The sequence below is a fragment of the Coregonus lavaretus genome (assembly GCF_964263955.1).
Source record: "Coregonus lavaretus genome assembly, chromosome: 25".
NCBI classification, from domain to species: domain Eukaryota; kingdom Metazoa; phylum Chordata; class Actinopteri; order Salmoniformes; family Salmonidae; genus Coregonus; species Coregonus lavaretus.
The window spans coordinates 17,247,301-17,391,479 of record NC_140012.1 but is presented as its reverse complement, the minus strand read 5'-3'; the positions used below and the strand labels follow the sequence as shown (position 1 = coordinate 17,391,479).

General features: G+C 44.3%; 6 protein-coding genes and 1 pseudogene across 9 annotated transcripts; 3 read left to right on the top strand and 4 right to left on the bottom strand.

Annotated features, from left to right (window-relative positions):
• The first annotated feature begins 43,033 nt into the window (after positions 1-43,033).
• On the top strand, positions 43,034-44,970 carry LOC311100547 (pyruvate dehydrogenase E1 component subunit alpha, somatic form, mitochondrial-like; annotated as a pseudogene). The gene is made up of 7 exons: positions 43,034-43,107; positions 43,215-43,326; positions 43,409-43,546; positions 43,615-43,686; positions 44,102-44,169; positions 44,566-44,674; positions 44,806-44,970. The product of its transcript is annotated as a pyruvate dehydrogenase E1 component subunit alpha, somatic form, mitochondrial-like (transcript).
• A 1,315-nt stretch (positions 44,971-46,285) lies between these two features.
• LOC311100641 (phosphatidylinositol-glycan biosynthesis class F protein-like) lies at positions 46,286-49,192 on the bottom strand. Of its 2 annotated transcripts, none has more exons than XM_084141570.1 (6): positions 48,926-49,158; positions 48,329-48,591; positions 48,089-48,180; positions 47,696-47,812; positions 47,302-47,410; positions 46,286-47,181 (listed from the first exon to the last, which is right to left on the bottom strand). In XM_084141570.1, exons 2-6 carry the CDS (start codon positions 48,554-48,556, stop codon positions 47,068-47,070), a joined length of 660 nt encoding a protein of 219 aa, XP_083997696.1. In that variant the 5' UTR covers positions 48,557-48,591; positions 48,926-49,158; the 3' UTR covers positions 46,286-47,067. The 2 variants fall into 2 exon arrangements, with proteins under 2 accessions (XP_083997696.1, XP_083997697.1); XM_084141571.1 differs by having other exon boundaries at positions 46,805-47,181; positions 48,329-48,586; positions 48,926-49,192.
• Positions 49,193-49,289: 97 nt separating this feature from the next.
• On the top strand, positions 49,290-52,426 carry LOC311100546 (cysteine-rich PDZ-binding protein-like). Its single transcript, XM_084141455.1, has 4 exons — positions 49,290-49,376; positions 49,657-49,756; positions 50,222-50,339; positions 51,805-52,426. Exons 1-4 carry the CDS (start codon positions 49,361-49,363, stop codon positions 51,871-51,873), a joined length of 303 nt encoding a protein of 100 aa, XP_083997581.1. The 5' UTR covers positions 49,290-49,360; the 3' UTR covers positions 51,874-52,426.
• Positions 52,427-52,786: 360 nt separating this feature from the next.
• gch2 (GTP cyclohydrolase 2) lies at positions 52,787-60,008 on the bottom strand. The gene is made up of 6 exons (XM_084142029.1): positions 59,560-60,008; positions 56,570-56,679; positions 56,154-56,209; positions 55,150-55,181; positions 54,920-55,004; positions 52,787-54,760 (listed from the first exon to the last, which is right to left on the bottom strand). Exons 1-6 carry the CDS (start codon positions 59,879-59,881, stop codon positions 54,631-54,633), a joined length of 735 nt encoding a protein of 244 aa, XP_083998155.1. The 5' UTR covers positions 59,882-60,008; the 3' UTR covers positions 52,787-54,630.
• A 14,636-nt stretch (positions 60,009-74,644) lies between these two features.
• msh2 (mutS homolog 2 (E. coli)) lies at positions 74,645-92,391 on the top strand. Its single transcript, XM_084142242.1, has 16 exons — positions 74,645-74,869; positions 75,954-76,099; positions 76,198-76,476; positions 79,949-80,095; positions 80,314-80,463; positions 82,963-83,096; positions 85,157-85,356; positions 85,450-85,559; positions 85,630-85,753; positions 85,840-85,990; positions 86,066-86,163; positions 86,290-86,535; positions 89,800-90,004; positions 90,605-90,852; positions 90,949-91,112; positions 92,002-92,391. Exons 1-16 carry the CDS (start codon positions 74,662-74,664, stop codon positions 92,176-92,178), a joined length of 2,787 nt encoding a protein of 928 aa, XP_083998368.1. The 5' UTR covers positions 74,645-74,661; the 3' UTR covers positions 92,179-92,391.
• A 2,202-nt stretch (positions 92,392-94,593) lies between these two features.
• LOC311101163 (F-box only protein 11-like) lies at positions 94,594-112,833 on the bottom strand. Of its 2 annotated transcripts, none has more exons than XM_084142243.1 (20): positions 112,552-112,833; positions 111,077-111,234; positions 110,757-110,838; positions 110,497-110,641; positions 110,155-110,284; positions 109,997-110,080; positions 109,753-109,885; positions 109,540-109,646; positions 109,318-109,429; positions 103,090-103,196; positions 102,821-102,958; positions 102,012-102,229; positions 100,784-100,964; positions 100,552-100,674; positions 100,333-100,418; positions 99,899-100,230; positions 99,683-99,790; positions 96,273-96,381; positions 96,086-96,184; positions 94,594-95,893 (listed from the first exon to the last, which is right to left on the bottom strand). In XM_084142243.1, the coding sequence occupies exons 1-20, from the start codon at positions 112,637-112,639 to the stop codon at positions 95,764-95,766; spliced, it is 2,670 nt and encodes an 889-aa protein (XP_083998369.1). In that variant the 5' UTR covers positions 112,640-112,833; the 3' UTR covers positions 94,594-95,763. The 2 variants fall into 2 exon arrangements, with proteins under 2 accessions (XP_083998369.1, XP_083998370.1); XM_084142244.1 differs by having other exon boundaries at positions 111,077-111,231; positions 112,552-112,720.
• A 22,258-nt stretch (positions 112,834-135,091) lies between these two features.
• fshr (follicle stimulating hormone receptor) lies at positions 135,092-141,666 on the bottom strand (the record flags this gene model as incomplete). Its single annotated transcript, XM_084141350.1, has 13 exons — positions 135,092-135,592; positions 135,723-135,914; positions 136,073-136,250; positions 136,415-136,642; positions 136,773-136,958; positions 137,056-137,130; positions 137,217-137,285; positions 137,518-137,598; positions 138,079-138,153; positions 138,390-138,464; positions 138,643-138,717; positions 139,504-139,575; positions 141,500-141,666. 13 exons carry the CDS (start codon positions 141,664-141,666, stop codon positions 135,092-135,094), a joined length of 1,974 nt encoding a protein of 657 aa, XP_083997476.1.
• Positions 141,667-144,179: the final 2,513 nt, after the last annotated feature.

Genomic DNA, 144,179 nt, shown 5'->3' with positions numbered 1-144,179 from the left:
AGCCTTATTTGCATGTTTAACAGAGTGCCTTGCCTTTCTAGTGAATTGTAGAGTTACCATCCATGACTGTATTTGTTAGTGACAGAGACATGGTTGTTGCATTTCTACCAGCATGTTAAATGTGCAATCATAGGAAAAAAACCTCTAGACCACCTTTACTTCACACACAGAGACGCGTACAAAGCTCTCCCTCGCCCTCCATTTGGCAAATCTGACCATAACTCTATCCTCCTGATTCCTGCTTACAAGCAAAAACTAAAGCAGGAACCACCAGTGACTTGGTCAATAAAGAAGTGGTCAGATGATGCAGATGCTAAGCAACAGGACTGTTTTGCTAGCACAGACTGGAATATGTTCCGGGATTCTTCCGATGGCATTGAGAAGTACACCACATCAGTCACTGGCTTCATCAATAAGTGCATCGATGACGTCGTCCCCACAGTGACCGTACGTACATACCCCAACCAGAAGCCATGGATTACAGGCAACATCCGCACTGAGCTAAAGGGTAGAGCTGCCGCTTTCAAGGAGCGGGACTGTAACCCGGACGCTTATAAGAAATCCCGCTATGCCCTCCGACGAACCATCAAACATGCAAAGTGTCAATACAGGACTAAGATTGAATCGTAATACACCAGCTCTGACGCTCGTCAGATGTGGCAGGGCTTGCAATCTATTACAGACTACAAAGGGAAGCACAGCCGCGAGCTGCCCAGTGACATGAGCCTACCAGACGAGCTAAATTACTTCTATGCCCGCTTTGAGGCAAGCAACACTGAAGCATGCATGAGAGCATCAGCTGTTCTTGACGACTGTGTGATCACGCTCTCCGTAGCCGATGTGAGTAAGACCTTTAAACAGGTCAACATTCACAAGGCCGCAGGGCCAGACGGATTACCAGGACGTGTACTCAGAGCATGCGCTGACCAACTGGCAAGTGTCTTCACTGACATTTTCAACCTGTCCCTGACTGAGTCTGTAATACCAACATGTTTCAAGCAGACCACCATAGTTCCTGTGCCCAAGAACACTAAGGTAACCTGCCTAAATGACTACCGACCCGTAGCACTCATGTCTGTAGCCATGAAGTGCTTTGAAAGGCTGGTCATGGCTCACATCAACACCATTATCCCAGAAACCCTAGCCCACTCCAATTTGCATACCGCCCCAACAGATCCACAGAGGATGCAATCTCTATTGCACTCCACACTGCCCTTTCCCACCTGGACAAAATGAACACCTACGTGAGAATGCTATTCATTGACTACAGCTCAGCGTTCAACACCATAGTGCCCTCAAAGCTCATCACTAAGCTTCATTAAATAGTATTGGCCAGTCTGAGATATGGCTTTTTCTTTGCAACTCTGCCTAGAAGGTCAGCAACCCGGAGTCGCCTCTTCACTGTTGATGTTGAGACTGGTGTTTTGCGGGTACTATTTAATGAAGCTGCCAGTTGAGGACATGTGAGGCGTCTGTTTCTCAAACTTGACACTAATCTATTTGTCCTCTTGCTCAGTTGTGCACTGAGGCCTCCCACTCCTCTTTCTATTCTGGTTAGAGACAGTTTGTGCTGTTCTGTGAAGGGAGTAGTACACAGCGTTGTACGAGATCTTCAGTTTCTTGGCAATTTCTCGCATGGAATAGCCTTCATTTCTCAGAACAAGAATAGACTGACGAGTTTCAGAAGAAAGTTATTTGTTTCTGGCCATTTTGAGCCTGTAATTGAACCCACAATTGCTGATGCTCCAGATACTCAACTAGGGGCGGCAGGTAGCTTAGTGGGCGGCAGGTAGCTTAGTGGGTAAGAGCGTTGTGCCAGTAACCGAAAGGTCGCTGGTTCTAATCCCCGAGCCGACTAGGTGAAAAATCTGTCGATGTGCCCTTAAGCAAGGCACTTAACCCTAATTGCTCATGTAAGTCGCTCTGGATAAGAGCGTCTGCTAAATGACTAAAATGTAAATGTAACTAGTCTCAAGAAGGCCAGTTTTATTGCTTCTTTAATCAGCACAACAGTTTTCAGCTGTGCTAACATAATTGCAAAATGGTTTTCTAATGATCAATTGGACTTTTAAAATTATAAACTTGGATTAGCAAACACAACGTGCCATTGGAACACAGGACAGATGGTTGCTGATAATGGAATGGAAAACAAGGACATTTCTAAGTGACCCCAAACTTTTGAACGGTAGTGTACATGTACATATTACCGCAATTACCTCAACTAACCTGTGCCCCTGCACATTGACTCTGTACCGGTACCCCCTGTATATAGCCTCGCTAATTTTATTTTACTGCTGCTCTTTAATTGTTATCTATTTTTTACTTAACACTTATTTTTCTTAAAACTGCATTGTTGGTTAAGGGCTTGTAAGTAAGCATTTCACTGTAAGGTCTACACCTGTTGTATTTGGCGCATGTGACAAATACAATTTGATTTGATTAATCCATTTTCAGTCCTGTGGCCTTCACCAAGTGACATCCTAAAAAAATATGTTATCATTACTTGTACCCTGTGTATTTATTCCTGGTGTTCTTTCTATATTTGTCTCGCTGCATTGTTGGGAAGGGCCGGTAAGTAATCATCACCTGTTGTTTACGAAGCATGTGACGAATACAATTAGATTTGATTTGTATTTAAAATTGTATGCTTTAACACACATTTCATAAAGCCTTCTTTTGAGGGCCGAGCTTTACCCTAAAACAGTGGCCTGAAGCTCATGGTTTACAAATCACTTTATGCTGGTTTACAAAGTGATGTGTACCTACACTATCTAAACTGAAAAAAACATTTAAGTAACTGATACAATAAGTCCAAGTAACATATTGGATTAGTTTAGACACATTTTATTTGAGTAGTATAAGATTAATTAATCCATCAATCTACATGCAACAACATAGATATAGAAACAAACAATAAAAAAATTATACCTGCATGTCACGATCGTCTAAGGAGGAGGACCAAGGCGCAGCGTTGAAGGTGAACATATTTATTATTATACTGATCACACGATCAAAACAACAGACGATAACGTGATGTCTACGGTTTAACACAAAACCAAATAAGAACAAGAAACCACAAACACAAAGGGAAAGACAGACAGTTTAAATATGGCTCCCAATCAGAGACAACCAGCTGACACTCGTTGCCTCTGATTGGGAGTCACTCAGGCCAACATAGAAATACAAACTAGACCCACAACCTACAACACAAAACATAGAAACTAACACCCTGGCTCAACATACGAGAGTCCCCCGAGCCAGGGCGTGACAGTACCCCCCCCTAAAGGCGCGGACTCCGACCGCGCCAACCAAACACAACAGGGGAGGGACCGGGTGGGCACTCCGCCTAGGCGGCGGATCCGGCTCCGGGCATGATCCCCACTCCTTCTCTAACCCCCCAAAGTACCCCTGGTCCGGTCCTGCTGACCAGAGCTGAACTGAACACTGGTGGAGCGGATTGCTCTAGCTCCGGCGTGACGCAGCACCTGACCGGTGCCGGACCCGCCACCGGTGGAACAGGCACGGGCCGTGCCGGACTGACGACGCACACCACTGGCTTGGTGTGGGGAGCAGGAGCGGGCCGAGCCGGGCTGACGAAACGCACCACTGACTTGGTGCGGGGAGCAGGAGCGGGCCGGACCGGGCTGACGAAGCTCACCACTGACTTGGTGCGGGGAGCAGGAACGGGCCGTGCCGGGCTGACGACGCGCACCACTGACTTGGTGCGGGGAGCAGGAACGGGCCGGACAGGGCTGACGAAACGCACCACAGACTTGGTGCGGGGAGCAGGAATGGGCCGGACTGGGCTGGCGACGCGCACCACAGACTTGGTGCGGAGAGCAGGAACGGGCCGGACAGGGCTGACGAAACGCACCACAGACTTGGTGCGGGGAGCAGGAATGGGCCGGACTGGGCTGGCGACGCGCACCACAGACTTGGTGCGGAGAGCAGGTACGGGCCGGACAGGGCTGACGAAACGCACCACTGACTTGGTGCGGGGAGCAGGAATGGGCCGGGCCGAGCTGGCGATGCGCACCGTAGACTTGGTGCGAGTGGCAGGAACAGGCCGGACCGTACTGGGAACACACACCACTGACCCTACGTGGGGATCAGGAACAGGCCGGACCGGACTGGCAACACCCGCCAGTACCTCTCGCCGTGCCTCTACATCTTCCACCCCCTCTTCGACCAGTGGCCCCCGTAACCTGGCGGCCTCCTCTGCCAATCCGCTGGGCCGCTCTGCCGCGGTCTCCTGCTGGCCCGTCGTCCACGGCGTTAGCCGCCCCCTAAAAATTTTCTGGGCTTCACTCCTACCCGTGGCCAAGGTCTCCATGTCCCTCGCCAGCCGTTCGCCCTTCTGCCACAATGTCAAGCCCCTCTCCTCCTCATCCGGCTTGACCCAGTCGAGGAGGCGAAGGAGATCTGTTAGAGATCTCCCTGGCGATGGCTCCTGGACACGCTGCTTGGTCACATCTTGGTGGTTTCTTCCGTCACGATCGTTGACACATGATGAAGCGGACCAAGCCGGGCTGTCGAAGGTGAACATATTTATTATTATACTGATCACACGATCAAAACAACAGACGATAACGTGATGTCTACGGTTTAACACAAAACCAAATAAGAACAAGAAACCACAAACACAAAGGGAAAGACAGACAGTGTAAATATGGCTCCCAATCAGAGACAACCAGCTGACACTCGTTGCCTCTGATTGGGAGTCACTCAGGCCAACATAGAAATACAAACTAGACCCACAACCTACAACACAAAACATAGAAACTAACACCCTGGCTCAACATACGAGAGTCCCCCGAGCCAGGGCGTGACACTGCAATAGAGCATGCTGGGATTATGATAATGATCGGCGTGGTTTTGGTTTAACACTAGTTATTAACACCAACACTGGGGTTATTTTACACCTGAATCAACACTAGAAATGTTGCACTGAAAAATCAACACTAGGTAACACTGGCCAATTTGCTCTGAATGACTATGGCCTCCCCCCCCCCCCCCCCCCCCCCCCCCCCCCCCCCTCTCTCTCTCCCCACTCTCTTTCTTACCGCACTGTCTCTCCCTCCCTTTCGCCTTTTTGCTCTTTCTCAGAACAGAATGTAAAGATGAAAGACAAATTACGTTTCAGTACACAGCACCCAAACACACACACACCCAATAGCCTAGCCATAGCACAGAAAATGTATAAATGTAGTTGTGCGATTGAAAGAGAGGTGTTATTAGAGAAACATTTAGCAATGTGTATGCAATGCACAGCTGTGGTGGTTTGTGCTTTTTGTCTGTAATTACCCTATTACAAGCCTATTGGAAAAACCATTATTAGCGAAATAAACAGAAAACGTGTGTAGAGAACTAAGACTTTATATGTCACAGACACACAGACACACAAACACACTCTCCAGTCCATCACTTGCTCTTGTAGGTGAGGTGTTTGCGGTGGCAGCGGATCCAGGCGGGAGCAACGAAGACTAGCCCAGTCAGGTAACCAATCACTGCCCCCAGACTGCAAGACACAGGCCACACCTACAGGGAACAGGGCACAACATTGTAGATATACATTTATTGTGTAGAAAAAGGAATTGTGTCAGCTCTACTCATGGCTCCGACAACACTGCAACAATCATGGCTTAACATGCACATACACATTGTAGGCTAGACACACAAATGAGGCATCGCCATTATGACATTTGTGATGTAGTGGTAAAGACTGCCTCCTAATGGATAAGAGAGAGAGAGAGAGAGAGAGAGAGAGAGAGAGAGAGAGAGAGAGAGAGAGAGAGAGAGAGGAAGTTGATAGAGAGATCTTTACTACAGCGTGTGAGAATAAGACGATAAACAAATGAGAGTGAAAGAGGGAACTAAAATATATACGCAAAATGCTACATTTCCTAAGAATTTACTGAGTTACAGTTCATATAAGGAAATCAGTCAATTGAAATAAATTCATTAGGCCCTATGCATCTGTTGGTCACAGATAAAAAAATGTAAATGTAGAGTTGTGGATCAGGAGAACCAGTCAGTATCTGGTGTGACCACATTTGCCTCATGCAGCGTGACACATCTCCTGCATAGAGTTGATCAGGCTGTTGATTGTGGCCTGTGGAATGTTGTCGCACTCCTCTTTAATGGCTGTGCGAAGTTGCTGTATATTGGCGTGAACTTGAACGCGCTGTTGTACACGTCGATCCAGAGCATCCCAAACATGCTCAATGGGTGACATGTCTAGTGAGTATGCAGGCCATGGAAGAACTGGGACATTTTTAGTTTCCAGGAGTTGTGTACAGATCCTTGCAACATGGGGCCGTGCATTATGATGCTGACACATGAGGTGATGGTGGAAGATGAAGGGCAAGACAATGGGCCTCAGGATCTCATCACGGTATCTCTGTGCATTCAAACTGCCATCGATAAAATTCAATTGTGTTCATTGTCCGCAGCTTATGCCTGCCCATACCATAACCGCACTGCTACCATGGGGCACTCTGTTCACAACGTTGACATCAGCAAACCGCTCATCCACACAACGCCATACACATTGTCTGCCATCTGCCCAGTACAGTTGAAACCGGGTTTCATCCGTGAAGAGCACACTTCTCCAGCGTGCCATCGAAGGTGACAATTTGCCCACTGAAGTCTGTTACGATGCCGAACTGCATACAGGTCAAGACCCTGGTGAGGACGATGAGCATGCAGAGGAGCTTCCCTGAGACGGTTTTAGACAGTTTGTGCAGAAATTATTCGGTTGTGCAATCCCACAGTTTCATCAGCTGTCCAGGTGGCTGGTCTCAGACGATCCCGCAGGTGAAGAAGCCGGATGTGGAGGTCCTGGGCTGGCGTGGTTACACACGTTCTGCGGTTGTGAGGCCATTTGGACGTACTGCCAAATTCTCTAAAACAACGTTGGAGGCAGCTTATGGTTGAGAAATGAACATTAAATTATCTGGCAACAACTCGGGTGGACAATGCTGCAGTCAGCATGCCAATTGCCTGCTCCTTCAAAACTTGAGATATCTGTGGCATTGTGTTGTGTGACAAAACTGCACATTTTAGAGTGGCCTTTTATTGTCCCCAACACAAGGTGCACCTGTGTACTGATCATGCGGTTTAATCAGGTTCTTGATATGCCACACCTGTCAGGTGGATGGATTATCTTACATTTACATTTTACGTCATTTAGCAGACGCTCTTATCCAGAGCGACTTACAGGAGCAATTAGGGTTAAGTGCCTTGCTCAAGGGCACATCGACAGATTTTTCACCTAGTTGGTTCGGGGATTAGAACCAGCGACCTTTCGGTTACTGGCACAACGCTCTTAACCACTAAGCTACCTGCCGCCCCGGCAAAGGAGAAATGCTCACTAACAGGGATCTTGGCAAAGGAGAAATGCTCACTAACAGGGATTTAAATAAATGTGTGCACAAAATTTGAGAGAATAAGCTTTTGTGCGTATCGAAAATATCTTATCTTTTATTTCAGCTCATGAAACATGGGACGAACACTTTACATATTGCATTTATATTTTTGTTCAGTATAAATACAGGTAGTACCCATGTCGGCTGAAGACTCTTATCCAGGCCTGGACATTGGGCCCGAGGACACACACACACCTCAGAGTGGTTAGACTGGTCAACAACACCGCCAGAGAGAATGTCTCCAATGCAGTCCTAACACACAAACACAGTGAAAGAGTCAGAAACAAAGACTTCCAAAGGCTTTTAACACAAAGACTTACAACACAATCAGACACACTCAATATTGGCAGCTGGAAACACACACTCTCTTGGCAGAACACACTCCAGTAGCGGTGCTCCTTACAGGACCACTACAGTGTGGAAGAACAGACAGGAATGCACCAACCTAGACACCTGGAGGGGGGAGGAAGAGGAGATGATCACCTCATACCATTCAGTTCTGGTATAAAATTGATCATAACCTCATAGATATGTTGTATAGCCTATTTTATATAGAGACATTGGCATAGTAAGCAATATAACCAATCACAGCCCTCCTTTTACTTGAATCATTGCACATCCTGCAAATCACCAGCAGAGGGCGAACATTTTGAATCCATATTCACATTCACTCTGTTGGTAAGGCTTAGAAATGAGCTTCCCTGAGATGGTTTCTGACAGTTTGTGCAGAAATTATTTGGTTGTGCAAACCCACAGTTTCATCAGCTGTCCGGGTGGCTGGTCTCAGATGATCCCGCAGGTGAAGAAGCTGGATGTGGAGGTCCTGGAGTGGCGTGGTTACATATGGTCTGTGGTTGTGAGGCCAGTTGGACATACTGCCAAATTCTCTAAAACGACGTTGGAGGTGGCTTATGGTAGAAAAATGTACATTCAATTATCTGGCTACAGCTCTGGTGGACATTCCTGCAGTCAGCATGCCAATTGCACACGCCCTCAAAACTTGACACATCTGTGGCATTGTGTTGTGTGACAAAACTGCACTTAGAGTGGCCTTTCATTGATCATGCTGTTTAATCAGCTTCTTGATATGCCACACCTGTCAGGTGGATGGATTATCTTGTCAGAAGAGGAATGCTCACTACCAGGGATATTGGGGAGAAAGAAGCGCATGGAACATTTCTGGGATCATTTATTTCAGCTCATGAAACATGGGACCAACACTTTAAGTGTTGCATTCATATTTTTGTTCAGTGTATATAGAAACATTTGCCAAATCAAAATGGACTTCTTTGAATATTCATGTTTATATTCTTCAATGTTCATAAATTGATGTAAAAAATATGTATTAAAATATAATATACTACTAATAGTAATAATACTCATATTACAGAGCAAGCGGTAAAGCTTCATATGACACACATTTTTGCTTTGTAGCACCTATATTAAACATTCTGTAGTCTTAAAGGAGGCCTGGGTAAGGCCAAACTTTGATAAATAATTTCCCTATTATGCTTTGATATATAAATGTCAAATAAAGTTCAACAATCCTTTCTCCAATGGACCATTCTATCTATTACATTTCGTGAAAATCCCCATGGTCTTTTTTTGTCCTGGTTTCGTGAGGAATCAGTCTTTATTAATATGTCTTTATTATGACTAAGAATGAGGGTATTGGCCAGTAACACGACTTAAACTGTTTGAATAGGAACACACTTAAATAAGGCCTAATATATGGCTAATAAGACATAATAAAGGCCTTATTAGCTACTTATATACACACTTAGAAACTACAAATTAGTGGCTACTATGTGTACCCTAAAATAAAGTGGAACCGAACACATCACTCTGGAGTCAGATGTTAACAGTGTAGTGAGATCTCAGTGACAGCCATTGAGTGAGTGCATCGGCTTAGACCAGTGGTCAGGGAGAGAGAGAAAAAATAGGGGGTTGGTTTCTTTGCGAAAATGATGATGATGATGATTATTTTTTATTTTATTTTTTTGGGATAGTTCAAGTAGTTAGCTACAATGCTACATGGCAAAAAAGTTATTAACTAATGAGAAGACCATGGAGATTTTAATTTAGTTAAACTACCACCTAACTTCTGTGGATCTATTACATGATAAAGATGAATAGCTTAGCATTATAGTACATAAAAAATTGCTAGAACACCAATGTGCAGCTGTGTGGTTTCAAATAAGAAAATATATAATACTGCCTAGGCGAGATTCGACCATGCTATATAACCTATTGTCTCAGAGAGTTTGGCTCCATGTGCTACATGCTAGCAACCATTTGAGAGCTTTGATTAGAAAAAAAATCCTAACTATATTTGCAGGTAAGGTGTCCAGTAGATGTCGGTGTTTTGGAAGAGACTTGGCATCGAAAATGCTCGGATACCACGGTGCAATCAGTTTGATCTCAAATTTCGAAAACACGTTTTGAAAATAAATTAACCAAAAGAAGATTCAGATGTAATTGATCACGTTTTAATGTTACTTTGTGGGGACAGTAACATTAGTAGGCTACTCTCCATTTTTTTTTACTTTAAGGAATTATTATTTATTTTTTCACATATAATAATTTCAGTAGGCTATGCATTAAGGTTTCTGTAGCAGAATAGACTGGGCAAAACCAATGTAGACATTAATACATGCATTTCTATAGCTTCCAAAATCCTTTTAAAATGGTGGAGGAGAAAGAAAAAAATGCAGCCTAGTGGCTTCAAAACAGTGGATCAGTCATCTAGGGTTTATAGTTTCTTTGGTCGGATCAGTAGTGCTGTGAAAACAGCTTCGAAGCATCGGAGCTCCGGTATCAATTGTAACATCACTAGGCCTACTACTATCTACCATCTATCCAGTCACTGCGTGACGCTCTCCCGTCATAGATACATTGTTATGAGGAGAAAAACAGGGAAATAATAATCTGGATTCTTTCCTATCAAGGTATGTAGCCTATAAACCTACTACATATATTCTGCATGCACAACAAGAATGTTTGTGCGATGGCCATGTTCACGGCTCATAATTCGATTTTCCATTGCAGCTGTCTGCTTTCTCCATGCAGCAGTAGCGGCGTTTAGTTTTAAATGGGCTATTTTATTTTGCAACATAGGCAAATAATAAACTCTCCTCCTTTTATCATTTTTTTTGCATTGCCTCGGTCAGTGATGTTTGTTATTTTTGTCGCAGGGTGATCTGTGGTCTGGGCGTTTACGTGCGAGCCTGTGTCTAGCAAGGATAGGGGAGAGGGAGTTGTGTGTGTTTGCCATTGACGGTATGCGTGTGCATATTGTTTTGTGTTGGGATTGCTTTCTGCCGGTTGCCTCGAGTCACACAGCGATCCGCACTAGGTGTAATAATGTGATTGAATCCTATTCTATCTATTCTAGCCTTTTATCCCTAACCTAATGTTTTGTTTTTCTTTAATGAAAAGATTATCATATAGTAAATATTCTTATTTTCTAGAAATCGGCTTGATATGGTTGATCCTTGTTTTTTTTGTTTATTTTTGTCTTTTCCTGAGAATTAATGCCATCGTCCTCCTCTTCCCTAAGGAAAGGCGCGGCACCCTCCGTAGATTATACGGCACCATGAGAACGGCTAGCTCTCTGGAGAGTAGCCTAATATTCCGTGGATCCTCAACAGGTTGAAGCCCTATGTTTCATATAGGCCTATCAGGCGTGAGAGATGCCAAAGAATAGCTATATGTCTGGCTTTATAATCAATAATTTGTATATATATATATATAATACTTTATTTTATTTTTTAAATCACGTTATAAATTGCATTGGCTGTTGTGGCCCTGTAGGCCCATTGTAGAATTTGATGTAATAATGGAAATGATGTTTGTTTCATTATCTCTAATCATTTCAATTGCCTTTCAAATTAAATTGCTGGCGTTGTGTGACAATGATTAAAGGATTATTGTGCCCCCCACATTTCTGAAGAGCGCACGACCCACACGGCCTTTGACTTGACGGAGACGTTCCAAATTCAAAATGAAATGGGTCGCGTGCGCACGTGCGCATGTCTCCAAGGTGGCTGTGTGAGAGAAAGGACCATAAACATTACAATAACATGAAGTGTTGTAAAGTCTGGTCTGAGACAGGGGAAGGGAGGTAGCTGTTTGACCAGCCAACGTTAACCAGGTAGCCTAACTCCAGGACCTATGGGCCCTGGTCAAAAGTAGTGCACTGCACTACAGTGGCTTCGGAAAGTATTCAGACCCCTTGACATTTTCCACATTTTGTTACATTATAGCCTTAATCTAAAATTGATTAAATCTACACACAATACCCCATAATGACAAAGCGATCCAATATTCTGTGGATCCTCAACAGGTTGAAGCCCTATGTTTAATGTAGGCCTATCAGGCGTGAGAGATGCCAAAGAATAGCTATATGTCTGGCTTTATAATCAATAATTTGTAACAAAAATAAAATAAAAAATACTTTATTTTAAAATTGTATTCACGTTATAAATTGCATGGGCTGTTGTGGCCCTGTAGGCCTATTGTAGAATTTTATGTAATCATGGAAATGATGTGTGTTTCAATATCTCTAATCATTTCAATTGCCTTTACAATTTAATTTCTGGCCTTGTGTGACAATTATTAAAGGATTATAAAAAATAAAATCCTCAGCAATACCCCATAATGACAAAGCAAAAACAGGTTTTTAGAAATTTTAGCAAATTTATTAAAAATAAAAACAGAAATACCTTATTTAAGGTGACTCGAAATTGAGCTCATGTGCATCCTGTTTCCATTGATCATCCTTGAGATGTTTCTACAACTTGATTGGAGTCCACCTGTGGTAAATTCAATTGATTGGACATGATTTGGAAAGGCACACACCTGTCTATATAAGGTCTTACAGTTGACCGTGCATGTCAGAGCAAAAACCAAGCCATGAGGTCGAAGGAATTGTCCGTAGAGCGCTGAGACAGAATTGTGTCGAGGCACAGATCTGGGGAAGGGTACCAAAACATTTCTGCAGCATTGAAGGTCCCCAAGAACACAGTGGCCTCCATTCTTAAATGGAAGAAGTTTGGAACCACCAAGACTCTGCCTAGAGCTGGCCACCCGGCCAAACTGAGCAATCGGGGGAGAAGGGCGTTGTTCAGTAGTCCCATGTAGCTCAGTTGGTAGAGCATGGCGCTTGCAACGCCAGGGTTGTGGGTTCGATTCCCACGAGGGGCCAGTATGAAAAATGTATGCACTCACTAACTGTAAGTCGCTCTGGATAAGAGCGTCTGCTAAATGACTAAAATGTAAAAATGTCAGGGAGGTGACCAAGAACCTGATGGTCACTCTGACAGAGCTATAGAGTTCCTCTGTGGAGATGAGAGAAACTTCCAGAAGGACAACCATCTCTGCAGCACTCAACCAATCAGGCCTTTATGGTAGAGTGGCCAGACGGAAGCCACTCCTCAGTAAAAGACACATGACAGCCCGCTTGGACCATGAGAAACAAGATTATCTGGTCTTATGAAACCAAGATTAAACTCTTTGGCCTGAATGCCAAGCATCACGTCTGGAGGAAACCTGGCACTATCCCTACGGTGACGCATGGTGGTGGCAGCATCATGCTGTTGGGATGTTTTTCAGCGGCATGGACTGGGAGACTAGTCAGGATTGAGGCAAAGTACAGAGAGATCCTTGATGAAAACCTGCTCCAGAGCACTCAGGACCTCAGACTGGAGTGACGGTTCACCTTCTAACATGACAACAACCCTAAGCACACAGCCAAGACAACGCAGGATTGGCTTCGGGACAAGTCTCTGAATGTCCTTGAGTGGCGCAGCCACTCTTGAACCTGATCAAACATCTCTGGAGAGACCTGAAAGTAGCTGTGCAGCAACGCTCCACATCCAACCTGACAGAGCTTGAGAGGATCTGCAGAGAAGAATGGGAGAAACTCCCCAAATACAGGTGTGCTAAGCTTGTAGCGTCATACCCAAGAAGACTCGCGGCTGTAATCGCTGCCAAAGGTGCTTCAACAAAGTACTGAATAAAGGGTCTGAACACTTATGTAAATATGATATTTAATTTTTTTTTATGTATAAATTAGGAAACATTTCTAAACCTGTTTTTGCTTTGTCATTATGGGGTATTTTGTGTAGATTGATGCGGGGGAAAAACGATTTAATCCATTTTTGAATTAGTCAAGGGGTCTGAATACTTTCCGAAGGCACTGTATATACTACTGTATACTATTTTGTAAACTTACGTTGTAATTTAGAAAATAAAGACAAATGACATGGACAAAAGTATTGGCACCCCGGAGCACTTGGTTGCACAGCCTTTGGTCAAGATAACTGTAGTCAAACGCTTATTGTAGCTATCAATGAGCTTGCTGCACCTTTCTACTGGCAATTTGGCCCACTTTTCAGCAGTAAACTGCTCCAATTCTTCAATGTTTGAAGGGTGCCCTCCACCTACTGCTGTCAGATCTTGCCTTAGGTTTTGGATGTGATTTAGATCTAGACTAGATGCTGGCCTCTCCAGAACAGTCCAGTGTTTCATCTTGAACCATTCCTGGTTGCTCTTTTTTGTTGTGTGTTTGGGGTCATTGTCCTGCTGGAAGACCCATGACGTTCAATGGAGACCCAGTTTTTGGACACTGTGTTGAACATTGGAGTCCAAAACACCGGACAATCTGCTGAATTCATGATGACATAGCCGTGGTATACAGTCTTTTATAAACTGGGTGGTTCGAGCCCTGAATGCTGATTAGCTAAAAGCTGTGGTATATGAGACCGTATACCACGGGTATGCAACATGTATTTTTACTCTTCTAATTAAGTTTATATCCAGTTTATAATAGCAATAAACCACCTAGGGGGTTTGTGGTATATTGCCAATATACCACGTCTAAGGGCTGTATGTTGCGCATGTTCAAGGTCCCCAGTACCAGAGGCCGCAAACAAACCCATAGCATTATTAAACCTTCCTACAATCAAACATGGGAAGGTTTAATAATGCTGTGGGTTTGCTTCATTTGGTCGTTCTTTATTTATTCATAATCTGTCTGTCTGTCTTATACCCCCCACACCGACCTGTTCACACTATAATCCATCATATTTCTGGTCATTTTTTATCTATGCCAATACTGGGGAAAACAAATTAGGAATGGTTCACAAAAAAAATCTATATTTCCCACACAGATGATGTGGAGTCTGTGGATCCTGCTGGGCACTCTCAGTGTGGGTGAGTATTTTTTTCCTCCATAATTTAAATGTTTTATTTTTTAAGTACAAAATGTTGTACAAGTTTCGAACCTGAAGAAGTATGTGGGAGTTGTAGCTTACTGTATTAGCTCTTTACATTCCAATGAAATGTCATCCAGAAAACACATTGATGAACAAATTAATGGTTTCAATCTACAGTGTTTTAATCCTGTCTTTCTCACTCCATCTCTCTCCATAACCCCCCCCGTCTCTCAGATGGCTATGCGGTGCACGACCTGCACGAGCGTCTGTCCCACGGGCGTCAGCTGAAGATCTACCTTCCAAAGAGCTCTTCGAAGCTGGAGTTCACCCCTGCTGCAGAGCCCATGAAGACCTACCTGTACTGGGACCGTGGCGCCCGGACCACCAAGGGACGGGTGTCTGGGACAGGAACCGACAGGCGCTGGTATCTGGACAAGGTGACTGACTGACTCTTCAATTGTCCAAGTCAAATTTTCCCTAGGGGACAATAAAGTATATCATATCATACCACCAGAGGTCCAATTGAGGGGGGTGTTGGGGGATGGTATCGTCCTTTTAACAAAAAATACCACTTGATTTTGAACGTTATTAATACATTTACACCCCTCCGGCCAATGCAACTACCATCCTCTATCTATCTCTTTCATTTAATTGTATTGTTTTTATTGTGAAGCAATTTTAAATGCACTTTGATTTGATCTGAAGGTGACGTATGAGGACCAGGGGACCTACGTCCAGACAGACCACTGGAACAAGGAGATCTCCTCGCTCAAAGTGGCTGTGAACAGTGAGTGCAGGAGGGGGTATACGGTGGGGTGATGGGGAGAGTTGTTGTTTAGCATGTTATGGAAATATTGTCCTTTGTTGTTGTCAGTTGGTGTACAGAACCTTCTTGCATTTTGATCTTTTGTCTCTCCGTTTCTCTGACTCTTGCTTGCTCCTTCACTATCTCTCTTTCCACCTACTCTCTCTCTCACCCACCCCCCTCTCTTTCTTTCACTCTCTTCCTCTAATGCTAATTTTCCTCTTACTTTCTCTCACCCCTTCATGTACCTGCCCCATCTCTGTTTCCAACTACTCTCTCACCCTTCCTTGTAACACGTTCTCACACCTTTTCTCCCCCCACCCCAGCCAGGCGTGAGTACCCGAAATGCGTGGCAGGTGAGGACCTCTATATCTCATTGGAGGGCATCGACCTAGCCGACGCCCAACTCTCCTTCTCGGGCGCCGACGCCAATGTCAGCCTGGTACATGATGGGGCCGTGGTCGCCCAGGACCACCCGGACTACTGGAACCGGGTCAAGACCTACTCCACCAAGATCACCATCGAGAACGTCAACACCACGGACGTGGGTTACTACATGCTGAGGGACAGGAGAGACAGGGTTGTCTCCATCATCAGGATGGAACTCACAGGTGGGGGAGTGTGTGTGTGGTTTTTTGCTGTGTCACCATGCGTTGTTAGCTGCTCCAAACCGTGGTCTGCATATATGCTGGCTGCGTCCCAAATGGCCTAGCCCCACTTACCTAACCTCAACCCTGCCTGGGAGCAGCAACATTAGTGTGTGTGTGTATATATGATTCTCATCATAGACATAGAATGGATTCTATTCTAGAATATAAATTATGCTATTTACAGTGAGCTCCAAAAGTATAGGGACAGTGACACATTTTCTGTTGTTTTGGCTCTGTACGCCAGCAATTTGGATTTGAAATGATACAATGATGAAACTTCTACATTAATGTGGATGCTACCATGATTACGGATAGCTCTGAATGAATTAATGGCATTGTTAGTTGATCCAAACCTTGGTCTGCATATACACTGTATGCGTCCCAACTGGCTCCCTATGTAGTGCACTACCTTCGATCAGAGCCCTATGGGCCCTGATCAAAAGTAGTGCACTAAATAGGGAAAAGGGTGCCATTTGGTCTGCATTGACACTGGCTGGCACTAAGTGGCTATCCAAGTATCATATTACCCTGTCAATGGTCTTCACCACTCAGACTGCATATGCATCCCAAATGGCACCCTATTCCCTATTAAGTGCGCTACTGGTTAAATGTAGTGCATTACATAGGTAATTGTGTGCCATTTGGGACGCATACCATGAGTGTACAAACTGAAAATAGAGGGACAAGGAATCTGAATTCCCATCTTCACTCTTTCTGCCCACCATATGTTTTTAATTTTCCAAAGTGACAGTTCTCTGCTGACCTCCAGAGAATGGATAGGCTAGGACAGGCCAGGAGTTTATTTGTTATTATGAATTGGGTAGTTTTCATTTTAGTCATTTAGCAGACGCTCTTATCCAGAGCAATTTATAGTAGTGAGTGCACACATCTTCATACTTTCTCGTACTGGTCCCCCATGGGAATCGAACCCACATCCCTGGCATTGCAGGCGCCATGCTCTATCAACTGAGCCACACAGGATTGGTTGAAAGGCCTGGTACATTTAAGCAATAAGGCACGAGGGGGACTGGTATATGGACAATATACCACCGCTAAGGGCTGTATCCAGGCACTCAGCATTGCGTCGTGCATTAATAACAGCCCTTAGCCGTGGTATATTGGCCATATACCACACCTCCTTGGGCGTTATTGCTTAATTATAGTAGGTCTCCACACAAAAATGATAGCAAAGAGCTGACTTCATTCTGATTCAGATTAGTTGGAATTGAGCACTCCTATTCTCCTGTTGTACTTTGTCTGCGTCCCTATGGGCCCTGAAGGGTATACTACAAAGCAGGATCAATGAGCGTGATTTAATTTGAAACTTTTCTTCAACAATGTGCATATAAAGAGTCAAGTATTTATGTATTGCTCAGTTTACTCTCAATATGTTTTGCTGATCATGTAAGACAACCATGCATACATACATGCACTAAAAACATACCATGAGTGAATTATGGAATTCAAACCTATTTTAACTGCCCTACACTCTTAGAAAAAATTGCTGGAACCAAAAAGGGTTCTTCCTGGAACCAAAAATGGTTATCCTATGAGGACAGCCGAAGAAGCCTTTTGGAACCCTTTTTTCTAAGAGTGTAAGAAAGAGGCCCCTGTAGACCAGAGTGGTTGTTTCCAATAGGCACCTACACACACTTCAAATGGCCACCAGTCTCAGTTCTACTGGTCTCTACTGAGTTCTACTGATCTCTACTGTGTTTCTGTAGTGTATGTACTAAGCATAGTCTTCTACTAAACATGCTCTTCCTGTCCTTTGCGCTAAATTATCACAGTCTGTATTTTAGTTGTATGTTTTTTGGGCTATTTGAGAAAGACCTCATAGGCACCTACAGTAACTGACTCTACGATCTCTTTCCCTCTCATCCCAATTACCCCTCTTTCTCTCTTTTTGCTATCCCGATTTCTCACCTTTCTCCCCCATCTCTTTCACACTGACTCTCTCTTATTCTGTCACGCTCTTTCTTTGGCCTCCTCCCCCTCCCTCTCTCCTGCCTTCCTTCTCTCATTCCCCCCCCCCCCCCCCCCCCCTCCTCCCCTCCCCTCTCCCTCCCTCCCTCCCCTCTCTCTCCCTCCAGACCACCATGACTATGAAGCAGCTAACCCCCTCATGGCCCTCCTCCTCCTGCTGGGGATCCCCGCCGGTATCTGCTGCTGTTGCCAGAAGAAGATCTTCAAGAAGAAAGCCCCCCACACCACAGCCATCCTCCAGGGGACCCCCGAGACTCTGCACCCTCCTCCCGGCTACAATATCCCCGGAGGGGTGTCCCCTGGACCTGGTGGCCCGGTAAGGGATAGTTTGATGGTGGCTTGGCGACATCCCAAATGGCATCCTATTCCCTATTTAGTGCACTACTTTTGGCCAAGCACCCCATAGGGCTTTGGTCAAAAGTAGTACACTATGTAGGTAATAGTCCCAAATGGTACCCTATTCCCTATATACTGTAGTGCACTACTTTTTACCAGGGCCGATGGTACCCTATTCTCTATTTAGTGGGCTCTGGTCAAAAGTAGTTCACTTTATAGGAAATAGGGTGCCATTTGGGACATAACCTTTGTTAATATACTGTATACAGTGCCTTTAGAAAGTATTCATACCCTTTGACTTATTCCACATTTTGTTGTGTTACAGCCTGAATTCAAAATTGATTAAATATATATTTGTTCTCACCCATCTACACACAGTACCCCATAATGACAGTGAAAACATGTTTTTAAAAATGTGTGCACATTTATTGAAAATTAAATACAGAAATATCACATTTACATAAGTATTCACACCCCTGAGTCAATACATGTTAGAATCTCCTTTGGCAGTGATTACAGCTGTGAGTCTTTCTGGGTAAGTCTCTAAGATCTTTGCCCACCTGGATTGTACAATATTTGCACAATATTATTTTTAAAATACTTCAAGTTGGTTGTTGATCATTGCTAGACAGCCATTTTCAAGTCTTGCCATAGATTTTCAGCCCATTTAAGTCAAAACAGTAACTCTGCCATTAAGGAACGTTCAATGTCGTCTTCGTAAACAACTCCAGTGTATATTTGGCATTGTGTTTTAGGTTATTGTCCTGCTGAAAGGTGAATTAATATCCCAGTGTCTGGTGGAAAGAAGACTGAACCAGGTTTTCCTCTAGGATTTTGCCTGTGCTCAGCTCCATTCCGTTTAGTTAGGAAGGACACCTGTATCTCTGTAGTGACTGGGTGTGTTGTTACACCATCCAAAGTCTAATTAATAACTTCACCATGCTCAAAGGGATATTCAATGTAAGCTTTTATTTATGTTTACCTATCTACCAATAGGTGCCCTACTTTGTGAGGCATTGGAAAACCTCCCTGGTCTTTGTGGTTGAATCTGTGTTTGAAATTCACTGCTCGAATGAGGGACCTTACAGATAATTTTATGTGTGGGGTACAGAGATGAGGTAGTCATTTAAAAAGCATGTTAAACACTATATAAAGAGTGAGTCCATGCAATTTATTATGTGACTTGTTAAGCACATTTTTACTCTTGAACTTATTTAGGCTTGTCATAACAAATCGGTTGAATACTTATTGACTCGAGATATTTCAGCTTTTCATTTTTTAAAAATGTGTCAACATTTCTAAAAACATAATTCCACTTTGAGATTATGGGGTATTGTGTGTAGGCCAGTGACACAAAATCTCAATTTTATCCATTTTAAATTCAGGCTGTAACACAAAAAAAAGTCAAGGGGTGTGAATACTTTCTGAATGCACTGTACATAATAGTATATGCCATATAGTACCCACTTTGGTAACACTTTACTTGACACCCAGCGTCATAACACATTATGACTTGGTCATAACCATGTCATAATATATCATAACAGCTGACATAATTTGTCATAACTATTATAATATGGTCATAACACTGTCATGATACATAAATTTAGACCTGTTGTGACATATATTGCATTATTTAATGGCTGGTTATGACACCTACAAAAGAGTGTAAAAACCCACAACCTGCCACGGTAGTTATTTTATGGCTGGTTATGACACCTACTTAAGAGTGTCAAAACCCACAAAACCTACCACACAAGGCAAAACATTCCATTACACCATAGCCTACATGTCAACAGTATGTTTATGTTATATATATTTTTTTTTAATTGACCATATTAAATTATCATTGTAATTGTGCACACATTGATGTAATGTAATTTGAATAAATGTGGGTTTGACACTCTTATGTAAAATAACGCAATATATGTCACAACAGGTGTTAATAATGGGTCATGACAGTGTTATGACCATATTATGACAAGTTATCTCAGCTGTTATGACATATTATGACCGTGTCATAACGTGTTATGACACTGGGTGTGAAGTAAAGTGTTACCGACACTTAATCCAAAGCATTTTAAAATATATGGGTGGTCGCATGAATCAGACCCACTATCCTGGCGTTGCAAGCACCATGCTATACCAACTGAGCTACAGAAGACCACATGTTGCCCTTAGGTTCCTTATGTCTCCCCTCTCACTCCTTGATGTACTATCATAATGACATTGCAGTGATGTTTTGTGATTGAACGGTCGGTAATAACATAAATTGTGTTTTTGCTGTGATTATTGCAGGTATTTTATCATGGTCCAGGCCCAGATCCTAACATGGTACATGATGCATGTATTATTACTCAATTAACTACACTGTGGTGTGTTGTGTTGTACTGGAATGAAGTAGTGTGTGTGGTTATCGGCTTTGTGTTACTGATCTGAACGACAAGCAATAATGCCTTTGTATGTGTATCGTTTTCTTATTTTCATGTTAGTCATGTCATGAGCACTGTGCGTGTAGCATGTGTGTATTAAATATATAGATGTACCTATGTCTAACTGTGGGTGTCCATGTACAGTATCTGTGTATGTATAGTATGTGTATGAGGATATACTGTAATGGATATATAGTCTGAGCAGGGATGGAAATGAAGCTAGCCCGAGTCTAGTACTTTTCAGACTGGGCTAGTAGTAAATGCCCAGTAAAATGTTGTCTTTTCAAACATTGCATGGCACAGATTTTGGACCCAAAATCCTTAAATTGCATCCCTGAATATGACTATATAAAGGTATATTTGAGTCCCTCTGTCTAACTGTAGGAACTGTGGTGCTCCTCCATGTACAGGGAGGTTACCCCCAGGTCTACTCTCCCCTCAACCCTGGGATGCCTGGCCAGCCTCAGTGGACCGGACCCCCATTCCAACCAGTGAGTCAATCCATTAATCTCTCCTTCACTCCTTCTCTCTCTCCATCTGTTAATGTGATCACTTAGCAGCACAACTGTAAGGTCCGAAAGCATAGAAAACGAAGGAGATGGGTAGAGAATGTCTGGCCCATATGGCACCCATTCCCTTTATAGTGCACTACTTTTGACCAGGGCCCATAGAGTGCCATTTGGGATACATCCACTGTCTATGTACAGGAGGGTTGGGGCTGAGTTAGGGGCTGTGAAGCTACACTAACCTTCCAGTAATAAGGTTATGTCTGTCCCAGTTGATTAATAAATCAGATACAGTTGAAGTCGGAAGATTACATACATACTCAGCCAAATACATTTAAACTCAGTTTTTCACAATTCCTGACATTTAATCCTAGTAAAAATTCCCTGTTTTAGGTCAGTTAGGATCAGTTAGAATGTGAAATGTCAGAATAATAGTAGAGAGAATGATTTATTTCAGCTTTTATTTCTTTCATCACATTCCCAGTGGGTCAGAAGTTTACATACACTCAATTAGTATTTGGTAACATTGCCTTTAAATTGTTTAACATGGGTCAAATGTTTTGGGTAGCCTTCCACAAGCGTCCCACAATAAGTTGGGTGAATTTTGGCCCATTCCTCCTGACAGAGCTGGTGTAACTGAGTCAGGTGTGTAGGCCTCCTTGCTCACACACGCTTTTTCAGTTCTGCCCACAAATGTTCTATAGGATTGAGGTCAGGGCTTTGTGATGGCCACTCCAATACCTTGACTTTGTTGTCCTTAAGCCATTTTGCCACAACTTTGGAAGTATGCTTGAGGTCATTGTCCAATTGGAAGACCCATTTGCGACCAAGCTTTAACATCCTGACTGATGTCTTGAGATGTCGCTTCAATATATCCACATCATTTTCCTTCCTCATGATGCCATCATGATGCCATCTATTTTGTGAAGTGCACCAGTCCCTCCTGCAGCAAAGCACCCCCACAGCATGATGCTGCCACCCCCGTGCTTCACGGTTGGGATGGTTCTTCGGCTTGCAAGCCCCCCTTTTTCCTTCAAACATAACGATGGTAATTATGGCCAAAGAGTTCTATTTTTGTTTCATCAGACCAGAGGACATTTCTCCAAAAAGTACGATCTTTGTCCCCATGTGCAGTTGCAACCCGTAGTCTGGCTTTTTTATGGCAGTTTTGGAGCAGTGGCTTCTTCCTTGCTGAGCGGCCTTTCAGGTTATGTCGATATAGGACTTGTTTTACTGTGGATATAGATACTTTTGTACCTGTTTCCTCCAGCATCTTCACAAGGTCCTTTGCTGTTGTTCTGGGATTGATTTGCACTTTTCGCACCAAAGTACGTACATCTCTAGGAGACAGAACGTGAGCGGTATGACGGCTGCGTGGTCCCATGGTGTTTATACTTGCGTACTATTGTTTGTACAGATGAACTTGGTACCTTCAGGTATTTGGAAATTGCTCCCAAGGATGAACCAGACTTGTGGAGGTCTACAATTTTTTTTCTGAGGTCTTGGCTGATTTATTTTGATTTACCCATGATGTCAAGCAAAGAGGCACTGAGTTTGAAGGTAGGCCTTGAAATATATCCACAGGTACACCTCCAATTGACTCAAATGATGTCAATTAGCCTATCAGAAGCTTCTAAAGCCATGACATAATTTTCTGGAATTTTCCAAGCTGTTTAAAGGCACAGTCAACTTAATGTATGTAAACTTCTGACCCACTGGAATTGTGATACAGTGAATTATAAGTGAAATATTCTGTCTAAACAATTGTTGGAAAAATTACTTGTGTCATGCACAAAGTAGATGTTCTAACCGACTTGCCAAAACTATAGTTTTTTAACAAGAAATTTGTGGAGTGGTTGAAAAACGAGTTTTAATGACTCCAACCTAAGTGTATGTAAACTTCCGACTTCAACTGTACTCTCAATAGGCCAATCTTCGTCAACAAGCAATATGCCTCTGTGTGTGACGGTGTTGTTTTGCTGTGGTTTGTTTCAGGGGTTCAACCCAGGCTACCCCCCACAGGACCCTATGTACCCCCCCACCCAGCCCCTGCAGTGGAACGGCCCGCCGCCCAACCAGCCACAGCATAACCCTGGTGCTCCTCCTATGGTAGGTCTCTCTACACTACCCTACTCTATTATATTATTCTCTTCTACTCTGTTCTATCCTACTCTAATCTGTTCTATTCTACTCGACTCTACCCTACTATATTCTATTCTACTCTTCTACTCTGCTCTGTTCTATTCTACTCTACTCTGTTCTATTCTACTCTACTCTACCCTACTATATTCTATTTTACTCTACTCTACCCTACTATATTCTATTCTACTCTACTCTGTTCTATTCTACTCTACTTTCTACTCTACCCTATTCTACCATATTTGGTTCTAGTATAGAACACTCAACTCAGCCTCTACTCCTCTTCCCTCTATTCTACAATCTATCTCACTCTGCATTCCTTCTGACCCCTAAGTGGAGTGGGCCGCCTAACCAGTATCAGTATCCCGTGGCTCCGATGGTATATATCTACTCTACTTAACCATAGTCTAGCGTCTCTTCCCACTCCGCCCCATCACCCTTTTCCTCTGTGTCTACAGATGTCAAATCTTAACTTGTACCTGCATTGTACCTTATGTAGGCTACATGCAGGCTACAGCACATTCTTAAGTGGATTATAATAAATTAACATATTTGTAGGAGGTAGATGTATTTTTTGTTAATTTTTTTAATCAATTGTTTTATTATATGTTGAAGGCAAGCAATAGGCTAAATAAATTATACATTTCCTTAGTGCGTGTGGTCCAGAGGTTACAGCCACTGACAATGGCGCACATATGTCCGAGTCGGCATGGGTTTAAATCTGGCCCGCTACATATGGATGAATGTCTTCTTTTGACACATTAATTCCACGCGGTTACAGGGTTAAAACAGAAACAACTCAAAGGTTAACAGTTTAGGCATTAATTCAGAGTGGTTAAGGTTAGGGTTTAAAACAAAAAATTTGAAAACTACGCACCTATGTTTCATCAGTATTTATAGTATTCTTAGTGCTTGTGAAAGTATAGTGAACTGTCGTAGCGAAGTGGTCTAAGCAGCGTGCTCTGGCTCTGAACCTCATGAGTTTCTACCCAGTGCTGGGTGATATAGAGACCAGCCTGAGCCTATATTAGGCCCACAAGTTAATTGCATTTATTTCAATGTTTTCAAGAAGTAAAACAAATAGTCTAATAATTTACACATTAAAGAAAAGTGTCTCAGCTCAACTAAATCATCTTTGGATAGACTCAAATGCATAAACATCTTGACAGCTTTACGAAATGAAATATTAAAGCCACACAATACAGGCTCTCAATCCACACCAAAGACCAGAACTATATTGACAAATTATACATAGCCTAATTATAAAACGTGGACGAGAGGGCGAACATATAGTAGGCCTACATCTGTCAATCAACTGATGGCCCAAATCACCTCATCAACTGAGCCAGGGAAACACTGTACCCTATTATCTGTTTTCACACCTTTCATTATGTGACAATGGATAGGCTAATGGTTAGTCTACAGAATGTAGCCTATTGGAATTTTATCAAATAACAAGGGGCCTATTGCAACCATCGATGGCACTAGATTATCGCCAGCTGATGTCTCGTTAAACCATCAATACTCGCTAAATTCCCCCGCACAGCTGATCTCAATTAGAACCATTACTGGTCACCTCATTACCGCTCCCTAAAAGATGATGTCGATGTTACGTTAGTCCTGCTTGCAACCAAAGTCTTTCAAGATATGTTTTTCTAATGTTGGTGTAGCCTACTGTTATTATTTTATTCATTTCCTATTTATGTTATCCAAAAGTGTCTGGTATGGTCATTTCTTATCAAGATCGGGAGTAAAATATTCCTGGACTGTCCGTATTTGAAAGGTGTACATAAATCAAGTCAATCGGGGGAATTTAGTTATTTGTGCCAGAAGAGTGTGGGCTGGAATCAAACCCAAGCTGACAAGATAGACCTATATGTGCGCACTGAAGACAGCAGCCCTAACCGCTAGACCACCCCAGGGAACAATTGAACTAAATTTTGACCTGATAAACTTGACACTTGTATGTCGAAGCCTAGTGGAGACCAATATCTATATTATGTTATTAGGCTATATAAAACGACAGATGTTGATGTGTATGGCTGCATTTCAGATACATTTTTGTACATTTGAACATTGTAGTAGCATTTGAGCGAGCGAGAGAGGAAATTATTTTGATAGCAAATCCCAATGAGTCGACTGCCCCCTCATGGAGGGAAAGATAACCGCTCTTTTTCAGGGACTCTCGAAGGCTCATTTGAATTTTTTGATGCAGCAGGAGAATTCTTAGCGACAAAAGAGGGATCAAGTTAAGATCCGACATCTGTATCTGTCATATGCTGCTCCAGTTTTGATCCTTCTCATCTCAGTGTGTGTGAATGTGTGTGTGTGTGCGTGTGTGTGCTTGTAAGCACACGTGTGTGTGTGTGTACATGACATGTATTTGTGTGACTAATTGTGTGTGTTTCAGGGGTATGCTCCGGTGATGTACAGTGCCCCTCCTCCAGGTGAGCCAGTGAAGGAGGAGATAAAGATGGAGAACATGTCTCCTGCTAATCCCCTCCTCGCCCACCCCCCACAACCCCCCCAGGTCAGTTCTGTCTCTCTCTCTCTGTCTCTGTCTCTGTCTCTGTCTCACACACACACACTTGCTAACTTTATGGATACATGGTTTTCATTAACTATCAACTTTCACTCCCTAGGCGTCATCGCCATACGCCCCCATGCCTGCACCTGCCTCTGACGTCCTGCACTCCTCCGACGGAGCCTACCAGTTTAACATCGACACAGGAAAGAACACCACCACCAATGCCACCAACTTCCTGTAGAACACCACCCAATGGCCCAATCAGGAGCGGCCCTTTCAACGTAATGGGGGCTCCGTCCCAATATGGCTCAATTGCTTCCTTTCTTCGTCTCCTTTCCTCGTCGCTTTCCCTGTGTGACCACTGATATTAATGGAAGGTATAAACCATGGGGGCTGTTTGCGATTCAAATTAGGGAGATGTTAAACAGGAGAAGTGCTAATGAATTTACCAACAAAAATGCAGAGATCCATCCCAGTTTTGTTTTTTTATTACATGGTCTGTGAAAAAACTGCTGACATGACTAGGTCTCGAGCTGGGTTTTTATTTAATGTGGGTATTTTTACCCCCTACCCATTTCACATAAACAAACAAAGGTAACAAAATGTAAAACATAATGGTTTTTGTCTCTGTGTAAATGGGGTATTAGTGAAGGAAAGGAGATAAGGAAAGTAGGTAATTGGGACATGCTCCTATTTCCTGTAAAGGGACAGGAAGTGCCCATTAGCTGTGATACAGACCTGTCAAAATGGCTGAAACAGACGCTGGAAGCATTGGATTGGTGCAGGAATGGCTGAAGGTAGTTTCCACCATATTCCCAGTCCATTTATTTTAAATATACTAATGTGATAATGATGAAGCACTCTTCCTCTCCTTCTGCACGGAGAATGATTTGCCTCATGTCCTTGTCATGTAAAATTACACTCATTCTAACACTGAAGTCCTATTTAATCTGCCATTTGTGCTTATTTAAGGTACAAGTCCACACTTCGGGAGAAGGGTAGAGAATTGGAATGTAGCCAGAGTCTAGGGGCGAGGGTTGGGAAGGCACTGGAAAGGGTAGGTTATTTTACATTTATTGTTTTAAATGTGTAGCCTTAGATTTTTTCTAACTTGTCTTTTTTTAAACTCAACAGTAAAGATGGTATCTATCAAACACTCCAACTGCCAACCATCTAGCAAAAAAACAAACAAACAAACATGATCATTATCCAACCAGAGAATTCAGAACCCACATCACACCCAGTCATCATCCAATCAGATGGTACCAGGAAAACTCATCATCACCATGAATAGACTAAGCAAAGCTCTCTATAAACAAATATATACATGTAAATACGATAAAAAATGCCTTTACGTTCCAAAGTATAGTTTGTCATTATATGCATGATGGACCATTTTAGTACTTTATATGAAACTACTGTCATTTCAACAGGGTATGCAGAGTAAAATAACTGTTTTGGCAGCTGATGATTAAAAACAATTGGGAGGCAGGTGCTATTTTATCAGGCCCAAATAGCCCCTTATTCCTTACATAGTTCACTACTTTTTACCCGATTAAATGTCATTCCTGTGCATCTGTTCTCTTGTATTGTTATCACGTTAGGTTGAACACTGACAGTTTTGTAGCGTCAATGAGGCTAACAGAGATGTATGAGTTCCTCAAGAGCCTATGCAAATCGCAAAGTTGTAATAGTTACCACTTTATTGCTGTATATAATCAGCAATGTTAATATTATATTAGAACATGTAATATGCATAAATATTCAAGAAACATTTTAATTTGCAGTGTACAAACTTAACATGATGAACAGCAATGACAATTATGCCAACGGGTGACCAAAAATAACTATCTTAAAGCCACACCTCCAATAAGCCACGCCTCTAATATGATAGGCTGCCACCTCTAAAATATATGATTAAAAAGGTTCAGAATTGAGCCCCTCCCATCACAAAAAGGTTTTAACCTTTACACAAGGGTTCCTCAAAGACCCTTTTCAGAGGGATTCCTCATGGAACCTTTTTCAACTGGAAAGGTTCCGCCGGTGTGGCAACCCAAAAGGTTATTCCAGGCACCTTTATTTCTGTAGGGAATAGGGTGCCATTAGGGATGCAGACATCTTGGTTTAAAAGAAGGCAAATTATGCTATTTATATATCAAGACATATTTAATGTCTCGTTTAACAATGAAGCACTCCTGAAGGTTATACAGACATTGTCTTCATCCCCTCATCGACCCTAGATGCTGATCTTGGGTCAGTTTTGCATTTTGGGTCAGTTTTGCAGGTTAGGATTGCGGGATGGGAAGCTGATCCTAGATCTGTACCTAGGGGAGGGAACCTTCACCCTGGAGGCTCCTCAACTCAGGTCACGTGGTGAGAAAAAACTATCCTAACTAATTCTACATTATATTCAGGGCCAGGAGCATTTCCAGACCATGTGACCTGACCAGGAAAAATTCCTGGCCTAGTTATTTGTTCTCATCATTACATTGTAGCTAGTCATCTTTTAACCATTGCAACGTGACACTGCCAAGGAACCAGAGTTAGCATTCTACCTCTCATTCCTTCATCTATGCACATATAGGCTCTGTTCCAATATCCACACTAGCATACCACTTAGAATGAAGCTATGACTGTGTCCAAAATGGCACCCTATTCTCTATAAAGTGTACTACTTTTGACCAGGGCCCAAGTTTACTAAGGTTACTCAACTACCACTGCATTTGTTTTGTCTGTTACCAATACCCTCATGAGCTGTAAACAAACTTGCTACTCCAGGGACATATTCATTAGTACAGACTGTAGTGAAATGTTTTTCAATGGAATTGTGTCATGTTGTAAAGCGTTTGGAGTAAACAGTTTCCGTTGGAAAGTGTTTTGCTACAGTTTGCTACGGTGTGCTCTAATGAATACAACCCAGGCTCCCAATGCTCTTTTTTTATTTACATTTTGTTACCTTGCTCTTTAGGGATACCACTTGAGCTTTTGGAGTAACTTTTAAAACGATTTTCAGAACGGCTTTTCTCACTTTGTAACTGTCTAGATGATTTCCAAAGCAATATCATTAGACCTTGTGGAATGTTCCGTTTGTTTTTATTTAATGAATATCTTTAGCATTTAAAGTAGAATAGTCTGTTGGACATGCACATATCCACCGCAATAAACAGAATACAAAAACCCTACGCTGCCTGTCCGTTTGTCTGCTTGAAAACAAGCTAATCAAATCTGCAGTTAATTCTGTTATCACACAAAAAAAGAACTACTTAGTACTTTATGAAAAAAGGCAAATGCTTTATTATACAAAATGCCCTCGTTTGGGTGTAGGGTCTGATCAGAGCCTGAAGGTAAGGAGGTGCCGTTCCCCTCACAGCTCCGTAGGCAAGCACCATGGTCTTGTAGTAGATGCAAGCCTCAACTGGAAGCCAGTGGAGTGTGCGGAGGAGCGGGGTGACATGAGAGAACTTGGGAAGGTTGAACACCAGACGGGCTGCAGCGTTCTGGATAAGTTGTAGGGGTTTAATGGCACAGGCAGGGAGCCCAGCCAACAGCGAGTTGCAGTAATCCAGACGGGAGATGACAAGTGCCTGGATTAGGACCTGTGCCGCTTTCTGTGTAAGGTAGGGTCGTACTCTGTGAATGTTGTAGAGCATGAACCTGCAGGATCGGGTCACCGCTTTGATGTTAGCGGAGAACGACAGGGTGTTGTCCAGGGTCACACCAAGGTTCTTTGCACTCTGGGAGGAGGACACAATGGAGTTGTCAATCGTGATGGCGAGATCATGGAGCCGGCAGTCCTTCCCCGGGAGGAAGAGCAGCTCCGTCTTGCCGAGGTTCAGCTTGAGGTGGTGATCCGACATCCACACTGATATGTCTGCCAGACATGCAGAGATGCGATTCGCCTCCTGGTTATCAGAAGGGGGAAAGGAGAAAGTTAATTGTGTGTCGTCTGCGTAGCAATGATAGGAGAGACCATGTGAGGATATGACAGAGCCAAGTGACTTGGTGTAGAGAGAGAATAGGAGAGGGCCTAGAACTAAGCCCTGGGGGACACCAGTGGTGAGAGCACGTGGTGCGGAGACAGATTCTCGCCACGCCACCTGGTAGGAGCGACCTGTCAGGTAGGACGCAAGCCAAGAGATGCCCAACTCGGAGAGGGTGGAGAGGAGGATCTGATGGTTCACAGTATCAAAGGCAGCGGATAGGTCTAGAAGGATAAGAGCAGAGGAGAGAGAGTTAGCTTTAGCAGTGAGGAGAGCCTCCGTGACACAGAGAAGAGCAGTCTCAGTTGAATGACCAGTCTTGAAACCTGACTGGTTTGGATCAAGAAGGTAATTCTGAGAGAGATAGCAGGAGATGTGGCTAGAGACGGCACGCTCAAGAGTTTTGGAGAGAAAAGGAAGTAGGGATACTGGTCTGTAGTTGTTGACATCGGAGGGATCGTGTGTAGGTTATTTGAGGAGGGGTGCAACTCTCGCTCTCTTGAAGACTGAAGGGACATGGCCAGCAGTCAAGGATGAGTTGACGAGCGAGGTGAGGTAAGGGAGAAGATCTCCGGAAATGGTCTGGAGAAGAGAGGAGGGGATAGGCTCAAGTGGGCAGGTTGTTGGACGGCCGGCCGCCACAAGTCGCAAGATTTCATCTGGAGAGAGAGGGGAGAAAGAAGTCAAAGCATAGTGTAGGGCAGTGTGAGCAGGACCAGCGGTGTCATTTGACTTAATAAATGAGGATCGCATGTTGTCAACCTTCTTTTCGAAATGGTTGACAAAGTCATCCACAGAAAGGGAGGAGGGAGGGGGAGGAGGAGGAGGATTCAGCAGGGAGGAGAAGGTGGCAAAGAGCTTCCTAGGGTTAGAGGCAGAGGCTTGAAATTTAGAGTGGTAGAAAGTGGCTTTAGCAGCGGAAACAGAGGAAGAGAATGTAGAGAGGAGGGAGTGAAAAGATGACAGGTCCGCAGGGAGTCTAGTTTTCCTCCATTTCCGCTCGGCTGCCCGGAGCCCTCTTCTGTGAGCTCGCAATGAGTTGTCAAGCCACGGAGCAGGAGGGGAGGACCGAGCCGGCCGGGAGGATAGGGGACATAGAGAGTCAAAAGATGCAGAAAGGGAGGAGAGGGAGGAGAGGAGGGTTGAGGAGGCAGAATCAGGAGATCGGAGGGAGAAGGATTTAGCAGAGGGAAGAGATGATAGGATGGAAGAGGAGAGAGTAGCGGGAGAGAGAGAGCGAAGGTTGCGACGGCACATTACCATCTGAGTAGGGGCAGAGTGAGTAGTGTTGGAGGAGAGCGAGAATGAAAAGGATACAAAGTAGTGGTCGGAGACTTGGAGGGGTTGCAGTGAGATAAGTAGAAGAACAGCATCTAGTAAAGATGAGGTCAAGCGTATTGCCTGCCTTGTGAGTGGGGGGGACGGTGAGAGGGTGAGGTCAAAAGAGGAAAGAAGTGGAAAGGAGGCAGAGAGAAATGAGTCAAAGGCAGACGTAGGGAGGTTAAAGTCACCCAGAACTGTGAGGGGTGAGCCATCCTCAGGAAAGGAACTTATCAAGGCGTCAAGCTCATTGATGAACTCTCCAAGGGAACCTGGAGGGTGATAAATGACAAGGATGTTAAGCTTGAATGGGCTAGTGACTGTGACAGCATGGAATTCAAATGAGGAGATAGACAGATGGGTCAGGGGAAAAAGAGAGAATGTCCACTTGGGAGAGATGAGGATTCCTGTGCTACCGCCGCGCTGACCAGATGCTCACAGCCTGAAGGTGTGTTGGGTCATTGTCCTGTTGAAAAACAAATGATAGTCCCACTAAGCGCAAACCAGATGGGATCGCGTATCGCTGCAGAATGCTGTGGTAGCCGTGCTGGTTAAGTGTGCCTTGAATTCTAAATAAATCACAGACAGTGTCACCAGCAAAGCACCCCTACACCATCACACTCCTCCTCATTGCTTTACGGTGGGAACCACACATCCGTTTACCTACTCTGCGTCTCACCCGGCGGTTGGAACCAAAAATCTCAGATTTGGACTCATCAGACCAAAGGACAGATTTCCACTGGTTGAATGTCCATTGCTCATGTTTCCTGGCCCAAGCAAGTCTCTTCTTATTATTGGTGTCCTTTAGTAGTGGTTTCTTTGCAGCAATTCGACCATGAAGGCCTGATTCACACAGTCTCCTCTGAACAGTTGATGTTGAGATGTGTCTGTTACTGGAACTCTGTGAAGCATTTATTTGGGCTGCAATTTCTGAGGCTGGTAACTCTAATGAACTTATCCTCTGCAGCAGAGGTAACTCTGGGTCATCCTTTCCTGTGGCGGTCCTCATGAGAACCAGTTTCATCGTAACGCTTTATGGTTTTTGTGACTGCACTTTAAGAAACTTTCAAAGTTCTTGAAATGTTCTGGATTTACTGACCTTCATGTCTTAACCCTTGTGCTTTGCTGGAAAAAAATGACATCCATTATGTTACGGGTCAAATTGACCCGCACAGTTTAAACACACTCAAGACAGTCAAAGAATTAAGTAAAAACAGAAACAACTTTATTTTGTCTTATCAGACATTTCAGAAAGAAGAAATACAAAACTTTTTATTTTTTTTAAACAATATTTAAGAACTATTTGTTAAACATATTTCCTTTCTCACAAACAAGATTTTTCAGTTTCCCCAAGTAGGTTTTTTCCCCCCCTATTGGTCCATATTATCCCTTCAGTCTTTCTCTCTACATGTTGAACACAATGTGTGTGTGTGCTTTCTGCAGATGTATTTATTGCATTCTACACAAGTGGTGCTTGTTTTACTGTCTTGTCGAGGGGGGCAGAGCTGGCATCTTTTCCGTTTCTTGCCACTGCCTGTATCCACTGGATCCATTTCTGGTTGATTGGAGGCATGTGTTGATGGTCCAGCTTGAATTTTCTGGACGGCAGATGCAGCTGCTGTCGACCGAGGAGGCCGGACTCTCCTCTGGATCTTGGGAGTGATGAGAGCTTTGCCGAGCTCCTCTAGGAAAAGCCGGCGTCGGTACAATTTGCCACCATTCCATTGCTGGTTGATTTCAGTCCACAGGACATAGGCATTGTAAGCAGACACATCCACAATGTTGTAGAAAATCACCAAAGGCCAGCGGGCAGTCATGCGCTGACAACTATATGTTGCTGTGACTTTATCCAAATTGTCAACTCCTCCTTTGGTGGAATTGTAGTCCAGTATTATTTGTGGCTTGATGTCCTCTCTTGCACTCAGCGATGCATCTTTGTGCATTGTGCTCATTACAAGAACATTCTTGTTCTTCTTTGGGCAGTATGAAACAACAGTTGCATTTTCAGAGAAAGCAAATTTAGAGGAAAGCACAGTTCTGCCCTGCATTTTCAGAAGCTCACTGGGAAGTTCAGGTTTGTTTTTTCTGATTGTTCCAACCATGGTCAGCTTTCTCTTCTGTAGTTCAACACCAAGGCGGTAGGATGTGAAGAAGTTGTCACACATGATGTTATGACCTTGCAGCCCTTCACTCATGTCCAGCACCACCCGCATCCCCTGGTTTTTCTCAGGCACTCCGCCGGGTGGCTTCCCAGTGTAAACTTGCATATTCCATGCATAGCTTGATGTGGCATCACATGCTGCCCATATTTTGATGCCACATTTTGCAGGCTTGTTTGGCATATACTGTCTGAAGGGACAACGTCCTCTGAATGGAACAAGGCGTTCATCAACTGTAACATGAGGACTGGGATTGTACAGTAACGGTAGAATTTCCACCCATTTATCCCATACATCTCTGATTGCAGCTAGTTTGTCTCTTTCACGTCGACCCGGTCTGGTATCACGGTTATCAAAGCGAATCACCCGAGAAATTATGTGGAATTCTTGTAGAGACATTGTTGCCCGAAATATTGGCCTTCCATTCTCTTCATTCCACAGGCTGGCCGTTGCTTCTCCGTTTGACCGGTAGACTCCAGCTAATATGAGCAATCCAATGTATGCATGCAAGTCAATCCGATCCAGTGGCTTCCAGTTCTCTTGAAACACACGGCTCCCCTCCAAGTTGGTCATGTCCAGAACAATCTTCTCTATTGCTTGGGGTAAAAAGAGCTCAAAAGCTGATTGTATGTCATGGACTCGAGTGACAGCAAATCGTGTAGGTCCTGGAACCATTTTTATTACATTGGAAGCTGAGAGTCTACCTTGACCTCGTTGTGGTGACGGTGACCATTCAATATGACCATCTTTAGACTTCCATGTCTTCTCTTCTCTTGATGATGCTTGTTGCATGCTCTGTCTCTCATCTGATGTAGGGGATGGTACGGCAGACTCCTCCTCTGAATCCTCTTCAATGAAGACAAAATCTGGATCATCAACAGCATTGTCCTCTATCTCTGAAATATCCTCTGTCTCTGAAACCTCTTCTTCTTTTTCACTGTCACAGTCCAGAATTTGTGATAAGACTTCATTGATTGAAAATCTTTTGGAGCTCATTTTTGAGTGTCTGTGTCAGGGACCTGCTGCTCTCACACTGAGGAGAAGCTTGGGAAAGCCCTTTTTAACCCAAACACAATTCTAAAAGTGCAACCAGGACCAGTCAAAACAAAATAAATCAAAGACACTTTTTTGTTTTGCACCTGTGCAAATATATATACACATGAAAGCCTCCGGGTCAAAATGACCCACAACATCATGTTTGTATACAAAATGTACACAGACATTCCACAACACATCAGTGTGTCCACATTTTGCAGTTAGGTTCATGACCCTAAATGAGGAAAAGTCATGTAATTTCATGGCGAAAAAGAGTGGTTAACTAGTATTTTAGACAACGCAAATGTGGAAACGGGTCAAATTGACCCACAACATAATAGGAGGGTTAAAGTAATGATGGACTGTCATTTCTCTTTGCTTATTTGAGCTGTTCTTGCCATGATATGGACTTGGCATTTTACCAAATAGGGCTATCTTCTGTATTCCACCCCTACCTTGTCACAGCACAACTGATTGGCTCAAACAAATTAATTCCACAAATTAACTTTTAACAAGGCACAACTGTTAATTGAAACGCATTCCAGGTGACTGCCTCATGAAGCTGGTTGAGAGAATACCAAGAGTGTGCAAAGCTGTCATCAAGGCAAAGGGTGGCTACTTTGAAGAATCTCAAATATAAAATATATTTTGATTTGTTTAACACTTTTTTTGTTACTACATGATTCCATATGTGTTATTTCATAGTTTTGATGTCTTCACTATTATTCTACAAGGTAGAAAATAGTTTAAATATATATATATATATATATATATATATATATATATATATTGAATGAGTAGGTGTGTCCAAATTTTTGACTGGTACTGTATATATATATATATGTCCCCCCCACTTCTAAAACCAAAGTTGCACCCCTGGTCAAAAGTGTTGTCCGACTGATTTGTAATAAACATTGGCTGTTGATTACATCACTTTTTTTACATGGTGGGGTCACAGAAAATGTTTGATATCAAAAGGGTTGCAGGCCAAAACATTTTGGGAACCCCTGGTCTAGAGACTAATCTATGTTAATTATGGCGAGTGAACAAGCCACTACAAACTGGACTGACCCCTAGTGTAGCGACAAAGGCGGGGCTTTAACCAACAACCTTGGCTGCGGTTAGAGAGAACTACACCAGCAGTAACCACATGGCACTGATATGTTCAACCACTGGCCAGCAAACACGAACACGCACACACGCACACACAAGGGCTGGGCGATATATGTAATTATCATGCCTGTATCGTAAGAATCCGCTTGTTCTCATGTTGTCTCCTTCGCTCATCCTGTGCTGTGTGCACCTTCCCATTCACACACACCAAGCCCTGCCACTCACAACAACAGAGAAGAAAGATCACTTCAACAACAAGCCGTTTCAACTCGATATTTGCATTTGAGGTTTGGTCCAACAGAATCGGTCATATGGACACCGAAACACATTGAGACATTATTTTACTGTAATAGATGAGAACTTAACCTTCCTTGCAATACCCTTTTTATGTCTCAACTACTCACTAGCACGGGGGCTTGTGCTTGAGATAGTTTATGAGACCTGTGTTCATTTTCTATAATGCCTGCTGCAAGAAGTTGGTCATTATTAGTGGATGTGCATTGTGCATGGTTCTGGTAAAATTTGTAACAAAAAAAGCATTTTCACAGAGACTTGAAATCCAGATCAATGATTGTTGCGGGTCTTATGGTTGTGGAAGGCTTATATTTAGGTATAATTTTACACGCCCTGAATTCATTAGATTATTGCTGACTGTTTGACAGTCTATTGACCTTTAATTGTGCAACAAAGCTTATTTAGAGAAAACATAAAAAATAAATCTGGATGTATATTGTGAATCGCCCATAACGTTGAAAAAAATTTAGATATGATTTTTAGGCCATATCGCCCAGCCCTAACACGCGCACACACACACAAACACAAACTCGGCACAAGGAGTGACCCTCCAGTGTGTGTGTGTCTGTGTGTGTTTGTACAGAGCTTTGTCTGTCATGATAGTCAGCAGTACTACTTCTCTCTCAAAATAAAACAAACTCCCTACTGTTGCCTAGCAACCAAACATGCAGTCCAGGCTTCATTCAGCTACCTCACACATGTCCACACACTCTCACAAAATGGGAGCAGTGTGTGTGTGTGTTCGTGTGTATGGTAGAGAGGAGGAGCTAGTTTCATTGCCCAGCCTGAAACGACAGGGAAACACACACACACACAAAGCTCCTGCTTCTTTCTTAGCACCCCCGTTATTCTCCTGGGGCATTTGGCTGTTATTGAGACACATATACACCCTCTCTTGGATGAAACCACATACTCTAGACCACTCAAGCCCTCGAAACTGATGTCACCCCACTTAAAACCTCAGGCCGAAAACAGCACACAGACACAGACACACATGGCTGTCAAGAACCACTGGCAGAGGGAAGTGGAGGTCAGAGCGCATTCAGCTCTGTGGTCACACACACTGACACACACACACACATCACACTTTTTAAACTGTTCAAAACTCAATTTAGAGTCTCCCAATAGGCTTGCAAGAAAGGCATTTCACTTTAAATGCATTTGAATTCAATCCCTTTTGACAGCACCCCTTTTGATTTGAACTAAACCTTCCATTCATATTTGCCCATTGTGGAAGTGCTCAGAAAGTGATTTTTTGGACCTGAATGACAAAACATTCAAGAGATCAAGTTTACTCATTTTGCATACCCCACCATACCATGAGACATCAATGTCTTCATCACTGGAAAAGATAAACGGTTGAGATTGATATCATTTAAAAGTTTCCAAACTGGGTTGTCAAACTATTGTATAATTTCTGAAGAAAAACATTTAAAACCTTTAACGTCAATTATCTACAAAAGTGTAAACTTCCTTTTATCATATTCGCATTGTACCCGCCATTGGTTGAGACACAACATGTTCTTGAATACAGGGTGGGTGTAATGTTTTGGCTGATAAATGTACTGCAGTAAAATGGGAATCAATTAGACATTTCAACTTTCAAATAATAATAATAATATGCCATTTAGCAGACGCTTTTGTCCAAAGTGTCATGTGCGCATACATTTTTACGTATGGGTGGTCCCGGGAATCGAACCCACTACCCTGGCGTTACAAGCGCCATGCTCTACCAATTGAGCTACAGAGGACCACAAATGGTACAACAAATATGGTTGGAGGTCCACACATCAGAACATGTTGACTTGAATGGGAATATTTGTTGTTTTAAATTATACTGTCAATCTTCCATAGGAAACCTATTGAAATCATAGAAATATAGATAATAGAATAGACATTACCATTTAAATTGACATTCAACGGAGGGTGGACCGGCGGTCATCTTTGTGGTAGTAATTGGAAGTTAAAATGTCAATGGTGTACTAGCTTAATTGTAGTGGTCTGAAGTTATAGGTCCATTCTATGAATTATATTTCTATGATTGAAATGACACCCACCCACCCTCACCTTTCCTATACCCTCACCTTTCGTATTCATATACAGTCCCCACAGTCTATACACACCATTATACACTCACACACACATACATACATATATATATATATATATATATATATAGTGCATTCAGACAAGTATTCAGACCCCTTGACTTTTTCCACATTTTGTTACGTTACATCCTTATTCTAAAATTGATTAAATTGTTTTTTCCCCTCATCAATCTACACACAATACACCACAATAATAAAGCAAAAACAGGTTTTCAGAATTTTTACTGATTTATAAAAAATACTAAACTGAAATATCACATTTACATAAGTATTCAGAACCTTTACTCAGTACTTTGTTGAAGCACCTTTGGCAGTGATTACAGCCTCGAGTCTTCTTGGGTATGACGCTACAAGCTTAGCACACCTGTATTTAGGGAGTTTCTCCCATTCTTCTCTGCAGATCCTCTCAAGCTCTGTCAGGTTGGATGGGGAGCATCGCTGCACAGCTATTTTCAGGTCTCTCCAGAGATGTTCGATCGGGTTCAAGTCCAGGCTCTGGCTGGGCCACTCAAGGATATTCAGAGACTTGTCCCGAAACCACTCCTGCGTTGCCTTGGCTGTGTGCTTAGGGTTGTTGTCCTGTTGGAAGGTGAACCTTTACCCCAGTCTGAGGTCCTGAGCGCTCTGGAGCAGGTTTTCATCAAGGATCTCTCTGTACTTTGCTCCTTTCATCTTTCCCTCGATCCTGACTAGTCTCCCAGTCCCTGCCGCTGAAAAACATCCCCACAGCATGATGCTGCCACCACCATGCTTCACCGTAGGGATGGTGCCAGGTTTCCTCCAGACGTGACGCTTGGCATTCAGGCCAAAGAGTTCAATCTTGGTTTCATCAGACAAGAGAATTTCATTTCTCATGGTCTGAGAGTCCTTTAGGTGCCTTTTGGCAAACTCCAAGCTGGCTGTCATGTGACTTTTACTGAGGAGTGGCTTCCGTCTGGCCACTCTACTATAAAGGCCTGATGGGTGGAGTGCTTTAGAGATGGTTGTCCTTCTGGAAGGTTCTCCCATCTCCACAGAGGAACTGTGGAGCTCTGTCAGAGTGACCATCGGGTTCTTGGTCACCTCCCTGAGCAAGGCCCTTCTCCCCCGATTGCTCAGTTTAGACAGGCGGCCAGCTCTAGGAAGAGTCTTGGTGGTTCCAAACTTCTTCCATTTAAGAATGATGGAGGCCACTGTGTTTTTGGGAACCTTCAATGCTGCACACATATTTTGGTACCGTTCCCCAGATCTGTGCCTCGACACAATCCTGTCTCGGAGCTCTACGGACAATTAATTCGACCTCATGGCTTGGTTTTTGCTCTGACACGCACTGTCAACTGTGGGAACTTTTTATAGACAGGTGTGTGCCTTTCCAAATCATGTCCAATCAATTGAATTTACCACAGCTGGACTCCAATCAAGTTGTATAAACATCTCAAGGATGATCAATGGAAACAGGATGCACCTGAGCTCAATTTCGAGTCTCATAGCAAAGGGTCTGAATACTTATGTAAATAAGGTATTTCTGTTTATAATTTGTTATAAATTTGCAAAAAAATCTAAAAACCTGTTTTCACGTTATCATTATGGGGTATAGTGTGTAGATTGGTGAGTTTTTTTATTTATTTAATCAATTTTAGAGTAAGGCTTTAATGTAACAAAATGTGGAAACAGGGAAGGGGTCTGAATACTTTCCGAATGCACTATATATACTATATGTTGCTGGTTCTGATCTTTCTTAATTTCTTTCTTTTATTTTGGGGATTTGTGTGTATTGTTTTGTATAGTTAGGTATACTGCACTGTTGGAGCAAGAAACCTAAGCATTTCGCTGCACCTGCGATAACATCTGCTAAATATTTGTATGCGACCAATAACATTTGATTTGATTTGGTATAGCCCCATCACTACTGTTCTATCTGTTCAGCAGTCATGTCCAGTGGATGTGGCTGTCCCAAATCAACTCCTCTAACCGTAACACCTAACCTCTAAACAAAAAGGATTGGATAGATGAAACAAAAACATGATATGATAGGCTAGTCATTAGGTAGAATGATTGGATTGGATTTGTAAGCAGTATAATTGCTTCATCTGGTCCTCAGATAGAATGGGTGGAAATATATCCAGTCCATTCAGATCTACAGCCCAGTACCAACACCGATATCTTGATGATGAGTTGATTAGTTAATCACGTCTATTAGTGCTGGGCTGGAACTAGGCCTATTGCTTTGCTCGATCGCATATAGGCAACTCCAAAAGCCCGAGGAGGTTGTGAAATATAAACGAGACTCACACGCTTTTGAAAATAGGATTGCTATTTTCTATAGCCTAGTTATTATGATGATGGTAAGACCCTTCGCCTGCTCCCTAACAAAGCGGAGTGAGGGTAGGAAAAATATTAAACGTGGATAAAAAAGCATGGGCTTGGGCTCTGTTTCAAAATATCACTTTTTTATATGACAGTGGTTCCACATGTTCCGTTACACAAGTTGTGTGGGAAAGATATTCGTGGTCCGCTATCGCGTGGTGGAACACACATTCCACGTCGTTCATTATTTTCCATAGAACGCATAGACTCTTGTTATCCCTTAGATAAAACGGTTGCAGACATATTTATAAAAACATTAATGACATTGTTTCATTATAAACATTTTGATGAGTAAATTATTTTTTGCGTTCTGAAGTTGCTACGGAATCGGGCTAGTTGTTAGTTCATTACTCATGTTTTGACCCAGTCATTAATTCTAATCATTCTATTCATTGCTATGCTAAACAAATCATTGGCATGTTGCTAGCTAGCAGAGATTCAATGATGATAAGAGACAAGAACCTCAATAAATTATGATTTAATAAATATCCAAAAGGTCTAAATAGGCAACAACATAGTTGGCGAGTCCGAGCTAACCAAGCTAGTTGGCGATGTTAATGTTGACATTTCCGTTGATGGCACACGAGTGGAAGAACTGTCCATTGGCCTTGCGCTGGTTGGTGACAGATCGCGTTTGTGAAATGATACATTGTTGCACAGGTTGTAGAGGCAGACGGGTAGGTTTATACAACCCCCAATTGTTGCAAACCAAATAGTAGCAAGGAAAAATGTGTATACGCTTTTTTTTAATGTCCTGCCTGGGCTGCGGGACAGTCATGGTGTTTTGCGGAAATTGTTCTCCCACAACTCCCGCATATCAACCAATCAGCATTCAGGATCCACATAACCCGCGTAATGAACAAAATAACAAACTATTGATTTCATTTGGATGGCGCAGCCATGGCTGCACAAACTCTAAATATGCTATTCTATTCTTTTGAAAATAGATTGTATTAGTCAAAGTAAAGTGGTTATGCCACTGGCTATAAGGTGAATGCACCAATTTGTAAGTCGCTCTGGATAAGAGCGTCTGCTAAATGACGTAAATGTAATGTAAATGTAGTCTTATACTGTTTCTAAGGACGTGCCTAAACAAAATAATAATGGATTTATTTTTGATGGTGTATATTCTCATTGGATTTAGGCAGAGGTGGGACAAGTCACTATTATTCGAGTCACAAGCAAGTCTCAAGTCACAAGGTCCGAGTCTCAAGTCGAGTCCCAAGTAGAACAGGTCAAGAATTGAGTCAAGTCATGCATTCAAATCTTTGTCTATTTATTGAGGCTACCAAACAGCCCTTTTCATTATTTTGTCTAAAACACATTTCGATTAAGTAATTGTAAAATAGGGACCTTGTAGCAGTGGTAAGGGCATGAAATCAGCAGAAGGCAAGGCAGGTTGACGTGCTCAGAGTTTAGATTTATTTACAAGTATTGGTGATCCAATGGTGAAAGCACCATATCATACAAAATATACAAGTAGATTTACCAAAAATACAAGGTCAATAGCCCAAAAGAAATACCCTCTGTATCAGGCTTAACCTGTCCTATCTGAACGGACACGTGTAAAGGGCAAGACTATACAGCCTCCCCTTGAGAAACCACATTGAATCTGTCTAACAGGAGCTCAAACAGGTAAGCCTACTACATAAGCGCTTGGCCCCCAGGACCATACAATTACCCAATTGGCAATTACAACTAATAAACTGGTTCTACAATGTAAAAGGCAATTTCCACATCCATTGTTACATTGGTACATTCCTCTTAATCAGACTTTATGATTATTCATGATATTTCAACACCATGCATACATGGAACAATCATTTTGTCTTATTCAACGTTCTGACTCCAAAGCGTGGAGCGCAGGCTACGTAGCCTAATTGTATGCGCACTGGGTAGCGCGTGGTCCTACTACGCACAACAAAAATGATAGAGACATAGGACACAGACACACGGAACTGCGACATAACCCGGTAAATATGAACAAAATAAACCATATATTGAATTAAATAAACATAACTTCTACCTCATGAGTCTTGCGAACATTCACGTGCACTATAAACATCGCGCCCACTCAGAGCAGGGTAATAAATGGTTGGCTAAATGGAAATGTATCGTAGGCCTATCAAACATGAAACAGAAATGTCTAAGTGTTGCAATAAACAGTACGGGGGTGGAATGATGAAACGCTAACGATTATAGTAGTATTAGATGGAATATAGATTTACCACATAGGGCCTATGCATTTAAACGTGTGAAAGCAACAGCATTTCAACAAGAGTAAAAAAGCACCCTCCACTGGCGGGTTTTGGAGAGCGCAAGTGAAGAGCAGCGCCTATGGTGCATCTTCGCCACAGTAATAATTAATTTTAACAACAAATTCCAAGTGCATGCTTCATAAGTAAATTGTCAATTTCAAGCAATTGTTACAAACCAAAAGAACAGTAGGCCTATGCTAGTAATTGTTGCCCTCTCTCTCTCTCTCTCTTCCTGTCTCAGGTCGTAGAGGACATGTGGACAAGGGTGAAGGTGGTTCTTTGTACTTCACAGGAGGTTGGTGGCACCTTAATTGGGGAGGATAGGCTCATGTTAATGGCTGGAGTGGAATGGTATCAAACACATAGGTTCCATTAGCTCCTTTCCAGCCATTATTATGAGCCGTCCTCCCCTCTGCAGCCTCCACATGTACTCCAAACACTTCTACTGAGGGAACGGCATCGTGGGACAGTGTTATCTGAGCTCCCACGTCACTCACTCACTCACTCACTCACTCACTCACTCACACACACACACAAACGCACACACACACACCTGACTCACACATTCTCACTGTGCATGTGTGTGTTTCTACAGGTTCCATTGGGGGAAGGTGTGGCCCTAGCCTGTCAGTACCACGGTAACAACCAGGTGTGTGTGATGCTGTATGTAGATGGAGCAGCCAACCAGGTGAGACTTGTTCTATCCATCTAACAGTTACAGTAAAATCATGAAGTCATCATCATCAACTCTCCTCCTCTTTTCCAATCAGGGCCAGATCTTTGAGTCTTTTAACATGGCGTGTATCTTCATCTATGAGAGCAACAAGTTTGGCATGTGGACGTCTGTAGAGAGGTCCTCTGCTAGCACTGAGTACTTCAAGAGATGAGACTCTATACCTGGCCTCAAGGTAGGACACACACACACATACACAGTCAGTGAGTGAATCTGTATTTCCCTTCCTGTCTCTGGGTGTAGGTGGACAGCATGGACGTTCTGTGTGTAAGGGAGGCCATCAAGATTGCTGCAGACCCATGCAGAGCCTGGAAGGGGAGCTATGATTGGTTGTAGAGCTGGAGAAGAGGAGTTCTGATTGGTGCGAAGATGGGAAAGTTATAACTGGTGTAAGTGCCTCGAGAAGTGTTAAGAATCCCTCTGTCTCAGACAATCTAATCTCAGAGTGATGATCAGCTTCCAGTTTCATACCAGTGTCTCCTCCCTGACAGAGGGAGGCTCTGTGACCAGCATAGAGACACTCTGTGGAAGAGAGTCCAGTACAGAGCTATAACTTGTCCCAGTTTAACCATTACTGGCACTCCTGGTGTGCTGCAAGGCCAAAGAGCATAAAGAGGAAGATGCTGAGAAACTGCTGCTCCAATAGAAATCACTGATCAGGCTATTGAGCAGTGTCATGGCGTCGTTGGCTAGCTTGTTGAGTCTCTTGGTTTGGAAACCTCTCTGGCAGGGTCCTATTGTCATGGAGCTGGAGACCTACCATTACTATGGACATAGCATGAGCGACCCCGGGGTTAGGTGAGACTTGATCTCTGACCCCTGACCCTGTGACCGTCACCTGACCCCTGGTCTCTCTCCACCCCCTCACTCTTCTCACACCTCCCCATAACTCCTCTCCCTCTCTCTCTTTCTCTCTCCCGCTCTCTCTTTCTCTCTCCCTCTCTCTCTCTCTCTCCTCCCTCTGTTCTGTTTTAGCCTTGCCCACCACCTCGTGTTGCCACACTCCCTCACTCCCTTAGCCTGTCTAGACACCCCTCAGTGCAGTGCAATGTTGGTTTGGGATGCATCCCAATACTCTAGCATCGGTTCCTTTCCAGGGCTCTGTGTCTCTCTTTCTTGTTAACCAAGGGCTGGAGCTGAACCCTGCTAATCATGTCTTAACCCTCTTCCTGTGTGTGATGTAACTTCCTGTATCTACTGTACCTGTGAGGAGATCCAGGAAGTGCGCAGTAAGAGTGACCCCATTACTATGCTGAAGGAATGCATGCTGTCCAACAACATGGCTTCTGTGGAGGAGATCAAGGTACACACACCTTCACCGACATGCACACACACACACACACACACACACACACACACACACAGAGACACACACAGGTGGTCCAAGTACTCCAATTCTTTTTTCTTCCTTCCGTCCTTCCTCCCTCCCTACAGGAGATAGATGTAGAGATCAGGAAGGTGATCGCGGATGCGGCACAGTTTGCGATGTCTGACCCTGAGCCGCCATTGGACGGGCTCTGCAACCACATCTTCGCCAACGAACCACCTATCGAGGTCTGCGGGACCAACCCCTGGGTCAAACTAAAGTCTGTCAGCTAGACACACACACACACCTGGACCAAACTACAGTCCATCAGCGTCACATCCTCTCCGACCCTCTGCGACACCAACCCCTGGGTGAAAGTCTACTCCTCCTCTCGTCCTTCTCTCAGTAGTTCCCTAAACGCACAATAGGAGATGAGGTTGTGATCCTGTAGGCCAGAGTTCAGTCTGTGGCAGCATTCTGGAGGCAAAACTGAGAGATATCCGCTAGATGGGCCAGCTGCAAAGTCAAAATTGGCTATATTGTAAATATTCTTGCAAACAATATATTTATTTTGGGTTTTAATTCAAGGTTAGGGTTAGGCATAAGGATTAGCAGTGTGGTTAAGGTTAGGTTTAAAAACTGATTGTATGACTTTGTGGCTGTGCTAGCTAGTGACCACTCTGCAGAGCTGCCTCCAGGTCAAGATTCATGACATTAATGCCAACTTGCTAATTATTCACAATATGTACTGTATAGTGTATAATATGTCATTTTATATTCATGTCAAAGTTGGTATGTATTCTCCTGACACTGAGGGATCTGTCTGTGAATGGGAGGTGAATTGCATTGGGAAAGCTTTTGTTCCAGCCCAGTACTAACACACCTGATTCAACATATCATCCTCTCAACAAGACTTTGATAAGCTGGATCAGGTGTGATAAGTTAATGCTGTTATGTAACTTACCAAGCTTGCACACCCTACAGCTATCAAGGACCAGGGTTGGCCACCCTTGGCTTGGAGAGTGTGTGGGGGTCTGGGTTAAACCAAGTAGGTCTATCTTTTTCTAAGATTCTAGTGTTTGTAAGTAATACGTTCCTCCTCGTTGCACTTTGACTAGATAAACTTAAGAGACACCAGACTGCAAGTCATAATGTCATCATAGCAAAAGGGACCAGCAATGGTAGTCTATTTGTCTCTCCTGCTCGCTTCCTCTCCTTCTTTTCCTTTCTTTCTCCCTGCCTTCCTCTCTCCGTGAGGAGAGGATACTGATTGAAGCACGGTGAAACTGAAGCGTCTGTGAGAAACTAAGAGACTGAACGATTGGAATACAGTTTGATGTGATTAGACTGAAGCAATAAAGGTGTCTGAGACTATGTGTTTGTTGTTAGTTTCTGATGACACTGGAGAGGTGTTTGTGCAGAGAGCTAATAATGTACCATGCCAGATGGGTGTAGAGGAGTAGTGTTATTTACTACTGACAGTGACTTCAGAAAGTATTCATACCACTTGACTTTTTCCACATTTTGTTGTTTTACAGCCTGAATTCAAAATGGATTAAACCTTTTTTTTACCCCACAATACCCCATAATGACAAAGTTAATTTTTTAGTTGTTGAAATTTTAGCAAATTTATTGAAAATTAAATACAGAAATCTAATTTACATAAGTATTCACACCCCTGAATCAATACTGTGTACAAGCACCTTTGACGGCAATTACAGCTTTGTCTGTATCAGCTTTGCACATCTGGATTTGGGGATTTTCTTGCATTCTTCCTTGCAGATTTTCTCAAACTCTTTTAAGTTAGATGGGGAGCGGTGGTGAACAGCAATCTTTCCACATATTTTCAATGGGATTCAAGTCTGGGCCATTCCATTTCCCAATGATGGAGACCACTGTGCTCTTGGAAACTTTCAACACTCTAGAAATGGTTTTATACCCTTCCCCAGATATATGCCTCATCACAATTCTATCTCGGAGATCTACGGACAGTTCCTTGTACTTCATGGTATAGTGGCAGTGTGTGTGTGTGTATGTAATGCACAGCTGTAGTGGTACAACTATGGGTTTTGTCTGTAAAAACCCTATTAGAAGCCTATTGGGAAAAAACATCAGAGGAATAAAAATAACATGTGTAAAGAACTAAGACTTTATTTGTAAAAAAAAAAAAAAAAGACGACGTCTGGAATCTTTTTACATGGCAACATCATATTTTACAGGAGAGGGCCTGTCCACTCCAACAGCCCAATAAATATTCAGATACCAAAGCAATACAGCCGGATTACTACAGGGATAATTTATCAGCAGCCTGGGGGAGTGACATAACAAGCATGCACACACATACAACACACATACATACACATTCTCTCTCACTCCCTCTGACTTGTCCATCACTTGCTCTTGTAGGTGAGGTGTTTCCGGTGCCAGTGTATCCAGGCGGGGGCGACGACTAGCCCAGTCAGGTAACCAATCACTCCACCCAGACTGCAGGACACAGGCCACACCTACAGGGAACAATGTTGTGATAGAAATATATTGTGTAGAACAATCATGGCTTGCTGATATACAAAGTAAGGAATCGTGTCAGCTCTACTCATGGCCTTTCTCTGTGTGTGTGTTCTGACCTGCCAGGGTCGGTCCCAGTCCAAAGGGATAGGGAAGGCTCCCAGCCAGGCTCCCACAACACTGCAGCCGACCACCATCTGTAGAGAGGTGTCCCACACCGACATGGCCCTAAAACAATCACACAAGTATACATTTTACACACACACAAAGCATCGACATTGTGAAGCTTGTGATGTAGTGGTAGAGACTGTCTCCCAGTGGACATACAGTACAGACAGACAGACTGTCTCTGTCTGAGAGAGAGAGAGAGAGAGAGAGAGGGAAGGAAGGAAGATAAAGAGGAAGAGGTAGTTGGAGAGAGAGTTTGACTAGAATGTGAGAGAAAATAAGAGGATAAGGAAATGCGAGACAGAAAGAGAGAGTGAAAGAGAGCGAGAGAGTCAGAGGTAGTACCCATGTCGGCTGAAGACTCTTATCCAGGCCTGGACGTTGGGCCCGAGGACACACACACACCTCAGAGTGGTTAGACTGGTCAACAACACCGCCAGAGAGAATGTCTCCAATGCAGTCCTAACACACAAACACAGTGAAAGAGTCAGAAACAAAGACTTCTAAAGACTTTCAACACAAATAATTACATTAACATTTTAGTCATTTAGCAGACACTCTTATCCAGAGCAACTTACAGTTAGTGAGTGCATACATTTTTTTTCATACCGGCCCCCCATGGGAATCGAACCCACAACCCTGGCGTTGCAAGCGCCATGCTCTACCAACTGAGCTACACGGGGCCAATCTGACACACTCAATATTGGCAGGTGGAAACACAGTCTTGGCAGAACTCACTCCAGTAGCGGTGCTCCATACAGGACCACTACAGTGTGGAAGAACAGACAGGAGAGGAGGAGGTAGAGACAGGAACGCACCAACCTAGACACCTGGAGGGGGGAGGAGAGGAAGAGGAGATGATCATACCATTCAGTTCTGTAATAAAAAAACTGATCATATCCTCATAGATGTGAGTATTCCTTTTTACCTTGCAGGTGAGTGTGTGTTTCTGTACCTTGCAGGTGACTGTGTGTTTACCTTGTAGGTGATAGTGTGTTTCTTGGTAGGGGGGCTGACCCCCAGCAGCCAGAACAGGGTGATGTTGACCACAGCGACGACCCCGGCAACAGAGTACTGCCACAGCAGGTGTGTCCCATACACAGAGAAGCCCGGCACTAACACCGCTGGCACCACTGTCGCCATAAACACCCCCGATGCCATGATGGCGTGGCTGGATGCCATATGTCTGATCTCCTGATCCCACATGGTGCTGGAGAGAGGTCTGGTCAGGTCTACCTGTACTGAGATAGGAAATATGGTATCATGTTGCAGCGATTGAGAGGAAAAGCCGTAGCAGGGTTTGAACAAGCAACCCCAGTTACAGGGCGAGCGCAATATCACCTGACTGTGCCATAAAGGCTCAGGTAGTCTAGTGGTTGAGCGCGTTGGTCCAGTAACTGAGAGGTTGCTGGTTTGAATCCCAGAGCCAACTAAGTGAAAAATATGTTGATGTGCCCTTGAGCAAGGCACTTAACCCTAATTGCTCCTGTAAGTCGCTCTGGATAAGAGCGTCTGCTAAAATGACGAGAATAAATAAATAAATAATACTGTAGCTACAGTCAGTGAATAGCCTACCTTGAGAACCCCTTCCTAGTACTGAGATATGACTTTTAGTCGAGTTGACGTTTTTTGGCTGTCTAGCTAGCTACTGCCTTTGTAGCTTAGCTAGCTGTATCCTTCGACATAAGACAGTAGTTTACTATTCTAAACGAGACAAATGAACTATAGGCCTACGTGGCTGTTTTTCAACATTTCACACTGATATGGTCGTGGTCGTCAGACTCCCTTCCGTAAACATGGAGCCGCGCAAGGTCAGACGCTTGCGCCGTCCCTACATTGACTGACATATCTGGCAACCAATAACGGTTTACCACTCCTGCGAGACCAACCAATCAAGTTCTGAGGTCCCGAACGTTCAAAACGGAAACAGGACGTCTACAACAAGCTAGCTACACATTTAGGTCCAATTTATTAGCAAAACGTGTTTTTTTTCTTCCAAACAAAGAAACTATGTTTTGCGACAATTGTAAGTAAGACCTTTTCAGGATTATTAGAAGTTATAAGAAGATAACTAACTGGCTAATTTTGTTTATCTCAGCTAACTGTTGCAGAAGGCTTGTTTTGTTGTAGTCTACGTTACCATGCCCTATTGTGTATCACAGAACGAACGAGAAGTTTGTGTGAGTCCTGCAACTAGCAATGAATTCCTATCTCTCATCTCTCCCCATCTCCTTTCAACATCTACTCCTATTTCTGAACTTTTCTTTCTCCACCCTCGGTCTCTATCGCTTCTCTTTCTATCTCAGGTGAGAAGAAGCTGGGCAGGGTGAGAACTCCAGACACCTGGAAGGACGGAGCCAGGAACACTACATGTAGATATAGGACTCGCATTATAGATACAGAATTGTGTTATTACACATCGTTTTGAATTGTTTGATACTATTTATTCACAACAGTATACTGTATTATGTTTTTAGAGAGCGGTGGGCTCTTATCCAGAGCGACTTACAGTTAGTGAGTGGCCCCCCGTGGGAATCGAACCCACAACCCTGGCGTTGGAAACGCCATACTCTACCAACTGAGCTACATCCCTGCCAGCCATTCCCTCCCCTACCCTGGACGACGCTGGGCCAATTGTGCACCGCCCCATGGGTCTCTCGGTCGCGGCCGGCTACGACAGAGCCTAGATTCGAACCAGGATCTCTAGTGGCACAGCTAGCACTGCGATGCTGTGCCTTAGACCACTGTGGCACTCGGGAGGTTATCTAAGAAGGCCAGGTAACACAATTGTTGATATTGATGACGGGAGCAGGTTGATGTTGTATATGGTCAGATTATGGTTATGTTACAATAATATGATTCTGTCGACAGGTTTGATCCTTATGGGAAGCCAGGGAATTCAGGGAAGTCGGGCTTTGGCATCTGCCGAATCTGCAAGAGTTCTGTTCACCATTCAGGATCTCACTACTGCCAGGGCTGTGCCTATAAGGTACTATATCTGCCTACACACTAGTGATGCGCGGGTTGACTCATAACCCGCAGTCCCCGCGGTTAAATGCGCGGGGCGGGCGGGTTTAGGGTCATGAAATATTGTTTGGATGAAGGGCGGACAGGATGTATAAAGAGAAAACAATGCATTAAAAATCCATAAATGTATATACTTCTTGTGCAATTCATATCTATAGGCTACATTGAGGTTTTTATTTTTATCAGGCGTTAGTGCATAAGCCTAATTTAGGGCCTAACTGTACGTTTGCCAAATACACACCAATTGCCAAATGCTTTTGGGAACTTGGGCAGAAAAAGTTAACGTCGAACCACTGAGTCAAAAAGGACAATGTCAGAGTTTAATTCAGTAAGCGAAAAGCTGCAAAATTGAAAGAACAGTAGCCTAATGTTTGGGGGAAATGTTGATTGTGAGGCGCTATACAAATTTGACAGTCACAAGACAGGGATATGGCACATCAATAGAACTGTACTGTTCAGATGGGTTAAATGGAATAGTAACTGAAATCTGGACACTGACTGTAGGTCTATAACCTCTCACATAGCCTAATATAATATTAACTCCTGCAGAATTAAGCAGTTGTTGCAGTAAAATGATACACCAAATGTACATTTTGACTTGGGAACATGAGTGGAGAAATATTATATATTTCTTACAGCATCTTGAGAGAATGAATGGGCGGTTAGGGACCGTCTGTAAAGGTGCTATCTTTATCAGCATTATAAAAGCTGATAGAATATGCATCCAAGCTGAACGGAAATCTTATCAGAAAAATGTGGGGTCATTTTCACAGCTTTTAATTCTATTAAAACCAGTCAAACTGATGTAAATGTTATACAGAAAATCATTCCAGTTGTTGCATTTTCTCCCCGGTCCCTAAATGCCTTTGCTGCAGGAGAGAAGCAGAGATGAAAGAGAACTTTACCAATGTCAACTAGATTGAAGCATTCATTCTATTGATGTATGACATCATTCTGGTGAGCAAGGGTTTATTTAGTCTTCTAGGGCAACAAGTAATGACAGATGAGAAGCTGCATGTATCTAAACAATTTGACTAACAAATAGCCTACCAAAATGTCGGAAACTATAAGCAGAATCGTGCCTATCTAAATTAGGCTTAAAAACAACACCCTGCACCCCCTGTCAAAAAATAGTTATGTAATCTCTGACTGTACAGCGCATTTTCTATATTTGTGGGTTAGGGTCGGGTGTGGTCCTCAGATTTTCATTTTATCAGATATAGTCGGGCGGTTGTGGATGGGTTATTAGCAATTGCTGGCGGGTGCAGATGAACAAACAGCTGACCCGCGCATCACTACTACTACACACACACACACCCCATCTTTTATGCCATTTTGGTTGCTCTCTAAGAAGTAACTTGTGTACATTATTACACCTTCACCAAATGACAATCTCCCTTATCTCCCCCTTTTTCTCTCGCTCTCTCTTAGGGATCTGTGCCATGTGTGGGAAGAAGGTTCTGGACACCAAGAACTACAAGCAGACCTCCGTCTGACAGGCCACCAGTATAACCAGAGAAAGGTGGTGAGAAGGAGTGAGAAAGAAAAGGAGGGAAAGGGGAAGGAAGGTGGGCACGAGAAATGACGTCTTTATCGTGTAGCAGGCTTGCTTTGACCCTGTCTAAAACTCTCAGTCAAGGGGTTACTCTTTCCAGCTCTGTGTGTGTGTGTGTGTGTGTGTGAATTATGGAGCAATGTCTCCCTCCATATTATAGAGCTCCTATAACCCTCAGCTTTGTAGCAGCAAAAAGTGGCCAGTACACATCAAGTCCGAGACTACTTTTAGTTTTAATACCTGGACTGATGGTTTCTATCCTGTTGTGTCAAACCTGCTCTGATACAGGAGTTTCCTTTTTTAAATTATTTGTGAATTCTATCATGTCTCATGTTTTTTTGAGGGTATTAAAATATTAATTATGTAATGGCAATTAAATTAGTATTTATCAACTTTGTTTTGTTTAGTCTCAGACCAAAACATTCAAACAAATGTCCTATTCAATAGGCTTTAACACAAGTCAAGACCCTGTTCTCTGTGTTGCTCGGTCACCTGTACACGCAACAGTGATTGGTTAAGAACTTCTGACATCATCATCATCACAGCATGCTGTAACTTCCTGTGTGACCCAGGGTCAGGTTAGATGCCGTGTTCATGTGCTAGTCGGAACTACGAAACTCTGAAATGTTCGACTTGCTAACTGGTTGAATGTGGCACGTGTACAACTATAACCAGTTAGCAAGTCGGAAATGTCAGAGTTCTGACTAGCATGTGAACGCGGCAGGAGAACAGAGGTTGGCAGAGTCATTGCAGCTGCCCACTGACATTTAAAGGCCCTGTCTCCCCTCAGGCTCTCCACTCTACCTCAGCAAACACACACCCAGCCTGTTACACAGAAAGAAAGAGCCACTCAATTGTGGTGATATAGTTTTATTGAGAGAACACACAACATAATGATGATTCCTGAAAACAATGGCAACATAGACAGAGGAAAACATTGTTAGACACATTCTAGGAAATATAGATATAGTAGAACACGTGTTGGCTTATAAACTATAGAGATGCTTTTGCTGAACAGTGCTGAAATACACTTTTTTACAAATGTTAGTTACAAATATGTTCCTTTGTACCACATACAGATGAAACATTATGGAGTCTTAAAGGGCTAATCTGCTGTTGGAAAAATAACTGTTTTGGTAAAAAGATTAAGGATGGGGCTGGATAAATCTAACCACTCTCAAATGTATAGACTGAGATATGTAGGCACGGACTGACCATCCATGATATCACAGTTATAGTTTTAACCATGTTTTGAGGCTATGCAGTGTTTCTTTACGAACATTGGAGTAAAACAAGCTTATATTTTGGGTTCTGATTGGGTGTGACAGTTGAACTAAGCTCATTAGGCATTTATAAGTTATATTCCTCAAGAATCAATGGGTGTATATATAATTCATTTATAAGTCCAAAAATGTATGTAGGGACTGCAGATTGCCCCTTTAAAGGGGCATTCCACCACTTTTCAACCTCAGTCATTATCTCTATAAATGACAAGTTATCAAACCTGTTCACAGGGTTGGTTAACTCTGGAGATTCCTTTGGCTTCTAGAGAGTTAGGTAAATCAGCCTTTAATTTCCTTGCATCTTAAGTGTGGAATGATCTACATACAATACACTTCAAAATTGGAGGAATTGTTGCCTCTAGAGCATTTCAGATGGTTGTTAGGGGACCTTTTTACGAAGAATTTGTCTGTTTTTTATGATTGTGTTTTGCTTTTCGTGTATTGTTGTGTATAATAATGTGTATTTAATTGTGTATATGAATGTGTAGTTTAATGTGTTTTATTGTATTTTAATGTGTATTGTGGTGCTATACAGGGCTCACCTGGAAAAGAGACCTTGGTCTTAGCATTGACTCCCTGTCAAAATAAAGGTTTAAAAAAATAGAAAAATATCCAGCACCATACCAGTGTCTACATATGTGAAAACGGCACGTTTCTACATTCTGTAGGTAAAATGATAAGAGAGGTCCTAAAAAAGTGCAACTTGATGACAGTAGCTAGGTTTCCACCCAATTGGCGACAGATTTTCATGTGAATATTCAAAAATCTGCATAAAAACAAAATGCACATTTTCCCACCAGAGATGTATTTCCATCAAATTGACTTGCTGTGAATAAAAGGCTGTGCATGATGACGTAGTGCACATACAAATAACTATTGTGGTTATATATATAAGTAAAGAAATACAAGTTAAATGGGTTTCCATTGCATTTTCAACTACTGATGCTTTTGTCACAAAACTGTTACGTTATATACTGTATGTGCCCACTCTGGTCTTGGCAGCCAAGCATTGATCATCATGTCACAAGAATAAGACCCTTGATATTTAATAGCACTTTCACCACCCTGTGAAGTTCATCATAACTTATCTGTAGTCTAATAAACTGCATGATTTCCTGAGTCGTAGTGGGAGGACCACACAACAGATCACGTGACTCCAAGTTTACTTCGGTATGATGGTTATTATATCAATATTTGCGCATAAAGACTGCAATTTCTCACATAATTATAGAGTTATAGCCTCTCACTCTGCCAGAAATTCTCACACACACACAGGTTTGAGAGCTTGTATTGCCTTGTGTGTGTGTATATAAGGCTTCTGTGAGGTGTGTGGAGGAGTCTTAGGAACTCTACCCTAGAACATGTACTTTACAGGGTCAGGGCAGGGGTTAGAGGTCAGGGGTCAGAGGTGGTTGCTAGGCATTCTTGGTGAGTCGTAGGAACTCTTCTCGTGTCTTTGGATCTTCTCTGAACACCCCCAACATGCAGCTGGTCACCGTTCGACTGTTCATCTTCTGAACCCCACGCATCACCATACACATGTGCCTGGTACACACACACACATCATTATTATATACATGCCAACACAAGAATGCCATGTTTTACTCTCCTGATTAACGTGATTAACATGTGATTTATAAGTCCGGAACTTCAAGCAGCTAATAATCCAAACATTCCAAGTGAGTGAGAGTGTGTAGTACTCACGCTGCCTCTATAACCACAGCCACTCCAGCTGGCTGTAGAGCTTCTGATATCGCCATGGCAATCTGCTTGGTCAGACGCTCCTGGACTGGGGAGGGGAACAGGGCACACGCACAGAATGTTGGATATTTCTTACAGTAATGTTTCAAGGTAATATGTTTATGTATATGTCCTTTGAACTACAGCATATGTACTGTGTATGTATATTTGAGTAAGCACTCTGTCATTCTTACCTTGGAGCCTCCGACTGTACATCTCAACAATCCTACAGACACACACACACACACACACACAACGAACAATAAACAGTTACTATCACAGTAAGAACATACACGTGCACCAGTGGAGGCTGGTGGGAAGAGCTATAGGAGGACGGGCTCTGTGTAATGGCTGGGGAAAGAGAATGGAACTGAGTCAAAAGTGGTTTACATATGTTTGATGTGTTTGATACTGTTCCATTTATTCCATTCCAGCCATCACACAGAGCCAGTTCTCCTATACCTCCTCCCACCAGCCTCCACTGATGCGCACGCACACCACACACACACACTGAACAACAATATAATACAGTAGAAGACCATCAAACATATATGCCTAATTGGTGAGCAGGTTTAATAACGATTAATGTCTTTATAAATACAGAGATGACCTGATACACCATCTGTCAATCATTCTATCAACTTGTCAATCATTCACTGCCTGCCAAAACATTCTCTGAAATTGTTAGGCAAGATCTGATCAGTGTGCATGTTTGGAGAGAAATATACAAAAGGGTTGAAGGGCTATAAAGTATGAGGAGAGAAAGAGACAGAGTGCAAAAGAGAGGATGAGAGAGAGAGAGAGATGACGAGAGCGAGAGAGCCTGTGATAATAGAAGAATGATTCCCACTGGTCTGGAGGGATTTTCTCATGGTCTGGGAGCGGCTAGGTCTGGGTATTGTCCCTCTGTGTGTGTGTGTGTGTGTGTGTGTCTGGGGTGAGACAGGATATTAGCAGTAGGGCTTACAGTCTAAGCCTCCAGGTCAAAGAACTGAAATAACAGAAGAACTCAGCCACCCAGCACAAACATACACACTCGGGTAGCCTGACCATTCCCTGCCCCTCTCATGAGCCAACCAGCTTCTCCAATTCACACACTACATATGGACTGTGTGTGTCCGTTGTGTGTGTGTGTGTGTGTGTGTGGTGTGTGTGTGTGTGTGTGTCAGTTGTGCGTGTGTGTGTACTGTACACCCACCTAGCCAGCTTGCTAAGCCCGACCACCTTCTTATTTGGCAGGTATCCGATATGTACCTGGGTCAATGAAACAGAGTAGAAATACAGGTCAGAGTTCAAACAACCAGAGCAGAGTTTCACAGGTGACCTGCTCAACACACAGTATATTCATACTGTTTGTCAACTCTACACACAACACCAGACTGGCATCAAAGCTACTGTGTGCTAAGCCTACTCACTGTGTGTGCGTGCGTCTGTCTTTCTGCGTGAGTGTGTCCCATTGCTCCCTATCCAGGACAAAGAACCCAATAACCCCCCCCCCCCCCCCCCCCCCCCCTTTCTTTCCAACAGAACACACTCTCTCTCTGCCATTCTTTGCTCTGCTATTCTGTCAGCCACTCCCCACTTCACTTTCTCTCTTTAGACCCCCAGTCTTACCCTGCCAAAAAAGGGTACAAGGTGGTGTTCACAGAGAGAGAACATGTCAATGTCTTTTACTATCACTATCTCGTCATGGTCCTCGTCAAATATGGCATCATTCAGGATGTCTGGAGAGAGAGAGAAAGAGAGAGAGTTCATCAAGTTGTTATAAAAGTCTTATCAGTATTGTTCAACCTCTGGTCCACAGACCAGAGGTTGAGTAACAGGTGGTTGGAGGTGGGGAAAAGACTTAGACCAGGGGTGTCAAACTAATTTTGCCCGGAGGCCGCATTTGGTCTTCAACGAGGTCTGGAGGGCTGCACTGAAAAAGGCTGTATGTTTGACACCCCTGACTTAGACCATACAAACAAGAGAACAATAGACTGCTCTATTCTAATTACAAAACTCATAGTGAAAGGAAATACTTATCAATGACATAACACCAACACACACATTCTTAGATTACAGGTTAGAGTGGTGTTTGGCAAAAATGGTCTGATTATCCGTGTGTGGTGCGGTTATATAAAGAAGATGCACGCAGTCTTGACAAGCTCCTACAGCCAGGACCGACAAGCATGAGTCACCGGCTTTAGCGCTAACAGCAACAATGTTTTTATCAGAATCGTCAAATGGGGTAATCGTGGAAACCCATAACTAAAATCTTGCGTAATTGCGTCAGATCCATGTTACGTGCATCTGTCTAAGAGAGATGACTAATGACTGAGGTATATTACCAACGGTGTAATTTGAAAATGTAGCCTAGGCCTACGTTATAGCATATAATAGAGAATAGAATAGAATAAGATAGAAAAACTCTTAGCCAAATTCAAATTAATCGAGTGTGTAAAGTTGGGTTTCGATTGACCCACGCAACTGCCTGACTTCAGATAACACCAGAGATAAATAACACATTAGGCATAGCTGTTGAGTCAAATTAAATTATGTAATTTGGATCCATAAATCAATTTTTCAAGATTTGAGAGAAACATAAACATTGTAAAAAAGTGGGATAGCACTTTTGTTCATCTGAAGTGCTTTTTCTGATTGGTATGATCCAAAATTACGCTTTGGTTCATTCAACCTATTCTATTCAATTTGTCAGAAATGAAATAACGAATTTGACAGATGTGATTTTTGAATCATATGAAAGCTTCTATATTGCTTTCAACACCTCATGCACATTCGCATTGCATAGCCGTGGGTGCAATCTAGCGGTGGCAGCCTATCAGAAGAGTTGAAGGCGTGGCCTGTTATGGGCTTGGATTTTGGTTTGTTCTTTTTGTCCACCCGTGAGAGTGAATGTCATTCCAGGTAATGTGTTCTGGGGGGTTTTCTACAACTATATGTTCACTGCCAGCACTGATATCTGCTTAAGTACTGTCATTGCTCATTAATGAGGTGGTCACCATTTGGTTACAATATTGTAGCCAGTTAATGTGAATGTCTTATGTAAAGAAAGTGTTTATCTAACTTAATATCTTGATTAACAGGAAATTGTAGAATTGCTTGTTACCCAATTAAATAAACTTGTATAGGTAATTCCAAAGTGAAAAATATACTTGGTACAACATAAAAAAATGGGTTGTATGTATATTTAAGTGATAATGCCATAGAAGCCGGGTGTTGTTATGTTCAAATAAAGATTGACATATTTTCATTAAAAACGTTATTTTGATGAATTTATTCATACTATTTCATCCTTCCACAAGATATAGTCCCAACACAAATCTAGGGTTGCTACCCAAGCCGGCTGGTCGTTCTGTCGGTTCGGTTTACAGATGTTCATTATTTTTGTTCTGATCTATGGACGTGACCTAGTCGTTCAGTCTTTTTGTTCTGTATCTATGGACACGACCCAGTCATTCGTTCTAAATGTTCCATTGCCATACTGGCTGGCAACGTTCTTATCCCTTGCTTGCTAGCTGGCCAACTACGGCTAATTTAGTCACGTCAAAAAGTGCAGCCAGAATAACAGCAAAGTAGCTGCATTTGCATTTGTTTAAGCTGTTTTCTAGAGACATTTATTTGGATATATCCATAACAATGAGCTAATGAGGCACGATTTCGCCTGGCATAGAAAATGTGCTCACTAGTCAGGACACTGTTGTTCAGAGGAGCTAGCCAACAACACAGCTAACACAATCACTTCAAACTGAAGCTGGAAAGACTACAAACTAGCTGCACTTCGTTTCGTTTAACCTTTTTTCAATTGACATTTCTTTGTATATATCCATAAAAATGATGCCAGCTGATTCATGATTTCGACTGGTTGAGAAACGCTGCCTGCCTGTCAGTCTCGTCCCGACCCCCATTACTATGGGACAGCTGGAGATCGAATTTTTATATTGAAACAATGTTGCAAATGTCGGCTGAGACAGTGGATTGCTCAATCAGACCGCACAGAGTAAATAGTCATTTTAACGTCAGAGATTTAGCCAGTGGTAATTTGTGGAATAGACACCTGCTGGAATGCGGTTTTAACCAATCAGCATTCAGGATTACACCCACTTGTTGTATAAATATATATATTAGGTATACCAAAGGGGAAAAGTAAGTTGAGTGTTGAAAGAAATAGGCTGCTGAAAAATAGGTTTGTCAAATAACAGTTGGCAGCGAATCATATATTTGGTTTCAAGAAATGTTATTTTTTTCAATTGACTTGTAACCAGTTGACAATTTTTGGGGGGTTGATCCAAAAACTCTTTTTTTACAGTGTAGGCAGGAGTGTGTTCCTAGCTCTCTCCTCTCTCTATCCGTTTGGCACTCCTCCTTCTCCTGCTGCTCATATTTGATAAATGTATTTGAAATGTATTATTATTTTGTTTCTGCATCAAAAACAGGCCTATAGTTGTTTAGAAAAGTTTGCATTGCTTTTGAATAGGCTATTGAAAATGCAAAAACAGGGTACTGATATTCAAGTTGGAAGTGCCAATTTTTTATTTTTTTTACTTTTAGCATATTCTCCCTACTATTAATCGACCAGATACCGAGTCCCCACCGGGTCTTACCGTACACGTCCTCGTGGTATCCCTTGGTAAGGAACTGCATAGCCTTGGCGGCTCTTAGAGGCGTCCTCAGGAGCCCCTGCCGGTCCGTGTCCTCCCCGAGCCCCCGCAAGATGCTGCTGTACGCTGCTTCGAGTGCCGGTAACCGGGACTCATCCTCAGCATCTTTACGGGACGTCTCATGCTGTTTCCGCTGCTGTACAGTGGTCTTCTTGGTCTCGAGGCTCAGCTCACTGAAACCGTTATTATAGCGGAAATCTGTCACCAGCTGCTTCCCGGTCCCATTACAATGACCGTTCATCTCCGCTGGTTTTTGGTATTCCATCTGACAGAGAGAGAGAGAGAGACAGAGAGAGAAACAATATACAGCCTTTCTAACTCAATAAGTTGCTGATTGTAAACGCTAGTTATCGTTTTGTTGTTAGCCAGGCAGTCAGCATCAGCAGCAGCTTGTCAATGGCCCTGACCTGCGCTCTGTTTATATACCAGACCTGCAGCAGCCGCGTGCGCACCGTGCCAAACCAAACCTCGCTCCCCATTTCGTCACGCTAATGAAAAACATCTGGTTACGCCATCCCGCGCTCCAACGGGTTAGTATGAATTGTCACGACTAGAAAAGCTTGTCTTCGGTCCAATATTATAACATTTTTTTTCATTAATAAGTGTCATTGTCAAATTCTCTTATGCTGTCATAACTCATTTCTGTTTGTTTTTTTGTTTGCTTGTCAGTTATGTTCTTATCAATTATTTAACTCAATGTCTGATTGTTTGTAATATTTGATTTAATAAAAAAAAAGAATTGTCACGACTTGAAATCATTTGATCATCGGTAATTATCGATTATAGATCATAAACCCATATTCGCACAGGACTAGTATTACTACAGAACGTTGGTTATGTAACTATATTACCCCAGAATGTCCGTTATTCCAGATAACGATTAGGAGGGGATTCGTTTTTTCCAAACTGCCCTCTGTAATTCTTTCTTTCTTTTTCAATAAATTGACAGTTATGACGGAAGCCTGGGTTTTTTTTCCCTAGGCGTGAAGATACTGTATTTCAAGAAGTCCAGGCGATAACAGGATACACTGATAACTCGAACTTGGTTCCCAAGTGTATAAACCATACCAAACCATCTTTGGTATAGATAGTGTCGCCATAATGTTTCAATTGAGGAATTGTGATCGTAATCATTAGGATATTTTAGCGATGCGCAGTAGAAGACGTCCTAAATGCACTTCAGCCTTCAGATGTGAGCCAAACAGCGCACTTGAACTTGATATGTATTTTTAGGCTAAGGATGAGAAAGTGAACTTGTCATTTCCAAAGGTTAGCTCAGTTGTATGCGGCTTTGCGATCTATTAACAGCAAGGTTATAGAAAAAAAGGTTATAGTACCAAAAAGGGATCCGCTATGGTTACAAGCCAAATAACCCTTATTTGATACTATATAGAACCATTCGTTGTGTGTGTGTGTGTGTGTGTGTGTGTATAGTAGTTGAGCGTCACAACTTATTTATAATTATCTATACAAAATATAATTGGTTAATTGGTTTGACTTGATTACCTGGGGCAATGGACATTCAGGCGAATGGACATTTACAGAATGTTTATTTAGAAATGTATTGTGTAGATCAAATATGAGTGTCAGATAGATTGGAATAGTATAGTGTATGCTCTATTCATTTTATTTCTATCTTCAACATGCAGTTCCAGATACAGCCCTGCCATTAGTTGAAGGGAGCCAATCCAACAGTTTCTGAAAAGTAGTGACTTCCTGAGATCTGTATTCATTTTTCTAAAGTAGTTGCTTTCTGAGATATGTATTCAAATAGTTTTGAAAAAGTAATCACTTTCTGAGATCTGTATTCAAATAGTTTTAAAAAGTAGTCATTTTTGGGGATCTGCATTCAAAAAGTTGTAATCACCTCCAAAATATCTATTTGTTCTCCCCAATTTTCTAAAAACTTTCCACAAAGCATAGTTAAATATATAGTTTCCCCAGGTCTGGTGTGAGCGTGTGTATGTGTGTTTGTTTGTGATGCTGCCGCAGTAATATACAGTAGTCTGCCATTCTGGGCCTCTCAGGTCAATCACTGCTACGCTCTAATCAACACATTTGCTGTCGTCATGTGAGTATCAGGCGTCTGTCACACAGCAAAACCGGCCTCATTCTCAGAACCCTGGCAGCGGAGTGTGTGTGTGTTGTGTGTGTGTGTGTGTGTGTGTGTGTGTGTGTTGCAGTTAAATTTAGTTTCCCACTAATCTGGTAAAGGACATTATGTTGTATTGCAGTTCAGTGTGAGGGTCCACAAAAGTAACAAAGCAGGATACTGTATTGTCATATAGTAGAATAGTCATTAGGCTATCTCTGGAGTCATGTATGATGAGTAAAGCACGTAGGTGTTACAGCAGTGTACTCACATAGTGTGTATTGACAAAATGTAAACTGACTGCTATTTTGAATTAAGAATGACGTTGAAAAGTGAAGGGCAGTGGTTCATCTATGTAAGGTTCTGTATTTGTTTTCTTCTTGAACGTAGCCCTGTTTCTTTGAGTTCTTGAAAGTTCATTGATTTCATCTGTGTTAGTTACTCACCTGGTCTCATCAGCTCCTTATTTTGTTCAGTTCTTTCTGTTTGTGCCTTGTGAGGTATTGTTCGTTTTGACTCTACTAAGCCTTTTCCTAGCTCGTTTGTGAGAACCAGTTTTAGCCTTCAGTCCTAGTTTTGTTTCACCTGCCTGTTTGCCTACCTGTGTATGACCATTGCCTGCCTGTGACCACGATTCCTGCCTTCTGTGAAGGCGTAATAAACACCTGCCACGCTCTGCGTGTGAATCTACACCTTTTTCTCCCTGAGTATTCATTACAGAATACCTCACCTAAAACGGAATGGATTCAGCGGAGCTACAGTGGCGCCTAACCCGGCAAGAGGAGCGTATGGAGGTAATCGGCCATCTTTTCCGCCAGCCTATCCCTACTCCAATACCAGGTATCGTAACCCATAGCCCTCCTTCATTCATATCCATGCCTGGAAAATATGACGGTTCACCTTGGAAATGTCAGGGATTTCTGATGCAATGCAGCAAATACATTGAGCACAACCCCACTAACTTCGCCACCGACAAGAGCAGGGAGGATTTTGCTGTGTCTCTACTCACAGGCAAAGCCCTGGATTGGGCCACTGCCATATGGACTGCCAACAGCACAGAACTAGAATCTGAGACCAAGGTAGTGGATGGAGTGAGGCTACTTTACTTACCGTCTACCGAAGAGGGCTCAACAGGGAACTTCCGGCGGAGCTGGCCTGTAGAGGTGACCTTCAGGATTGAAATCAATACATTCGTATGTCCATCTCCATCGACCACCTCATCGCCGACCGCCGAAGAACTCTGCCACCCAGGAACCCGAAACCTTCTCTTTCCATGATTCCGTCATCCCGTCCGAGTCTTCCAGAGCCAATGAAGTTGGGCCATGCTCCTCTCCCGTGTATCGAACGTCAAAGGCGGATCCAAGAAGGGCACTGCCTATACTGTGGAGGGAAAGATAACTACTACTTCTACTCAGCCATTGCCCTGTTGCCCCCCCCCCCCCCCCCCCCCACGGAGAGATGAGAAGGGTCCCACCGCTGCCATGCAGGTAGGCGGGTCCGTATTTCTAAATATCTCCCAGAAGCAATTATCCATCCCAGTATTGATAACCGTGAAGGGGATTACGAAGTACGTAGAGGGCTTGATAGATTCTGGAGGAGCAGGTAGTTTTATCAATCACCAGCTAGTACAAGAGCTTGACATTGATCTTACACCTGTCACCCCTCCCTTAAGGATTAACACCCTGGACGGGCAGCCATTGGGCACGGGCTTCATTACGCACCTGACACAGAACGTTACCCTCCAGATTGGAGTCATCCACACCGAAACCATTCAACTCATGGAACTCTCATCTCCCAAACAGCCACTCATCCTCAGACACCCCTGGCTTTGTCGTCACGACACTGCCATCTCGTCGCGACAAGGTGAACTACTGTCGTTTTCCAGGATATGATCAACCGCTTTCTCATCGTCTACATTGATGACATCCTGATTTACTCCCACTCCCTGAAGGAACACATACAGCATGTACAAAGGGTTCTTCAACGGCTCCTTGACCATAACCTTTATGTGAAGACTGAAAAGAGCACCTTCCATGTAACCTCAGTAAACTTCCTCGGTTTCATACTGACACCTGGAGGGGTCAGCATGGATGAGAACAAAGTCACCGCCGTCAGTAACTGGCCCAAATCCACCACCGTTAAGGAACTCCAACGTTTCCTTGGGTTCTCCAACTTCTATCGCCGGTTCATTCGGAACTTCAGTTCTACTGCCGCTCCCCTCACCAGCCAAAAGACCCGGACCCTTCAATGGACTGATACCGCACTGACTGCTTTCAACACCTTGAAACGTCTCTTCACCTCAGCTCCTGTCCTTAGCCAACCTGATCCGACCCTTCCTTTCACCCTGGAGGTGGATGCCTCCGAAGTAGGAGTAGGAGCCACACTCTCTCAGCGGGTGGGAACACCTCCAAAATCACATCCTTGTGCCTTCTTCTCCAGGAAGTTATCCCCCGCTGAGAGGAATTACGATGTGAGGAACAGAACTCCTCGCCATCAAGCTGGCCCTCGAGGAGTTGCGCCTCTGGTTGGAGGGCACACAACATCCCTTTCTCGTCCTAACAGATCATCGTAATCTGGAATATATCAGAGGGGCCAAGAGGTTATACTCCAGACAAGCCCGCTGGGCTCTTTTCACACGCTTCCATTTTCATGTTACTTACTTCCCTGGAAAGAAAAACGTAAAAGCTGATGCTCTCTCCCGCCAGTTTGACCTTCTGACCAGTAACTCAGACCCTACACCCATTCTTCCTTCCTCTTGCATTATGGGACCGGTACAGTGGGAGGTTCACTCTGCCATACAAGAAGCCCTAACCTCAGACCCGGCTCGTCCTGAGACACCAGCTGGGAAGAGTTACGTACCAGCAGCTGTTAGACCCCAACTGATGCAATGGTGTCACATGTCCTTGGGGTCAGGACATCCGGGCATTACACAAACTACCGAACTTCTAGCACGTAAATTCTGGTGGTCCTTACTGGCATCCGAGTCAGGGATTATGTACTCTCCTGTCCAGTCTGCACCCAAACCAAAAGCCCTCGTCATCTCCCTTCCGGTAAGCTTCAACCTTTGCCAATCCCTCACAGACGCTGGTCCCACATAGCTGTTGACTTCATCACAGACCTTCCTGAATCCTCTGGTAACACCAACATCCTTGTCATAGTAGACCGTTTTTCAAAAATGTGTCGTCTGGTTCCTCTTCCTCACTTACCTAATGCCATGGAATTGGCTGAGTGTATGTTCCAACAGGTGTTCCGTCTGTATGGGATTCCGGAGGACATCGTCTCTGACCGCGGGCCCCAGTTTGTCTCCTGGGTGTGGCGAGCCTTCTGTGACCGACTGGGGGTCGCCCTCAGCCTCTCCTCCGGGTACCATCCCCAGACCAACGGGCAGACGGAACGCCTGAACCAAGAAATAGGGAAGCTCCTCTGCCAACAATGTTCTGCCTCTCCACACGACTGGAGTCGGGATATGGCCTGGGCCGAATACGCTCAGAACTCACTCATGCATTCATCCCTCCGCCTCACTCCGTTTCAGTGTTTCCTTGGTTACCAACCCCCCATGTTTCCCTTGGAGGTGGAGCCTGCTACTGTCCCAGCTGTCGACGACTGGTTTCGGCATAGTGAGCGGATATGGGAGACCGCTCACCGGCATCTGCAGGAAGCCTCTAATACCCAGAAACGCTTTGCCGACAGACGCCGCCGACCTACGCCACTCTTTCACCCCGGACAGCGTGTGTGGCTCTCTACCAGAGACACCCGGCTCCGCCTCCCCTGCAAAAAATTCTGTCCTCGCTTCATTGGTCACGTCAAGATAACCCATCGCATCAACCCTGTCACGTACCACCGCCTGACAGGTCGCGTCCACTATCTAGTGGACTGGGAAGGTTATGGGCCTGAAGACCGGTCCTGGGTCCCCGACCAGGACATCCTTGACCCAGAGATGATTCAGGCATTCCACCATAACCGTCCGGATCGTCCCGTTCCCCGACCTCAGGGTCAACCCCAGAACAGACCCACTGGACATCCGCCTCGACGCAGAACGTCGGGTCAGTCCACGACCTTGTCGAACCAGCCTGCCGGACCTTGCCACCCTCCGGTGCCGTTGGGTCGTCAGGAGCCTCCTGTGTGTGTGTGTGTGTGTGTGTGTGTGTGTGTGTGTGTGTAAGGTTCTGTATTTGTTTTCTTAGTTCACCTTGTGTTCTTGTACGTAGCCCTGTTTCTTTGTGTTCTTGAACATAGCCCCGTCTTTCATTTTTGTTAATTGATTTCACCTGTGTTAGTTATTCACCTGGTCTCATCAGCTCCTTATTTAGTTCAGTTCTTTCTGTTTGTGCCTTGTGAGGTATTGTTCGTTTTGACTCTAAGCCTTTTCCTAGCTCGTTTGTGAGAACCAGTTTTAGCCTTCAGTCCTAGTTTTGTTTCACCTGCCTGTTTGCCTACCTGTGACCACGATTCCTGCCTTCTGCGAAGGCGTAATAAACACCTGCCGCTCTCTGTGCGTGAATCTACACCCTTTTCTCCCTGAGTATTCATTACAATCTAATGGTGGGCTGATTTTGACAACCTATTTTTTTTTTTGCCTAAATTTTCCCCTCAGCAATGAAAAGACACATTACATTATTTTCATCTATGCAAATAGACACAATGTTCTAGAAAATTGATAAAGCAATGCTTTCTTATTAAAGTGACAGTATCAAATGGAGGCTAAGACCACAATGTTCATGTGCCCATTGACATAAATGGATCTGCCATTGCACACTGTTCTTTAACGTTGACTAATAATCCAGAAAAACAAAGGGGATAATGGCCACCATTTAATAAAACAAATGTAGAAAAATGAATTGTGGGCCTTTCCTTCAAGGCACTCTTGAGGAAAAACTAAAGGATGAACGAATTGATTTAAAATGCCTTTTATTGTTTTAGCATTTCGGTAGAAATACTGTATTTAAAAACATGTTTCGGCTTGGTATCTGCCTTTATCAGGGTGTACACTTTTAGAATCCCCTTACATACAGATACAACTTAGCTGTGAGTGAAAGTGAATGATGTGTTGTGTACTGTTTGAAATAGAAAAGGTTTGAAAAGGTCTGGTCAGTGTGTGTGTGTGTGTGTGTGTGTATCTGGCTGTCTAGCGATGATAGACAGACATCTACCATCCAGCACACACACACTTCTGGCTTGGTCAGACAAGGCGAGTGTTGCGTCACTCATCTCTGTAACAGAGGGGATATGATCCCCAATACCCTGGGGCAATATGGGGGAGAGCGAGAGAGCGCAAGAGAGTGAATAAAATAGGGCGTTGCAGCCAGCAGAGAGGGAGTTGGTTGAAACACACACACACCTGATATCGTCTGTGTTGCCATGGCATTGGTCACCCTGGCAACATTAAGAGATCTGTCATTTCTCATCCATAAATAGATATGACACACGCACACACACCACGTAGAACACAAAACATATAGAGAAGTTCACTAAAACATAATAATAGAGAACTGTGGAAATAGAGCCAGCCATCAACAGAAATGTCCAGGGCCTCGTTTCCCAGTTGCGATGTAACTAACTTAAGCATTACGATGATCGTACCAGATGCATCGTTATTTACGAACCAACTTTTTTAAAGTGTTTCCCAAACAAGCACATATTGAGAAGAACGTTCGCTAAGTGCGTTATTATAGTATCGGAAAAAAAAGCAGCGCTGCTCTCAGATCAGCTTTCTCCACTCAAATCTTACTTTAACATAATACATTTACATTTTAGTCATTTAGCAGACGCTCTTATCCAGAGCGACTTACAGTTAGTGATTACATATATATATATATATATTTTTATACTGGCCCCCCGTGGGAATCGAACCCACAACCCTGGCGTTGCAAACGCCATGCTCTATCAACTGAGCTACATCCCTGCCGGCCATTCCCTCCCCTACCCTAGACGACGCTGGGCCAATTGTGCGCCGCCCATGAGTCTCCCGGTCGCGGCCGGCTGCGACAGAGCCTGGATTCGAACCAGGATCTCTAGTGGCACAGTTAGCACTGCGATGCAGTGCCTTAGACCACTGCGCCACTCAGGAGGTTAATAATAATTCCACAATACTGACGATGGATTAGATCCTAGCGACATATTTCCACCTATGGCTGCAAATAGGCTATTGAGGCGGCTTATTACGCTTACCCAATAATAATGCACTAAATCACAGATTGGTCCCATCATTGCCCACATGTTGTCACACATCATTAAACACATTGAGGCAAAAATTACAGACAGTATCCTATTCGCAAAATAGAACTAAATTCCTTGAACATGAAATTGATTTCAATATGATTAAAATAGCCTATATCATCCCAGACACCCTAGACCACTCCAATTCGCATACCACCCCAACAGATCCACAGATGACTCGATCTCAATTGCACTTCACACTGCCCTCTCCCACCTGGACAAGAGGGGAAATAACTATGTGAGGATGCTGTTCATAGACTACAGCTCAGCTTTCAACACTATAGTCCCCTCCAAGCTCATCACCAAGCTAGGGACCCTGGGATTGAACCCCTCCCTCTGCGGACTTCCTGATGGTCTGGGCTCAGGTGGTGAGGGTAGGCAACAATACCTCCACCACGCTGACCCTTAACACGGGGGCCCCTCAGTGGTGTGTGCTTAGTCCCCTCCTGTACTCCCTGTTTACCCACGACTGCATGGCCACGCACGACTCCCAAACCATCATCAAGTTAGCTGACGACACGACGGTGGTAGGCCTGGTCACCGACGCCGATGAGTCAGCCTACAGGGAGGAGGTCAGAGACTTAGCAGTGTGGTGCCATGACAACAACCTCTTCCTCAACATCAGTAAGACCAAGGAGCTGGTCCTGGACTATAGGAGCAAGAGGGGAGAGCACTCCCCCATCCACATTGACGGGGCTGTTGTGGAGCTGGTCGAGAGCGTCAAGTTCCTTGGCATCCACATCACTAAGGACTTAACATGGTCCACACACACCCACACAGTCATGAAGAGGGCACGGCAACACCTCTTCCCCCTCAGGAGGCGGAAAAATATTTGGCATGGGCCCACGGATGCTCAAATAGTTCTACAGCTGCACCATCGAGAGCATCTCGATGAGAGGACCACAATGTAAATACGTTTTCAAACTTTTTTGTGTCATCCTTGATGATTTTAAATGCATTATCCACATGTGTGGTTGTATTGTGTTTTAAATGATCAAATAAATCCATCTACACTACATGACCAAAATTATGTGGACACCTGCTCGTCGAACATCTCATTCCAAAATCTTCAGCTCTTCTGTCCGAAATGCCAGTTCGCTTTTTGTTTCCTGGCAGAGAGGGTCTGCTTCAAAGACTATCACGACATGCACAAGCTATGGTGAAAGTGAAATCTAATCATCTACACCTGGGATGTAAAACGAACACAAATGCCATTTGTAAATAGTTTATTTTAATTTTTGCACCTTTTCTAGTGAAGGACACGTGTGTAACCAATTTTGTGTTTGATAAGACATTTATATATATATTTTTAATGTATATCTGTTGCTTTTATATTGTTTTGTAAACAGTTCATTTGTATGTGGGACCAATACATTGGATATGCCTAGGCTAAATGTTCAGGCACTTTGGAGAGGTTGAAAAAACACTTGGATATCCCCTATATGTCCCCCGACACCACCACAATGTTTGAGAGAGGTTGGTGTTGTAGAACTTTAGTTTTTATAGTGAACAATAACTTCTAGGCACATCCAGTGTGCAAAAACAGTGCAATTACCACCTACGGACACTTTGGAGAGGTTGAAAGGACACTTGAATGTACCCTGGATACCCCATAACACCACCACAATGTTTGAGTGAGGTTGATATGGTAGTAATTGTGTTTTTATACTGAACAAATAGCAGTTAGGGATTTCAAATATGTAATAGCACTGGAATTCTCTCATTTACAGACATATGCCACTTTGGAGAGGTTTAGGGACACTTGGAAATGTCCTGTGGCCACACCTGACACCACTTACTAAAACATCTGCCCATTTGTAGTTGTTAGGTCTATCGATCCCATTTTTTTCTGATATTGTTCACATTGTGGAAGCCATCTGATGTGTTTCCAGCTCTAGTCATTAATAATTCACTTAAAGCTTGTCAATGAAAGATGACTTTCAAAATTATAAAAATTAAAAACGGTTATTTTGTAACTATGTAACTCCTATCTATCTAATGATTATTTCCTCATCATCTCCCAGATGTCTTCTTTCCAAATATACCAAGTTTTTGCGTGTCAGAATCATGTACTTACACATGAATAGCAGTTACTTTTGGGTATGTCTATTTAAGTGGAAATATACAGTTTGCCATTACATTTAAGAGGTTAAAATATCATTTTATTCAACATTCTGGCTTGTAGAGGTGGTGAGAGGACACTTTCCTGATCCAAATGCTCATTTGTGCCTGTCATTGTAGAATTCAATCAAATTTAACTTCAGGTTTCCAGGCTAACTCCAACCATAATCCAGGTGTGGGACCCTTTCTTTTATAACCAACAACACTTTTAGAATAGCTTATGATTTGTAACTACTGTAGCTATAAAAACACATTTTATATTTTACGACACTTTAATCTTTTTAGGACACTTTGGCACTAAAGTTGCCAACTTGGTGGGCAGTGAAAATGGCGGAAGCGGATGTTCAGTTTGAATCAGATGGCGTGTCGAGTGGAGATGAGAGTGAGAAGAATTGGATTACAGTGGCGAATGCAAAAGGAAATAAGAGAAGTAAAGTGCTTGTGAAAACTAGTAGTTTTTGTCTGGAATAAGGGTTTTGGATCGATGTTGTTACCTGGGAGATCCGTTTGAAGTCGCTATTAAAATTGTGGATGCATTGGATGAGGTGGCGTCGATGAGAGTAATGAGAAGTGGGCTTGTTTAATTTTTTTGTGTGTTTCTATGGCACAGAAGAAGCGGGCTCTGCGCTTGAAGAAGATGTGGGATTGGAATGTATCATGTGTGGATCTTCGAAGCAGGGCGCCTATCAAGGGTGTTATCTCTGGGGTGGTGCTAGAAGTAAATGCAAAGGATGCAGTGGGGGAAAAAAGTATTTAGTCAGCCACCAATTGTGCAAGTTCTCCCACTTAAAAAGATGAGAGAGGCCTGTAATTTTCATCATAGGTACACGTCAACTATGACAGACAAATTGTAGGATTTTTAATGAATTTATTTGCAAATTATGGTGGAAAATAAGTATTTGGTCACCTACAAACAAGCTAGATTTCTGGCTCTCACAGACCTGTAACTTCTTCTTTAAGAGGCTCCTCTGTCCTCCACTCGTTACCTGTATTAATGACACCTGTTTGAACTTGTTATCAGTATAAAAGACACCTGTCCACAACCTCAAACAGTCACACTCCAAACTCCACTATGGCCAAGACCAAAGAGCTGTCAAAGGACACCAGAAACAAAATTGTAGACCTGCACCAGGCTGGGAAGACTGAATCTGCAATAGGTAAGCAGCTTGGTTTGAAGAAATCAACTGTGGGAACAATTATTAGGAAATGGAAGACATACAAGACCACTGATAATCTCCCTCGATCTGGGAGATCTCACCCTGTGGGGTCAAAATGATCACAAGAACGGTGAGCAAAAATCCCAGAACCACACGGGGGGACCTAGTGAATGACCTGCAGAGAGCTGGGACCAAAGTAACAAAGCCTACCATCAGTAACACACTACGCCGCCAGGGACTCAAATCCTGCAGTGCCAGACGTGTCCCCCTGCTTAAGCCAGTACATGTCCAGGCCCGTCTGAAGTTTGCTAGAGTGCATTTGGATGATCCAGAAGAGGATTGGGAGAATGTCAGATGGTCAGATGAAACCAAAATAGAACTTTTTGGTAAAAACTCAACTCGTCGTGTTTGGAGGACAAAGAATGCTGAGGTGCATCCAAAGAACACCATACCTACTGTGAAGCATGGGGGTGGAAACATCATGCTTTGGGGCTGTTTTTCTGCAAAGGGACCAGGACGACTGATCCGTGTAAAGGAAAGAATGAATGGGGCCATGTATCGTGAGATTTTGAGTGAAAACCTCCTTCCATCAGCAAGGGCATTGAAGATGAAACGTGGCTGGGTCTTTCAGCATGACAATGATCCCAAACACACCGCCCGGGCAACGAAGGAGTGGCTTCGTAAGAAGCATTTCAAGGTCCTGGAGTCTTTGGAGGGAGTTGAAAGTCTGTGTTGCCCAGCGACAGCCCCAAAACATCACTGCTCTAGAGGAGATCTGCATGGAGGAATGGGCCAAAATACCAGCAACAGTGTGTGAAAACCTTGTGAAGACTTACAGAAAACGTTTGACCTGTGTCATTGCCAACAAAGGGTATATAACAAAGTATTGAGAAACTTTTGTTATTAACCAAATACTTATTTTCTCATTTTGTCTGTCATAGTTGACGTGTACCTATGATGAAAATTACAGGCCTCTCTCATCTTTTTAAGTGGGAGAACTTGCACAATTGGTGGCTGACTAAATACTTTTTTCCCCCACTGTATACGTGAAGAATTGGAACAAGTGGAAGAAAGGAGTTTAGTTGAAGAAGTAATGGTAGTTGGAGTAGATGCAAGTTGATATTCCTTGTCAACAGAGGGATCCTGACATGTTGCATGTTAAGAAGGTGGACTTTGTAGCGTTTTTTACTTTGGTTATCATCTGCACAGCGCAAACGGAGAGGAAATCTGAGAAAATAGGCATCATTGTGAGTGCGGTTGAGCGTTTTTTGGGACTCAGGGATCTTTCTGCAGAGGCATTACAAGGACACCTGTCCAGTGGCGATTTTAGCATGTAAATCTTGGTGGGGCAAACAAAACAAAAAATGTGGGATGCATGCCAGCAAAGTCACTACACAACACAACACAACACTAAACAATACATTAATTGCACTATAACGGTGACAAACGGTGCCACAAACTGTTAGGGCCTACATAAAGCTGTCCCAACAGCAGAGTCCCAACAGCAGTCCCAACACCTTACCACTGCTACACCTGGCTATCAGCGGAGCCTTGTCTGGCAGCGAAACAGTTCATTCAGCCTCATTTACTGCCTTTTAAAAAAACATAGCTGATATGGCTGACTTGCTTAAACAAATGTGGTTTCTACTGACAATTGAGATGTACAAACTATGGTATAAGTGGACGACAAGCGGATAAGAGGCAATCCGGAATTTCGATTAAGACATTAATGAGCGAGCTAGGACGGACGTAGTCAATATAACTATTTGTTCAGCACTTTTGAAATGTACAGCGACAGAATTCAGAACATGGGCTGTTCTTACAGTGTTCTCCCTGTACACCAAGTCAGAACCGTAGGATAAATAAAGGGGGCATATAAGCAGACAATGAAAGCTCTTACAATATTCGATGATTACATTTCTCTAAAACAGATAATAGGCTACATGTGCACCACCAAGTCAGAACAGTAGGCGAAATAAAGAGGGGAAAATAGACCAAATTATTAGGGTGAGGCACATGGGCTACTAACAGCTTATTACACAACATATACTTAGTATTACTTTCTTAGCTACAGTATACATATCTCCCTGGCATATTACATCATTTATGCAGCAGCATACAAGACATTTTTGGTCTCACCTTGTTGTGCTGCGCTCACTTGAACAGGAAGGTGTCATTAAAGTCTGGCATTCTCTGGATTTATGGTGCTTTCAAGACAACTGGGAACTTGGGAAAAAAACAAGGTCGAATCGTGATGACGTCAGTGATCTTCAGGTCGTAGCTCTAGAAAGAGGCCTGAGTTCCGGATTTACAGTTCCGAGTTGGATGACCATTAAAAACGTATTTTCCCGAGTTCCCAGTTGTCTTGATCTCACTGAAGTCAGATTTCGCAGTTCCGAGTTAACAGTTGTTTTGAACGCGGCACAAATCATGCTTCATTGACAGCATGGCCAATGTTGAATGTTTATCATTATAAGCTTGGAAAAGAGACCCTTGATCCCAGACTTGTGACCACACAGCCACTCCACTGAATAGCAGGCTAGTGATTGCTTTGCAATGCTTGCAGTTAGCCACTGATTCTTTCCAAAACACTCATTGTTGAATTTGCGATTTCCAACTTGTTGTGTAATGTTTATGTCGATGAGCACCGATACATTTGATCTAAAATTTCTCTTCATAATTTCTCTTCAAATGACAGGGATAAATAATGATTATTAGAATATTTTTACATTGTTTGCAAACTGATATGTGACACGTATTAATGCCAAAATAACATGCAAAACAGACAAGCCCCCTCCAAAAAATATATATATACAGTACCAGTCACAAGTTTGGACACACCTACTCATTCAAGGGGTTTTCTTTATTTTTACTATTTTCTACATTGTAGAATAATAGTGAAGACATCAAAACTATGAAATAACACATATGGAATCATGTAGTAACCAAAAAAGTGTTAAACAAATCAAAATATATTTTATATTTGAGATTCTTCAAAAAGCCATCCTTTGCCTTGATGACGGCTCAAAACAGGTGGGGCTCTGCCCTGAATGACGTGTCGCCACTGCTCCTGTCTATGAATGCTCCAACCTCACAAGGCTGTGTAGGGGATGTGATTTGAACTGTGACTAAAGGAGTGGGATGGTTGTTTGATTTATTTTTGTATTTTGTATGATGTCGGGTACCCCCCCAGTTTTCTGTTTTGGGAACAGAAATCTGTATTCAGATGAAATGTTTAATCGATGAGTAAATTAACAGAATGTCGGGCAAAATCCATCTCGTTCCATCTTCTCCCACTGCCTGAGCTTCCTCTAACTACCATATGTGGTAGTGAGTGGAAACGCGAAACGGATGCTTCATATTTATACATCCGGTGAAATATCTGTCTCATTGTTCTATCTGTGCCCTGACTCTTGACGTAACTTCCTGTTTCTCCAGTCCGTGGCGGGAGATTCTAGCATGGCGGTGCAACCGAAGCAGAGCTTGTCCATGGACGCTGCTGCGGAACATGGTTTCCTCAGCTACTACTTCTCCATGCCGGAGAAACCAGACACCACCTTCAGGGTCTTCGACCGGGGTGACTACTACACGGTGCACGGTACCGACGCGCTGTTCGCCGCCAAGGAGGTTTTCAAGACCAACGGAGTCATAAAGACCCTGGGCTCAGGTAGCTTTGGCTTACTTAGCTCACAAAGCTAGCCATCTGCATGGTTTTCCACTTTAGATTAGCTAATCCTGATAGCTAGATACTAAACTACTGCATTTTTTGAGTGGCCAATGTAGTTAGTTAGCTAGCTAGTTTGGGCACTAGCTAAATCCCAATTTGAAATTCCCTAAAATCACGCCACTTCTATACAGCTACGACCGGAAGTGAGTTTTTCATAGCAGGTTAGGAGAATTTACGCAACAGGGCCTCGTTTATCGAAGGCACGTGCGCACAAAATAGTTTTCCCGCGTTGTTTAGTATTTGTCAAGGAACACGCCTGGTAATTTTTGGGACGTTTTATTTTTTTAAATATCTTTTGTATGTAACGTTAGACGTTATTGCGGTAGTTGTACATTTTCGGTGAAAATCACTAAAATATATGTACTTTAGCCATTTTTTAAAATAACTAAACCAAGAAAGACCACATCCTGTCATTTCCAATGCAAACGATTGAGCCATAGTGGGCAGAAGACGCACAAGTTAGCGAGAGTATATTGGCACGTTCTAGCATCATCTGCATATTTCCGTTAGGGGAACGCCTACTCTGGGCAATAACTCAATTCGCATTTGCAATCCTAAATAACACGATTTTAAAAAACTTTTGCAAAGGGTGAAGTCTACAAACCTTAGTCCACTCTGTTCATAACAGATTCTAGTTTTGGGAACAGAAATGTATTGAGATCAAATGTTTAATCAATGATAACATTTGCAGAATGTCTGCCAAAATCCATCTCGTTCCATCTTCTGCCCGCCAGTGGGCTTCCTCTCACTACTATATTTGGTAGTGAGTGGAAATGCCAAGCTGATGCTTCACATTTATACATCCAGTGAAATATCTGTCTCGTTGTTCGATCTGCGCTTTAGCTGTAAACCTGGCCTGATTCTGGTTAGCTACACTATCTAACTACTTCCCTCCTTAATGTGGCAAGCAGAAGCGAAGGACATTGTGCCCCATCTAGCTAGCTGTCTAAAATCATTCACATTTAGTTTTTGTGCAGCTACTAACTATCATTAATTTAATGACCTGTATTTATTGCGTGTGTAGGTAGCCGCAAGCTGGAGAGTGTGGTTCTCAGCAAGGCAAACTTTGAGGCTCTGGTCAGAGACCTGCTGCTGGTGAAACAATACAGAGTGGAAGTCTACAGGAACCATAGCAAAACCAAGGACCACAGCTGGCAACTGGAGTACAAGGTACACACAGCCATAGACACAATCTGAAGATTACATTTATAAGTGTCGTAATAGTTACCTTTCACTACATCTCTCGCTTTATCGCTTTCTCTCACCAGGCGTCTCCAGGGAATCTGACCCAGTTTGAGGAGGTTCTATTTGGCGGGGCTGAGGGAAGAGGGGCTGGCTCAGCTGGGGTTGTGGCCGTACGGTTGGCTGTCGGGGGTGATGGACAGCGTGTGGTGGGCGTGGGCTATGTGGACGCGTCCCTAAGGACCATGGGAGTGTGTGAGTTCCTTGATGGAGAGACTTTCTGTAACCTGGAGGCTCTACTTGTTCAACTGAGCCCTAAAGAATGTCTGCTACCACAGGGCGACAACACTGATAACATACGACAGGTAGGTATGTCTGTGTAAGAGAGAGAAAATGTCTGTGTGGGAGGTGAATGAAGTCGGTGAGAAAGGGAGTGAGGTTAGTGAGAAAGGTAGTGTGTGTGTATATATACAATACCAGTCAAAAGTTTGGACACACCTACTCATTCCAGGGTTTTTCTTTATTTTTTTACTATTTTCTACATTGTAGAATAATAGTGAAGACATCAAAACTATGAAATAACACATGGAATCATGTAGTAACCATGTAGTATTTGAGATTCTTCAAAGTAGCCACTCTTTGCCTTGATGATAGCTTTGCACACTCTTGGCATTCTCTCAACCAGCTTCATGAGGTAGTCACCTGGAATGCATTTCAATTAACAGGTGTGCCTTGTTAAGTTAATTTGTGGAATTTCTTTCCTCCTTAATGCATTTGAGCCAATCAGTTGTGTTGTGACAAGGTAGGGGTGGTATACAGAAGATAGCCCTATTTGGTAAAATACCAAGTCCATATAATGGCAAGAACAGCTCAAATATTATTTTTTTGGGGGGTGGGGTAAGGGGGGGTAGAAGGATTACTTTATCCTATCCCAGGTATTCCTTAAAGAGGTGGGGTTTCAAGTGTCTCCGGAAGGTGGTGAGTGACTCCGCTGTCCTGGCGTCGTGAGGGAGCTTGTTCCACCATTGGGGTGCCAGAGCAGCGAACAGTTTTGACTGGGCTGAGCGGGAACTGTGCTTCCGCAGAGGTAGGGGGCCCAGCAGGCCAGAGGTGGATGAACGCAATGCCCTCGTTTGGGTGTAGGGACTGATCAGAGCCTGAAGGTACGGAGGTGCCGTTCCCCTCACAGCTCCGTAGGCAAGCACCATGGTCTTGTAGCAGATGCGAGCTTCAAGTGCATTCGCAAAAACCATCAAGCACTATGATGAAACTGGCTCTCATGAGGACTGCCACAGGAAAGGAAGACCCAGAGTTACCTCTGCTGCAGAGGATAAGTTCATTAGAGTTAACTGCACCTCAGATTGCAGCCCAAATAAATGCATCACAGAGTCAAGTAACAGACACATCTCAACATCAACTGTTCAGAGGAGACTGCGTGAATCAGGCCTTCTTGGTCAAATTGCTGCAAAGAAACCACTACTAAAGGACACCAATAAGAAGAGACTTGCTTGGGCCAATAAACACGAGCAATGAACATTAGACCGGTGGAAATCTGTCCTTTGGTCTGATGAGTCCAAATTTGAGATTTTTGGTTCCAACCGCTGTGTCTTTGTGAGACGCAGAGTAGGTGAATGGATGATCTCCTCGTGTGGTTCCCACCGTGAAGCATGGAGGAGGTGTGGGGGTGCTTTGCTGTTTACACTGTCAGAGATTTTATTTAGAATTCAAGGCACACTTAACCAGCATGGCTACCACAGCATTCTGCGGCACTACGCCATCCCATCTAGTTTGCTTAGTGAGACTATCATTTGTTTTTCAACAGGACAATGATCCAACACACCTCCAGGCTGTGTAAGGGCTATTTTACCAAGAAGGAGAGTGATGGAGTGCTGCATCAGATGACCTGGCCTCCACAATCCCCCGACCTCAACTCAATTGAGATGGTTTGGGATGAGTTCAACCGCAGAGTGAAGGAGAAGCTGCCAACAAGTGCTCAGCATATGTGGGAACTCCTTCAAGACTGTTAGAAAAGCATTCCATGTGAAGCTAGTTGAGAGAATGCCAAGAGTGTGCAAAGCTGTCATCAAGGCAAAGGGTGGCTACTTTGAAGAATATAAAATATATTTTGGTTTGTAGAACACTTTTTTGGTTACTACATGATTCCGTATGTGTTATTTCATAGTTTTGGTGTCTTCACTATTCTACAATGTAGAAAATTGTAAAAATAAAAACCCTGGAATGAGTAGGTGTGTCCAAACTTTTGACTGGTACTGTATATATACAGTGGGGGAAAAAAGTATTTAGTCAGGCACAAATTCCAGAAAATCACATTGTAGGATTTTTTATGAATTTATTTGCAAATTATGGTGGAAAATAAGTATTTGGTCACCTACAAACAAGCAAGATTTCTGGCTCTCACAGACCTGTAACTTCTTCTTTAAGAGGCTCCTCTGTCCTCCACTCGTTACCTGTATTAATGGCACCTGTTTGAACTTGTTATCAGTATAAAAGACACCTGTCCACAACCTCAAACAGTCACACTCCAAACTCCACTATGGCCAAGACCAAAGAGCTGTCAAAGGACACCAGAAACAAAATTGTAGACCTGCACCAGGCTGGGAAGACTGAATCTGCAATAGGTAAGCAGCTTGGTTTGAAGAAATCAACTGTGGGAGCAATTATTAGGAAATGGAAGACATAAAAGACCACTGATAATCTCCCTCGATCTGGGGCTCCACGCAAGATCTCACCCCGTGGGGTCAAAATGATCACAAGAACGGTGAGCAAAAATCCCAGAACCACACGGGGGGACCTAGTGAATGACCTGCAGAGAGCTGGGACCAAAGTAACAAAGCCTACCATCAGTAACACACTACGCCGCCAGGGACTCAAATCCTGCAGTGCCAGACGTGTCCCCCTACTTAAGCCAGTACATGTCCAGGCCCGTCTGAAGTTTGCTAGAGTGCATTTGGATGATCCAGAAGAGGATTGGGAGAATGTCATATGGTCAGATGAAACCAAAATAGAACTTTTTGGTAAAAACTCAACTTGTCGTGTTTGGAGGACAAAGAATGCTGAGTTGCATCCAAATAACACCATACCTACTGTGAAGCATGGGGGTGGAAACATCATGCTTTGGGGCTGTTTTTCTGCAAAGGGACCAGGACGACTGATCCGTGTAAAGGAAAGAATGAATGGGGCCATGTATCGTGAGATTTTGAGTGAAAACCTCCTTCCATCAGCAAGGGCATTGCAGATGAAACGTGGCTGGGTCTTTCAGCATGACAATGATCCCAAACACACCGCCCGGGCAACGAAGGAGTGGCTTCGTAAGAAGCATTTCAAGGTCCTGGAGTGGCCTAGCCAGTCTCCAGATCTCAACCCCATAGAAAATCTTTGGAGGGAGTTGAAAGTCCGTGTTGCCCAGCGACAGCCCCAAAACATCACTGCTCTAGAGGAGATCTGCATGGAGGAATGGGCCAAAAATACCAGCAACAGTGAGTGAAAACCTTGTGAAGACTTACAGAAAATGTTTGACCTGTGTCATTGCCAACAAAGGGTATATAACAAAGTATTGAGAAACTTTTGTTATTGACCAAATACTTATTTTCCACCATAATTTGCAAATAAATTCATTAAAAATCCTACAATGTGATTTTCTGGATTTTTTTTCTCTCATTTTGTCTGTCATAGTTGACGTGTACCTATGATGAAAATTACAGGCCTCTCTCATCTTTTTAAGTGGGAGAACTTGCACAATTGGTGGCTGACTAAATACTTTTTTTCCCCACTGTATATGCTTATGTGTATATAAATGCTTATGTATAACGTGTGTAGGTGGTGCAGCGTGGAGGTGTGTTGCTGTCAGACAGAAAGAGAACAGAGTTCAGTAGTAAAGACATGACCCAGGACCTCAACCGACTGCTACGGACCAGGAAAGGGGAGGCAAACGCCTGCAACGTTCTGCCTGAACTAGACAAACAGGTAACGCACACAAACCTACTCGTATTGGATGAGTCTTAATAAACAATTGTTGTTGTTACCGCTGTGTGTCGGTCTGGGTTGCAGCAGCTTGTTATGCCAGCATGCATTGCCATTAGTAAAGCTCTTTATGTAACCGCACTGCACACGGATAATATGACCATTGTTTCCAAACACAACACGCTCCACTAGTAGTAAAATGACGTGTCTGTGTGTTCCAGGTAGCCATGTCATGCCTGGCAGCAGTGGTTCGTTACCTGGAGTTGCTGTCTGACCAATCAAACTTCAGTTCCTTCAGCTTGACGACCCTTGACCTGAGCCAGTACATGAGGCTGGACAATGCTGCTGTACAGGCCCTCAACCTCTTTCAGGTAAGTGTGTTTGTCTGAGTGTGTGTGTTTGAGGCTGCACAATTTTTCCGTACAGTCTTCAATGTGGCTTCGGTACTATTGGGTTACTATCAGGGCTCGAAATTAAGATTGTCCTAAGGACGATAAAAAATATGTCTGGGACGGTTCAAAACAGATGTTGGGGCAGTTGTGGGACGATAGTACAGAAAAATATAAAATACATACAAGTGGTTCCATACTAAAATGTTTAAACACAAAGACGAGGCTGATGAAACGGATCACGACATTCAGCTTAAAAGTTGATAAACTATGAATAATTAACATTACGAGCGCAGCAATGTGTTGTCTCGTCTCGGCCATATTTATATGTGTCAATGTTCAAAAATGCTATTACGGGAGAACACTGTTCTCAAACGCGCACCTGATGCGAGCGTTTTTTATAATGCGACAGACACCGCTGGGTGTGCGCGTGGATTGCGACCGGGCCTCCACCCCTGACGGGAATTGGACCGTGCCCGGGCCGTCTTCTGCTGAGTGGCGCAGTGGTCTAAGGCACTGCATCGCAGTGCTAACTGTGCTACTAGAGATCCTGGTTCGAATCCAGGCTCTGTCGCAGCCGGCCGCGACCGGGAGACTCATGGGCGGCGCACAATTGGCCCAGCGTCGTCCAGGATAGGGGAGGGAATGGCCGGCAGGGATGTAGCTCAGTTGATAGAGCATGGCGTTTGCAACGCCAGGGTTGTGGGTTCGATTCCCACGGGGGGCCAGTATAAAAAAAAAAGGTATTCACTAACTGTAAGTCGCTCTGGATAAGAGCGTCTGCTAAATGACTAAAATGTAAAAAATGTAAATGTAAACAGCCTAATAGTAGAACCTTAGAGGGAATATCTCAAGATGCAACAATAGGATTGTGCCTTACTGCCTTTGGACGGTAGAAGAAGAAATGCTGGTTTCAATGGCATCAGGAAATCTTTGCTTTTTTTTTCTTCTACGGTCGGATTTTGACGGTTGGCTATAGCTATGTAGAACGTCCAGGTTTCAAACAATGATATGGCTGGTTAGTCATCGCATATGTAATTATTTAGGTTATGGAAATATCTAATATTAGAATATCATTCAAATTTTAAGCAAATAGGCCTATTAGAATGCACATTTGACTCTCTCCCAGCCTGTCTGCGGGCCCGGAGCTGAGGTTTTGTGTGCCGGGAGTTGCTATGGCGTTTGCATTGTCTGTAGGCTATGGCTAGCTACTATGGTATTCTAGAAAATATGGTTGTATCTCCCTGACCTGAACCAAAGTTATTCTGCCTCCCGCTGCAACACTGCCTGGCTGGTGGCTGTGCCTGCACACGTGAAGAGCTGAGTGACAGATTCATTTTTACAAGCGCTGTGCACTGGCATAAATGTTTTGTTTAATTTACTTGAAATGAAAATCTACTTTAGTGAGATTTTGTCCTTGTGTTCCTTGGCTATTTACATTGTTTTGTTCACAAGCTAGGTTTTTTTATGTTTGAGTTTCAACTGCTAGGGAAGAGAAGCAATGCGGATACTAGTCAGATTCTCAATCCCACAGGCACAAACATGACTCCAGTTGCATTATGGTAACCTCCCGCCCTTAAAGGGGCAGGTGAGCATTTGTCTTATCTGTGATATTTTGGTTAAGTCTCAGGTCACAAAACATTTAATGAAATTAAACAATATACCACATTACTCCTTACTAGTAATACATTTATTGTTTTAGTGACATTACAAAGCATGCTCATCATTTTTTGTGTATGTTTTGGCTGGTAAAAATCTGAGTGGCTGGTAGATTTTTAAATCTACGTGCCACAGTGGCTGTGTACAAAAAAGTACATTTTAAGCCCTGGCCGTTAGCAAGGGGTGGTGCTCAAAAAGGTCAAGGCAACTGTTCTTCAGTGACTTCAGTGGTATATTGTTGTTATGTTGTTTAAAGGGGAAGCTGGTTGTGGAATGTAATTTACATCATTTAGCAGACGCTAAATTAAGTTCTAACTTAAGTTCATTCAGTAACCAGTTCACAATAACATTGTTCTCTCTTAGATATATTGTATACGTGTGGTTAGCACGTTCAATTAATACATTGTAATTATTAATAATGTAATGGATGTTTATGTTTTCATTAAGATGCTAAATGTTTTTTTCTTAACAAATTAAGTTTATGTAATATAGACTGTCTGTATCTGTCTCAGAAATACACCAATTACTTTAAAAGCACTGCAATTGACATAGACCCATGTTGGCATATCCAAAATACTTAAAAAACAAGTATTTAAATTTTGGAACGGTTCAAGTTCAGTTTGGGATAGTTGAAATTGCGCTTCGGGACTGGGACGGTGAGGAAAAAAGATTGTCTCGAGCCCTAGTTACTATATACTATTTAATCGACTTAGTGAGTATACGTTGCAGTTCAGTGTGCGTGTAACCCCAAAGATTGTGCTCCTGGTATTTGTCTTGATTCCGAACAGTCTGAGTCTGTCCTGATAGGCTCGTTCTCCCCAGGGTTCCCCTGATGACACCAGTGGAGCCCACTCATTGGCTGGGCTACTGAATAAGTGCCGCACCCCCCAGGGCCAGCGATTGGTCAACCAGTGGATCAAACAGCCACTCATGGACAAGAACAGGATTGAGGAGAGGTGAGGTCAAACTTCTCTTCAACCCTCTCTCCCTTTCTCTCTCGCTCACCTCAGTACTCTACCAAAGAGAATATCCATGACAAACTCCAGAAACTGCTTCTACAATAGAAATCCCTGATCAGGCTTGTAGGCGATGTCATGGCGACTTAAGCTAGCTAAGCTCATGTGTAGAAACGTGTCATCAGGTCTAACAGTCGTGTCACGCAGAACTGCACATGTGCAGGCCATCAAATAAAATACACACATATATATATATATATATATATATATATATATATGTGTATATATATATATATATATATATATATATATATATATATATATATATGTATATATATATATATGTATATGTTGATTTTGACAAATGGAAGTGTCAGTTTTGTCACTTTCACAAGGTTGTAATAATGACTATAATCATATGATGCGACATGTATCATACCGACTATTTCTACCTACTTGAATGGCGAATAGCTCAGATAAACATAAAATTACCCCGGGACTCGATAGAGCATCGCTCAGAGATTCACATATGATATAACATTCAAAATGGGTGAATCTTTATTTTAAAGGATCAGTGCGGGGGGTGGGACGACTATGTCAAATCATGACGTCAGTGATCTTCAGGTCGGAAAGTTGAAGCTCTAGGAAGAAGGCAGAGTTTCCGAGTTGGATGACCGTTCAAAATGATTTTTCTGAGTCGGAGCTAATTGTTTTGAGTTCCAAGTTGTCTTGAAAGCACCGAAGTCGGAGAGTTCCGATTACCCAGTTGTTTTTGAAAGCGTCATTATTGGTCTATTAACTAATGATGTCACCAGGCAGGTCAAAACTCCATCCCACCAAAACAGGCTGACATTTCTGGCTGTCTCTTCAAACAGCTCTTACTCTAAAAGGGCATTATCATCATTTTCACAATTTCACAGCATTCTTCCAACCTCATACTGTGGAATATATTAAACACAGGAAATTCAAGTTTTTGACTGCACTTTAAGACAGTAGGCAGGATTTGAATATGCTATCATCCTACTTGGACCTCTTTTGCTAACATGGCCTTCAATATGACATCTTCAAAACAAGTCATGTCGCACTGCTGTGTGTGGACATCATCAACATTAGTACATTGACCCAGGTTTATTCGACCAAAGCAATGTCACAAAGATCATTGCGTCATTTGTAATGGAAACCGCAGATGTAGGATATATTTTCTAAAGATAGAATAAATGTTTGTCTGTTCGACGGGTGGATTTGTCTATTGTCCAGCTTTCTTTATTGTGACTGATGATTGCCAAATCATTTTGAAGGTACGCGAGGCACGTGATATATCACATAACTATAAAGCTCCACTCCACATTTAATTCTAAATACCTACTGCTTGCTAAATCTATACTAAACTATCTAATGTTTCTTTGCAAGACAAGGATGGTCTTGACTTTAAAGGACGCCTGAATTGCTTTACATTGCAATTTGAAGTTTCACCATCAAATTGTTAGATTTTTACTAGGCCTACATGAGTGCAAGTTACACCATAACTAGGTTAATGAGAATTATTAGAATATGGCATAATAGTCTATTCTTGCATTCTATCCATGCTGGCTTTTGCGATGGGTGGGCAGGGTATACCGTGTGTCGCCACTTTATTCATGCACAATTTGCCTAAATGGAAACACTTTAATTTAATTAGACATTCTAGATTTGTACGTTTTTATCATTACATCCAGCTGTTTGTATTGACACGACAGTTCAATGGAAACGCACCATGGCAAGCAATTGTCGCATCTACTTTCTATGCAAACTTTCTAAATATCAACAAAAAAATCACTGGACAAGTTAATGGAAACCTAGCTACTGGCTCGAATGTAGGTTGTGCCTTTAGATTTAGAGAGAGATAAAAACTAAAGATGCATTTTTCACTTCTCCCATTGACTTCCCAATCCCCTGGTCTGGTCTGTCGAGCCTGCTTCGATGCGTTTCCTGTAGCCCTCTGTTCCGCTGCCACCTTCTGGTCTTTCCAAGTACTGCAGACACTACCTGTGAATTCCCACTGTTTGTTTGTGCATGTGTAGACTGGACCTGGTAGAGTGTCTAGTGAATGACGGTGAGGCCAGACAGACTCTTCAGGATGATCTGTTGCGGCGATTCCCAGATCTCCACCGCTTGTCTAAAAAGTTTCACCGGCTCTCGGCAACACTGCAGGACTGTTACCGTGGTTACCAGGCCGTGGGCCAGATCCCTGCACTTCTGATGGCTCTGGAGAAACACCAAGGTACACACACACACAAACACACACACACACACACACACTGTCTAAGATGCGCGCACACACACTGTAACTCCCTAGCACCATCCTGTGTTGTAGGAAGTCACCAGATGCTGTTGGAGGCAGTGTTCATCTCTCCTCTCAGAGACCTGCAGGCTGACTTCATCAAGTACCAGGAGATGATAGAAACTACACTGGATATGAACCAGGTAGGTGTGTGTGTGTGTTCCGTGTGAGGTGGTAGAATACACTAGATGTGAACCGTGTGTGTGTGTGTAGGTGGAGCACCATGAGTTCCTGGTGAAGGCGTCGTTTGACCCGGTGCTCTCTGAGCTGAGGGAGAAGATGGACACACTGGAGAACAGCATGCAGAGTGTACTGAACAGCGCAGCACGGAAACTGGGTACACAACACACACAGACACACACACACACACAGACAGACAGTATAGACACACACAGTGTATTTAATTGTGTGGTGTGTGTGTAGGTCTTGATGCTGGTAAGACAGTGAAGTTGGAGTGTAACAGTGTGTTGGGGTATTACCTGAGGGTGACCTGTAAAGAGGAGAAGAGTCTGAGGAACAACAAGGATTTCACAACGCTGGACGTCCAGAAGAATGGAGTCCGGTTCACCAACAGGTCTGGGACGCTCGCACACATGCATACACACAATGTGCCCTGCAGTAAGCTAACTTTCTTTGTGTGTGTGTGTAGTAAGCTGAGTTCTCTGAATGAAGACTACACCAGGAGCAGAGAGGAGTATGAGGAGGCTCAGAACGCCATCGTTAAGGAGATCATCAGCATCGCCTCGGGTGAGAACACACACATACTCTGCAACTTTCTATCAGGTTTGATTTATTAGAATTAGAAATGCATGTTGGATTGGAATCTCCTATGTCCTTTTTTATTTTCTTAACTATACCCCTGGACCTGCCCAGGCTATGTGGACCCCCTGCAGTCGTTGAGTGATGTCATCGCCCAGCTGGATGCGGTGGTCAGCTTCTCTGTGGCCTCAGTCTCCGCCCCCATTCCCTACGTCAGGCCACGGCTCCTGGCTGCGGACTGCAGGCGTCTAGAGCTCCAACAGGCCAGACACCCCTGCCTGGAGTCGGGCGCAGACACAGCCTTCATACCTAATGATATATCCTTCATACAGGGGGAGCAGAGCTTCTATATCATCACAGGTACACACACATGCACAGTTTAATTTTTATTTGATGGATTTCAGAGGAGGATGCAGCCATGCATTCACCTGTTTAGGGATTTGACTGACCACAAAGTCAGAGGACATTGGAAACAAGGGCTAAGTTCCATTCACTATCTCCGGTTCGGTACTATAATTTTTGTTCCGTTCTGTACCTCTGTCATGCGTCTCACATGATTGAGAGGATCAAGTCTGTATCAGCGCAGCCCCTTTTATAGCGCGAAATGCAAAGATCCTGCTCCATTTACTGCATTGTTAGTTCCCCACTCCTGCTGCACAGAAGTTAACACACTTAAATAATGCAACACGGCATGCAGAAATGTTGAAATTGTTCATTAAGTTTAGCAAAACAATGTCCATACAGGCTAGAACACTTTTACAATGCAAGAAGATACTGGCAGCTTCCAGCTTTAATTGTAGGCTAACTTTCTTTGCCAGCTTACAGCTGAATTCACTACCCTAGTACCTTGTTTAATGCAAAATATGCTGCTTTCAAAGCTGATTGCCACCAAAAACGTTATTAATTCACTTCGTCTCCCCGCCTTCCTTCTGGTTCCCACAAAGTCAGATTCCACTGCCTCTCATGACTCATTACTTTCTTAAAAAGAGAGCGCACACTTTTATAAAAGAGTGCTTCTTCTACGAAAATGTTGATCAGTAGAACAAAATAACTTCCCCTAGCAGTTGCCAATGGAATAAATCCTAAATGGAAGGGATTATTCGTCCTCTGTAGCCCCATGAAATTAGCTAAAACAAGCTCAATAACTCATGCATGCACACACTCCTATTGAATAATATGCATTCACCTGTTTTGTGAATAGACAGAGGCTACATCTTGATTTACCTAGTTCATAAAGAGATTTAACATTCAAATAATTGATTACCATTATGTTTTGTAGTTAGATTGGTAAAAACAAAGTCAATTGCCTGTATAATTGATTCATTAACCCTTGGCCTACAATCGGAAATCGAATTAACATAATAAAAGAAATCCCCATCAAAATCAGTCAGTTTTTGCATGGGCTGCGTCTCAATCCACCGCATCCACCGATATCGCCCTTCCGCATCTGGGGTGAAAGGTGGCAGAGCTAGAGCGGTGTTTGTCAGACCGAGACATCCCGAAATTCGGTCTTCTCACGAAAACGTCTGTAGCGTCCGAACGGTTTGGCCTACAAACTATTATGACCACTCTATTGAAAGATGACTCACTAACATGATGGTGTTCTCCATTTTCTCTAGGATGCCCACAAGCCTCAAAATACTTGTTTTAAGGTCCCCGGTACCAGATAAAAAAATGAAAGTTTAGTGCCTACAATAAGGGGATAAATGCATGTAAAACAATGAAACGTTTCAGATATAGCACAGACACTTCAGAACAAACTTTCTTTTGATATTTTTTGGGACTGACCTCTGTTGTTCCATGTAGTGAATCTGTTATTCATTGTGTTTCTATTGGCTAATAGCAGTAATGCCAAATCCAATGTTCCATCCAATAATTGTTTTCTCTTAAAGGGTCTTAATTCAAAATCAAATAGCTAAATAATCCTTGGTATGACCATCTTAAAACAATTCCATATGTTGTCTTAGACCCCCTCCGGCTTAGACAGGGCTAAGACCCTAGAGGTGAATGCATACATGGCTGTACATTTCTTTATATAACATTTTTCAAATGTAATGATATTGAACTAAAAAGTTGCCCATTGATTGAACATAGCAGTAGCTGATTTTTATCTATCTGGATCAAGCGCCATTCTGTGACTTTGGCTAATACGCCTTTTTTCTGTTGTGGTATCGAGTATCGGGTGTTGTGATACTAAACCTGCTATCAAAGTCAAACTTATGGTATCGCGACAACACTAGTGTCAACACCATAGACCGTATAAGGGTCAATACCCATAAAAATAGAGCACACCATGGAGACGTATACATTTTCTTGATTGTGGAGGCCAGGTCATCTGATGCAGCACTCCATCACTCTCCTTCTTGGTAAAATAGCCCTTACACAGCCTGGAGGTGTGTTGGGTCATTGTCCTGTTGAAAAACAAATGATAGTCCCACTAAGCCCAAACCAGATGGGATGGCGTATCGCTGCAGAATGCTGTTGTAGCCATTCTGGTTAAGTGTGCCTTGAATTCTAAATAAATCCGACAGTATCACCAGCAAAGCACCATAACACCTTCGCCTCCATGCTTTACGGTGGGAACTACACGTGTGGAGATCATCCGTTCACCTACTTTGCGTCTCACAAAGACACAGCGGTTTGAACCAAAAATCTCAAATTTGGACTCCAGACCAAAGGACACATTTCCACTGGTCTAATGTCTATTGCTCGTGTTTCTTGGCCCAAGCAGGTGTCTTCTTCTTATTGGCTTCCTTTAGTAGTGGTTTCTTTGCAGCAATTCAACCATGAAGGCAGTCATTGTAAATAAGAGTTTGTTCTTAACTGACTTGCCTAGTTAAATAAAATAAAATATAAAAAAATGAAGGGCTGATTCACACAGTCCCCTCTGAACAGTTGATGCTGAGATGTGTCTGTTACTTGAACTCTGAAGCATTTATTTGGACTGCAATTTCTGAGGCCGGTAGCTCTAATGAACTTATCCTCTGCAGCAGAGGTAACTCTGGGTCTTCCATTCCTGTGGCGGTCCTCATGAGAGCCAGTTTCATCATAGCGCTTGATGGGTTTTGCGACTGCACTTGAAGAAACTTTCAAAGTTCTTGAAATGTTCCGGATTGACTGATCTTCATGTTTTAAAGAAATGATGGACTGTCGTTTCTCTTTGCTTATTTGAGCTGTTCTTGCCATAATCTGGACTTGGTCTTTTACCATATAGGGCTATCTTCTGTATACCACCCCTACCTTGTCACAACACAACTGATTGGCTCAAACGCATTAAGAAGGAAAGAAATTCCACAAATTAACTTTTAACAAGGCACACCTGTTAATTGAAATGCATTCCAGGTGACTACCTCATGAAGCTGGTTGAGAGAATGCCAAGAGTGTGCTAAGCTGTCATCAAGGCAAAGGGTGGCTACTTTGAAGAAACTCAAATATAAAATACATTTTGATTTGTTTAACACTTTTTTGGTTACTACATGATTCCATGTGTTATTTAATAGTTTTGATGTCTTCACTATTATCCTACAATATAGAAAATAGTAAAAATAAAGAAAAACCCTTGAATGAGTAGGTGTCCAAACTTTTGACTGGTCCTGTACATTAACCAACTCTCCCACTCTACAGGTCCTAATATGGGCGGGAAGTCTACCTTTATCCGGCAGGTGGGCGTGATCTCTCTGATGGCTCAGATTGGCTGCTTTGTCCCCTGTGAGAATGCGGAGCTAAGCATGATTGACAGCTGTCTGTGCCGTGTTGGGGCAGGGGATAGCCAGCTCAAGGGCGTGTCTACGTTTATGTCTGAGATGCTGGAGACCGCAGCTATTCTCCGGTGAGAACATGTGCACACACACACCACCACCATCATCTGCAGCTCTTATGTCTCTTTTAGTTTAGGGAAATACTTTGCTCTCCCTGATTACAATAACAAAGTGCTTTGTGTGCATCATTGATAATTAACATGTACAGGTAACTGCCAACATAGTGTCTTAAGGCTTTGGGGCACCCCAGAACAGCTTCAATGCACCTTGGCATAGATTCTACAAGTGTCTGGAACTTTATTGGAGGGATGCGACACGGTTCTTCCACGAGAAATTCCATAATTTTGTGTTTTGTTGATGGTGGTGGAAAACGCTGTCTCATGCGAGTCTCCCATAAGTGTTAAATTGGGATGAGATCTGGTGAATGAGATGGCCATGGCAAATGGTTTACATTGTTTTCATGCTCCTCAAACCATTCAGTGACCACATGGTAGCCAAAATAATAGCCTGCCCAGCATTTTTTATACATTCCTTTAAGCGTGATGGGATGGTAATTGCTTAACTCAGCAACCACACCTGTGTGGAAACGCCTGCTTTCAATATACTTTGTTTCCATTATTTTGGCAGTTACCTGTACGTTGACTCAACTGTTACTCTTTTCTCTCTTATAGTTCTGCCACGAAGAACTCTCTAATAATAATCGATGAGTTGGGTCGAGGAACATCTACATTCGATGGCTTTGGTCTGGCCTGGGCCATCAGTGAACACATCGCCTCTAAGATTGGCTGCTTCTGTCTGTTCGCCACTCACTTCCACGAGCTTACGGCGTTGGCCACACACCACCCCACCGTCCGCAACCTGCACGTCACCGCTCTGACCACTCAACACACACTCACCATGCTCTACAGGGTCAAACCAGGTACACACACACACTACGCTGTAGTATTCAGTGTATACACACAAACGTCACAGCAACATCAGAGCAGCGGTTGACAAAGTATGTGTGTGTGTTTAGGTGTGTGTGACCAGAGTTTTGGGATCCATGTGGCGGAGTTGGCGTGTTTCCCGCCGGCGGTGGTTGCCATGGCAAAGCAGAAGGCTGCAGAACTGGAGGAGTTTCAGGAGGAGCCTAGTGTGGAGGAGGGGCCAGAGGCCAAGAAACGACGCACCGATAAACAGGTAAACACACAGTACACACTACTGCAATGCTAAGACAGAAGATACTTTTGACTGTCTTTTTGACAAAAATATAAACGCAACAATTTCAAAGATTTTACTGAGTTACAGTTCATATAAGGAAATCAGCTAATTAAATTAATTAGGCCCTAATCTATGGATTTCACATTACTTGGAAGGGGTGTAGCCTTGGAGAGCATAGGCCCACCCACTTGGCATCCAAGCCCAGCCAATCAGAATGAGTTTTACCCCACAAAAGGGCTTTATTACCGTCAGAAATACTCCTCAGCACCGCCCCCCAACCCCCCTCAGACAATTCCACAGGAGAAAAAGCCGGATGTGGAGGTCCTGGGCTGGCATGGTTACATGTGGTCTGTGGTTGTGAGGCCAGTTAGACGTACTGCCAAATTCTCTAAAACAAAGTTGGTGGCAGCTTACGGTAGAGAAATGAACATTCAATTCTTTGGCAACAGGTCTGGGGGAAATTCCTGCAGTCAGCATGCCAATTGAACGCTCCCTCAAAACTTGAGACATCTGTGGCATGGTGTTGTGTGACACAACTGCACACTTTAGTGGCCTTTTGTCCCCAGCACAAGGTGCACCTGTGTAATGATCATGCTGTTTAATCAGCTTCTTGATATGCTAAACCTGTCAGGTGGATGGATTATCTTGGCAAAGGAGAAATGCTCACTAACAGGGATGTAGACACATTTGTGCACAAAATTTGAGAGAAATAAGCTTATTGTGCGTATGGAAAACTTCTGGGATTTTTTTATTTCAGCTCATGAAACATGGGACCAACACTTTACATGTTGCATTTTATATTTTTGGCTTCACTTATAATTACTCCAACTTCCTAATACAATCTCTCTTTTTCTCTTGCTCTCTGCAGGAGGGAGAGGTATTGATCCAGTCGTTTCTGGAGAAAGTGAAATCTCTGCCAGCAGTCACCATGACTGACCAGGAGGTGAAGGCGGAGCTTAAAGCCATGAAGGAGGAGCTTGTTGCCCGTAACAACGCTTACATCACCGAGCTCCTGGCACGCTCCGCCCCTATCCACTCAACCTGAGACCGGTCGTACGGTACACACAAAACCTGAGATCGGTTCTGTATACACTCGCACCCTAGTCAGATGTCACCCATGGCAGTGTGAGGAGTCATCTACAGTAGTTGACAGCACTTGGTCAGTTTTGCTTTTCTGTTTTTCCTTACCATCTTTATAGTGTTATAGAATGTGTTATGTTAACAGGTTTCCAATAAAAAAAAAAACCTGTTCAAATGAGTTATTCAAATCGTTCTGTATTTTCTTGAAAGTAATGATATTTGCATGAATAAACCCCATCCCTCTTAGCTGAGACGCCAGGGGTGTAATCATTAGTCCAAACATGTTCCGTTTTGCAACTAAAATGAGTTTCTAATGGACTAATTCAGGTAGGTCCCTCCCCATTCACTTCTGTTTGAGAAATGTTTTGCAACAGAATCTGCATAATGGAGAGATCACCATCATGAGGTGACTAAAAATCTAGTTTTATAGGCATACTACATTTCAGTTAAAATTTGAAGAAACTTTATGAAATGTCTATGCTATACGCATAAATAAAAGTTGGCTAAATCATACAAACAAGTTTCATTTATACATCAAACATACTAAATCTTACATTTTCACAAAGTTCAAGCTATGAATAACAATGTTGGTGCGTTTTTGACATGCATAATTCCTGATCAAACGTGAGAATTTTTTATAGATTAAGCCTCAAAATAGCCTGGCTGACATGACTCATGTGGTACATAGGGTCATGGCTAGAGGGATCAAGCTTTTATCAAATTAACATCGAAAGTAGAATTTTGACGTTAATTTGACAACCTGGATCCCTTCTAGCCATGACTGGTACACAGTGAAAGAGAGCTGTGACACACTGGTCTGGACAGGAGTCCATTGTTGGTGCAATATTACTGCAAAAGTTGTCTCGAGCTTTGATTGGTTCTCAGAAAAAAAATTAAATTCTGGGGGGTTGAACAGCCCCTAGCCATATGAGTGACTGCTAGCAAGATGCACCCACAGCAGAGTGAGAGTAATGACATGGTGCACATACAGTGCTTTCGGAAAGTATTCAGACCCCTTGACTTTTTCCACATTGTTACGTTAGAGCCTTATTCTAAAATGGATGAAATTGTTTTTTTCCCCCACAAATCAACACAATACCCCATAATGACAAAGCAAAAACAGGTGACATTTTTGCAAAAATATTAAATAAAACTTTTACTTAAGTATTCAAACCCTTTACTCAGTACTTTGTACCTTCAGCAGCAATTACAGCCTCGAGTCTAATTGGGTATGACGCTACAAGCTTAGCACACCTGTATTCGGGGAGTTTCTCCCATTCTTTGCAGATCCTCTCAAGCTCTGTCAGGTTGGATGGGGAGCGTCGCTGCACAGCTATTTTCAGGTCTCTCCAGAGATGTTCGATCGGGTTAAAGTCTGGGCTCTGGCTGGACCACTCAAGGACATTCAGAGACTTGTCCCGAAGCCACTCCTGCGTTGTCTTGGCTGTGTGCTTAGGGTCGTTATCCTGTTGGAAGGTGAACCTTCGACCCAGTCTGAGGTCCTGAGCGCTCTGGAGCAGATTTTCATCAAGGATCTCAGTACTTTGCTCCGTTCATCTTTGCCTCGACCCTGACTAGTCTCCCAGTCCCTGCCGCTGAAAAACATCCCCACAGCATGATGCTGCTACTACCATGCTTCACCGTAGGGATGGTATTGGCCAGGTGATGAGTGGTGCCTGGTTTCCTCCAGACGTGACGCTTGGCATTCAGACCAGAGTTCAATCTTGGTTTCATTAGACCAGAGAATCTTGTTTGTCATGTTCTGAGAGTCCTTTTGGCAAACTCCAAGCGGGCTGTCGTGCCTTTTACTGAGGAGTGGCTTCTGTCTGGGCACTCTACCATAAAGGCCTGATTGGTGGAGTGCTGCAGAGATGGTTGTCCTTCTGGAAGGCTCTGTCAGTGACCATTGGAGTCTTGGTCACCTCCCTGACCAAGGCCCTTCTCCCCCGATTGCTCTGTTTGGCTGGGCGGCCAGCTCTCGGAAGAGTCTTGGTGGTTCCAAACTTCTTCCATTTAAGAATGATGGAGGCCACTGTGTTCTTGAGGACCTTCAATGCTGCAGACATTTGTTGGTACCCTTCCCCAGAGCTGTGCCTCGACACAATCCTGTCTCCGAGCTCTACGCACAATTCCTTTTTGCTCTGACATGCAGTGTCAACTGTGGGACCTTATATAGACAGGTGTGTGCCTTTCCAAATCATGTCCAATCAATTGAATTTACCACAGGTGGACTCCAAGTTGTGGAAAGAGGATGCACCTGAGCTCAATTTCGAAAAGTATAGCAAAGGGGTCTGAATGCACTGTACCTGCACCTGACAGTACGTAATTTTCAGGTACCACTTCTGGCTCATGAGAACTGGCAAAAAAGGATACAAAAGTTCTGCAGAATCCCTTTAATCTTACAAATGACCAGTTTAGTTTTTTTCTTTCTAGGAAATTAAACCCTTTTTGAATTCATATACTAGCATCTACATAATGGTTTTTAATACTTCACAATATATTAAGTCTAGATGTTATGGTACACATGCTTACAATCCAGGCTGCCTGAAGAGCCATAGTCACCACGGGGGTAGGGAGAATAGCAGGGGGAAGTGAGGGAGACTGCAGAATAACTCATGTCCCAGTTAGAAGGCCTGATGCCTCATATCTGACCCGCTCCAGAAACAGTGGCTGCATATGAACACAACCATACACATGCACCCACAAAACAGCAATCCACACAGACGCACGCGCAACAGCCAGCCAGACACACACCTACCTTGTTCCACCGGTCCTATATCTATTAACCTGGAGAGGGTCTTTAGTGTTAAACGTGATTCTCTTTCACAGAAAGAACTGATCCACTGGGACATAAAGAGCTACTGCAGCAAGCCTGGGGCTAACAAAAATAATAACAATAATTAACATATATAAAGACATTCAAATACAGTAAGATCTTTGCTTGAAAATACAAAACTACATGAGAAAGCATTAAAATAATATAAAAGCTGAAGTGCTCGATCACAAAGTTTCTCTCCCGTGAGCTGTACATGTATATATCAGCCATCTGCTGCCTAAGGACTGCAATGCTTTGGAACCAGAAGTGTCTTTCTCAGTGGGCGGGGCTAAATCTCCTCTTCCTGTCTGGGGAGGAAGTCCGATTTCCAGGACCGCGGCGAGTCGCAGAGAGGCCACAGGCAAAGGAAGTCTCTCATTGGCCACGCGCCGACAGAGTAGCCACATCCCTCTCCACACTCCCGCTCTCTCTATCCGTCCATTTGGTGTCCAGAGATGCAACGGTGAGAATCTCACGTGGCCGTTCAGTCAGTTTCTCATCACAGTATACCAGGCTAATCCAGACCAGATCGAACCAGACCAGCCCCATAGCTCCCTCTAGAAGAGACTCAGTGCAGCAGTGTCTCTGAGCTTCAGGGTTCCTCTATAACCGTCACTGCTGAGAACACCGTATTCTGGCTCCTTATGGCCACAGTTCTGTGAGTGGTGTATGACAGTGTAATGTGTGTATGTAGACTATAGGGTGTGCGTGTGTTTATGTAGTGTGTACGTGTGTTCAGTTGTGCTGCAGCGTGTTCGACTCAATGGGCGGAGCGGAGTCGTAGAGTGTGTCTGTGTCGTGTGTTGGTTCTCCAGCCAGCGTACAGGGGTTGGACAGAGTTCCCGCTCCACAATCACAGAAAAACCTACAAAGACAGAGGAGAGGGTTAGCACAGCATACAGGACAAAACAAGGAAAATATATAATTGAGGGGTCAGCCTGGTATTCTACAAATAATTATATAGTCAAGACACAGTAATGACAAGCCTTCAATTATTTTGAAACAAACACCACAAATGGGAGCATCTAGTCAGTAGTAAATGGTTGGTGCTACTCACCTATCGTGCCGTATAAACTCCACGTCGTGTCCTTGGTGACACTTCTTGATGCAGTTCACACAGATGGCGTTCCTGTCTGTCGTATTGCAGGTGTGACACCTGGACACACATAGGTAAAATAAATCAGCACTGGAGTAACCGCTGTGTAACTGACTAAAAGTCATGTATTGGCTAATTGTTTGTGTACCTGTAGAAGTCGTGCATGGGGTAGGAGGTGTAGCTGGAGATCTTGTAGAGACACTGTCCTCTGCTCACAGCTTTCTCTATGGCATCCTGATTATTCATTATCTTATTATCTGGAAGAGAGGAAGAGAGACTGCTGTGACCAATAACCCATTTTATATAGTCTAAGCCAGCCATAGTGCATCTCTCGCAACAATCTGAATGAATGTGTTGTGCAAGTTGTTTTCCTCAGTCAGCTGAATGCGCCACTGATTTAGTTCATAGAATCTTGGTTACGCAAGTAACCTTCGATATCCACTATTAGCAACTAGGACAAACGGAGCGGTAATATTCCTACGAATTTGGTTATAGCTTTTCAACTGTTGAAGCTATTAGCGAATATGACCCCATTCCTGAAAGCCAAGAATCTCAGGAACACGTACGTGTCTTCTGTTTCCATCTATGACACACACAAGCTGTGAAGGGAGAGTGATGAATCTGCACAGAATGACTGGGGAAATGAACTGATTAAAGCATATACTTCATTCGAAAAGCATTTACTTCCTTCAGACTGAAATCTGACATTACCTGATTTAACATATCTTGTGCCATAACTTTTGAGATAATGGAAATAAGGCCATTATCAAAAGATTCAAATGTATTTTACACATTTGTTTCTGATACCCCCAAGTCTCCTACAATAGAGAATGAAATGGCTTGATGGTCCATGTTTATTTATTTATTTCACCTTTATTTAACCAGGTAAGCCAGTTGAGAACAAGTTCTCATTTACAACTGCGACCTGGCCAAGATAAAGCAAAGCAGTGCGATAAAAACAACAACACAGAGTTACATATGGGCTAAACAAAACAAAGTAAAAAATACAAACAGAAAATATATATATACAGTGTGTGCGAATGTAGTAAGTTATGTAGGTAAGGCAATAAACAGGCCATAGTGCAAAATAGTTACAATTTCGTATTAACACTGAAATGATAGATGTGCAAGAGATGATGTGCAAATAGAGATACTGGGGTGCAACATAAACAACAATATGGGGATGAGGTAGTTGGGTGGGCTAATTACAGATGGGCTGTGTACAGGTGCAGTGATCAGTAAGCTGCTCTGACAACTGATGCTTAAAGTTAGTGAGGGAGATAAGAGTCTCCAGCTTCAGAGATTTTTGCAGTTCGTTCCAGTCATTGGCAGCAGAGAACTGGAAGGAATGGTGGCCAAAGGAGGTGTTGGCTTTGGGGATGACCAGTGAGATATACCTGCTGGAGCGCAGACTATGGGTGGGTGTTGCTATGGTGACCAGTGAGCTAAGATAAGACGGGGATTTGCCTAGCAGTGATTTATAGATGGCCTGGAGCCAGTGGGTTTGGCGACGAATATGTAGTGAGGGCCAGCCAACAAGAGCGTACAGGTCACAATGGTGGGTAGTATATGGGGCTTTGGTGACAAAACGGATGGCACTGTGATAGACTACATCCAATTTGCAGAGTAGAGTGTTGGAGGCTATTTTGTAATGACATCGCCGAAGTCAAGGATCGGTAGGATAGTCAGTTTTACGAGGGCATGTTTGGCAGCATGAGTGAAGGAGGCTTTGTTGCGAAATAGGAAGCCGATTCTAGATCCAACTTTTGTTTGGAGATGCTTAATGTGAGTCTGGAAGGAGAGTTTACAGTCTAACCAGACACCTAGGTATTTGTAGTTGTCCACATACTCTAGGTCAGACCCGCCGAGTGGGCGGGTGCAAGCAGCGTTCGGTTGAAGAGCATGCATGTATCTTAGACATCATGTGTGAATCCATTTGATATCATGTATGAATCAGTTTGAATTTGTGACCCCCCCCCCCCAACCCCGCTTCTCCAAGGGGTAGCCTATTGAGGTTGTTTTACAAAAGTGGCTCCTTCAGAAATATTAGTGACTCCCACTGGTCTATTCCAAGAACTGACAGACTGAAATAATACTAGCATTAGCCTAAGTGCTACATTATATTAGCTAGTGCAGCTGAAAGGCTGGGCTAATGTACAATAATTTAATACAGCAGTGTTTTTAGCCCTTAAGAGTATGTGAGCGGAGTGGAGATGGAGCAATCCCAATTTGACTGGAGTGCAGAGCGAGATTCCCAAAGGTTGGAGCGTCGGCCTTCTCACCCGCTCCAATTTCACTCCACTACCGCTCCAGTAGCGCTCACTTCACCAGCTCAGGGCATGCCCAGCTCAGCATGCATTTATAGTCTACTTATGTGCTGCTATAGCCCCTTGCTTTAGCTACTGTCATGGAGTTAGCTAAACATTTTCATAAAGAAACTGATAAAACATACAGCTGCAAAATCAAGGTGACTTACAAAGATGAAGAGGACCAAGAGCAAGAGAGGGAGGGCGGTGATGTAATGTCCACAACTAAAGAATCATAGTGGAATCTGAAAAGACACGTATCCTGAAAGCATGATGGTGTACTTACTACTTGCACATGCTTAAAGAAAGGAATGAGGTGGGTAGATAACTAAGTGTGTCATTGTAGCAAAGTATTTATAAACTACAAATCAGATCTCTTAAACATTTGTGTTGTATTATCTATACAATAGGCCATAATTGATTTTGGCCCAATAGGCCTGGCATATTCCCACGTTCAAGGAGCTTTCCATTTTGATTGGGTTATTTTTGCCTAAAAACCTTTAGGCCTACCTACAGAAACATTTCAAAACAACTCTGCATCTCTGCCCAGCCTGTCAAGAATGGCCAAAAGGATGTTTAGCATCCCCAGTGGCTCTGCAAGTGTGGAGAGGATATTCTCCGCTGCTGGCCGGCTCTCCAGGCACCATCGCATGAGCCTGAAGCCACAGACTGGCCAAACGCGTATTTCTAAAAATAAATTATAAAGGGACTAGGTCATTTTTCATTTAATTTGTATTTAATTCTAAGTAAGTCACAGCCTATACGTGAAATGTATAGACTATAATGATTTAATACAACTAAATGTTGTTTAAATGCTGAGTGCTTTGTTCCTACCAGCCTATTGTGTCGCACTCGCAAATTATTCACAATGTATTAATGTGTAGGCTATAACCTTGAAATAATAGAAATAATATAGCCTAAATAATACATTTGTGTTCCTTCTTAGGCTCCCTGTCTGGCTCCTGACCTATTTAGAGTGTTTATATGCTGTTTAATATGACATGTAGACTATTTGAAATTATGTGCAATTCTTTCATTCACCTTTTCATGTTTATTCAGGTAGTCACAAAAATAGATGGGTGTTGGTTAAATTGTGATTTTAATGAATGGAGCGAATTTGGAGCGGCAGTTTTTTATTCCTGTGAGCGCGGAGCGGTTTTTAGCGTGGCGGTTGGAATGCGATGAGCGGGATTACCGCTCACATACTCGGGCCCTTAGTGCTACAATAGCCTAGCCTTTTAGCACTAGCTACCTTTCATGGTGACGTTGACCCCCGAGGCGAGGAACAGGCCTCCGAAACGGTTGTTGAAGATCTGGTTTCCCTCCAGAGTCGCTGTGGCGTGGTTGGTTATTTCGATACCTGAGACAGGAAATGACATCAACACAGATGGTGGATGAGGAGTAGGTAACAGTATCGACCAGTCAGTACGGTAAAATGTATGTAAATGTGTACACATGGGCAGCTGACCTGCAGCGAAGCCGTCAAAGATACGGTTCTTGCGGAGCACCGGGTGGCTGTTGGTGCTGATCAGAACTCCTGCCTGGGCGTTCCTGAAGATATCATTCTCCTCCAGAAGACCTCTCCCTCCGTTAAAGATACAGATGCCTCCGTCTCTCCCGTCGTGGATCTTGTTGCGTCGCAGCGTGGGGTTACTGTCTGTCTTAATCCACACGCCCGCCATGGCGTTGTCAAAGATCTCATTGTCCTCGATGAAACCCAGACCTGAGTTGTAGACCAGAATGCCTCCGTTCTGTCCTCCCCAGATCTTGTTGCGTCTGATCTTGGGGTTGCTGCCCGTTCTATAGACAACCAACACTGTTAGTGAAGCCTTCATCTAACATTAGTCAAATGTTATCATAACCACTATGTGCCCTGAATTTGACTGAAGAGGCAGGACTTACCGTATTTGAACGCCGGAGTACATGTGATTGTAGATGTCATTGTCTTCCAACACCCCATGACCATTGTCATAGAAATACACCCCTACCTGAGAGAGGGGGAGAAAGGTTGTTAAATCTGACTTTTTATAGAATAATGAGACAGGCCTCCAATTCTCACAAAAACATAGTTGTATTTTTTAAAATAACAATAACTGTGAGAGAATGTGGAGTGTGTTTTACCTGTTTGCCACTGTGGATGCGGTTCCTGCGGAGGACAGGAGTGCTGCCTGTGGTCACCCAGACTCCTGCCAGCGTGTTGCTGTACACCTCGTTCTCCTCTATCACACCCTGGCCCTTCTCATGCTGCAAACACACACACACACGATTAGATATGTTTTATCAACATCTCCTGAGATTCATAAGTCCAAGCATCTAAAGGACTGAAAAATCCAAATAGTATGTGTGTGTTTACCACGTAGATGCCGCCATGCTGTCCGTCGTGGATCTTGTTGTGGCGTACAATTGGGCAGCTATTGGTTCTGATCTGGATTCCCGCCAGAGCGTTGCCATGGATATCGTTCCCCTCGATCAGGCCACGGCCATCGCCAAATATGTACACGCCCCCCTGGTTACCGTTAAAGATTGCATTGCCCCTGGAGAATAACAGAACGGAAAGTCAACAAACAGCCCATAATACTGAGAGGTTAGTGCAGGGGTCTCCAACAGGTCGATCGCGAGCTACCAGTAACTCGCAGGCCACCTATGAGTAGCTCGCCAAATAATTCTGAAAGTACATGCAATTTGCACGTGTTCCACTGCAAACTGTCAAACAAATCTCACATGTATCAGACACCGCAAGCTCCCAGCTATTATCTAATCAACGCAACACCGACATTATCCCACCCCTGGTTAGCCACTATTGGCTTAAAAAGCCAAACCTAACACATCTGCCAATTAATTTCCAGCAATATTGCCCCGGTCTGTCTGTGTGGTGTGCACATTTGTCTATCACTCCGTGTGTAGCCAGTTGATGTGATAACCATCTTCTGGGTTGACAAATACTTTCCCCAAAACCCTCTCAATTCAATGTTTACCTGGTAGAAGTATATAATTTGTATCTATTATTTGCACACTTTGCCATGAAATGAAATGAGCAGCAGCAGTACAGAACCATCACAGATGGCACATTCCTCACTTGCTAGATGTGCAATTAAAGGGCCAGATGCGCAACTAAAGGGCCAGATGCGCAATTAAAGGGTAATTACACTCAAAAATCCATTTGATATTTTGGGGGGTCTGGAGGAAAACTAAGGTCTTCTGATGTGATTTAAGCATTGACATGAACTCGGAACATCCCATTTTGTTCTTTCTTTATGAACAATTGTAATTCTGAGAGTGAAAAACTAAAATCTAAAACCAGGAAAAATACAGAGGAAACATACTTTGGGAAAATATACAGCAGAATTTGGGAAAGAAATTTCAGATTTTTTTCCTGTCCTGCAAAGCATTCGAAATGTAATGAGTACTTTTGAGTGTCAGTGAAAATGTATGTAAATTATTTTGTTTAGGAACGTAGTAGAGAAATATAAATAGTAAAGTACAGATACCCCACAAAACTACTTAAGTAGTACTTTAAAGTATTTTTACTTAAGTACTTTACACCACTGACTGTGTGTGTGTGTGTGTGTGTGTGTGTGTACCGTATCGTAGGGTCACTGTTGGAGGTGATCCAGACTCCTGCGAAGTTGTTGGCGTAGATCTTGTTTTCTATGAACTGTCCTCGTCCTTTCTCATGCACATAGATGCCCCCTGTTTGGCCATGGTGGATCTCACAGCGAACCACTGTAGGGTTAGCATACGCCTTCACCTCGAAGCCTGCTATACGATTCCTGTGGATGTTACAACTCTCAAAATAACCCTGGGGAAGAGGGAGAAGGAGAGAGAGCGATACTATCATCATTGCCATGTACAGCACAACCGTAAAGACCTCCAAAATGGTGGGTGAGAGGTAAGGGCCGTCACTAGCTTCCACAGCTACAAAGTCCTAAACCATGCCTATTTCTAAAATGTATCTTAAAATTGTATTTTAAACCTAACCTTAACCAAACTCCTAACCTTAACCACACTGCTAACCGTACGCCTAACCTTAAATTAAAGGAAAACTCCACACAAAAACTATATTTTGCTATTTGTTTCATTAGTCCATTGTTGATATAGTCCCCAAAATGTTTTGCATGTCAGCAATCAAGTTTTCAAGATATGTAACTTTCAAAATACAGAAATATGGCCCGTATGATGCATTTTGCATCATATGATGCTGCGTTTTGCAATTGACTAATGAAACAAATACCAAAAGATAGTTTTTGGGTGGAGTTTTCCTTTAAGACCAAAAAGCAAATTTTTGTTTTCATTAATCTTTACGATACAGCCAATTTTGACTTTGAGGCTGTGGAATCTAGTGGAAAGCAGATATAAAAGAGGTTTGATGTTAAAGGTCAGAGTGAGATACCATGCCATGGTCGAAGGTGAAGACTCCTACATCTCGGCCGTGGTGAATGTGGTTTCGTCTGATGATGGGGTTGCCGTGGTTTTTTACCCAGATTCCCGCCAATGCATTATTACTAATCTCATTATCCTCATAGATACCCTGCAATACATTATCACATCATTATCATCATAGATACCATGCAGGAATACACACAGTCAGAGAGGGTGTTTAAGTGTGGTTAATGATGTGTGTGTGTGTGCGCATGGTAGGTAATGTAAGTGTGCGTTTACCTGTGCATGGTCGGTGATGTAAAGTCCAACGTTTTCACAGTCGCTGATGTTGCAGTGTTTGATGCTAGGACACGCCCCCTGGCCACTCACACAGACAGCCGAGCCCACTGGAGTAGGGACAAACTACATTACCCAACATGCCCCACTGGAGACAAACTACATCAGGGATCATCAACTAGATTCAGCCGCGGGCCGATCTTTTCTTGAGCGGCTGGTCAGGGGGCCGGAAAATAATTACAAATAATTTGTAGACAGCAAATTGCCCGCAAGAAGCCCAAACAGATATATTTGACTAAAACAATCATTTCAAACCTTGCTTCCATTTATATACAATCCCATCTCTCACTATTACACGTGGGAATACTTTGGAACAGATTTCCAAAATTAAAATCACATGGAGCTGATTTGCTTGGTTTTAACAGTTTTCTGTCCCAAACAAACTATATATATATATATATACAGTGAGGGAAAAAAGTATTTGATCCCCTGCTGATTTTGTACGTTTGCCCACTGACAAAGAAATGATCAGTCTATAATTTTAATGGTAGGTTTATTTGAACAGTGAGAGACAATAACAACAACAAAAATCCAGAAAAACGCATGTCAAAAATGTTATAAATTGATTTGCATTTTAATGAGGGAAATAAGTATTTGACCCCCTCTCAATCAGAAAGATTTCTGGCTCCCAGGTGTCTTTTATACAGGTAACGAGCTGAGATTAGGAGCACACTCTTAAAGGGAGTGCTCCTAATCTCAGCTTGTTACCTGTATAAAAGACACCTGTCCACGGAAGCAATCAATCAATCAGATTCCAAACTCTCCACCATGGCCAAGACCAAAGAGCTCTCCAAGGATGTCAGGGACAAGATTGTAGACCTACACAAGGCTGGAATGGGCTACAAGACCATCGCCAAGCAGCTTGGTGAGAAGGTGACAACAGTTGGTGCGATTATTCGCAAATGGAAGAAACACAAAAGAACTGTCAATCTCCCTCGGCCTGGGGCTCCATGCAAGATCTCACCTCGTGGAGTTGCAATGATCATGAGAACGGTGAGGAATCAGCCCAGAACTACACGGGAGGATCTTGTCAATGATCTCAAGGCAGCTGGGACCATAGTCACCAAGAAAACAATTGGTAACACACTACACCGTGATGGACTGAAATCCTGCAGCACCCGCAAGGTCCCCCTGCTCAAGAAAGCACATCTACATGCCCGTCTGAAGTTTGCCAATGAACATCTGAATGATTCAGAGGAGAACTGGGTGAAAGTGTTGTGGTCAAATGAGACCAAAATCGAGCTCTTTGGCATCAACTCAACTCGCCGTGTTTGGAGGAGGGGGAATGCTGCCTATGACCCCAAGAACACCATCCCCACCGTCAAACATGGAGGTGGAAACATTATGCTTTGGGGGTGTTTTTCTGCTAAGGGGACAGGACAACTTCACTGCATCAAAAGGAAGATGGACGGGGCCATGTACCGTCAAATCTTGGTTGAGAACCTCCTTCCCTCAGCCAGGGCATTGGAAATGGGTCGTGGATGGGTATTCCAGCATGACAATGTCCCAAAACACACGGCCAAGGCAACAAAGGAGTGGCTCAAGAAGAAGCACATTAAGGTCCTGGAGTGGTCTAGCCAGTCTCCAGACCTTAATCCCATAGAAAATCTGTGGAGGGAGCTGAAGGTTCGAGTTGCCAAACGTCAGCCTCAAAACCTTAATGACTTGGAGAAGATCTGCAAAGAGGAGTGGGACAAAATCCCTCCTGAGATGTGTGCAAACCTGGTGGCCAATTACAAGAAACGTCTGACCTCTGTGATTGCCAACAACGGTTTTGCAACCAAGTACTAAGTCATGTTTTGCAGAGGGGTCAAATACTTATTTCCCTCATTAAAATGTACATCAATTTATAACATTTTTGACATGCGTTTTTCTGGATTTTTTTGTTGTTATTCTGTCTCTCACTGTTCAAATAAACCTACCATTAAAATTATAGACTGATCATTTCTTTGTCAGTGGGCAAACTTACAAAATCAGCAGGGGATCAAATACTTTTTTCCCCTCACTGTGTGTGTGTGTGTGTGTGTATATATATATATATATATATATATATATACATACATACATACACACACACACACACTACCGGTCAAAAGTTTTAGAACACCTACTCATTCAAGGTTTTTTTTTTTTTTTTTTTTTACTATTTTCTACATTGTAGAATATTAGTGAAGACATCAAAACTATGAAATAACACATATGGAATCATGTAGCAAAAAAAGTGTTAAACAAATCAAAATATATTTCATATTTGAGATTCTTCAAATAGCCACCCTTTGCCTTGATGACAGCTTTGCACACTCTTGGCATTCTCCCAACTAGCTTATCCTGGAATGCTTTTCCAACAGTCTTGAAGGAGTTCCCACATATGCTGAGCACTTGTTGGCTGCTTTTCCTTCACTCTGCGGTCCGACTCATCCCAAAACATCACAATTTGGTTGAGGTCGGGGGAATGTGGAGGCCAGGTCATCTGATCCAGCACTCCATCGCTCTCCTTCTTGGTAAAATAGCCCTTACACAGCCTGGAGGTGTGTTGGGTCATTGTCCTGTTGGAAAACAAATGACAGTCCCACTCAGCCCAAACCAGATGGAATGGCATATTGCTGCAGAATGCTGTGGTAGCCATGCTGGTTAAGTGTGCCTTGAATTCTAAATAAATCACAGACAGTGTCACCAGCAAAGCACCACCACACCACAACACCTCCTCCTCCATGCTTTACTTTGGGAAATACACATGTGGAGATCATCCGTTCACCGACACCACGTCTCACAAAGATATGGCGGTTGGAACCAAACATTTCCAATTTGGACTCCAGACCAAAGGCCACATTTCCACTGGTCTAATGTCCATTGCTCGTGTTTCTTGGCCCAAGCAGGTCTCTTCTTATTGGTGTCCTTTAGTAGTGGTGAAGATGGCGCCGGAGGAGATGGCTGCCGTTTTACGGCCCTCTAACCAATTGTGCTATTGTGTGTGTTTTTTCACGTTATTTGTAATTTATTCTGTACATAATGTTTCTTCCACCGTCTCTTATGACCAAAAAGAGCTTCTGGATATCAGGACAGCGATTACTCATCGTATTGGACGAAGATTTTTTTTTTCAACGAGTCGGACGCAAAGGATATTCTACAGACACACGACAAGGCCCAAATCCCCGTCATTCGGATGAGAAAGAGACAGAGATATCGTGGACGTAGGTCGGGGTGCCTTGTAAGGATCCGACAGCAAGCGAGTAAGCTGCCTCTTCCATCAATCCTATTAGCCAACGTACAATCATTTGAAAACAAAATGGACGACCTAAGATCAAGGACATCCTACCAACGGGACATTAAAAACTGTAATATCTTCTGTTTCACTGAGTCGTGGCTGAACGACGGCATGCTGAACGACGACAGGGGTCAAATACTTATTTCCCTCATTAAAATTCGAATCAATTCATAACATTTTTAACATGCATTTTTCTGGATTTTTTTGTTGTTATTCTGTCTCTCACTGTTCAAATAAACCTACCATTAAAATTATAGACTGATCATGTCTTTGTCAGTGGGCAAACGTACAAAATCAGCAGGGGATCAAATACTTGTGTGTGTGTGTATATATATATATATATATATATATATATATATATATATATATATATATATATATATATACACACATACACACACAACTCGTTAAAAACTGTATAAAAGACACCTGTCCACACACTCAATCAAACAGACTCCAACCTCTCCACAATGGCCAAGACCAGAGAGCTGTGTAAGGACATCAGGGATAAAATTGTAGACCTGCACAAGGCTGGGATGGGCTACAGGACAATAGGCAAGCAGCTTGGTGAGAAGGCAACAACTGTTGGCATAATTATTAGAAAATGGAAGAAGTTCAAGATGACGGTCAATCACCCTCGGTCTGGGGCTCCATGCAAGATCTCACCTCGTGGGGCATCAATGATCATGAGGAAGGTGAAGGATCAGCCCAGAACTACACGGCAGGACCTGGTCAATGACCTGAAGAGAGCTGGGACCAGTCTCAAAGAAAACCATTAGTAACACACTACGCCATCATGGATTAAAATCCTGCAGCGCACGCAAGGTCCCCCTGCTCAAGCCAGCGCATGTCCAGGCCCGTTTGAAGTTTGCCAATGACCATCTGGATGATCCAGAGGAGGAATGGGAGAAGGTCATGTGGTCTGATGAGACAAAAATATAGCTTTTTGGTCTAAACTCCACTCGCCGTGTTTGGAGGAAGAAGAAGGATGAGTACAACCCCAAGAACACCATCCCAACCGTGAAGCATGGAGGTGGAAATATCATTCTTTGGGGATGCTTTTCTGCAAAGGGGACAGGACGACTGCACCGTATTGAGGGGAGGATGGATGGGGCCATGTATCGCGAGATCTTGGCCAACAACCTCCTTCCCTCAGTAAGAGCATTGAAGATGGGTCGTGGCTGGGTCTTCCAGCATGACAACGACCCGAAACACACAGCCAGGGCAACTAAGGAGTGGCTCTGTAAGAAGCATCTCAAGGTCCTGGAGTGGCCTAGCCAGTCTCCAGACCTGAACCCAATAGAAAATCTTTGGAGGGAGCTGAAAGTCCGTATTGCCCAGCGACAGCCCCGAAACCTGAAGGATCTGGAGAAGGTCTGTATGGAGGAGTGGGCCAAAATCCCTGCTGCAGTGTGTGCAAACCTGGTCAAGACCTACAGGAAACGTATAATCTCTGTAATTGCAAACAAAGGTTTCTGTACCAAATATTAAGTTCTGCTTTTCTGATGTATCAAATACTTGTGATGCAATAAAATGCAAATTAATTACTTAAAAATCATACAATGTGATTTTCTGGATTTTTGTTTTAGATTCCGTCTCTCACAGTTGAAGTGTACCTATGATAAAAATTACAGACCTCTACATGCTTTGTAAGTAGGAAAACCTGCAAAATCGGCAGTGTATCAAATACTTGTTCTCACCACTGTATATGGGACGGCTGTCAATCTTTTGGTCCTTAAATTAAACTGGTAAACTTTTTTATTTATCACAATTTTCTTTAACCAATTATGTTCTTTAATGCAAGGCCAACAGACAAGTTCCTTACTTTTTCCTCCTTCCACTTTCCTCTTCCATTTTCGCGGTAATGCTGCAATTATTTGGTTGTAATTTTGGGTAGAGCAGACATTTGTTGGTTAAGGGCTTGTAAGAAAGCATTTCACTAAGGTCTACACCTGTTGTATTCGGCACATGTGGCAAATACAATTTGATTTGCAGGAATTTGACCATGAAGGCCTGATTCACACAGTCCCCTCTGAACAGTTGATGTTGAGATGTGTCTGTGATGAACTCTGAAGCATTTATTGGGCTGCAATTTCTGAGGCTGGTAACTCTAATGAACTTATCCTCTGCAGCAGAGCAGCAGAGGTATCTCTGGGTCTTCCATTCCTGTGACGGTCCTCATGAGAGCCAGTTTCATCATAGCGCTTGATGGGTTTTGCGACTGCACTTGAAGAAATTTTCAAAGTTCTTGAAATGTTCCGTATTGACTGACCTTCATGTCTTAAAGTAATGATGGACTGTCGTTTCTCTTTGCTTATTTGAGCTGTTCTTGCCATAATATGGACTTGTTTTTATACCAAATAGGGCTATCTTCTGTATACCCCACTACTTTGTCACAACACAACACAACTGATTGGTTCAAACGCATTAAGAAGGAAAGAAATTCCACAAATTAACTTTTAAGAAGACACACCTGTTAATTGAAATGCATTCCAGGTGACTACCTCATGAAGCTGGTTGAGAGAATGCCTAGAGTGTGCAGAGCTGTCATCAAGGCAAAGGGTGGCTATTTGAAGAATCTCAAATATAAAATATATTTTGATTTGTTTAACACTTTTTTGGTTACTACATGATGCCATATGTGTTATTTCATAGTTTTGATGTCTTCACTATTATTCTATAATGTAGAAAATAGTAAAAATAAAGAAAAACCCTTTACCTTTGACTGGTACTGTGTGTGTGTGTGTGTGTGTGTGTGTGTGTATATATATATATATTTTTTTCTCAGATAACTTGGGGAACCAAATAAAATCACCAGCGGGCCACCAGTTAGCGAACCCTTTACTACATTATCTAACATGCTCCACAGGAGAAACAAACACGCCCAACTGCAGACTGTGCATTACCTGTGCAGGTAGATCTGATGATACAGTGGTCTATGTTGGGAGAACAGTTGACAGTGATCTCCAGACAGTGGTGTGCATTGTGGTGCTGAGCAGACTTATCATCTGGGTTAAACTGAATATGAAACACAGGAGGTTAGAGGGGAGGTGTGTGTAATGGGGTCTATACAATAGTGCGTGCGTGTGTGTTAGTGTGTTTGAGCTGGGTCTGTGTTTGCAGTGTACCCTGATGGTCATGTATCCCACGTAGGCATCCTCTGATCCTTCCATGAAGACAAACGTTGAGTCTCTGGTGTTCTCAATCACCACCTTATCAGAAACCTTACCCGGAGCTACATACACACACACAAAAAGAAAGGCAGTTTCTACCGTAAGTAGAAGATCATACATACAGAAGTAGAAACAGCAAGACACGCAGAGACAGACCACACACAGTACCTGCTCCGATCATGGTGATGGGGGACTCTATGTAGATCCACTCGTCAGTGTAGATCCCAGAGTGCACGAAGATCAGCCCTTCAAAATGAGCCTCCTGCACCCCTCCTAATGCATCCTCTATTGTGTCATAGTACTGGAAACACAAACACGGTTACGTAAATTCAAGCAAAATTGGAGCTGGCTGACAGCCATACTGAAAATGTGTTTTCAATGGACCATGAGTATGTGTGCGCGTGCGTCTTACCAGCATATTCTCCCTGCCTTTGTACCTCCCAGGGTTGCTGTAGAAATGTTCAGCAAAGCCTGGCTTCACATGGGCTCCTTTATACTGCAACAATTTAAAAACAATGTTAAAGTAACATGAACACAACGCTTATCTAACCACACACACACTCTACCCACCAGTTGTTGGAAGCTGTCCTTCCAGGGGTTGGGGTGGTCATGTTCCTCAGCGCTGACCTGGTAGAACTTGCCTGGCTCAGGGTGCATCATGGGACGTGTGTACTCAAACACCTCCATGTACAGACGCTTCCTGGACACACACAGAGAGGGCAAATGTCAACTCCCGGCGTAGAGGGTTGCACGAACTAACAGCCTTCATATCAGTATGGCCCAGTAGTGGTCGATAGTGACTTGATTTTTCTTGTGACATGTCAGTTAACTATAATGGGCAAGAAAATATTAGGTTATGCATGTTTGTGTTCCTTCAGTATAGAGTCACAGTCGACGGAAGTGTGTGTGTACCAGAGTATAGGGTCGTTGGCTAGCTGGCTGAAGCGTTTGCAGACGCAGGCGGTCTGACAGAGGTCCTGCTCCAGGAGGTATGAGAAGATCTTCAGAACCACCTCATCTGGAAGCTTCTGTTGCAGGTACTGCTCTGCTGGAGCCGCTACAAACACACACAGAGTTTCCATTAGTATTTATAGATGATGCATACACAGATGTAGAAAGACCATGCAGACACATCACATCATTGACTTGTACACCTAGACACACATTGTTACCTGACAGTTCGTGGCTTTTGCCGGAGACTCTGGCCCGTTTGGCTCGGTGGCCAAAGTGTTCTGTTGTCGAGGTGGATGCTCCCTGTGTCAGAATAACACACATCAGCAACACACACACTCTGCTACCTCCCCCAATGACTGACACACACTTAAACATTGTCTTTGTCACACTCACAACTACACTGTCCTCTACCTTTCTCCCAAAATATACACTGGTGCTAAAGGGAGTTTACACCAAGTTTCAAAACCAGTCCTTTCCATTTAAAGCAATTAAAGGGAAGTGAACAAGCACAGAATGGTGCTCTCTCTCCCTGTCTGACCTCCATAGCGGTCTTGCTGGGGCAGGCCACTGCAGTACTGGAGGCTGTTCTCTTTGGCAATAGAGACTTGCGTCGGAGTTGGTAGGGGCTGTTCCCAGCTGCAGGCCCGGACTCCTCCACAGCCACCTCCGCTGCTGCAGCTGGAGCCTGCTCATCTGCTGGACTCACAGAGGACACAGTCAGAACACAGTCTGACAGATACAGCACAAAGACACACACGTCTTCTCTTTCAGCACAGTTCAACTGACTGCATCCTCTCTCAGCACAGTTCAACAGACAAAGATCGGCAGGCAGGTGACATTTAAACACCATCCACCCACACAGATCTCTACTGTACTGCAGTTGGTAGGGGAGTACAGGGCTGATTACAAAACACAGGTTAGTAATGACAGCTGATCACTGGCATTTACACTTTCAGGCCATTCACAGACTGGGTGGTGTCATGGTTGTGTTTGATTGACTGCATATAATATATGACAGGGGCAGGCTGTTGTTTTGCAGGGCTGTGTGGCTGACTAACAAAGGTTGGTGATTGATAACCGCAGATGCGTCCCCCCACAATACCCTTCCCTTTTCTAGCTGGACACCGGCCTCTGTCCCGTCACACTGTGATACTATAGCCACAGCCCCGATAAGCCACGAACAGTTGACCTGACGGCAACCTGGCCGCAGACTTGCCGGGGGCGACCAGTCCTGCACTGAGTCAAAACTCAACTAACGTTAGTTACGTAGCTAACTAGCTCGTAAATCCGTCGTGTAAACAAACATACAGCTAGCCAGCTAACGCGTTAGCGCTCAGTCAGACAAAATTGTTTAGCTTGTTTAACTAGTAGTTAGCTAGTTAGGTAAATTAAATAACTACGGTAGCCGATGAATGTGAGCCACGGAGTTATGTACCGTTAGCTGGTTGACTGCTTAGCAAGAAAATGAACCGGTCAAAATTGCGGCTGATAGATATTCATATCAGTTGGCTAGTAACGTTAGCAAACTTAGTTAGTTGCTGGAGGATGGGTGGATGTCTAGCACACCCCAAAATGGCAGTCCAAAAACGCAACGCAGATTAATTTCGTCAGAAGCGTTACAGTTGATAGCTAACGTCAGTGAGCTAGTAACGTTAACTGCCCTGACCATGACACGGCCTGGCAAAGTCAGTGCAAATATATATATAGATTTGGTCAGTGGGTTCGCCATGGTCGTCGTTATAGCTGCGTAGTGTGGGCTAGTTCTTTAGCTAGTCGCCTTACTAGCTGACTAGTTAACGTTACACAGGCAAAGCATTCACTAACGTCGTTACCCCTAGCCCCACTGGTAGCCACAGTCACTCAAGCAAAACAAAGCGCGGCCTGGCCTGGGCCACAGAGCGACAAGCCTTTTCCTAAATAACACCCAGACAGTTGAGGCTGGGGTCACAGTGGAACCTTGCCGCCCTGACACGACTACAGCCCCTACAGTGCTCTGACGGTGGTCCCGCTCACCTCGGTCGCCCTCGTTCTGGTCGGGCTGCACCGGGCGCGGCCTTGAGACTCGCCTGGGTCTCCGGTTGGTGGCTCTGACGGAGTTCATTTGCGGAGTCGGTTGTTAAAATACAAAACGCTTTCCTCGACCGTCCACTTTGCGCTTTAACACCAGGCCTCGACTACAACCCCGTGCGCCTGTCTCTCTCAAACCACCCACCGCGCTAGCTATCTACCCGAGGTGTAGTTAGTGTTTTTCGGACTGCTTCCTCCTGCACTGCTCTCTACCAGTTCCGTCTCTGTATCTAGCAGGAGGAGCCATTAACTCACACCGGGACAGTCAGAGGATGTCTGCCACCAATCCTGAACTCACAGCGACCTCCTGTGGCCAATAATAGACAGGTCCTCTTGAGCAGGGGTTCTCAAAGTGGGGTCCGAGGTACTTTTTAAAAACATTTCATGTTTTTAATGAATATTACTAACAACATATTAAATTAATTTAGGCCAAGGGATCCGTGAAATAAGTTTAGAGTGTGTAATAGAATATAATGTAATCATGGGCCGACACATTGGCCAACTGGACCGGAGCCAGTAAAAACGTGTGGGGCCAGTGGATCTGCCAGTTGATGGCCCAACCAGTAACATCTCAGCAGGGGTGGATTGGCCATCTGGCAATTCTGGCAAATGCCAGATGGGCTGGACCATTTTTCTGTTGGGTGGGCTGGTCAAAATTGACACACAAATATATATTTTTATATAAAAAATAAATAAATGAACAGGTGACATGGCCAGCGGCCCATGGGCCTCTTAAGTAAAAAAACAAAACATGAATGTTACGCAATTTCTCTATTATAATCATCTATAATGAGCCTTTGGCTGATCAGTGGGCAACACCCGGTTTTCTGATAGGCTGAGCTGAGGTAATGCAAACTCACATTCAAAGTCAAACACTACATCAGCAAAGAGACCTGCTCCTACTGTCATCAGTTAGACAGCCAAGGTCAAATCAAATCACATTTTATTGGTCACACACATATTTAGCAGAGGTTATTGCGGGTGTAGTGGAATGCTTGTGTTCCTAGCTCCAACAGTGCAGTAGTATCTAACAATTCACAACAATACACAAATCTAAAAGTAAAATAATGAAATATATAAATATTAGGACGAGCAATGTCGGAGTGACATTGACTAAATGCAGTAGAATAGAATACAGTATATACATACGAAATAGCAGTATGTAAACATTATTAAAGTGACTAGTGTTCCATTATTAAAATGCCAGTGATTCCATGTCTATGTATATAAGGCAGCAGCCTCTAAGAAGGTGCAGGGCTGAGAAGCCGGGTGGTAGCCGGCTAGTGATGGCTATTTAACAGTCTGATGGCCTTGAGATAGAAGCTGTTTTTCAGTCTCTCGGTCCCAGCTTTGATGCACCTGTACTGACCTCGCCTTCTGGATGATAGCGGGGTGAACAGGCCGTGGCTCGAGTGGTTGATGTCCTTGATTATCTTTTTGGCCTTCCTGTGACATCGGGTGCTGGAGGTGTCCTGGAGGGCAGGCAGTGTGCCCCCGGTGATGCGTTGGGCAGACCGTACCACCCTCTGGAGAGCCCTGTGGTTGCGGGCGGTGCAGTTGCCGTACCAGGCGGTGATACAGCCAGACAGGATGCTCTCAATTGTGCATCTGTAAAAGTTTGTGAGGTTCTTAGGGGCCAAGCCAAATTTCTTCAGCCTCCTGAGGTTGAAGAGGCGCTGTTGCGCCTTCTTCACCACACTGTCTGTGTGGGTGGACCATTTCAGATTGTCAGTGATGTGTACACCGAGGAACTTTAAGCTTTCCACCTTCTCCAGTGCGGTCCCGTCTATGTGGATAGGGGCGTGCTTCCTCTGCTGTCTCCTGAAGTCCACGATCAGCTCCTTCATTTTGTTGACGTTGAGGGAGAGGTTATTTTCCTGGCACCACTCCGCCAGGGCCCTCACCTCCTCCCTGTAGGCTGACTCGTCATTGTTGGTAATCAGGCTTACTACTGTTGTGTAGTCTGCAAACTTGATGGTTGAGTTGGAGGCGTGCGTGGCCATGCAGTCATGGGTGAACAGGGAGTACAGGAGGGGGCTTAGCATGCACCCTTGTGGGGCCCCTGTGTTGAGGATCAGCGAAGTGGAGGTGTTGTTTCCTACCTTCAATACCTGGGGGCGGCCCATCAGGAAGTCCAGGACCAGTTGAAGTGGGTCTAGGGTGTCAGGTAAGGTAGAGGTGATATGATCCTTAAGTAGCCTCTCAAAGCACTTCATGATGACAGAAGTGAGTGCTACGGGGCGATAGTCATTTAGTTCAGTTACCTTTGCTTTCTTGTGCACAGGAACAATGGTGGACACTGATCTTAAAAAACGGAAAGGGTGCCTATAAATGTAGAAAGAGCCCATTCTACATTGTCACTTCACTCAAAACGTAACATTTTTGGATGGTTAAAACCATGTTGGTCACAATACAGTGCATTATCCTCATGATTCCTGTAATTAAAGTGTGTGCCCTGCCCCTGCGCCTGTTTTGCTGGGGCCTGCTGCTGTAATGAGCGAGCCACTCTCCTCTCCCCCATGCCCTCGAAAAAAATTTTCTGATCATATAACATTTCAAAATTAAATTGTGGGAAAAACATTGCTTTGGAAGCTTCTTCCACTTGTCCCTGTCGAAGAGAGGGCCTCAGCTTTCTATAGGTATTATTTCTCAACTCTCAATATTCAGCTCAATAGCAACTATTTTACAACCATGATATTTGATAAGGCTTTGAGATATGGATTGACGCGTGCGCTAAATGCGCACCGGCCATTGCGAGGGCATAGGCCTATAGGTCTAATGGGTAATAGCCTACAACTGCAAAGTTTTTTTAAGGACATTACATTTACTGTTGGATGAATACATGGCTACTAACAGTGGATAGTATATATTTAGAGTTAGCGATCTAGTTAATGTGTTCCTTGGGCGTTGAACCCCAAATTAATTAGCCTATGATATTAGTTAGTGCACATAAATATGTATGTAATTTATCTCTATTGATAAAACAAAATCTGGAAATTCTGGAGTCCTATTTTGATAGTAAAATATACTATAGTCTAATTGTCAACCCAAAATTCACCAACAATCACTGGATTAGGTTGTGCAAAATATCTTGAGTCATGCATTCCTGCTTGGACGTGTTAGATGAAACAACTTATTTCTTGAATACCTCAGTAGTCTATTTATTACACTTCTTAATAAAGCACTATGAATGACTTTATAAGATGATTACTCATGACTTGGGTGTATGGGTCCGACCAATTCATGGGCTGGTGCCTGTGCCACCAACTGTAAAAGTTAGTGACACCAGGGGAAAATATTAGTCTGGAGCCCTGTAATAGTAATTAACACTTAGGGTAGTTGTTGATTCAGGGGAACACAGGACAGGCACTAATTTGCAATACAGCCTAAATCGTTAGCTTGGTTTTTATAACGTATAAGGCTTAAGCAGACAGACAGACAGACAGAGAACAAAAGACGCACAGGGTGACAGCAGAAAAGATGCTGAGACAGACAGCACAACAGGGAGGCAAACAAAATGGCTACAGCAGAGGCACAGATATAGTGGTGAGTTGTATCTCCAGTGTATTTTTACATATTGTATTTGTTTTAAACATGAGCTGGTTAAAAAAGAGGAGGGGGACCATGTCTCACCAGTCACTGGTACAGAAATGGTTGAGAAACGCTGAACTCTACTGACAATGTTATGTGTCAGCACTACTGCCTGTGTCTAAGTGTAGAATCAGGGTTAGGGTGACCACATTTAAAATGCCCAAATGCGGGACAACAGGATGATTTTGCGAAACATTCACAAGACAGTGTAACCTACATTAATAAACAAATTTGCGAGCACACCTAACTTCAAAATAGACCATGGCACCATCACTGTCAATCATGAATGGTAATTCTTCTCGTTTTACCAGTGAAACGTCCAAACTGCGTCGGCATGCCAATCATTTGATCTCAATCAGTTTTTCATGGGAATATGCATATACATTTAGTTATTCTTGAATTACTGTTTCGTGAGCAAATTAGAGCAGATGGTGTTAACAAACGATATAGGCTTCCTGTATTTTGTTTCAATCAAAGCACATTGTCACACCCTGGCTCTGGGACTCATTATGTTAAGCCAGGGTGTGTTCATTCTATGTGTGTATTTCTATGTTGGTAATTCTAGTTTGTTGATTTCTATGTTTGCCTGAGTGACTCCCAATCAGAGGCAACGAGTGTCAGCTGTTGGCTGGTTGTCTCTGATTGGGAGCCATATTTAAACTGTCTGTTTTCCCTTTGTGTTTGTGGGTTTTTGTTCCGTGTTCGGTCATTGATACCGTTGGCCGTCACGAGTCGTTTCTTGTTTTGTATTGTGTTTAAACTTTAACTAATTAAAGTATGTTTGTTCATCACGCTGCGCCTTGGTCTGTTCCATATGACGATCGTGACAGAAAAACCCACCATGCAACGACCAAGCAGCGTGTCCAGGGGCAGCTCTTGGGCTGGACATGGGAGGAAGCGCCGGGAGAAGAGACGGTGGAGGCGCGCCGTAGAGAGGAGCAACGGCGTGATCAGGGTCGTCGTCGGGCGGTCGAGAGGCAACCCCAGAACATTTTTAGGGGGGGGGGGCACACGGCATGGACGACGGGGCTGACGGAGGCAAAAAAGGGGCGGATTCTGGAGGCCACCAGGTTACGGATACACCGCCCTGTACGTCCTGTACGGATGCCTCACACAGAGTGTGTGAGGGTAGGCATTCAGCCAGGACGGGTTGTGGCCGCTCTTCACTCCAGGGCTCCTATCCGTCTCCACAGCCCGGTTCGGCCTGTCCCTGCTCCACGCACCAAGCCTACGGTGTGCGTCGCCAGCCCAGTCCGGCCAGTCCCTGCTCCACGCACCAAGCCTACGGTGTGCGTCGCCAGCCCGGTCCGGCCTGTCCCTGCTCCACGCACCAAGCCTACGGTGTGCGTCGCCAGCCCAGTCCGGCCAGTCCCTGCTCCACGCACCAAGCCTACGGTGTGCGTCGACAGCCCAGCCCGGCCTGTCCCTGCTCCACGCACCAAGTATACGGTGCGCGTCGCCAGCCCGGCCCGGCCTGTTCCTGCCACTCGCACCAAGTATACGGTGCACGTCGCCAGCCCGGCCTGTTCCTGCCACTCGCACCAAGTATACGGTGCGCGTCACCAGCCCGGCCTGTTCCTGCCACTCGCACCAAGTATACGGTGCGCGTCGCCAGCCCGGCCCGGCCTGTTCCTGCCACTCGCACCAAGTCTACGGTGCGCGTCGCCAGCCCGGCCCGGCCTGTTCCTGCCACTCGCACCAAGCCAGGGGTGCGAGTCGTCAGCCTGGTAAGGCCCGTCCCTCCTCCACGCACCAAGCCAGGGGTGCGAGTCGTCAGCCTGGTAAGGCCCGTCCCTCCTCCACGCACCAAGCCAGGGGTGCGCGTCGTCAGCCTGGTAAGGCCCGTTCCTCCTCCACGCACCAAGCCAGGGGTGCGTGTCGTCAGTCCAGCACAACCCGTGCCTGGGTCACCGGTGCCTGGTAAGGTACCGGTCAACTGCTCCACGATGGAGCTGAAGCCAACCGCTCCTGCTAAGTCCAGTTCGGCTCCAGCCGGCGGGGCCAGACTGGACCAGGGGCGCTATGGGGGGTGTATTGGAGGGTGGTGGTCAAGGCCGGAGCCAGAACCGCCGCCGAGGAGGTATGCCCGCCCAGCCCTCCCCTGTTTTGTTTAGTTGAGGCGCGGTCGCAGTCCGCGCCTTTAGGGGGGGGGTACTGTCACACCCTGGCTCTGGGACTCATTATGTTGAGCCAGGGTGTGTTCATTCTATGTGTGTATTTCTATGTTGGTAATTCTAGTTTGTTGATTTCTATGTTTGCCTGAGTGACTCCCAATCAGAGGCAATGAGTGTCAGCTGTTGGCTGGTTGTCTCTGATTGGGAGCCATATTTAAACTGTCTGTTTTCCCTTTGTGTTTGTGGGTTTTTGTTCCGTGTTCGGTCATTGATACCGTTGGACGTCACGAGTCGTTTCTTGTTTTGTATTGTGTTTAAACTTTAACTAATTAAAGTATGTTTGTTCATCACGCTGCGCCTTGGTCTGTTCCATATGACGATCGTGACAGAAAAACCCACCATGCAACGACCAAGCAGCGTGTCCAGGGGCAGCTCTTGGGCTGGACATGGGAGGAAGCGCCGGGAGAAGAGACGGTGGAGGCGCGCCGTAGAGAGGAGCAACGGCGTGATCAGGGTCGTCGTCGGGCGGTCGAGAGGCAACCCCAGAACATTTTTAGGGGGGGGCACACGGCATGGACGACGGGGCTGACGGAGGCAAAAAAGGGGCGGATTCTGGAGGCCACCAGGTTACGGATACACCGCCCTGTACGTCCTGTGCGGATGCCTCACACAGAGTGTGTGAGGGTAGGCATTCAGCCAGGACGGGTTGTGGCCGCTCTTCACTCCAGGGCTCCTATCCGTCTCCACAGCCCGGTTCGGCCTGTCCCTGCTCCACGCACCAAGCCTACGGTGTGCGTCGCCAGCCCAGTCCGGCCAGTCCCTGCTCCACGCACCAAGCCTACGGTGTGCGTCGCCAGCCCGGTCCGGCCTGTCCCTGCTCCACGCACCAAGCCTACGGTGTGCGTCGCCAGCCCAGTCCGGCCAGTCCCTGCTCCACGCACCAAGCCTACGGTGTGCATCGACAGCCCAGCCCGGCCTGTCCCTGCTCCACGCACCAAGTATACGGTGCGCGTCGCCAGCCCGGCCCGGCCTGTTCCTGCCACTCGCACCAAGTATACGGTGCGCGTCGCCAGCCCGGCCTGTTCCTGCCACTCGCACCAAGTATACGGTGCGCGTCGCCAGCACGGCCCGGCCTGTTCCTGCCACTCGCACCAAGTATACGGTGCGCGTCGCCAGCCCGGCCCGGCCTGTTCCTGCCACTCGCACCAAGTCTACGGTGCGCGTCGCCAGCCCGGCCCGGCCTGTTCCTGCCACTCGCACCAAGCCAGGGGTGCGAGTCGTCAGCCTGGTAAGGCCCGTCCCTCCTCCACGCACCAAGCCAGGGGTGCGAGTCGTCAGCCTGGTAAGGCCCGTCCCTCCTCCACGCACCAAGCCAGGGGTGCGCGTTGTCAGCCTGGTAAGGCCCGTTCCTCCTCCACGCACCAAGCCAGGGGTGCGTGTCGTCAGTCCAGCACAACCCGTGCCTGGGTCACCGGTGCCTGGTAAGGTACCGGTCAACTGCTCCACGATGGAGCTGAAGCTAACCGCTCCTGCTAAGTCCAGTTCGGCTCCAGCCGGCGGGGCCAGACTGGACCAGGGGTGCTATGGGGGGTGTATTGGAGGGTGGTGGTCAAGGCTGGAGCCAGAACCGCCGCCGAGGAGGTATGCCCGCCCAGCCCTCCCCTGTTTTGTTTAGTTGAGGCGCGGTCGCAGTCCGCGCCTTTAGGGGGGGGTACTGTCACACCCTGGCTCTGGGACTCATTATGTTGAGCCAGGGTGTGTTCATTCTATGTGTGTATTTCTATGTTGGTAATTCTAGTTTGTTGATTTCTATGTTTGCCTGAGTGACTCCCAATCAGAGGCAACGAGTGTCAGCTGTTGGCTGGTTGTCTCTGATTGGGAGCCATATTTAAACTGTCTGTTTTCCCTTTGTGTTTGTGGGTTTTTGTTCCGTGTTCGGTCATTGATACCGTTGGACGTCACGAGTCGTTTCTTGTTTTGTATTGTGTTTAAACTTTAACTAATTAAAGTATGTTTGTTCATCACGCTGCGCCTTGGTCTGTTCCATATGACGATCGTGACACACATTCTGCCTAGTGGTGCACGCTGTTGAGTTTTGGCCCCATTATAATTTTTGGGGTCTATTCAGATAACCATCCTAAAATATCATAAGAAATTAGTTATTTTTTTGGTGTAACAGTAACATTATACTGTAATTGTGATCTTCGAAGACATTGATTCAGCTTTGATCTAACTTTACTAAATGAGCACCATTGTGAGAAGTGGCGCTCAGGTGTGCTCAAGCAGCACTACAGCACGACACCCCTGCAGTCCGCTGCACCGACCAAGCAATTTAAATGTAGCCTACTCTTCATGCAGAAAATATTTTATGAAAATCTTGGAATATTTGGCTAAGGAAACATTTCTGGTTGGTCTCAGGGAATGTAAAACAGTTAGGATGAGAGCAGTGCCGATTTTACCATGTAAATCTTGGTGGGGTAAACTCAACATTTTTTTGTTTAGATGCATGCCAGCAAAGCCACTTCACAACACAACACAACACAACACTAAACAATACATTAATTTCACTATAACGGTGACAAACGGTGCCCACAAACTGTTAGGGCCTACATAAAGCTGTCCTAACAGCAGAGTCCCAACACCTTACCACTGCTACACCTGGCTATCAGCGGAGCCTTGTCTGGCAGGGAAACAGTTCATTCAGCCTCATTTACTGCCTTTTAAAAAACATGGCTGACTTGCTTAAACAAATGTGGTTTCTGCTGACAATTGAGATGTACAAACTATGGCATTAGGGGATGACGAGCGGATAAGAGGCATGGGCCGTTGTTACAGTATTCTCCCTGTACACCAAGTCAGAACCATAGGATGAATAAAGGGGGCATATAAGCAGACAATGAAAGCTCTTACAATATTTGAGGATTACATTTCTCTAAAACAGGCTATAGGCTACATGTGCACCACCAAGCCAGAACAGCAGACAAAATTATGAGGGGAAAAGTGACCAAATTATTAGGCTGAGGCACATGGGCTACTAACAGCTTACTACACAACATACACTTAGTATTACTTTCTTAGCTACAGTATACATATCTCCCTGGCATATTACATCATTTATGCAGCAGCATACAAGACATTTTTGGACCCACCTTGTTGTGCTGTGCTCACTTGAACAGGACAGTGGTGCGGCGGACCTTCTTGTGGGCAGATTGTCATCAAACATTGTCATCAAAGTCTGGCATTCTCTGGATGTAGGGTGCTTTCAAGACAACTGGGAACTGAAAAAAACAAGGTCGAATCATGATGACGTCAGTGATCTTCTATTCGGAACTCTAGAAGAGGCCCAAGTTCCCGACTTGCAATTCTGATGACCGTTCAAAACGTATTTTCCCAGTCGGAGCTCGTTTCTTTCAGAGTTCCCAGTTGTCTTGAACTCACTGAAGTCAGATTTCCCAGTTCCAAGTTTCCAGTTGTTTTGTGTGCGTTAGAAGTCTTGCTGGATTGGCAGCATGGCCAATGTTAAATGTTTATCCTTTTAACCTTGGAAAAGAGACCCTTAAACCCAGACTTGGGACCACACACCCACTCCACTGAATATCAGGCTAGTGATTGCTTTGCAATGCTTGCAGTTAGCCACTGATTCCTTCCAAACCACTCATTGTTGAATTTGCGATTTCCAGCTTGTTGTGTAATATATATGTCCAATGGCCGATGGGCACCAATATGTTTTATCTATAATTTCTCTTCATTATTTCACTTCATATGGATTGAAAAGGATTTGCCAGTAGATTGTCGACTTGATCCATGATGATGACTTCTAGCTTGCTAGCTAAGATTTTGAAAGTATTATGTTGACATGGTTAGTTGAATCAATGCTACTGTAGATATAACGTGATTTGATTTGATTTTATCTTTGGCCAATGACCTTAAGCCTTCTTGGATGGGCACTTCTAATGTTACTCTATGGCAGCACCCAAGGTGCTTGAATTTTCGAGCTCTACCCTTAGATTTTGCAGTGACGTGGTGTCCCCATGAGTGACAGAATAATGAGCTAATCACAGCGCAACTAGAGAACAATACCAACCCCTACGCTCCGTATTTTCCGCTGGCTGCCCCACCACCACAGAAAGCACTGAGCTAGGCTGAAACACTTTACTTTTGGAGCTGCCTTACAAAAGAAAGCAAAAGAAGAGACCAAGTTTGTTATTATTAACTCAATGATTTATTTATTTTATTTTTAGCTAAACAGGTGGGGCTCAAAACAGGTGGGGCAGAGCCTGAATGACGGGTCGCCACTGGATGAGAGTATTTTAAAACGAGATTGAGGGAAATAGCAGCAAATATGTTGAATGAGCAACTAATGAGCATGGAGAGCCTCACAAGTTTGACGAAATAATCTTATATCTTTCAGTCTAATGCTTTTTGTAAGTAGTTAGGAGTCCTAACCATACTCTCCAAGTTTAGCTGGCTGCACGGGCAGTGCTGTGTTCTGGGGTGGGTAAAAGGCCAGGGCCGAATTCTTGTCCCAGTCCCCCCTGCTTCTTAGCGCATTTTTGCGTTCCAGTTCAACATTTACCTGCTCTGTCACAGTCCACCATTAAAAACCATTGAAGACTACTAGCGGAAAAGTCATGCTATTTTGTATTTGAGCAATATGATGTCCTTTCATATAAGCACCACCACGCTTCCTTGAGCACTCGAGCAGTACATGAGTTGATGCCGTCACACAGCACACCCGAGCTGTCCAGAGCAAAAAGAAGCACCCATCAATCTACTTGCTGAGATAATTCATTTTAGGGAAAGTGATTTACAAAAGTGAACCTTCAATATTGAATATACTAGCAATATGCTGTCTTCTGTTGATAGTCTGCAAAAAGAAAGCTTCAAAAATACACCTATGTAGGCTGCTCGAGTCTTGGCTAGCCTACTGTAGCCTGGACGATATCTCATTTGGAACGCAGACGTCTTAAAAGTACGTCCTATTTTGAGATGTAGATAAAATCTCAAAATGACATACTTTCTAAACAAAAATGAATACAATGAATACAATACAATTCTAAATAATAGAATATTGACTTACATTGCTAAATTATATTACACAGCTTTTTAAGACATATTATTATAACCCAATATAGCCTATTAATAGCTGAATATAGATTTTTGGCGAGAGAGAAAAATTGTCAGCGTTCGACCCTGGAATTATTATTAATCTGCAATTTATGTTCTGGGCAACTCTGGGAAACATGGGCCTGGGAGGCTCACAGGGATATTTCTATCCACAGTACACCACCAATGTCACGGATTCAGCCGAGGCTGCTCCTCCTCCTTGCTCGGGCAGGCTTCGGCATTCGTCGTCCCCAGAGTACTAGCTACTGCCGATCGATGTTTCGGTGTTTGTCTTGTTTGGTCTTTATTGTTTACACCTGTTTCCCATTATGTTGGATTGTATTCCCTATATTACCCCCTGTCTCTCATTGGTTATTCTGTGTGATTATTCTTGTCATTCCGGCAGTTGCTTTGTGTACGGGTATTGTGTTTTTTACTGCCTGTTTGGAGGTTTGTTGTTTTTGTACGTTTATTACTATGTTCAGTAAAAGTACGTTGCCAGCCGCTCTGTGTCCTGCGTTTGACTTCGCTGACCGCATACACGTCGCGTGACAGAATCACACACCTAGACATGGAGTCAGCAGGAGCGGCGGTGCCAGCTGGATCAATGGAGGAGCGCGTAGCACAACAAGCGGCCATGATCCAGGCTCTCGGCACCGCCATGGAATGGGTGGTGAACAACATGGAGCGATGGGAAAGAGGAGGTTTGCCCACACCTCCTCCGACGATACCACCACCATCAGCTATACCCATCGCTTCACCTCCTGGGTCCAGTGGGATTCGGCTCTCGCTCCCGAGGGCTTATGATGGCACAGCGGCCGGGTGTCAGGGTTTCCTGCTCCAAGTGGAACTCTACCTGGCAACCATCCACCCGGTGCCCTCGGGATACGAGAGCGTGTCCGCCCTCATCTCCTGTCTGTCCGGCAAGGCGCTGGAGTGGGCCAACGCCGAGTGGGGGGGAATAGACGCCGCTACAGTCAACTATGCGGAGTTCACCCGCCGCTTCAGGGCGGTGTTCGATCATCCCCCAGAGGGGAAGGCGGCGGGTGAGCGTCTGTTCCACCTCAGACAGGGGAAGAGGAGCGCGCAGGAGTTCGCACTGGACTTCCGGACTCTGGCTGCCAACGCGGGATGGAATGAGAGGGCCCTCATCGACCACTACAGGTGCAGCCTGAGGGAGGACGTGCGTCGGGAATTGGCCTGTAGGGACACCAACCTAAGCTTCGATCAGCTGGTGGACATGTCGATTCGCCTAGATACCCTGTTGGCTACCCGCGGACGTCCGGGTCCGGAGTCAGGGCCGTCCATTCCATCCCCCAGCACTTCCGAGCCGAGCCCTATGGAGCTCGGGGGTGCTGGTGCTAGGGAGACCAGGAGAGAGACCAGGAGAGAGGCTGTCCCCTGCACCAACTGTGTCCGCAGAGGACACACTGCGGGTCGGTGCTGGGGAGGGTCTCCTAGGAATCGAGGCAGTAGGCAGTGCACTGATGAGTCATTCCAGGTGAGTAAGCACCCAACTCACCCAGAGCTCTCTGTTGCACATATGTGTATTAAAGTTGTGTTTCCCGAGGTTTCTCCTCACTCCCAGCATAAGGCGCTAGTAGATTCAGGCGCAGCTGAGAATTTTATCGATCGCCGTTTCACGTATAAGTTAGGGATTCCTATTGTACCAGTTGATGTGCCCTTCCCCATCCATGCCCTAGATAGCCGCCCTTTGGGGTCGGGATTGATTAGGGAGGTCACAGCGCCACTTAAGATGAAGACGCAGGAGGGCCATGAGGAGATTATACGGTTATATTTGATTGACTCTCCTGCGTTTCCCGTGGTGTTGGGGCTTCCCTGGTTAACATCTCATGACCCCAACATTTCATGGCAACAGAGAGCTCTCAAGGGATGGTCTGATCAGTGTGTCGGGCGGTGTGTAGGTGTTTCCGTAGGGGCAACGACGGTGGAAAGCCCGAACCAAGTTCCCACCATGCACATTCCTCCTGAGTATGCCGATTTGGCACTCGCCTTCTGTAAAAAGAAGGCGACTCAATTACCACCTCAATCGACAGGGGGATTGTGCGATAGACCTCCAGGTAGGCGCTGCGCTTCCTCGTAGTCATGTGTATCCTCTGTCTCAGGAGGAGACTGCGGCTATGGAGACATACGTCACCGAATCTCTGAGACAGGGATACATACGATCGTCCACTTCCCCTGCGTCCTCAAGTTTCTTTTTTGTGAAGAAGAAGGATGGGGGTTTACGCCCGTGTATTGATTACCGTGGTCTCAATCAGATTACAATCAAATACAGCTATCCTCTCCCTCTGATTGCTAGTATGACGGAGTCATTACACGGGGCGCGATTCTTCACAAAATTGGATCTCAGGAGCGCGTACAACCTGGTGCGCATTAGGGAGGGAGATGAGTGGAAGACAGCATTCAGTACCACCTCGGGTCACTATGAGTACCTCGTCATGCCATACGGTTTAATGAATGCTCCTTCAGTCTTCCAATCGTTTGTGGACGAGATTTTCCGGGATTTGCATGGACAGGGTGTAGTGGTGTATATTGATGACATTCTAATATACTCCGCTACACGAGCCGAGCATGTGTCCCTGGTGCGTCGGGTGCTTGGTAGACTGTTGGAGCATGACCTGTATGCGAAGGTGGAGAAATGTCTGTTCTTCCAGGAGTCCATCTCCTTCCTGGGACATCGGTTGTCCGCGTCAGGGGTGGAGATGGAGATTGACCGCGTTTCAGCCGTGCGTAATTGGCAGACTCCCACCACGGTGAAGGAGGTGCAGCGTTTTTTGGGTTTTGCCAATTACTACCAGAGGTTTATCCAAGGCTTTGGACAGGTAGCAGCTCCCATCACCTCCCTGCTAAAGGGGGGCCCGGTGCGTCTGCAGTGGTCGGCTGAGGCGGACAGGGCGTTTAGACATCTGAAGGACCTGTTCACCTCGGCTCCGGTGCTGGCACATCCGGATCCCTCTTTGGCGTTCCAAGTTGAGGTGGATGCGTCCGAGGCAGGGATCGGTGCTATACTGTCTCAGCACTCGGGCACGCCACCAAAACTCCGCCCCTGTGCTTTTTATTCTAAGAAGCTCAGTCCGGCGGAGCGCAATTATGACGTGGGGGACAGGGAGCTGCTAGCGGTGGTTCAAGCCCTGAAAGTGTGGAGGCATTGGCTTGAGGGGGCTAAACACCCTTTTCTCATTCTGACTGACCATCGTAACCTGGAGTACATCCGGGCAGCGAGGAGACTGAACCCTCGCCAGGCTAGGTGGGCCATGTTTCTTACCCGATTTGTATTTAAGCTCACTATTAGACCAGGGTCACAGAACGCTAAGGCAGACGCCCTGTCCCGACGATATGACACAGAGGAGAGGTCCATTGAGCCCACTCCCATACTTCCGGAGTCTTGTCTGGTGGCACCGGTGGTGTGGGAGGTCGATGCAGACATCGAGCGGACGTTACGTGCCGACCCTACTCCCCCACAGTGTCCAGAGGGACGGAAGTACGTGCCGCTCGAGGTCCGTGATCGACTGATATATTGGACTCACACGTCACCCTCCTCTGGTCATCCTGGTATTGGTCGGACAGTGCACTGCCTTAGTGGGAAGTACTGGTGGCCCACTTTAGCTAGGGACGTGAGGGTTTACGTTTCCTCCTGCTCGGTGTGCGCCCAGTGTAAGGCGCCTAGACACCTGCCCAGAGGGAAGTTACAACCCCTACCCGTTCCACAACGGCCGTGGTCTCACCTATCGGTGGATTTTGTCACGGACCTTCCCCCCTCCCAGGGGAACACTACAATCTTGGTCGTTGTGGACCGGTTTTCTAAGGCCTGCCGTCTCATTCCTATGCCAGGTCTCACTACAGCCCTACAAACTGCCGACGCCCTGTTTACTCACGTCTTCCGGCACTACGGGGTGCCTGAGGATATAGTGTCTGATCGGGGTCCCCAGTTCACCTCTAGAGTCTGGAGGGCGTTTATGGAACGTCTGGGGGTCTCGATTAGCCTGACCTCAGGTTTTCACCCTGAGAGTAATGGGCAGGTGGAGAGAGTAAACCAGGATGTGGGTAGGTTTCTGAGGTCCTATTGCCAGGACCGGCAGGAGGAGTGTTCGGGGTATATCCCCTGGGCAGAGATAGCCCAAAACTCACTCCGCCACTCCTCCACTAATCCTACGCCTTTTCAGTGTGTGCTGAGTTATCAGCTGGTCCTGGCACCCTGGCATCAGAGCCAGATCGAAGCCCCTGCAGTGGATGAGTGGTTTTGGCACTCGGAGGAAACATGGAATGCTGCGCATGTCCATCTACAGCGGGCTATCAGGCGGCAAAAGGCGAGCGCCGATCGCCACCACAGTGAGGCTCCGGTGTATGCACCGGGAGATCGGTCATGGCTCTCGACCCGAAACCTGCCCCTTCGCCTGCCCTGCCGGAAGCTGGGTCGGCGGTTTGTGGGGCCATTTAAAGTCCTGAGGAGATTGAACGAGGTATGTTATAGGTTACAACTGCCCATTAATTACCGCATTAACCCCTTGTTCCATGTGTCTCTCCTCAGGCCGGTGGTAGTTGGTCCACTCCAGGAGAATGAGGTACAAGAGGCTCCTCCACCCCCACTAGACATCGAGGGGTCTCCGGCGTACTCAGTCCGTTCCATCTTGGATTCGAGGCGTCGGATGTGGGGTCTGCAGTATCTCGTGGAGTGGGAGGGGTACGGTCCAGAGGAACGGTGCTGGGTCCCTAGGAGGGACATCCTAGATCCCTCCCTGTTGAGGGATTTCCACCGGAGTTATCCGACTCGCCCTGCTCCGCGTCCTCCTGGCCGTCCCCGGCTGGAGCCGCGCGTCAAGGGAGGGGGGGGGGGGGGGGGGGGGGGGGTACTGTCACGGATTCAGCCGAGGCTGCTCCTCCTCCTTGCTCGAGCAGGCTTCGGCATTCGTCGTCCCCGGAGTACTAGCTACTGCCGATCGATGTTTCGGTGTTTGTCTTGTTTGGTCTTTATTGTTTACACCTGTTTCCCATTATGTTGTATTGTATTCCCTATATTACCCCCTGTCTCTCATTGGTTATTGTGTGTGATTGTTCTTGTCATTCCGGCAGTTGCTTTGTGTACGGGTATTGTGTTTTCCTGCCTGTTTGGAGGTTTGTTGTTTTTGTACGTTTATTACTGTGTTCAGTAAAAGTACGTTGCCAGCCGCTCTGTGTCCTGCGTTTGACTTCGCTGACCGCATACACATAGAGTGACAACCAATTATACATGTTTCATACTTCTTATATTCCCTGTGAGCCTCCAAGGCCCATGTTTCCCCCAAATGACGGTTACGGTAACAGGACTGTATCCTAGTTAATGTGGTAAAGGTTACGGTAACAGGACTGTATCTTCTTTAATGTTATAAAGGTTACAGTAACAGGACTGTATCCTAGTTAATGTGGTAAAGGTTACGGTAACAGGACTGTATCCTAGTTAATGTTGTAAAGGTTACAGTAACAGGACTGTATCCTAGTTAATGTGGTAAAGGTTACGGTAACAGGACTGTATCCTAGTTAATGTGTTAAAGGTTATGGTAACAGGACTGTATCCCAGTTAATGTGGTAAAGGTTACGGTAACAGGACTGTATCCCAGTTAATGTGGTAAAGGTTACGGTAACAGAACTGTATCCTACTTAATGTGGTAAAGGTTAGGGTAACAGGACTGTATCCTAGTTAATGTGGTAAAGGTTACGGTAACAGGACTGTATCCTAGTTAATGTGGTAAAGGTTAGGGTAACAGGACTGTATCCTAATTAATGTGGTAAAGGTTACAGTAACAGGACTGTATCCTAGTTAATGTGGTAAAGGTTACGGTAACAGGACTGTATCCTAGTTAATGTGGTAAAGGTTACAGTAACAGGACTGTATCCTAGTTAATGTGGTAAATGTTACGGTAACAGGACTGTATCCTAGTTAATGCAGAAAAGGTTACGGTAACAGGACTGTATCCTAGTTAATGTGGTAAACGATACAGTAACAAGATTGTATCCTAGTTAATGCAGTCAAGGTTACAGTAACAGGACTGTATCCTAGTTAATGTGGTAAAGGTTAGGGTAACAGGACTGTATCCTAGTTAATGTGGTAAAGGTTACGGTAACAGGACTGTATCCTAGTTAATACAGTAAAGGTTACGGTAACAGGACTGTATCCTAGTTAATGCAGTAAAGGTTACGGTAACAGGACTGTATCCTAGTTAATGTGGTAAAGGTTACAGTAACAAGATTGTATCCTAGTTAATGCAGTCAAGGTTACAGTCACAGGACTGTATCCTAGTTAATACAGTAAAGGTTATGGTAACAGGACTGTATCCTAGTTAATGTGGTAAATGTTTTGTCTTTGACAATTTTGAGGGCCTTCCTCTGACACCGCCTGGTATAGAGGTCCTGGATGGCAGGAAGCTTGGTCCCAGTGATGTACTGGGCCATACGCACTACCCTCTGTAGTGCCATGCGGTCGGAGGCCGAGCAGTAGCCATACCAGGCGGTGATGCAACCAGTCAGGATGCTCTCGATGGTGCAGCTGTATAACTTTTTGAGGATCTGAGGACCCATGCCAAATCTTTTCAGTCTCCTGAGGGGAGGGGGAATAGGTTTTGTTTTGCCTTCTTCACGACTGTCTTGGTGTGTTTGGACCGTGATAGTTAGTTGGTGATGTGGACACCAAGGAACTTGAAGCTCAGTCCTCTTTTTTTTCCTGTAGTCCACAATCATCTCCTTTGTCTTGGGCACGTTGAGGGAGAGGTTGTTATCCTGGCACCACACGGCCAGGTCTCTGACCTCCTCCCTATAGGCTGTCTCATCGTTGTCGAGGATCAGGCCTACCACTGTTGTGTCGTCGGCAAACTTAATGATGGTGTTGGAGTCGTGCCTGGCCATGCAGTCATGGGTGAACAGGGAGTACATGAGGGGACTGAGCACGCACCTCTAAGGGGCCCCCGTGTTGAGGATGAGCGTGGCAGATGTGTTGTTACCTACCCTTACCACCTGGGGGCGGCCCGTCAGGAAGTCCAGGATCCAGTTGCAGAGGGAGGTGTTTAGTCCCAGGATCCTTAGCTTAGTGATGAGCTTTGAGGGCACTATGGTGTTGAACGCTGAGCTGTAGTCAATGAATAGCATTCTCACGTAGGTGTTCCTCTTGTCCAGGTGGGAAAGGGCAGTGTGGAGTGCAATAGAGATTGCATCATCTGTGGATCTGTTGGGGCGGTATGCAAAATGGAGCGGGTCTAGGGTTTCTGGGATAATGGTGTTGATGTGAGCCATGACCAGCCTTTCAAAGCACTTCATGGCTACAGATGTCAGTGCTACGGGTCGGTAGGCAGGTTATCTTAGTGTCCTTGGGCACGGGACTATGGTGGTCTGCTTGAAACATGTTGGTATTACATGTTGAAAATGTCAGTGAAGACACTTGCCAGTTGGTCAGCACATGCTCAGAGTACACGTCCTGGTAATCCGTTGTGAATGTTGACCTGCTTAAAAGTCTTACTTACATCGGCTACGGAGAGCGTGATCACATGGTCATCCGGAACAGCTGATGCTCTCATGCATGCTTCAGTGTTGCTTGCCTCGATGCGAGCAAAGAAGTGGTTTAGCTCGTCTGGTAGGCTTGTGTCACTGGGCAGCTCGCGGCTGTGCTTCCCTTTGTAGTCTGTAATAGTTTTCAAGCCCTGCCACATCCGATGAGCCTCAGAGCCGGTATAGTACGATTAAATCTTAGTCCTGTATTGACTCTTTGCCTGTTTGATGGTTTGTCGGTGGGCATGGCGGGATTTCTTATAAGCGTCCGGGTTAGAGTCCTGCTCCTTGAAAGCGGCAGCTCTACCCTTTAGCTAAGTGCGGATGTTGCCTGTAATCCATGGCTTCTGGTTGGGGTATGTACGTACGGTCACTGTGGGGACGACGTCATCGATGCACTTATTGATGAAGCCAGTGACTGATGTCGTGTACTCCTCAATGCTATCTGAAGAATCCCGGAACATGTTCCAGTCTGTGCTAGCAAAACAGTGCTGTAGCTTAGCATCTGCGTCATCTGACCACTTTTTTATTAACCGAGTCACTGGTGCTTCCTGCTTTAGTTTTTGCTTATAAGCAGGAGGATAGAGTTATGGTCAGATTTGCCAAATGGAGGGCGAGGGAGAGCTTTGGATGCGTCTCTATGTGTGGAGTAAAGGTGGTCTAGAGTTGTTTTCCCTCTGGTTTCACATTTAACATGCTGGTAGAAATTAGGTAGAACAGATTTAAGTTTCCCGACATTAAAGTCCCCGGCCACTAGGAGCGCTGCCTCTGGATGAGCGTTTTCCTGTTTAGTTATGGCCTTATACAGCTCATTGAGTGCAATCTTAATGCCAGCATTGGTTTGTGGTGGTAAATGGACAGCTATGAAAAATATAGATGAAAACTCTCTTGGTAAATAGTGTGGTCTACAGCTTATCATAAGATACTCTACCTCAGGCGAGCAAAACCTCGAGACTTCCTTAGTATTTGATTTTGTGCACCAGCTGTTGTTTACAAATATACATAGACCGCCACCCCTTGTCTTACCGGAGTCAGCCGTTCTATCCTGCCGATGTAGCGTATATCCCGTCAGCTGTATGTTGTCCATGTTGTCGTTCAGCCACGACTCGGTGAAACATAAGATATTACAGTTTTTAATGTCCCGTTGGTAGGATAATCATAATATTAGGTCATCTAATTTATTTTCAAATGAATGAACATTTTCCCTCATTGTATATATACAGTGAGGGAAAAAGGTATTTGATCCCCTGCTGATTTTATAATTTTAATGGTAGGTTTATTTGAACAGTGAGAGACAGAATAACAACAAAAAAATCCAGAAAAACGCATGTCAAAAATGTTATAAATGTATTTGCATTTTAATGAGGGAAATAAGTATTTGACCCCTCTGCTAAACATGATTTAGTACTTGGTGGAAAAACCCTTGTTGGCAATCACAGAGGTCAGACGTTTCTTGTAGTTGGCCACCAGGTTTGCACACATCTCAGGTGGGATTTTGTCCCACTACTCTTTGCAGATCTTCTCCAAGTCATTAAGGTTTCGAGGCTGACGTTTGGCAACTCAAACCTTCAGCTCCCTCCACAGATTTTCTATGGGATTAAGGTCTGGAGACTGGCTAGGCCACTCCATGACCTTAATGTGCTTCTTCTTGAGCCACTCCTTTGTTGCCTTGGCCGTGTGTTTTGGGTCATTGTCATGCTGGAATACCCATCCATGACCCATTTTCAATGCCCTGGCTGAGGGAAGGAGGTTCTCACTCAAGATTTGACGGTACATGGCCCCGTCCATCGTCCCTTTGATGCGGTGAAGTTGTCCTGTCCCCTTAGCAGAAAAACACCCCCAAAGCACAATGTTTCCACCTCCATGTTTGACGGAGGGGATGGTGTTTTTGGGGTCATAGGCAGCATTCCTCCTTCTCCAAACACAACGAGTTGAGTTGATGCCAAAGAGCTCCATTTTGGTCTCATCTGACCACAACACTTTCACCCAGTTCTCATCTGAATCATTCAAATATTCATTAACAAACTTCAGACTGGCATGTATATGTGCTTTCTTGAGCAGGGGGATCTTGCTGGCACTGCAGGATTTCAGTCCTTCACGGCGTAGTGTGTTACCAATTGTTTTCTTGGTGACTATGGTCCCAGCTGCCTTGAGATCATTGACAAAATCCTCCCGTGTAGTTCTGGGCTGATTCCTCACCATTCTCATGATCATTGCAACTCCACGAGGTGAGATCTTGCATGGAGCCCCAGGCCGAGGGAGATTGACAGTTATTTTGTGTTTCTTCCATTTGTGAATAATCGCACCAACTGTTGTCACCTTCTCACCAAGCTGCTTGGCGATGGTCTTGTAGCCCTTTCCAGCCTTGTGTAGGTCTACAATCTTGTCCCTGACATCCTTGGAGAGCTCTTTGGTCTTGGCCATGGTGGAGAGTTTGGAATCTGATTGATTGATTGCTTCTGTGGACAGGTGTCTTTTATACAGGTAACAAGCTGAGATTAGGAGCACTCCATTTAAGAGTGTGCTCCTAATCTCAGCTCGTTACCTGTATAAAAGACACCTGGGAGCCAGAAATCTTTCTGATTGAGAGGGGGTCAAATACTTATTTCCCTCATTAAAATGCAGATCAATTTATAACATTTTCGACATGCGTTTTTCTGGATTTTGTTGTTGTTATTCTGTCTCTCACTGTTCAAATAAACTTACCATTAAAATTATAGACTGATCATTGCTTTGTCAGTGGGCAAACTTACAAAATCAGCAGGGGATCAAATACTTTTTTCCCTCACTGTATATATATATATTTAATCCAGTCGGATAAACACTCCAAACAGCCTACCCGAACGCTCGGAGGCGTCCGCATGCTCCTAAAGCACACCTTTGCCTTGTTTTGTATCACATTCCAATGATAAAACTGGGTGGAAAAAAATACAATTTCAGAATTTGTGTGTGTGTGTGGGGGGGTGGGGGGGTGTTGAAAAGTTTCACCCCTTCTAAACATAGCCACCTTTTTGTGAATCTGATCATTAGCGGACTGTCTAGAAATATGGTGCAATGTCGCAATCTAATGGTCCATTCATGTGTATGCGGTAGGTGGTAAGTGGTGGGAGCTAGGGGATGATTTGGGACTGGGCATGACAGTGTTTCCACATTGAGGTGGACCCAAGGACCTGCCTCGCTCCTGCAACCTTGAAATACCATCTTTAGAGTGTGTGTGTGTGTTTGATAGACTGTGTGTATATGAGCCATATCCACCAGCCATTTCCCTTCTGCTGATGAACGGGCTGAGTGCAGCTGTGTAACCTCCCCTCCCACACACACACACACACACACACACACACACACACACACACACACACACACACACACACACACACACACACACACACAAAGAGGGGTTGTGGGATTGGTCATTGTCCTTGAACAGACTGGATGTGCTGAAGGACAGAATGTTTCTGATAACACAAGAAACTGCTCAAATATGTGTGTGTGCGTGCATGTCTATATGTGAGGGTTCATTTTGGCTTCTCTATGTGCTGCCAGTACACACTATACCTCAACTCAATTCTCAGTAACATTCTCACTCTTGATAAAATTTACAATCATAGAGATTTATCAACAACAGCAGATGCACAACTCATATAAACACATTTTCCTTCAACCAATAAACATATCTCATGAAAGAACCAGACCTGGGTTAAGTAAACAACAAACAAACAAACATCTTTACATATCTCTTAAAAACATTTAACATATCTTGAACTGTATTTATTCTATATTGAGAAGACGGGGAGGGGAAAGAGAGATAGCGAGAGGGAGGATGTAGAGAGTAAAGAGAGGGTTCAGTATGTTGATGCGATCAGGTGAATTTGTGGAGTCAAACGCAAACTAACTAAAGTACTACTAAAGAGCCACCTACTACTATTAGAAAGCTACCTGTTACTGCACACACCTTCTGCAATCCTGTGTGTGTCTGTGTGTGTGTGTGTGTGCGTACTCTGAGGCATTAGGGTCCCATCCCTCTCAGAGAAGCTGTTGTTTGAACCAGCCACAGTGTCCCATGCCTGGTCTTGGTTTCAGGGGTGAGGGGTTAAAGGACAGGGGTTCGGTAGGAGTCCGGCGGCGTGGCTGATGTGGACCAGTTAATACAGCATCCCGTGGGAGGCTTTGGGCGACATTTGGATCCATGCTGCCTGTTGGACGGAGAAACTCTCTGTCCTGTAGATCTGCGCTTTGGTAGTAAACAGGCCATATCTCGCTGCCAGCAGGAAGAAGTCCCGACGGAATGTCCGGGTGCATAATCCGTACAGGAAGGGGTTGGCGCATGAGTTGATTGGGTAGAAGAGAACCAATAGCAGCTTGGAGTCGGAGACGGTGATGAGGGGTAGTTTGAGCGCGGCAGAGAGGGCGAAGAAGGAAATAGGCGCCATACACAGGAAGTCAGTGAAGATGAGGATGGCCATCCGCTGAGCCATGCGGGTTTCAGCACTGGCTGGGGGGGAGGAGGGGTTATGGACGGACAGGTAGATGCTCAGGTAACACACACACACACACAGGAAGGCCACCACGTTCAGCAGCAGGAGGGACATGACAAACATCTGAGACGGCAGTGACTCCACATCCATGGGCAGGCAGATACTCACCTGAAACACACACACACACCGATGCATGCAGGCACACACACACACACACACACACATTATACCCACATTAGCATAGAGGCTGGGCAAAATAATAAGTGTAGAAAAACAGGTAACATCACACATCCCTCACCTTGCTGTAGCTGCTTACCCCTACAGTGGGTAGCAGAGCCGCCAGACAGGAGAAGGCCCAGCCGGTAGCCATGACAGCACAGGCGTGTCGGAGGCGGAGCTTGCGGTCCAGTCTGAGGGCATGTGTGATGGTGTGGCAGCGCTCCAGGGTGATGGCCGTCAGAGTAAACACAGACAGCTCACTGGCAAACACCTGCACATATAGCACCACTGTTAGAGCATCAGTTATAAACATTCAGATAACTTCAGTATACGGAGGCTAGGGCGCACACACACACACACACACACACACACACACACACACACACACACACACACAAACACACCCTCCTAGGTCTGCAGTATACCCACAGTGAAGAACCCGGCGATGTCACAGCCCGCCCCGGTCTGCCAGCTGATGGCGTGGTTGTAGTACAGACCTCTCGTACGCATGTCCACTGTTGCTATGACCAACAGGTACACGCCCATACACAGGTCGGCAAAGGACAGGTGGCACATCAGGAAGCGTGGCACCGTCATCTTCGCTCGGCTGCCTAGCAACCGAGAAGGGTGAGTGGGAAGTTTAGTAATAACTTTTATCACAAGAACGTGTTTTATCACGATAACTGCTTTCATTACAATATTTGTCACCATTCACACATTTTTATGTCTTGAAGAGTTTCTAATATACATAAAACCTCCTTTTATTTCTACTGACCTAGCAACACAAGCAGCACAATGGTGTTGCCTAACAGTGCAAGCACAGAGATGACCCAGATGAGGACACGTAGAGGGGCGGAGCCCATGATGTCCTCACAGGGGTTGAAGGCATCGGGGGTGGGACTACAGGCCACAGACGTCCAATTTAAACAGTAGTCCATAAAGAAGTGGTGGTTATTCTGAGCCCCGGGTTTAAAACACGCAGAGTTCATCCGTAAGGTCCTGAGAAATGCACGCAAGAATGCGAAAATACACACACACACACACACACACACACACACACACACACACTCATTTATATGTGACGTAATATACACAGATATATTCTATCTTGGAGTGTGTGTGTTTGTACCTGTTCCTCTGGTGTTTATGGAAGGCGCAGCAGTGAGATGAATAGGTGAGGTTAGCCTGTCGTAGCTTTGTGAATAGGAACAGGGGAGGCAGCGCTCTGAGAGAGAACACTGAGACAGCGGACAGATGCTCAACTTCACCCAGCACTGACTCTGGCAGGGAACTCACCGCTGTATGAGAGATGTCTCTAAATACACACAGACAACAACAACAACAACACTTTGACACAAAAACAAATGACAGCTGATATTGTCACTGATGTGTTGTTGTGGAGCCATGCTTACAGGAACCCCGGCCCTTCTGCTCCTTTGAAGGAATGATTATGCATATGGGAAAGTTGCAGGTTGCCCATGAGAAACCTGAGCGAGACAGAGAGAGAAACTGTTATAGTCTTTGTGTGTGTGTGTGTGTGTGTGTGTATGTGTGTGTGTGTGTGTGGACTCACAGTTTGTGTATCTTGGTTCCATTAAAGGCGTGACTCTCGACCTTACTGATGCCGTTCTTGGTCAGTCGTCTGTAAGAAGAACGACACACATTTATAAAGTAATTTAGTGAAAATGTAATCTTTCCAGGGAGATGTGTGGCTACTCATGTGTACTCTGTGTGTGTGTGTACTCTGTATGTGTGTGTACTCTGTGTGTGTACTCTGTGTGTGTGTGTGTGTGTACTCTGTATGTGTGTGTACTCTGTGTGTGTACTCTGTGTGTGTGTGTGTGTACTCTGTATGTGTGTTTGTTACTACTCACAGTTCATCGATGGTATTAGTGGTGAGGCCGAGGAAAGCGTTGCTGGGGATGATCACTATGTGTACATTGTCCTGCAGGTCCCTGCACCACACACATGCGCACGCACGCACGCACGCACGCACGCACGCACGCACGCACGCACACACACACACACACACACACACACACACACACACACACACACACACACACACACACACACACACACACACACACACACAGAGTACACACACACACAGAGTACACACACACACAGAGTGCACAGACACACAGAGTACACACACGCACAAATAATGAGTGAGTCTTGAATGTGTGTGTCTTGAAAATTATCCTGCAGCAACAGGAAATTATTATGTGGATTATAATTTATGGCATTTTTTGGGGGTGTTGAAACCTTGAATACACTACAAGTTTGTATTTCCTACTGTGCAATAAAATGTAGTCAAATTAAAATCCTACATCTGTAAGAGAAGCAGCTCATGTTTCCCACACAATACAGTAACATGTGAACTACTGAATACACACTCACAAACACTACAGTAAGAGAGCATGGTGACATACAGCAGAAATTTCAGGGCAGTGGAGTGGATCTGGGAGAAGTTAGGTAGAACCCTCAGTCCAGTGTTGCAGATCGTCCTGAAAAACAGGGCAGTCCTATCAAAGCCAACTGATTTAGGATTAGTTCTTAGGGTTTAAGGGTTAGGGTTTACTGGTACTTACAGGTATATTAGTTTGGGCTGTCCCATGAAAGCCTGTTGAAGTAGGGGTAGTGGTTAGGGTTAGGTTTAGGGCTTAGGGGTTAGGGTTAGAGTTTAGGGGTTAATGTTAGGGTTAGGGCAAAGGGATTAGTGCTTAGGGGATAGGGAACTTACAGGTACTTTAGCTTCGGAAGTCCCATGAAAGCCTGCTGATGGATGATGACCAAATGTTTCGACTTGGTGATGGTTCTGGAGCAGACATTAAACATTTGAAATATGCACATGGTGCATGAATTGGTGTGAGAATAGTGTTTGAGATGTTTATGAATGGTGGATTCATGTTGTTTGAATGGTGTATGAGCGGGGTATGAATTGTGTTGAAGGGTGTATAAATGTTGTGTTGTGGTACTGTAGGACTAATACTTACATCTCAGTTAGTCTGGGGAGGTTAGCAAATGCAAAAGCCCCGATGCTCTCTAACATACCATTCTCTGTTAGCACACTGAGAGTGTGTGAGAGAGAGAGAAAGATAGAGAGAGGGAGAGGGAGAGGGAGAGGGAGAGAGAAATGGTCAGAGAAAGGGAGAGAGGGAGTAAGGGAGAGAAAGGAAGAAAGATTGGAAAAGATAGAAATGGACCGAGGAGTATAGCAGTGAGACTGGCTGATCTATTTATAGCACACTTGTTTTTAAAGTAACTGTCCAGTGTTTCCAGATTTCTATGAAATATGACCTATAATTAATTATAATATGAGTGAAATAGTTTTCCTTCCAAAAATAAATCCAAAGTAATATTTTCTGTGTTGGAATGGTGTGGGCGCACCTAAACAACAGACTGGTGTGGGCGTATACCGGTCCTAAAAAATATTAATGCGAGTAGACCGCTGATTGGCCAGCTCAGGAGGATGACATCATAGCAGCGCATTTATTATCCGTTCTGTTTGAGATACAAGTTTGAGGTGGGGTTTTTGAAGTCCACAAATACGAGTATAGGAGAAATCAACAACATTATTTGGGTATGAGTTAACAGAATATGAACTTTTAAAAGTTAGATGTTCACTGGACAGTTACTTTAAGTAGCCTAGCTGTAGCCCTTCCTAAGGAGAAAAACCAAAGACAGAAGATTAAATGACAAATAACCTTTTCCATAACATAACTATATAACTAATATAAGGTATTCCTGTCTCCCTCTCCTCTGTTTGGGTGATCCATATCTACAGTGTTTCTAATCATCATGTTCCACATCAGAGTCTAAACACATACAGACGAAACACACTCACACGCACTTACATGGTAGTGAGCTGCTGTAGGCTTGTGAAGGCTTCTCGGGGAAACACTCTGATGTGAGTCTGTTTGAACTCCCTGTAAAACACAACAACCAATTAGACTGTAGATCGCACCTCATTCACTAATCAGCCAATCATACAGTAACAAACTGGTTTTGAATGAAACATTTTCCCTAGCCTTGACCTGAAAACAGAACACACACAACAAGTTCACATTATTGCTGGGAATGATACAGCAGCCAGCTGTGTGTGTGTGTGTGTGTGTGTGTGTTTGTGTGTTTGGGGGACCTGATATCTCTGTCACATCCTCTTTGGCTGGGATTCAATCAGATCAGGGGGGGCGCGTGTGAGAGTAGCTCAGTTGGTAGAGCATGGTGCTTGCAACACCAGGTTAGTGGGTTTGATTCCTGGGACCACCCGTAAGTAAAAAATGTATATGCGTGTAAGTAGATTTGGATAAAAGTGTCTGCTAAATGGCATATACAGTATTATTATTGTATTAGAGAATGTCTGTGCTGGAAGTCTCTGTAGGAGTGTGTGTGTGTGCGCACGCACGCACAAATGCTCACACTGTTGCCCATCTGTGGTGATAGCCTTGAGATTCCTTCAGAAATGTTTCAACTATAAAAGCAAGAGGACAGTGTTTACCGCAGTCTACTACTTTCACCTCCCCCCGTCCTTCCATCCCCACACCATAACACCAACCCAACGACATCATGACAACACAAAGAGACAACAATAGCAATAATGACAACAACAACATCCACATCAACAGCTGTTAAAACAAAAATCGTCAGGATCAAACAGACAATACAGTGCTTTCGGAAAGTGTTCTGACCCCTTGACTTTTTCCACATTTTGTTACATTACAGCCTTTTTCTAAAATGGATTAAATTGTTTTTTCCCCTCATCAATCTACACACCATACCCCATAACGACAAAGCAAAAACAGGTTTTTAGACATTTTATTAAATGTATTAACACTAAAAAACGCCATATAAGTATTCAGACCCTTTACACAGTACTTTGTTGAAGCACCTTTGGCAGCGATTACAGCCTCGAGTCTTCTTGGGTATGACACTACAAGCTTGGCACATCTGTATTTGGGGAGTTTCTCCCATTCTTCTCTGCAGATCCTCTCAAGCTCTTCCGTCTGGCCACTCTACCATAAAGGCCTGATTGGTGGAGTGCTGCAGAGATGGTTGTCCTTCTGGAAGGTTCTCCCATCTCCACAGAGGAACTCTGGATCTCTATCAGAGTGACCATCGGGTTCTTGGTCACCTCCCTGACCAAGGCCCTTCTCCCCCGACTGCTCAGTTTGGCCAGGCGGCCAGCTCTAGGAAGAGTCTTGGTGGTACCACACTTCTTCTATTTAAGAATGATGGAGGCCACTGTGTTCTTGGGGACCTTCAATGCTGCAGAAATGTTTTGGTACCCTTCCCCAGATCTGTGCCTCAACACAACCCGGTCTCGGAGCTCTACGGACAATTCCTTCGAACTCATGGCTTGGTTTTTGCTCTGACATGCACTGTCAACTGTGGGACCTTATATAGACAGGTGTGTGCCTTTCCAAATCATGTCCATTCAATTGAATTTACCACAGGTGGACTCCAATCAAGTTGTAGAAACATCTCAAGGATGATCAATGGAAATCGGATGCACCTGAGCTACATTTTGAGTCTCATAGCAAAGGGTCTGAATACTTATGTAAATAAGGTATTTCTGTTTTTTATTTGTAATACATTTGCTAAAATTTCAAAAAAAACGGTTTTCTCTTTGTCATTATGGGGTATTGTGTGTAGATGTATGAAGAAAATGTTTTATTTAATACATTTTAGAATAAGGCTGTAACGTAACAAAATGGGGGTCTGAATACTTTCAGAATGCACTGTAAGTAAAATCAATAGAATATCCATCAGCAACATCAGCAGTCAAAACTGGATCACCTCCACCTCTCCACCCGTCCGACCTTACATCTCGGGGTGTGTGTGTGTACTCACAGGTCGGTGGTGTTCTTGGGGATGTGTGTGGGCATATGTGTGATGGTGTTGCCCATACAGAGGTAGGTAAACGTTGTCCCAGAGTTGACCATTGCTACCTCTGCCTGAGACACACACACACTGCCCAACACACACAGCAGCATCCTCATCATCTTCATCATCATCATCTCCCTTCTCCACCTCTCTTCTCTGTGCTAAAGTGTCCAGAATGGCCTCAACTCTCCTGTCTTTTTCTCGTCCCAGCACCTCTTCTCTTTCCTCCTCTCCGGTTATTTGTCCTCTCTTCTCCTCTTTCCTCTTCTCCTCTGTCTTCTTCTCTTCTCTTTTTGGATCCCTATCTCCTCTCTTCTCCGCCGTAAATGTTTACATGTACACAGGTGCTTCAGCAGTGCCCACAAACTCAGCCCTCCTTTTCCTTTTCCGTCTCTCTCTGGTCAGCAGTGTGTGCATGAGTTTGAGAGAGAGGGATAGAGAGAGTGTGTACTAGAGAGAGAGAGAGAGAGAGAGAGAGATAGTGAGTGAGTGAGAGAAAGACATACAGAGATTGAAAGAGGCTTGCATTTCTTCCTTTATGTGTGGGAGTGTGTGAACTGCTGCTGAGCGTGTGTGAGAGAAAATGTCTCTACTTGGAGTCTCTGTAGGAGTGTGTGTATGTGTGTGTCACAGGAGGCTGAGGAGGGGAGGACGGCTCATAATAATGGTTGAAATGGAAAAAATGGAATGGTATTAAAACCCATAGAACCCATGTGTTTGATGTGTTTGATACCATTTACTAAAAATCTTTCCTCCCCAATTATGGTGCCACCAGCCACCTGTGGTGTGTGTGTGTGTGTGTGTGTGTGTGTGTGTGTGTGTGTGTGTGTGTGTGTGTGTGTGTGTGATGGTGGTCACAGTGTAACATAGACCTTGGGAGACGGGGTTGATAAAATGTTCACTGTTACACCAATCCCCTAGATACTTTCCCTAACCCCTACCCTCTGCCCCCGACCCCTAACTCCAGATGATCTTGTTCAGATCTAAATTAAATAGTTAAATCAAAATCAATATAGAAATACAGTAACTCTTACTGTAATACAGTAACCTTGCTCTCTGATAGGCTTGATGAAGTCACGTATACAGTGCTTTCGGAAAGTATTCATACCGCTTGAATTTTCCACGTTTTGTTACGTTACAGCCTTATTCTAAAATTGATTAAATAGTTTTTTTCCCCTCATCAATTTACACACAATACCACATAATGACAAAGCAAAAACTTTTTTTTTACAAATTTTTGCCTCAAACCTGACTAGTCTCCCAGTCCCTACTGCTGAATAACATCCCCACAGCATGATGCTGCCACCACCATGCTTCACCGTAGGGATGGTACCAGGTTTCCTCCAGACGTGACGCTTGGCATTCAGGCCAAAGAGTTCAATCTTGGTTTCATCAGACCAATCTTGTTTCTCATGGTCTGAGAGTCTTTAGTTGCCTTTTGTCAAACTCCAAGCTGGCTGTCATGTGCATTTTACTGAGGAGTGTCTTCTGTCTGGCCACTCTACCATAAAGGCCTGATTGGTGGAGTGCTGCAGAGATGGTTGTCCTTCTGGAAGGTTCTCCCATCTCCACAGAGGAACTCTAGAGCTCTGTCAGAGTGACCATCGCGTTCTTGGTCACCTCACTGACCAAGACCCTTCTCCCCCGATTGCTCAGTTTGGCCAGGCGGCCAGCTCTAGGAAGAGTCTTGGTGGTTCCACACTTCTTCCATTTAAGAATGATGCAGGCCACTGTGTTCTTGGGGACCTTCAATGCTGCAGAAATGTTTTGGTACCCTTCCTCAGATCTGTTCCTCGACACAATCCTGTCTCGGAGCTCTACGGACAATTCCTTCGACCTCAGGGCTTGGTTTTTGCTCTGACATGCACTGTAAACTGTGGGACCTTATATAGACAGGTGTGTGCCTTTCCAAATCATGTCCAATCAATTGAATTTACCACAGGTGGACTCCAATCAAGTTGTAGAAACATCTCAAGGATGATCAATGGAAACAGGATTCACCTGAGCTAAATTTCTAGTCTCATAGCAAAGGGTCTGAATACTGTAAATACGTTTTTTTAAATATATTTTTTACATTTTTTAAAATACATTTGCTAAAAACCTGTTTTTGCTTTGTGATTATGGGGTATTGTGTGTAGATTGCTGAGGATTTGTATTTATTTAATCAATTTTAGAATAAGGCTGTAGGTAACAAAATGTGGAAAAAGTGAAGGGGTCTGGATACTTTCCGAAGGCACTGTACCTTTCCAATCACTTACTCCATTGTATAAGCCGCTAGTGGTTAGGGAGTAGGAGTTAGGGGGTAGGGTGCTGAGGCTAGGAGTTAGGGGCTGAAAGAGGACCTGGCTGGGACCAGTGAGTGTGTTTAGTCTGTGTGTTATATGTGTGTGTGTTTAGTTTAGTCTGATGTGTCATATTTGTGTCTGAAGGGAGCAATGTGGACATAATGTTCTCTAACACTATTGCCCTACAAGCACACATGTACACACACACACACACACACACACACACACACACACACACACACACACACACACACACACACACACACACACACACACACACACTGTATTTTGTCCTCCTCTTCTCCCCCATTCTCTTCACCCTACATACCTCTCTCCTCTATCTCTTCCTCCTCTCTTCCTCT

What these genes read in the sequence shown, in the direction of transcription:
- gch2 (XM_084142029.1), bottom strand. Translation starts at nt 59,881, where the DNA reads ATGGAATACCAAAAACCAGCGGAGATGAACGGTCATTGTAATGGGACC. An exon ending in ATACCACGAGGACGTGTACG is followed by an intron (nt 56,680 to 59,559) that starts GTAAGACCCGGT and finishes CTCTCTCTCCAG; the next exon opens with ACATCCTGAATGATGCCATA. An exon ending in GGGCTTAGCAAGCTGGCTAG is followed by an intron (nt 55,182 to 56,153) that starts GTGGGTGTACAG and finishes GTGTGTCTGTAG; the next exon opens with GATTGTTGAGATGTACAGTC.
- msh2 (XM_084142242.1), top strand. Translation starts at nt 74,662, where the DNA reads ATGGCGGTGCAACCGAAGCAGAGCTTGTCCATGGACGCTGCTGCGGAA. An exon ending in ACACTGATAACATACGACAG is followed by an intron (nt 76,477 to 79,948) that starts GTAGGTATGTCT and finishes TAACGTGTGTAG; the next exon opens with GTGGTGCAGCGTGGAGGTGT. An exon ending in GAGCTTCTATATCATCACAG is followed by an intron (nt 86,536 to 89,799) that starts GTACACACACAT and finishes CCCACTCTACAG; the next exon opens with GTCCTAATATGGGCGGGAAG.
- LOC311100546 (XM_084141455.1), top strand. An exon ending in CGCATTATAGATACAGAATT is followed by an intron (nt 49,757 to 50,221) that starts GTGTTATTACAC and finishes TTCTGTCGACAG; the next exon opens with GTTTGATCCTTATGGGAAGC. An exon ending in GCCAGGGCTGTGCCTATAAG is followed by an intron (nt 50,340 to 51,804) that starts GTACTATATCTG and finishes TCTCGCTCTCTC; the next exon opens with TTAGGGATCTGTGCCATGTG.
- LOC311100641 (XM_084141571.1), bottom strand. Translation starts at nt 48,556, where the DNA reads ATGTGGGATCAGGAGATCAGACATATGGCATCCAGCCACGCCATCATG. An exon ending in AACACACTATCACCTACAAG is followed by an intron (nt 48,181 to 48,328) that starts GTAAACACACAG and finishes TCCCCCCTCCAG; the next exon opens with GTGTCTAGGTTGGTGCGTTC. An exon ending in ACTGGGACCGACCCTGGCAG is followed by an intron (nt 47,182 to 47,301) that starts GTCAGAACACAC and finishes TGTTCCCTGTAG; the next exon opens with GTGTGGCCTGTGTCCTGCAG.
- LOC311101163 (XM_084142243.1), bottom strand. Translation starts at nt 112,639, where the DNA reads ATGAACTCCGTCAGAGCCACCAACCGGAGACCCAGGCGAGTCTCAAGG. An exon ending in AAGGCAGGGAGAATATGCTG is followed by an intron (nt 109,886 to 109,996) that starts GTAAGACGCACG and finishes TTGTGTTTCCAG; the next exon opens with TACTATGACACAATAGAGGA. An exon ending in CATCACCATGATCGGAGCAG is followed by an intron (nt 109,647 to 109,752) that starts GTACTGTGTGTG and finishes GTGTGTATGTAG; the next exon opens with CTCCGGGTAAGGTTTCTGAT.